Below are 143,884 nucleotides of genomic sequence, written 5' to 3'. Positions count from 1 at the left end.
GGCTCCTTGGCCTCTGCCCCAGGCGCTAGAGTGGCTCTGGCTGTGGCAGAGCGACGCCCCGGATGGGTAGAGCATCGCCCCCTGGTGGGCAGAGCGTCGCCCCCTGGTGGGCGTGCCAGGTGGATCCCGGTCGGGCACATGCGGGAGTCTGTCTGACCGTCTCTCCCCATTTCCAGCTTCAAAAAAATCCAAAAAAAAAAAAAGGAGATTCTAATGGACAAGAAACAAACACTGAAATACCACAAATGAGGTGGCTTGTATACATTGAGGAATTGAGTTAGAAAGATTAAGGTCCAGGCCATGGCCAGACTATCCCTGACTGCTGGGAAATCCTCACATGGGCTTCATCACGAGTGTCTCGAGCAGGTGGGCCAGTGGTCCTCTGCTGCAGGGCTGAGTGAGGTCAGCCTCAGAAAAATGTAGATATCTGTACAATAGGGTCAGCAGGCTTTAGTCACTGGGTAAATAATTTCTTTGTAACCAGGATAATCTTATCCATAGCCTCTTAAGGGTAAAATAAAACATGAATAGTTTCCTTCACCATCAGAGGAAATTCTTCTCTGAAACCGGGCTCTTGCCAGGGAAACTATTTTATTAAGTAATCTGGGTGAATATAATACTGATTTCAAGCAGCTATGGCTGAAGTCATCAACAAGTACAATAGTCATTGTGCACCCAAGAATCAGGGTCATATTTTATCTCTAAGTAAAAACTATTTTTAATGTATTTCATAAATCACTGGCAAGGTCGACCATACTAAGCATTCCAGAACTCACAGGGGATATCTTCATGGGTGTGCCCAGACTCCAGGTTGCGGGGATTCATTGTTCTGGCATTTCCTACACCGTGCATAGAGCTGTCTCGGTCGTCTGTAAGTCTGCAGGGCCCATGGCAGCACCTACTGGTGGAGGCAGGTTTACCACACCAATCTCACAGGTGCAGGCGTGGCTGACCACAACTGGCTCACCCCCTGCAAGCCCACTGTCTTCATGCAGAAAACAGGGACCAACTCAGTCCATGGGGCTGTGGTGAGCATTCAGTTAAGTACTAAACACAAGTGCTTTGCACACAGCCAGTTGAACAATAGGTGCTCAGCAGTGGTCAGGAACAGGCTCACCTACCCCATCACCAAGCTCCAGGGCATTCAGCAAAGAGTTCAGCCCCAGTGCTTGATATAGTTAATTAAATGAATATGTGCCTCAGTAGTGAAGCACAAATGAAAAAAAAAAAAAACTCCTTTTGTTTAAGATGAAGATATTAAGAGCCAGGAAAACTATTATACAGCTTTCCTTGAGACAGAGGTAACCCAAAAAATATAAGGGAAAGTTGTGAGTGGAATGCCCAGGAAAGCAGGTTAGGAAGGAGAATGACTGTTCTCCTGTTCTTCTTCTTTCTGGGTATGAGGATAGATTTGTGATGGCTGGAGTTCCAGCAGCCATTATGGACTCTGAGTTGACCTTGATAAGGAAGTTGTAGGCCAACTGTAGCAAAACTTAGATAGAAGATGTCTATGTCCCTAATACCTGTGAAGCCACCATGTTGTCCCTGAGCACACATACATATCTCACTTTTTCATGGCAAGGGGAAAACACCCTTACATATGATATCAGTCATTGTTATACGTGATCTCTGTTACTGGAAGCCAAATACATTTCTAACAGAAATATTTCTGTGATGTAACTATCTCTTGATTCTGCTCCTCCCAAAGTGCCTGCCCTTTCTCAGTGTCCTCTTCTAGACACTAGTTCTTTCCTTCTCTGAACACTGGATTTATGTAGGGGTCAGGCCTGGCCCCTTCTCAAATCCTACAGCTTGGAATATAACCCACAAGCTAATAATACCCAAGTGATATTTGTAGCTCAGGCCTCTCCTCCAAACTGCAGACTCATATCCAATACCCCAGGTGTCATCTCCAAATCAGTGTGCCCAAAGGAGAACCTTAATATTCATCATCCCTCACAAACCTGTTCCTTTCCCCACATGCCCAGCTGAGAACATGGCCCCACTGTTGCTCAGGCCAAAAAGTTAAAACCTTCTTGGATATCTTTCTTTCCCTCAAGCCATCAGCAAGGCCTTTCACTCCAAAGCATGACCCCAATCAGGCCACACCTTCCCATGATCCCCGACCACCATTGCTGCTGCTCCCCTGCCCAGAGCCCCCAGCATTTGAGCTGGCCCTTGCAGCCTGCACATGATGTCATAGGGTTTCTGTTCAGACCCTTCCATAGTGTCCTGCAACTCTAAGAGTAAAATCCACACACCATGCCATGGTGGGGCTCTATGATCTTCCCTCACCTCACCCCTCTGCTCACACTACTGCCTCCTCTCTCCACAGACATGCTGCACTCATTCCCAACTCAAGGCCTCTATGCTCGCTGTCCCAGCTACCTCAATGTCCCTCCCCAAGGTCATGATTCAAACATCACCTCCCACAGGTCATGTCCAAGCAGCCTTCCACTTGTTTCATTCGGTTTGCTGATTTTCAAGTGCCAGTATATATATAAGCTTTCTGATCTTGGATAATATTTTAGGCGAAAAAAAAAAAATCAATGTTTCTTAGGTTTTATCTTACAATGGATATAATAAGCATTCAGCTTGAAGCTATATTATACATCAGGGGTGTAATTAGTGTTTGTGTGTTTTGCTTCCTCAGGTCTTCAAAAGTTAACGTAACTAAAATTATTTAATACATACTCAGTAACATAATTTAAATTTAGAAGTCTAGATCAAGTGGAAAACTATAAACTGGAAAAAGTTTTGGGTGGGATTATGCACAGTGGTTGAGGCCACTAATCTCGAAGCACAGTCTTGGAATTACATTCCATCTTCACTCACTTAACAGTGGCAATTTTGGGTGAAATTGTTTAACCTGTAGTTTCTTCATCCATAGCATGAGAATGATAATACCACCCCCCACATTGGGTTATTGTGAGGGTTTAAATAACGATACTTAACAGTGCCTGAAATTCTTCTTTGTGACCTCATCAATATCTGAAAATCTTCCTAGCAATGTCTTTGCTTTCTAATGTATTATTTAGAGTCTATGCCTCGTAGAATAGGACCTCTGTGTATCTTTATGCCTGCTTCTAAACTGCATGCTCAGAGACCCATCTCAATTTGCAGGCATCCATCAGGAAGTCAAGAGCTAGGCTACTGTTGTCAATTGATCAAGCCTTCACTCTGAGCACCAGATTTTGCATTCAAGTTGACAACATATAGACATTTATCTACCTCCCATCCCTGTGTCTTTATGTTTGATTCTCTCTCAGTTATAATAGAAAATGGTTTAGCATACTCTTAGAGACCTTGCATATAAAAGTCTTTTTGTTGTCTTGACCTATAAAAGTCAAATTGTGGGCAATAAATACAATTTCTCTAAAAACTTAGAAGTTGCCCCATTGTCTTTTTTTTTTTTTTTTTTTTTTAATGGGGCGACATCAATAAATCAGGATACATATATTCAAAGATAACAAGTCCAGGTTATTTTGTCTTTCAATTTGTTGCATACCCATCACCCAAAGTCAGATTGTCCTCTGTCACCTACTATCTAGTTTTCTTTATGCCCCTCCCCCTCCCCCTTTCCCTCTCCCTTTCCCCCCTCCCCCATAACCACCACACTCTTATCAATGTCTCTTAGTTTCACTTTTATGTCCCACCAATTTATGGAATAATGCAGTTCCTGGTTTTTTCTGATTTACTTATTTCACTTCGTATAATGTTATCAAGATCCCACCATTTTGCTGTAAATGATCCGATGTCATCATTTCTTATGGCTGAGTAGTATTCCATAGTGTATATGTGCCACATTTTCTTTATCCAGTCATCTATTGACGGCCCCATTGTCTTTTAAAGCTTACAGCTGCAAATGAATAACCTGAGTGGGGTTTTTCTCCCTTCTAAGTGGCATGTACTCTCAGATAGAACACTTTTAATATGGATTTTTTAATCACTGGTCAAATGACAAAGATATATCTACTTTTGTTTGGGGTGGGTTTTTGAGCAAATTTGCCTTAAATAGCATTATTAAAGTATTTTTCTCATTATTGTGAGGAAGGAGGGGCAGGGCTCCACCTTCCCTGAAAAGGAAGAAAAGAAAAGAATGCAAGGGAAAGAAACCTGGAGAGGTAACTGAGTCAGTCAGTTATAGATTAACTACAGTTCTCTGAAAGGTTGCCTGGAGCTGGCTGTAAAACAAAGCAAGAAGAACAGGACTTGTACGTAGATGAGACCAGTGGTCCGGAAATCCCTTCCCCCATCAAAACTCACCCTCTCCTCCTGAAGTCATAAGAGTGACATATACCTCCAGACAAAGGGATCACGAGCCCCTTTGTCCCATCCCAGTAGAGCCCAAGCTCTACATCAATCAGGCGTCCCTGATTCGACTTCCCCGTGCAGTGGGACACTCCTGTTTATCAGCAGGGCTGGCAGCCTCTTCAAGACTACTCTTGAGGCGGCTATGAGGATGCTAATGTTAAATGCCACCAGAGGAAAGACACGACCAACACACAAATTAGTTGCAACAATTACACAGGCAATTTATTACTCACAAATCCTTTTGGCATGCCTGGGTACAGCTTAAGGGGCCCCGTCGGCATGCTCCTCTCAGCTGGCTTTGGTCAGAGCTCAGAGTGGTGTGGACAGTCCACATCAACGTTGGAGTCTGGGTGATTACTGCAGCCCGGGGCCCCTCAGCTTTAGTACCTTTTCTGGCCAAAGCCTTCTAACAGATGTCAATCTACAGGATTATCACCTCAAACTACCTTTTTGGGAGTTCCTCACAGGGAACCCCCTTTATGTCAATCTACTGAAATGTTTACATTAAATCACTTTTTAAGATGTTCTTATTTTCATTAATTTACAAAGTTAATGTAAATAACACCAAGCCACTTCTTATCTATGTATAACTTCACAAACACATACTAACTGGGCTCTGCTTGTAAGTCAGAGTCTGTTTATCACATTACAGAGTTATGGCACTAAGCCACTATATTAATTCCTATCCAATTGGCATAACTTTACTTAATTTTAATAATTATTTTTAATATCCTTTTAATTACTTTTATATATCATCCATATTTTTATATTTTTATATATTTAATTACTATAACCTTATATTACTACAACACCCTTGCATGAACACATGTATTCTGTAAAAGGTATATAAGATGTAAGAAATGTAACTTTGGGGAGCTTGTGGTTTATTGCCTCTTTTGGGGTCACACTGCTCTGCCAGTTATTAAAATTCTACTTGCTTCATCAACTTGTCTGGGCATCTCTGTCCCCCTTGATTTTTGCTACAACTGAACCGAGTTTTCTTTTCCCCCAGCTCAGAGATGTTTTCACACATTATATTTTTAATTATTGCTTCTTTTCACTTGTTTTATTTCTTCCTCTAATAACCAGATGATTCAAAGACTGGGTCTCCTTTTATTAGGCTCTATAACTATTATGTTTCTTATTATTTTAACTTTCATCCATTTGTCCTTTCTCAATGATTTTTAGGAGAGCAGCTCAAGTATGTCCTCAACCTTACAGCATATTCCAGCTGCCTCTGTTCCCCTCCTTCTTGCCCCTGGTAGGTTATAGCTCTGCCTCTGCATGGACATCTTTGAAGGCTTGTCCTAACAGCAGTGTTATTCTTCTCACCTGAGCTCCTATCTCTTCCCATTGCTTTTTCGTCATCCTGACCTCTTCTAGTAATCTCACATATTCGTAAACTCACCAAGAACATAAAATATTGATGTATAAATTATTTCCTCCAAAAACAGTTTTTTTCAAAAGTTGTGCTTTCAAATGTATTCGGTGTGTTCATTTCAGATCCTTTTCACTGACTGTCCAGTGCTTTGACTTTTCTGTCTCTTCATCCTCCATAAAGATCTTGTTGACAGGAAATAGGCAGCACAACTGTACCATTCTTGCCAATCTCCTGGCCCCTGGGCCTCCTGGAGAATGCCCCTGGGAAGCTAACACCAGAAAGAAGAGCCAGTTCTGTCCCTGTTATACTGCCAGTGCTTTGATGTCAGGCACATATTTGGTGTAATTAGCTGGGCTGAAGACAGTCAGTCCTCTGATACCCTGGCAGACAGGGTAGCCTCATAAATGCAAGGAGAGTGCAGTCTTCACTCGCCAGACACAGAGGGCAGAAGACTGGGCTGTTGTTTCTCCCTCAGCCCCACCGCAACGCAGGACACACGGGAATGACACCTTTCAGGACACATTGTGATACTGCCCTTCTTCTCCCCCACATGGCAATGGGCAGTGGGGCAGGGAGGGGTGCTTTTTGATACTCAGGCTGGGTTCAAGGACTCATTTAGGCCTTTTCTGAGGGGCTGGGGCACCAAGGCCTCTTCTCTCCCACCTCTGCTCAATTGAGCCATTAACAATGAAAATATCACCCATTGTGCTTCTGACTCCTTCTCATTGTTGCTGAAGATAATAGAAATCCCTTCAAGGCTAACAATTGTTGACATGTTTCCGTGAGTTTTTTATGTTGTTTGGTGTTTTCCATACTTTCATGTGTATTTTAAGGACAAGTTTGTAGAGAGATTACTCAGGGCTAAAACAGCCTTAGGTCACAGCTACTCTCATTCTCTTTGACATCCAGTAACAGGGAGCCCAAAAGCTGCAGCACAGGAGGTTCCCAGTAAAAAAAAAAGCACAAATAGCTAAGATATTTGGGACCAGAAGTTGATCTGGTACCAGGCTGAGACCTAAGTGAAGAATTGGGATGTAATGGGTCCCAGGAGAGGAGAAGCAGTCAAAAGCCACCTGAAGGCACAGACCCCAGCTGAACAGAAGCAAGGGAAGGGTACAGCCTCTGAAGCAGGCTTCCCAGAGTCAACTGAGAGCCTCACGGCCCAGGGCCCACGTGCAGTGATGTGGGGCCATCAGGGACTGGGAAGTCTTGTGTCTTCCTTCAGAAGCATGTAGGTAATGGTTGCACTTAGGAGGGTCACTGGTCAAGGTAGGCCTCAGGGCTGCAAAATATGGCCAAACTCTGTGGCCAAGCCCCCAGGGCCCCTCTGCAATGTCTGCACTTGAGGCTGTCCCTGGTAGGAGCTTGCTCGGTTAAACAAGTGTGTTTGGGTTTGCTCACTTTTATTTTGCATTGTATCGGGGCAGCTCCATGCATGTATAGTCTGTGGAAGGCTGCGGGTGCTAGCCCTCAGCAGCAGATTGCAAATTGCGGATTGCCTGCCTTCATGGGAAGGGTTGATTGGTTGCTATTGTTTGCCAGATAATGGGTATTTCCTCCCAGCCAGTTTTGCTGGGGAGTGCTGAGGTTGGTGGGTGCTGACAGAGAGGGAAGCAGTCTTCCCTGCCTGCCTCTTAATCCGAGGTTAGGAGACTTTAATAAATGAAATGGCCCACCATTTTCTGGCTCCACAGTTCCTTTATCATCTGCCCAAATCTACTGTCAACCTGCATGGCCATGACAGCAATGGCCACTAGCCTTACAGAGATCCTCCTTGTACAGGAAAGTAGGCTTGCAGCAAACCACAAGCCTTGCTTTTGCCAGTGACTGCTCCTTGTTCTGCCCAAGACTGCTCCTTGTTCCACTGAAAGATGGGTAATATTAACCCTAAGACTCCTGTAGGGCCAGTGGCCCCTTAACAGGCAGGGAAGACTGCTTCTCTCTCCCTCAGGGCTCCCACGCCCGACCTGGTCTCCAGTTCCCCAACCCAGACTCTTTCTCCTGATTCACCCTCTGGACTCACAGGCCCACACCAACCTCAGTCCTCTCCAGCAAAACAGGCCTGGCAAACAATAGCAAACAATCGCCCCTCCCCACAATGGGGCAGGCAGTCTGCAATTTGCAATCTGCCATGTGTGTCCTGAGGGCAAGTACCTGCAGCCTTCCAAAGACTACACACATGGCTCTGCCCCATTACAAGCCAGCAAACCTAAACACACTTGAAACACACTGGTTTGCCCAACAACTCCCCTTCTCTGGACCCTATGTCTATACAAGATGTGGCTTCTAGATGCCCAGGCCAGGGTCAGCTCTTAACTGAACAAGTAAAGAACCAGTGAGGACAAGGGCTGGGCATAGAGCAGCCTACCAGAGAGAGGCAGTGGGGCTGAACCTTCCGTGCCCAACAGGGCTGAGAGCACAGGGCCAGAGAAGGGCTAGGATCGGGTTTCCCATTACCCTCGCCCAGGTCATTAGCAGAAACCTGGGCAAACAAAATGTGCACATCACCAATGTAGACCAGAGGCCAGGGGCTCTGCAAGGCCACCACCCTAAACAGGACACACAGAGGACCCAAATCACAGCAAGATATGGATCCTGGGGTGCACCACTCTGTGCTCCCTCTCCTGCGTGGGCCACTGCAAGTGCATGACCAGGGAAGGCATCACATCTGTGAGTTTGGACCTCACGAGGCCTTTGGAGGGTGTTTAAAAGTAGATGGAGGTTGACAAGTTAAATAACATAGAAAATGGAGCCTTTTTTATGTTAAAGATGGGGAGAACAGCTGCCAAAGAAACACAACCCTCCATTTCCGTCTAGAATTCTGTATTCAAAAATAATCTGCGATGAACTCCTGCACCTCTCTCACAAGGCTGGGCACTGAGGATGGCTCTGTGAGCCTCCACCTCAGGCACTAAAAATAGTTCAAGCATGGCCTCAGATGGGCAGAGCTTCAGCCCCAGATGGGGGTTGCCAGATGGATCTCAGTCAGGGCACATGTGGGAGTCTGTCTATCTCCCCTCCTCTCAGTTGAAAGGAGAAAGGAAAGAAAGAAAGAAAGAAAGAAAGAAAGAAAGAAAGAAAGAAAGAAAGAAAGAAAGAAAGAAAGAAAGAAAGAAAGAAAGAAAGAAAGAAAGAAAGAAAGAAAGAAAGAAAGAAAGAAAGAAAGAAAGAAAGAAAGAAAGAAAGAAAGAAAGAAAGAAAGAAAGAAAGAAAGAAAGAAAGAAAAAAAGAAAGAGTAAAGCCAGTAGCCATGGCCACCATCACAGCCGCCTGGCCCATGCAGGTTCACATTTGATTCGAACAGACGGTAATGAAACAATGGAGCCAAGAACTGGTGATCCATCACCTTTAATCCTAGCTTACACCTGGCGGGCAAGAAATACACACAGTGGCAAAACACTTCCCTTTCCATTCAGGGCTCCCAAAGCCACTGACTTATCCAAGTTTCCTAGAATCAAAGGTTTCTACCTCATCAGCCTTATTCACCTCTGTTCCCCAACTCGTTCTCTCTGCACAAACTAGCTTCTCCTTCAGCACTCCACCATCTTGGCTGCTTCTCCTCTCCTCCACATGGCCTTTCTATGCTCTCCTTTCTCTGCTCCCTCCTCTAATGCTAATCTCAGGAACTGAGTGAGAGCAAGCTCCTGGTCTGCCTTATTTTATAGTGTAGAAATCAAAACCTTTAATCCAATATACAAACAAGGAAGTCTCTGATACAAAGTCACTTAGGGTGGGAAAGGCTTAATCTTAAACCTAAGCCTTAGGGTATAACAACCCTGCCTGCTTACAGTCTGTCCCCCACACCCAATGCAAACTATAAGCAAGCAAACCTACATATCATATTTACAAACTTATTAGACCAACAGAAAGAAAGAAAGAAAGAAAGAAAGAAAGAAAGAAAGAAAGAAAGAAAGAAAGAAAGAAAGAAAGAAAGAAAGAAAGAAAGAAATTGAATGTTATGATTTTCAGAAATATAATCATTTTGCAGGATGTAGCTGGCATGGTGTGCATTTGTTGCCCCTCTCTCTCCTCTTCTCTCTCTCCCTCTCTCTCTCTCTTTCACCCCATTCCCACCCCCTCATAACCCTATTCTCTCCCTTTCAAGGACTCCTGCATTCTGGGGGAGCAGCAGGTACAGCCTGGCCAATTGGGTCAACTTTCTGTTGGGCCTGGGGCAAGGGGCACTATCTCTTTCTCTGAATTTACTAATGAGAATGGCAGAAGATGGGTCATCTTCAGCCTTTCTCTCTCTCTCCCATGTCAGGGAGGGAGTAGCCCAGAGAAGGGAGCAGAGATATGAACCTGCATGAGGAGAAGAGACAACTGATTTTGCTGGGTCCTAAGGGCAGTTATCTGGAACCGAGCACTGATTAACACAGGTAAAGATGGGATCTTTTCAATTCAAATATTATCATCACATTCCACAAGAACATAACACCACTTTGCAGCAACTACAGGCACTCGAGGAGAAGTCTGGGATTGTCAGGCATTGAAGAACTCTGACAGGAGAAACCAATACAGAGAAAGCAGAAAGGCAGATGCTCTAAAGTGGCTCTGTAGTATACTTTTAAGTCAGGTATTGTAATGCCTCCAGCTTCGTTTTTTTTTTCCTTAGGATTATTTTGGTTATTTGAGGTTTTTTATGGTTCCATATAAACCTGATAATTTTTTGTTCTATTTCTTTAAGAAATGATTAGAATTTTGATGGGAATTGCATTAAATTTGTATATTGTTTTGGATAATATGGCCATTTTAAATTTATTTATTCTTATCCAAGAACAAGAAATATTTTTCCATTTCATTGTGTCTTTTTAAATTTCCTTTAAGCCATTGTCCAAGCTTCAGGAGCAGCAGAGATCACAGATCAGGGGCTTCCCACCCACACATGCTAAACTTTGGCCAGCAAGCCCATGCAGGAGCTTCAGAGCAGGTGGGGGCAGATCCCAGATCAAGTGTGCCTGGAGTCACAAGGCTAAACTGCTGGCAGATCACTCCCGCCCCTGTGTCCCATGTGCCGATCTCCACAAGCTATTCACCCGTAGTTTTTGTGAGTGTGCCACTGGCTTTGTGTGTGCCTAGTGCCTGTAGTCGCCCAGTCCTGCAATCACAGGTGCAGTAAATGCTGGGAAACAGCCTTGCTCCCCATGCTTGGTCGTTGCCCCTATTTCAGCTCCTTCCCCCCAGACTCTCCTCTTCTCCCTGCTCTGGGTCTGAGACAAAGCCTGTGCCAACAGTACCCCCCTCCATCAGGTCCATGAGGAAAGAGAAAGACTCAGTCCTCTAGTACTTTTTTTCCTTCTGTGCTTTGGCCCGCCTTCTTGCACAATCATACCTTTGTCTATCTGGTGTGCGTATATTTCAGGTTCACCTGGAATTTTTTCTCTGCATATAGTTGTAGAATTTGATGGAATTTCAAGGGGAAAGATCAGGAGTATCTCTCACACCACCATTTCTCCGAAGTCACCTATCTGTTTTGTTTTGTTTTGTTTTGTTTTGAGAGAGAAAGAGAGGAAAGGAAAGAAAGAGAGGAGAGACTGAGAAGCATCATAGTTGCTTTCACTTTCTTTAGTTGTGCATTGCTTACTTCTCATATGTACCTTGACCAGGGATCAGACCTCAGGCTCAAACCGAGCCAGTGTCCTCTTGTTCAAACCAGAGACTTGGGCTTTTCACGCCAGTGACCTTTTGGGCTCAAGCTGGCAGGCTTTGGGATCATGTGGACAATCCCTCACTCAAGCCAGCAACAAAGCAGTGACAAGCCCATGCTCAGAACTAGCAACTTTGGGGCTTTGAACCAGTGACCTCAGCATTTGGGGTCAACACACTTTATTCACTGCGCCACCACCAGTCAAGCAAATGTAGCTTATAAACCAGATAAATGGTGTGTTTTTGAAGTCCATGCTCAGAAATCTGAATGCAATTTCATAGGTAAAGGCTAGTCAGTGAAGGACAAGAACCAGAAAATGACACCGTTAGGTGTCATACTAAGGAGAGTCTGGTGGTGATGCAGGAAGTGGACCGAATAGAGTGAAACCACAGACACCCAAGGACATGGTTGAAGTTGTGGAGCTGCAAAGATGAGGCCATTGGACAAGACCAGGGTTTATCTCAGACTGGCAGAGTGAGTGCAAGGAGGAGTAAAAACTTCTGCTAGGACAATGGCATTGACAGAAATAATAAGACAGAGGAAAAGCCTCTGTATTTGCAGGAAACTAGTTCTAGAGATGAAAAGAACTTATCCTGATAGAAAAGTTCTACCTGCACAAAAGGGGGCAGGTCTGTAATTCTCCTTTATTGCCTTCAAATTCTCACCTAAAGAACCATTAATCCCAGGGTTGGAAGAAGGAAGGAGGGAACCATTAAGCCCAAAGTGAGGAAGAAAGAATGCTGGGCATTCCCAGAATGTGTGCCTGACCTATTCTAAGAGTATGCGTGGGTTTGGAAAAATCAAAACCTACTCGGGTTTTAACTTTTCTCAAATAGTAGACTGGGTGGTTCTGCTTTGGCAATACCAAGCCTTTACTTACAGCAAACCCTTTGTTAGTTTTCTCCTTGCCCCATGCTTGGATTTTAATCACTGAAAGTCTGTCATACACAAACTCACTGCCATGATTATTTCCCTGGAACTCCATTACCAGTATGCAGTGACCAGCATGAAAGCTGGTGTAGACAGGGGTTAGGAGAGGGGATCTAGTGGGCAGAGCAGGTTGGCCTGAGAATGTACACAATGGGGAGAAGACCTAGGATTAAAACTACTCTTGATGGGAGATGATGTCAGAGTAATGGCGGGTAGGAAGCGATACCAATAAATCTCCCCCAAAACTCAACAAGATCTTCAACCAGAAACAGAAAAACCTATCCTTGGAGCCTCCAGATGTTTCGCAATACACCCAAAGGTATGATCGAGCGAAAAATTGGCTAAATATATACCCAAACCTGGAAGGAAATAGGGAGTAAGAAATGCTCCGCCTTCCTCACTAACCTAAACAGGGCGGCTTTCACTGGAAACCGAGAATATAGAAACTAAGGCGGGCAAAGTGGGTGAATAGATCCAGGCCGCGGCACAAACGGCCGAACCAGGCTGTGGCACAGAGATCCAAGCCGAGGAAAAACTGTTCCTGTGACAACCCGGGCAATACAGCTAACACTCGCGCCAAACCCAAAGAAACACAAGCAGGGCAGCCATTTTACCCGATCTCCTGGTCGGCGCACGCAGATAGTGGGCGAGAGATTCCTTCCAAAGCCCCGGGAGGGTGCACCTGTGTTACCCCACAGAGAGGCAGAGTCAGAGGCCTTTGTGTGGGCCAAAAGCCTCCGGGCTGCCCCAGCGCCCTGGGATAGCCGCCCACGGGGAGGGAGCGAGAACTAATTCCAACGCTGGAACTTTTCCGTAAGGGCAGGGGTTTCACTCAGAGGGTGAGGCCGCTGGTCTGATATCCTGGTCTGCGCGTGCAGATAGTGAGCGAGAGATTCCTCCGAGTGCCTCGGCAGTGCCTGCCCGTGTTATCCCACAGAGTGGCAGAGTCAGGGGTCTTTGTGTGGGCCAAAAAGCAGAATCTCGGGCAGCCCCAGAGCCCTGAGGGAGCCGTGCACGGGAAGGGAGTGAGAGCTAATTCCAACGCTGGAACTTTTCAGTGCGGGTGCGGGGTTTCACTCAGAGGGCGAGACTTCTGGACTGACATCCTGGTCTGCGTGCACGGAGAGTGGGCAGGAGACTCCTCCCAGCACCTCGGGAGTGGGAGCCCGTGTTGTCCCATGGAGGAGCAGAGTCGGGGGCCTTTGTGTGGGCCGAGGGCAGAGTCTCAGGCCACCCCAGCGCCTTGAAAAAGCCACACACGGGGACGGAGCGAGACCAATTCCAATGCTGGAACTTTTCAGTGCAGGCGGGGGGTTTCACTCAGAGGGTGAGACTTCCGGCCTGACATCCTGGTCTGCGCGCACAGATAGTGAGCGAGAGTTTCCTCCAAGCACCCCGGAAGTGGGTGCCCGCCCATGTTACCGGACAGACTGGCAGAGCCAGAGGTCTTTGAGTGCGCGGAAGCCCCGCCTGATTATGCTAGCGGCTCTGACTGACTGAGCCTGACCCAGAGCCCTGTGCTGAGTGGGAATAGAGTGGGGAGTTGCCAGCTCTTTGAGCCTCTTACTATTCAGGCACAGGCAGCAGCAACCCCATAGCTGGATTATCAGGCTACTAATTGAGGAAGGAAAGACTAGGAGAGAGGCTCCAGGAAAACGGACTCTCTCACTGTTGGAGCCTATAAATGCTAATGAGCCTCGACTGCCAACGAGACTGAAGCACAATACATGACATCGCCATAGAGACTTATCAACTGCAAACCTCTACCTGAGTGTGCCAAAGGGGCAGAACCCGGGGTACAGAGTCACCGACCAGGAAGAGGGAGAGAAAAGAAAAGGCAAGAAGATAACCTTTCAAAATCAAGAATAATCCGCAGACATTATAACCTATCCCATTTTATTATATTTGTTCATTTGTTTCTCTGATCTTCATCCTTGATTATTTTTTTTCCTCCTCCAATTTGGTCGTTTAACTCTCTACCGGTCTTACTCTCTCCTCTCCTTGAACTACACTACCCATAAGTGTTACATCTCCCATTATCTTTTCTTTCCTCTTCCTTTCTCTCTATGAGGGTTGCACTCCAAAACCCTTAACTCTCTCTCTCTCTCTCTCTCTCTCTCTCTCCTCTTTTTTCTTTTTTCATCTTTTAGTGGTTCCCTCTTTTTTTCTCTCTCTCTCTCTTTCTTTTCTCCCTCTATATTAGTTTCTTCCTTTCTCCTTTACGTCTCCTCTCATTCAAACCTCAATAAAGAACAAATAATCTTATCTGGGACTCAAACTTATGTTTGTGGCATTTTGGGGGGTTTTTACTTCACCTTTTTAACTCACTAGCAGTGCTCCCATCCCTGGCTCTCCATTTTATCTAGTTCTTGTTCCACAAAATACAATAGTAATTTTTTAATTTGTCCCCCCATTTTCCTGTTTCCCTCTTATTCCTCTCATCATAACTCTTAGTCAACCAACACCGAAACGCAAATCATTTTATTCTTGACCCAAATTTTTTCATTATTTGCTTTTTGTGGGTCCATTTCCCCTCTTTTTTTATTTTTTATTTTTATTTATTTTTTTTGTATTTTTCTGAAGCTGGAAATGGGTAGAGACAGTCAGACAGACTCCTGCATGCGCCCGACAGGGATCCACCTGGCACACCCACCAGGGGTGATGCCTTGCCCACCAGGAGGCGATGCTCTGCCCCTCCGGGAGGTCGCTCTGCCGCAACCAGAGCCACTCTAGCGCCTGGAGCAGAGGCCAAGGAGCCATACTTAGCGCCCAGGCCATCTTTGCTCCAATGGAGCCTTGGCTGCAGGAGGGGAAAAGAGAGACAGAAAGGAAGGACGGGGGGTGGAGAAGCAAATGGGCGCTTCTCCTATGTGCCCAGGCCGGGAATCAAACCCGGGTCCCCCGCACGTCAGGCCGACACTCTACCGCTGAGCCAACCGGCCAGGGACTATTTCTTTTTTTTCTTGCCCCTTTATTACTTTTCCCCAATTCAGGCCCTCCATTACAGGCATTGTTTGTTCTATTAAATACAATATAATTCACAGTTCACCACAAGATTTTCACAAGAAAGAGGGGAGAGGAAAGGAGAGGAAAAAAGTAGGGAGGGAATAATTTCCTTTCTTTAATTTTTATTTTATTTTATTTTATTTTTCTTTATTTCATTATTAATTTTAAAAAAAACACAACTTTTTTCGATTTTTTTATTTTTTTAACTTTTTATTCTTTATTAAATCTCATTAATACTATCAAAAAAAGCACCCTCAGATGCCATTAAGGAAGAGAAAATCGAATATCATGGATACAAAAGAAAGAGAAGTAACACAAATAGATGAGAAAAAATGTATGGAGAAAAAATTTAATATATTGGAAACCTTAGAGCTAAATGACAGAGAATTCAAGATAAAAATCCTAAAAATCCTCCGAGATATACAAGAAAACACAGAAAGGCAATTTAGGGAGCTCAGAAAACAACTCAATGAACACAAAGAATATATGTCCAAGGAAATTGAAACTATAAAAACAAATCAAACAGAGATGAAAAACTCAATTCACGAGCTGAAAAACGAGGTAACAAGATTAGCTAATAGAACAGGCCAGATAGAAGAGAGGATTAGTGAAATAGAAGACAAGCAACTTGAGACACAACAGAGAGAAGAAGAAAGAGACTCAAAAATTAAAAAAATGAGATGGCCCTACAAGAATTATCTGACTCCATCAGAAAGAATAATATAAGAATAATAGGTATATCAGAGGGAGAAGAGAGAGAAAATGGAATGGAGAACATACTCAAACAAATAATAGATGAGAACTTCCCAAGCCTGTGGAAAGAACTAAAGCCTCAAATTCATGAAGCAAACAGGACTCCAAGTTTTCTTAACCCCAACAAACCTACTCCAAGGCACATCATAATGAAATTGGCACAAACCAATGGCAAAGAAAAAATTCTCAAGGCAGCCAGGGAAAAGAAGAATACAACATATAAAGGAAGGCCCATTAGATTATCATCAGATTTCTCAGCAGAAACTCTACAAGCTAGAAGAGAGTGGACCCCAATATTTAAAGTCCTGAAAGAGAGGAACTTTCAGCCACGAATACTATACCCATCAAAGCTATCCTTCAAATATGAAGGAGAAATAAAAACATTCACAGATACAGAAAAGATGAGGGAATTTATCATCAGAAAACCCCCACTCCAGGAATTACTAAAGGGGGTTCTCCAATCAGATAAAAGAACAAAAAAAACCAGAGCCACAAGTAAAAGCTCCAAGAAGAACACAATAAAACCAAATTTAAACTGTGACAACAACAAAAAGAAAGAGGGGGAGAAGATGGAGATTAAAAGTAGCAAAGGACGATGGAGTGCAAAAGTACTCACAAAATAGTGCGTTACAATGAACAGGGTAGGAACCCTTTTCATTACTTAAAGGTAACCACCATTGAAAAAACCACCACAGAAGCACATGAGATAAAAAAGATAGCAACAGAGGAAAGAAGTATGGAATACAACCAAATAAAAACAAAAAATAAAAAAACGAAAGAGAAGGATCAAACAAGACACAAAACTAACAGAAAGCAAGGTATAAAATGCCAATAAGGAACTCACAAGTGTCAATAATTACACTAAATGTAAACAGATTAAACTCACCAATAAAAAGACACAGAGTTGCAGAATGGATTAAAAAAGAAAATCCAACTGTATGCTGCCTACAGGAAACTCATCTAAGTAACAAGGATAAAAACAAATTCAAAGTGAAAGGCTGGAAAACAATACTCCAAGCAAATAACATCCAAAAAAAAGCAGGTGTAGCAATACTCATATCTGATAATGCTGACTACAAGACAACAAAAGTACTCAGAGACAAAAATGGCCATTTCATAATGGCTAAGGGGACACTGAATCAAGAAGACATAACAATTCTTAATATATATGCACCAAACCAAGGAGCACCAAAATATATAAGACAGCTACTTAGTGACCTTAAAACAAAAAGTGACAAAAATACAATCATACTTGGAGATCTCAATACACCGCTGACGGCTCTAGATCGGTCATCCAAACAGAGAATCAACAAAGATATAGTGGCGTTAAACAAAACACTAGAGCACCTGGATATAATAGACATCTACAGGACATTTCATCCCAAAGTGACTGAGTATACATTTTTCTCCAGTGTACATGGATCATTCTCAAGAATTGACCATATGTTGGGCCAAAAAAACAACATCAGCAAATTCAGAAAAATCAAAGTTGTACCAAGCATATTTTCTGATCATAAAGCCTTGAAACTAGAATTCAACTGCAAAAAGGAGGAAAAAAATCCCACAAAAATGTGGAAACTAAACAACATATTTTAAAAAATGAATGGGTCAAAGAAGAAATAAGTATAGAGATCAAAAGATATATACAGACTAATGAAAATGACAATACGACATATCAGAATCTATGGGATGCAGCAAAAGCAGTGATAAGAGGGAAGTTCATATCACTTCAGGCATATATGAACAAACAAGAGAGAGCCCAAGTGAACCACTTAACTTCCCACCTTAAGGAACTAGAAAAAGAAGAACAAAGACAACCCAAAACCAGCCGAAGAAAGGAGATAATAAAAATCAGAGCAGAAATAAATGAATTAAAGAACAGAAAAAGTATAGAAAAAATAATAGAACAAGGAGCTGGTTCTTTGAAAAGATCAACAAAATTGACAAACCCTTGGCAAAACTTACCAAGAAAAAAAGAGAAAGAACTCATATAAACAAAATCCAAAATGAAAGAGGAGAAATCACCATGGACACTGTAGATATACAAAGAATTATTGTACAATACTATGAAAATCTTTATGCCACTAAATTCAACAATCTAGAAGAAATGGATAAATTCCTAGAACAATACAACCTTCCTAGACTGAGTCAAGAAGAAGCAGAAAGCCTAAACAGACCAATCAGCAGGGAGGAAATAGAAAAAACTATTAAAAACCTCCCCAAAAATAAAAGTCCAGGCCCAGACGGTTATACTAGTGAATTCTATCAAACATTCAAAGAAGACTTGGTTCCTGTTCTACTCAAAGTCTTCCAAAAAATTGAAGAAGAAGCAATACTTCCAAACACATTTTATGAGGCCAACATAACCCTCATACCAAAACCTGGCAAGGATGGCACAAAGAAAGAAAACTACAGACCAATATCTCTAATGAATACAGATGCTAAAATACTAAACAAAATACTGGCAAACCGAATATAACAACATATTAAAAAAATAATACATCATGATCAAGTGGGATTCATCCCAGAATCTCAAGGATGGTTCAACATACGCAAAACGGTTAACGTAATACACCATATCAACAAAACAAAGAACAAAAACCACATGATCTTATCAATAGACACAGAAAAGGCTTTCGATAAAATACAACACAATTTTATGTTTAAGACTCTCAACAAAATGGGTATAGAAGGAAAATATCTCAACATGATAAAAGCCATATATGATAAACCATCAGCTAACATCATATTAAATGGCACTAAAATGAAGGCTTTCCCCCTTAAATCAGGAACAAGCCAAGGTTGTCCACTCTCTCCACTCTTATTTAATGTGGTACTAGAGGTTCTAGCCAGAGCAATCAGACAAGACAAAGAAATAAAAGGCATCCATATCGGAAAAGAAGAAGTAGAGGTATCACTTTTTGCAGATAATATGATCCTATACATCGAAAACCCCAAAGAATCCACAAAAAGACTACTAGAAACAATAAGCCGATACAGTAAGGTCGCAGGATACAAAATTAACATACAGAAGTCAATAACCTTTCTGTATGCCAACAATGAAACAACTGATAACGAACTCAAAAGAATAATCCCCTTCACAATTGCAACAATAAAAATAAAATACCTAGGAATAAACATAACAAAGAATGTAAAGGACTTATATAATGAAAACTATAAACCATTGTTAAGAGAAATCGAGAAAGATATAATGAGATGGAAGAATATACCTTGTTTTTGGTTAGGAAGAATAAATATAATCAAGATGGCTATATTATCCAAAGCAATTTACAAATTTAATGCAATTCCCATCAATATTCCAATGACATTTTTTAAAGAAATAGAGCAAAATATCATCAGATTTATATGGAACTATAAAAAACCCCAAATAGCCAAAGCAATCCTAAAGAAAAAGAATGAAGCTGGGGGCATTACAATACCTGACTTCAAACTATATTATAGAGCCACGACAATCAAAACAGCATGGTATTGGCAGGAAAATAGACACTCAGACCAATGGAACAGAATAGAAAGTCCAGAAATAAAACCACATATATATAGTCAAATAATTTTTGATAAAGGGGCCAAGAACACACAATGGAGAAAAGAAAGCTTCTTCAATAAATGATGCTGGGAAAACTGGAAAGCCACATGCAAAAGAATGAAACTGGACTACAGTTTGTCCCCCTGTACTAAAATTAACTCAAAATGGATCAAAGATCTAAGCATAAGACCTGAAACAATTAAGTACATAGAAGAATACATAGGTACTCAACTCATGGACCTAGGTTTTAAAGAGCATTTTATGAATTTGACTCCACAGGCAAGAGAAGTGAAGGCAAAAATTAATGAATGGGACTACATCAGAATAAAAAGTTTTTGCTCAGCAAGAGAAACTGATAACAAAATAAACAGAAAGCCAACTAAATGGGAAATGATATTTTCAAACAACAGCTCACATAAGGGCCTAATATCCAAAATATACAAAGAACTCATAAAACTCAACAACAAACAAACAAACAATTCAATAAAAAAATGGGAAGAGGACATGAACAGACACTTCTTTCAGGAAGAAGTACAAATGGCCAACAGATATATGAAAAGATGCTCATCTTCTTTAGTTATTAGAGAAATGCAAATCAAAACTGCAATGAGATACCACCTCACACCTGTTAGATTAGCTATTATTAACAAGACAGGTAATAGCAAATGTTGGAGAGACTGTGGAGAAAAAGGAACTCTCATACACTGTTGGTGGGAATGTAAAGTAGTACAACCATTATGGAATAAAGTATGGTGATTCCTCAAAAAACTGAAAATAGAACTACCTTATGACCCAGCAATCCCTCTACAGAGTATATACCCCCAAAACTCAGAAACATTGATATGTAAAGACACATGCAGCCCCATGTTCATTGCAGCATTGTTCACAGTGGCCAGGTCATGGAAACAACCAAAAAGCCCGTCAATAGATGACTGGATAAAGAAGATGTGGCACATATACACTATGGAATACTATTCAGCCATAAGAAATGATGACATCGGATTATTTACAGCAAAATGATGAGATCTTGATAACATTATACGAAGTGAAATAAGTAAATCAGAAAAAACCAGGAACTGCATTATTCCATACGTAGGTGGGACATAAAAGTGAAACTAAGAGACATTGATAAGAGTGTGGTGGTTATAGGGGGAGGGGGGAAAGGGAGAGGGAAAGGGGGAGGGGGAGGGGCACAAAGAAAACAAGATAGAAGATGACAGAGGACAATCTGACTTTGGGTGATGGGTATGCAACATAATTGAAAGATAAGATAACCTGGACTTGTTGATCTTTGAATATATGTATCCTGATTTATTGATGTCGCCCCATTAAAAAAATAAAATTATAATAAAAAAAAACCTACACAATAAATACTTCAGCTTTAATTATTCTAGCTACATTTTTTGTCATATACAAAATAACATTACTTACATTCTTTTACCAAAGTAAATGAAATTATCTGAAATAGTGCACTTCTCAGGGCTGCCGTGCTAAACTGGATTTAATAAAATAAAGCAGCTAAGGGTGGAATGATGACAGAGCTCCTCTAACTCCATCTTCGAATCTGTCCTAATCAAGTTGCCAAAGTAGCTTTCCAGTCTTATGGGTTGTCATCTTTACCACAAGTTACTCACAACCTCGTTCATGGTGGGGTCCACTTATGGGATATGAAGAGCTTTGCTGGGAGCCCTTCATAGATGACTTCTAGGGTAATTCTGTAGAGTGGGTCTTAATGGGCCTTCACTGCACAGATAAGAGACACTTGTCCCTCACCCTCTGATGGTATTTCTCCAGATCCCATGCTCTCTCTAGAACCCATGGCAATGTTAACACCTCCACATAAACATTCAAATGTTAGAAGAGAGTTTCCAAGGTTGAAAACACTCTGCTCCTTCCACGATCCCCCTAGTTCTGAATACTTTCTCTACCCCAGTCACCTTCTAGTGAACTTTCCTCACCACTCCCACCCCCATTTCTACCACTGTTGATCTCATTGGCATCCACTCCATATCTATATCAGGCTTGTCAAACAGAATGAGGACCAGGATGGAAGGCAGAGCAGCCTGTGTATTCATCTGTGGAGCCTGGAATTCCTCATTTCCAGGACCTTCTCTGCAACCTACTAATGCTGCGATTAGAGTCACATTACTAAAAATGACTGGACGTCACATACAAAGTGGAAAAGTATCTGTGGTCCCTCTCAGAAAGGTGGGGATACAGAGATAGCACACCTAATAAAAAAGGTAAATTGGACAAATGCAAGACATGACCTTGCTTGAGAGCATACAGTGGAGTCAAGATAGTCTCTTCAATAAATTGTGTTGGGAAAATTGGATAGCACGTCCAAAAAGAAAATGAAACTAAACTACCAACTTACACAAGAATAAACTCAAAGGAGATAAGAGACTTAAATGAAAGTATTGAAACTATAAAAATACTATGAGAAACATAGGCAGTAAAATTTGAGACATCTCTCACACCAATATTTTTGCTGATATATATCAACAGGCAAGAGAAACAAAGGAAAAAATAAACATGGGACTACATCAAACTAAACCACTTTTGTACAGTAAAAGACACCATCAACAAAATAAAAATAGAGCCCTCTGAATATGAGAACATAATTGCCAGTGATACATCTGATAAAGGGCTACTAAGTTCCAAAATATATAAAGAACTTACAGAGCAGACCCAACATGTAAGTGAAGTCAGCAAATCATCATGGTTCCAATAAAGCTTTATTTGTGTGCACTGAAATTTGAACTTTATACAATTTTTACATGCCACAAAATATTATTTTTTTTCTATTTTTTTTCCAACCTTTTTTTTTCTTTGGTGACAGAGAGAGACAGATAGGAACAGACAGACAGGAAGGGAGAGAAATAAGAAGCATCAATTCTTATTGCAGCATCTCAATTATTCATTGACTGCTTTCTCATATGTGCCTTGACCAGGGGGCTACAGCAGAGTGAGTGACCCCTTGCTTAAACCAATGACCTTGGGCTTCAAGCCAGCAACCTTTGGGCTCCAGCCAGCATCCATGGGGCCATGTCTATGTTCCACAATCAAGCCCGCACCCCGACACTCAAGCTGGTGAGCCTGTACACAAGCCAGCAACCTCGGGGTTTCAAACCTGTATCTCCCTCATTACAATCTGATACTCTATCCACTGTGTCACCACCTGGTAAGCCTTTTCCAACCATTTTAAAATGTAAAAACCATTCTCACTTTGCTAAGCAAACAAAAACAGGCCATGGCTGGACCTGGCCTGACAGCCACAGTGTGGGGACTATCCTGGATGAAACTGTGTGTCTTGTAAGGGCCCTTATGACTAGCAGGGTAGTGCTGAGGGCCAGGACCCCTACTGGCTGCACTGGAGAGGAGGCCCCAGTACCCTGCTAGCACAGAGGTAGCCAGGCTGAGCACAAAGCTTCAAGGTTATGCTTACCCCGGTTGTCTTCCTGCTGCAGGCCCACCTCAGTGGCAAGTGCCATAAGTCAGATGTCCCAGGTCTGAGCCTGCTGATAAGGCACAGCAAAGCCACACAAAATAGAATAAGACACCAGCTCTTCATGACACTTTCCTGCCATCTTTTGGGAAACCATTATAGTAATAAACAGATCTGCCCTGCCTATGTGTTTGAATAGCGTTTCCTTGGCATTTTGACATGGTCATTTGCTCAATTTAAGCAGTGAGCCTGGGTTCAGAAAAATCAATGACTCGCAGATGTACCAGAAGATGCCATGCAGATGACAAAAAGACCTCTCTTTCACAATTTCCTAGAATTTGGGGAAAGGGGGGCAGAAGGGAAAAGGGAAGGAAGGAGGTTAAGGAAGAGATCTCCTTGTTATGATCATAGTTCTGGGGTAGCTGTGGTTCAAAGTGGTCACTTCAGATGAACTCTCCTCGGTGTAAAGTAGGCACTTTCCTTTAGCTGCACTTTGATTCATCCAAGCACACTCTGCGGTATGTGTGCCGTGTTCTGACTTGTCTCTGCCCTCCAAGTAAGAGCAGGTTGGAGCTCTGCCTTTCACTGAAGTTGCTCTGCAAACAGAAGTCTTTCTTGGGTAACTTACCTCCACTGTACCCTAGAAAGACAGAAGAGAAGAGGCCATTAGCATGACAGCCCTTCTCAGCTGTAGTCAGTCCACACAGCATGGGGGTTCCATTAATCCTGAAAGGACCCTGTGCTGACAGCAAGGAGAGCCTGAGAGAAGTGAAACTTTTCCACAGACTGCATGACCTTGGGCCAGAAGCTGGCCTCCTCCTGCCTAGTTTCTCTGTCCCTTTGATTAGAACAACAGTACTAGACATTGCTATCTCACAGAGGTTGTGTGACAGGAGAAAGCACACACTTTGTACTACATGGCAACCCTGTAACCAAAAAACTGGAGTGAAAACAGAAGGTGAAAGAAAAGGACTGGTTCTACCTATGTGAAGTGTAACAGAAAAACCACAAGACACAAAGATAACCAATAGTGTGACTCCAGACTTTCAGGGCCTAGCAATGAATCCTCACGTGTCAAAAGAAACAGATAGGTCAGAGACTGAGACCAAGGGATATTTGCAAAGACCATAAGGTCAGCCTCCTCTAATCTGAATTCTTTTTTTTCCAAGATTTTTTATTCATGAGAGAGAGAGAGAGAGAGAGAGAAGGGAGTAGGAGCAGGAAGCATCAACTCCCATATGTGCCTTCACCGAACAAGCCCAGGATTTCAAACCCATGACTTCAGCGTTCTAGGTTGATGCTTTATCCACTGCGCCACCACAGGTCAGAGCCTCCCCTAATTTAAAACCAAACCTTTACTATTTACTGCAGGGAAGCAGGGAAGAAAGAGACAGTGATCAGTTCTGCTTCGCCCCCAGTCTACTGGACATGTCCAGATCTCTCAGGCAGATGGAGACTTTCTACAGGAAAAGAGGCACGGGCACAGCAGAGCCTCGGGGAACCCAAGTGCACATCAGCTGGAACTCAGGGGAACTGGGGTGCAAAGAACCCTGTTTCAAGCTTGGAGTGGGGAATGGTATAAAATGCAAACATCGAACCCAGATCTGGGAAAAAAAACTGTCCAAGAAACAGCTAGCGGATGCCAGCATCATGAGCAGCACAGGCCACAAAGGCACCAAGGACGCCTGTGCAGAGAACTGTTGGGGACGAAAAAGCCAACAGGGCTTTTTCAGTTTACATTTTGAGGGACAGAGGTGTGGGGAACTGGCTGTAAACTGACAGTCTGCCCAACCCCCCACCTCACTTGTTCTGTGAAGTTGCTAAAGGCTGTTAAGCTGTGTTGCTAAATTGTTTTTACTCATCCTACCCCCCTTGTCCCCCAGAAAGACTGGAGGCAAGTTTCTTTTATCCTTTGTTTTTTGAAGTTAAGATGTTATGTATGGTGGGGGTTTTCTTTTTTTTTTAATTTCTATTAAATTTAATGGAGTGACATCAATAAATCAGGGTACATATGTTCAAAGAAAACATGTCCAGGTTATCTTGTCATTCAATTATGTTGCATACCCATCACCCAAAGTCAGATTGTCCTCCGTCACCTTCTATATAGATTTCTTTGAGCCCCTCCTCCTCCCCATTCGCCTCTCCATCACTCTCTCTTGTCCCACCCCACCCCCCCACCCCCCGCTAGTAACCACCACACTCTTGTCCATGTGTCTTAGTCTCACTTTTATGTCCCACCTACATATGGAACATGCAGTTCTTGGTTTTTTCTGATTTACTCATTTCACTCCGTATAATGTTATCAAGATCCGACCATTTTGTTGTAAATGATCCGAAGTCATCATTTCTTATGGCTGAATAGTATTCCATAATACTATAGCTGTTGTTTGAAGATGTATATGTGCTACATCTTCTTTATCCAGTCATCTATTGACGGGCTTTTTGGTTGTTTCCATGTCTTGGCTACTGTGAACAATGCTGCAATGAACATGTGTCTTTACGTATCAATTTCTCTGAGTTTTGGGGGTATATACCCAGTAGAGGGATTGCTAGATCATAAGATAGTTCTATTTGCAGTTTTATGAGGAACGACCATACTTTCTTCCATAATGGTTGTACTATATACATTCCCACCAACAGTGAATGAGGGTTTCTTTTTCTCCACAGCCTCTCCAACACTTGTTATTACCTGTCTTGTTGATTATAGCTAATCTAACAGACATGAGGTGGTATCTCATTGTAGTTTTGATTTGCATTTCTCTAATAACTAATGAAGATAAGCATCTTTTCAAATATCTGTTGGCCATTTGTATTTCTTCCTGGGAGAAGTGTCTGTTCATGTCCTATTCCCATTTCTTTATTGGATTGTTTGTTTGTGTGTTGTTGAGTTTTATGAGTTCTTTGTATATTTTGGATATTAGGCCCTTATCTGAGCTGTTGTTTGAAAATATCATTTCCCATTTAGTTGGCTGTCTGTTTATTTTGTTGTCAGTTTCTCTTGCTGCGCAAAAACTTCTTACTCTGATGTAGTCCCATTCATTTATTTTTGCATTCACTTCCCTTGCCTTTGGAGTCAAATTCATAAAATGCTCTTTAAAATCGAGGTCCATGAGTTTAGAACCTATGTCTTCTTCTATGTACTTTATTGTTTTAGGTCTCTGATCCATTTTGAATTAATTTTAGTACAAGGGGACAAAGTGTAGTCCAGTTTCATTCTTTTGCATGTAGCTTTCCAGTTTTCCCAACACCATTTGTTGAAGAGGCTTTCTTTCCTCCATTATGTGTTCTTGGCCCCTTTATCAAAAATTATTTGTCCATATATATGTGGTTTTATTTCTGGATTTTCTATTCTGTTCCATTGGTCTGAGTGTCTATTTTTCTGCCAATACCATGCTGTTTTGATTGTCGTGGCTCTATAATATAGTTTGAAGTCAGGTATTGTAAATCCCCCAACTTCATTCTTTTTTTTTTTTTTTTTTTTTTTTTTTTTTTTTTGTATTTTTCTGAAGCCGGAAACGGGGAGAGACAGTCAGACAGACTCCCGCATGCACCCGACCGGGATCCACCCAGCACGCCCACCAGGGGGCGACGCTCTGCCCACCAGGGGGCGATGCTCTGCCCCTCCGGGGCGTCACTCTGTTGCAACCAGAGCCACTCTAGTGCCTGGGGCAGAGGCCAAGGAGCCATCCCCAGCGCCCAGGCCATCTTTGCTCCAATGGAGCCTCAGCTGCGGGAGGGGAAGAGAGAGACAGAGAGGAGGGAGAGGGGGAGGGGTGGAGAAGCAGATGGGCGCTTCTCCTGTGTGCCCTGGCCGGGAATCAAACCCGGGACTTCTGCACACCAGGCCGACGCTCTACCACTGAGCCAACCGGCCACGGCCTCATTCTTTTTCTTTAGGATTGCTTTGGCTATTCGGAGTTTTTTATACTTCCATATAAATCTGATGATTTCTTGTTCCATTTCTTTAAAAAATGTCATTAGAATTTTGATGGGAATTGTATTAAATTTGTATATTGCTTTGGGTGATATCATCATTTTGATTATATTTATTCTTCCTATCCAAGAACAAAATATTTTTCCATTTCATTGTATCTTTTTTGCTTTCCCTTAAAAATGCATTGTAGTTTTTATTATATATGTCTTTTACATTCTTTGTTATGTTTATTCCTAGATATTTTTTGTTGTTGTTGTTGCAACCATGAAGGGGATTATTTTTTTGAGTTTATACTCTAAAGTTTCATTGTTGGCATATAGAAAGGCTAGGGACTTTTGTATATTAATTTTGTATCCTGCAACCTTACTGTATTGGCTTATCGTTTCTAGTAATCTTTTTGTGGAGTCTTTGGGGTTTTCGATGTATAGGATCATATCATCTGAAAAAAAGTGAGACCTTTACTTCTTATTTTATGATATGGATGCCTTTTATTTCTTTATCTTGTCTGATTGCTCTGGCTAGAACATCTAGCACCACGTAAAATAAGAGTGGAGAGAGTGGACAACCCTGTCTTGTTCCTGATTTAAGGGGGAAAGCCTTCATTTTAGTGCCATTTAATATGATGTTAGTTGATGGTTTATCATATATGGCCTTTATCATGTTGAGATATTTTCCTTCTATACCCATTTTGTTGAGTGTCTTAAACATAAAATTGTTTTGTATTTTATCAAATGCCTTTTCTGCGTCTATTGATAAGATCATGTGGTTTTTGTTCTTTGTTTTGTTGATATGGTGTATTATGTTAACTGTTTTACGTATGTTGAACCATCTTTCAGATTCTGGGATGAATCCCACTTGGTCATGATGTATTATTTTTTTAATATGTTGTTCTATTTGATTTGCTAGTATTTTGTTTAGTATTTTAGCATCTGTATTCATTAGAGATATTGGTCTGTAGTTTTCTTTTTTTGTGCCATCCTTGTCAGGTTTCGGTATGAGGATTATGTTGGCCTCATTAAATGTGTTTGGAAGTAGTGCTTCTTCTTCAATTTTTTTGGAAGACTTTGAGAGTAGTATAGGAACCAAGTCTTCTTTGAATGTTTGATAGAATTCACTAGTATAGCCATCTGGCCCTGGATTTTTATTTTTGGGGAAGTTTTAAATAGTTTTTTCTATTTCCTCTCTGCTAATTGGTCTGTTTAGGCTTTCTGCTTCTTCATGACTCAGTCTAGGAAGATTGTGTTATTCTAGGAATTTATCCATTTCTTCTAGATTGTTAAATTTGGAGGCATATAGTTTTTCATAGTAGTCTGTAATAATTCTTTGTATATCTATGATATCTGTAGTGATTTCTTCTCTTTCATTTTGGATTTTGTTTATATGAGTCCTTTCTCTTTTTTCCTTAGTGAGTCTTACCAAGGATTTGTCAATCATTTCAAAGAACCACTCCTTGTTTTATTAATTATTTTCTATAGTTTTTCTGTTCTCTATTTCATTTATTTCTGCTCAGATTTTTATTATCTCCTTTCTTCAGCTGATTTTGGGTTGCTTTTGTTCTTTTTTGTCTAGTTCCTTAAGGTGTGAAGTTCAGTGGTTCACTTGGGCTCTCTCTTGTTTGTTCATATAGGCCTGAAGGGATATGAACTTCCCTCTTATCACTGCTTTTGCTGCATCCCAGAGATTCTGATATGTCGTATTGTCATTTTCATTTGTCTGTATGTATCTATTGATCTCTGTGCTTATTTCTTCTTTGACCCATTCATTTTTTAAAAGTATGTTGTTTACTTTCCACATTTTTGTGGGTTTCTTTTCCTCTTTTTTGCAGTTGAATTCTAGTTTCAAGGATTTATGATCAGAAAATATGCTTCGTACAATTTCGATTTTTCTGAATTTGCTGATGTTATTTTTGTGGCCCAACGTGTGGTCAATTCTTGAAAATGTTCCATGTACACTAGAGAAAAATGTATACTCTGTCACTTTGGGATGAAATGTTCTGTAGATGTCTATCATATCCAGGTGCTCTAGTGTTTTGTTTAAGGCCAATATATCTTTATGGTTTTCTGTTTGGACGAACAATCTAGAGCCGTCAGTGGTGTATTGAGGTCTCCAAGTATGATTGTATTTTTGTCACTTTTTGTTTTTAGGTCAATAAGTAGCTGTCTTATATATTTTGGTGCTCCTTGGTTTGGTGCATATATATTAAGGATTGTTATGTCTTCTTGATTCAGTATCCCCTTAATCATTATGAAATGACCATTTTTGTCTCTGAGTACTTTTGCTGTCTTGTAGTCAGCATTATTAAATATGAGTATTGCTACGCCTGCTTTTTTTTAGATGTTACTTGCTTGAACTATTGTTTTCCAGCCTTTCACTTTGAATTTGTTTTTATCCTTGTTGCTTAGATGTGTTTGTTGTAGGCAGCATACAGTTGGATTTTCTTTTTTAATCCATTTTGCTAATCTGTGTCTTTTTATTGGTGAGTTTAATCCATTTACATTTAGTGTAATTATTGACATTTCTGGGTTCCCTATTGCCATTTTATAAATTGCTTTATGTTAGTTTTGTATCTTGTTTGATTCTTCTCTTTTGTTTTTCTATCCTTTGTTTTTGTTTGGTTGTATTCCATACTTCTTTCCTCTGTTGCTATCTTTTTTAAGTTATGTGCTTTTGTGGTGCTTTTTTCAAGGGTGGTTCTCACTAAGTAATGAAAAGGGTTCCTACTATGTTCATTGTAGTACCCTATCTTATGAGTACTTCTGCACGTTATCATCCTTTGCTACTGTTAATCTCTGTCTTCTCCTCCTTTTTTTTTTTTTTTTTTTTTTGTTGTTGTCACAGTTTAAATTTGGTTTTATTGTGTTCTTGGTGGAGCTTTTACTTGTAGTTTTGTCTTGTTTTGTTCTTTGTATCTGGTTGGAAAACCCCCTTTAGTAATTTCTGGAGTGGGGGTTTTCTGTTGATAAATCCCCTCATTTTTTCTGTATCTGTGAATGTTTTTATTTCTCCTTTGTACTTGAAGGATAGCTTTGATGGGTATAGTATTCTTGACTAAAACTTCCTCTCTTTCAGGATTTTAAATATTGGGGTCCACTCTCTTCTAGCTTGTAGAGTTTCTGCTGAGAAATCTGATGATAATCTAATAGGCCTTCCTTTATATGTTGTATTCTTATTTTCTCTGGCTGCCTTGAGAATATTTTCTTTGTCATTGGTTAGTGTCAATTTCATTATGATGTGCCTAAGAATAGGTTTGTTGGGGTTAAGAAACTTGATGTTTTGTTTGCTTCTTGAATTTGAGGCTTTAGTTCTTTCCACAGGCTTGGGAAGTTCTCGTTTATTAATTGTTTGAATATGTTCTCCATTCCATTTTCTCTCTCCTCTCCCTCTGATATACCTATTATTTTTATCTTAGTCTTTTTGATGGAGTCAGACAGTTCCTGTAGGGTTTTCTTTTTTTTTTTTAATTTTTGAGTCTCTTTCTTCTTCTCTCTGTTGTGCCTCAAGTTGCTTGTCTTCTATTTCACTAATCCTACCTTCTATTTGGCCTGTTCTATTAGCTAAGATTGTTATCTCGTTTTTCAGTACATGAATTGAGTTTTTCATCTCTGTTTGATTTGTTTTTATAGTTTCAATTTCCTGGGTAATATATTCTTTCTATTCGTTGAGTTGTTTTCTAAGCTCCCTAAATTGCCTTTCTGTGTTTTCTTGTATATCTCAGAGTATTTTTAGGATTTCTATTTTAAATTCTCTATCATTTAGCTCCAAGTTTTCCAATATATTAAATTTTTTCTCCATTGATTTTTTTCCTCATCTTTCTGTGCTACATCTCTGTCTTTTGTATCCATGATATTCTATTTCCTTTTCCTTAATGGCATCTGAGGGTGGTTTTGTTGATAGTACTAATGACAATTAATAAAGAATAAAAATTTTAAAAATTTTATTATTTCCTTTTTTTTTCTCCTTTCCTCTCCCCTTCTTCTTGAAAAAAAATTGTGATGAACTGTGAATTATATTTTGCTAAATAGAACAAAAAGTACCTATAACAGAGGACCTGAGTTCGGGAGAAGTGATAAAGCAGCAAAAAAGGAGGTATGGCCCCACAAAATGCAAAAAAAGGAAAAAATTTTGGTCAAGTATAAAATGATTTGCTTGTAAGTGATGGTCGACTAAGACAGTGATTTTCAACCTTTTTTGAGCTGCGGCACATTTTTTACATTTACAAAATCCTGGGGCACACCACCTACCAAAATGACAAAAAATGACACTCTAACACAGTATATATTATACATATAGTTAATAATATAGTTTCTAAATATATTTATACTCACGTAATGTGAAACCTGGGCCTGTTTCGATGAACACAAAAGGTATATCCTGACAGGAATGGTAGAAAGACACACACAAAGCTCTTCCTCAACAGTTCTCAGTCTCTCTCTGTTTTTAGTTTTTATTGCAGTCAAGCTTGAGAAGCTCAGCTCACATAGATTTGTGGTTGAAAATGGGAGCAATGTCAAAATAGCTTTGTTGGCCAGAATGGGGAATTCTTTGACAACAGATAACCAAAAACTGTCCAAAGGAAAATCAGCAAACTTTAGCTTTAAAGTTAGATAACATTGTGATGCATTGTGATGCATTGTATATCACTCTCTGCGGGGGCCTCTTTTAAAAAGAAAAAGGTCAAATATCTATATACACCATCAGGATAGACATAACCAGCTAAGGCTGAGGCTTCCTCTAGTGGTGGCAACATTTACCTCCAGTCCTGACCAGGATTAGAAATCAAGACCATGGTGAGGAGTAGCAGATTCAACTACTCGCCGCGGCCACACAGTGACAAGTGCACGGCAGCCCAAGCGGGGACCTTCCTGGGTATGGATGAGAGGTGGCCTACTATTGGTTCATCACTAGTGGTTGGGATGAATCCTAGAAGGTGATTGGTCAGTGAGCATTCCCTGTGCCTCCACTCTTCTTGTCACTGATAGCTGGAGGGATTGTGAAAGGAAGGTTTATGTTCAGATGGAGGCGGCTGGCGGTGGGCCGGATAAATAGCCTCCATGGGCCATATCTGGCATGCGGGCTGTAGTTTAGGGACCCATGTTTAATTTCCCAATGGCACACCTGACCATGTCTCACAGCACACTAGTGTACCGCAGAACATTGGTTGAAAAACACTGGTAAGAGATATAATGAGAAGGATAAGAGGAAAACAGGAAAAAGGGGGGAAAAATTAAAAATTACTATTGTATTAAGTGGAGCAAAAACTAGATAAAATGGAGAGCCAGGGTTGGGAGCACTTCTAATGGTTAAAAAGCAAAGTAAAAAGCACCAAAAGTGCCACAAAGAAAAATTTGAGTCCCAAATAATTTGTACATGATTGAGGATTGAAAGAGAGGAAAAGTAAAGGAGAAAAGAAGAAACTAATATAGAGGGAGAAAAAAAAGTAAGAGGAAAAAACGAAAAGAAGATAAAAGAAAAAAGAACAAAAAGAGAGAGAGAGTTACCCAAGAACACCACAGCACTGTTTGAAAAGAAGAAATGCACTCCCATGTTTATGGCAGCATTGTTCACAAGAGTGAAAATCTGGAAACAGCCCAAGTGTCCATCAGTGGACGAGTGGATTAAAAGCTTTGGTACATATATACTATGGAATACTACTCAGCAATAAGAAATTATGACATTGGATCATTTACAACAACATGGATGGACCTTGATAACATTATACTGAGTGAAATTAGTAAATCAAAAAAAACTAAGGACTATATGATTCCATACATAGGTGGGACATAAAATGAGACTCAGAGACATGGACAAGAGTGTGGGGCTTACGGGGTGAGGGGGAGAAAAGGGAGGGGGTTGGGGGAGGGGAGGGGCACAAAGAAAACCAGTTAGAATGTGATGGAAGACAATTGAACTTTGGGTGATGGGAATGCAGCATAATCAAATGTCAAAATAACCTAGAGATTTTTCTCTGAACATATGTACCCTGATTTATCAATGTCACACATCAAAATTATTCAAAAAAAAAAAAAAGAATTTGTCTCACGGCTAATTGAGGCAGTTAGAAGAATAGTATAAGGATGCTAATTCTGCTTCTCAGGCCACATCCTGCAAAAGGGGCCCCAAGAAAATTGGTGATTTGGCTCCAATTGGATTTAAAAAATAGGTCAGGAACTCCCTAAAATGGAACTAACAATACAAGGGCATAAATTTAAAGGACTTTTAGATACTGGAGCTGATGTATCTGTTATTGCTAAGCTACATTGGCCTCTTTCCTGGCCCACTCATGCAGCAGCCACAGAATTACAAGGTATAGGGCAGAGTAACTCCTTTCAACAAAATTCTGAGTTTTTTACATTGGGAAGATTAAGGTCATTCTGAATTTTTTAAGCCTTATGTGCTCCCTGGATGGTCAGTTCATTTGTGGGGTAGCGATGTTTTGAAAAATACGGGAGTGTTGCTTATCAGTCCTAAGGGTTTATTCAGTACTCAGATGCTTGATCAGGGATTTTTGCCCACTAAGGGACTAGGGAAAGAACAGCGAGGAATTCTCACCCTCATAGAAGTGGCTCCCAATACCAGAAGCTGTGGATTAGGATAGAAAAATTTAGCATAGGGGCCTTGGTAGCTCCTGCTACCCCAATAATGCACTGTGCAGACCCAATTACTTGGAAATCAGATAATCCTGTATAGGTAGACCAATGGTCCCTTCCTCAGGAGAAACTTAGGGCAGCTGCTCAATTGGTACAAGAGCAGGTACAACTTGGGCACATTGAACCATCTAATAGCCCATGAAATACACTTACATATTTTGATCTTATCTCCTCCTTGATTATCAAGGGGCATAGGCAACCCTTACAGCTTATAGGTTTTGAGCCTCAAAATTATTGTTGTTCCTTTTTTAAAGGATCAACAACAATGGCTCTGGGAAACTTCTTCTAAATGGCAAATCACTTTTGCAAATCAATGGACAACTTTATACTGAAACAGTCAACTTAAAATCAGCTCAAAGACTAGAATTATATGACATTATCATGGCTTTTCAGCATTTGCCATATTCCTCCTTTAATCTATATACAGACAGCAAATATTTACTTATGGTTCTTTCTACTATAAAGACTGCTATCTTAGGGACAACAGCTGATGAACTATTTCAGCAGTTCCTCCTTCTTCAAAGACTTCTATGTCAACATAGAGCTTCATGTTTTATAGGACATACTCGAGCTCATTCCATGCTCCCTGGAGCTTTAGCACAAGGGAATGCCCTTGTTAATCAAGCTACCCAAAAGAAAATTATTTGGAGCAACCATGACAGGTCGAGCAATTCACTCTCATACTATTCATCACCAGAACGCTGCAGCCCTGTGTAAACAGTTTCAACTTTCTTGGGAAGCAGCACAGCAGATTGGTAAGTCTTGTCCAAGGTGTCCTATTCTACAATCTGTCCCTTCATTTGGAGTTAACCCTCAAGGACTCCTACCAGGGAAACTTTGGCAAATGGATGTTACTCATAAACCTTCATTTGGCAAATAGTCCTATGTCTATGTTACACTGGATACCTGTAAATCCTATTCTGGATTTATAGTAACCTCTGCCAGAAACAGGAGAGGCTGTTAAGCATGTTAGAACTCATTGTCTGTATGCATTTTTTTATTATTGGATTTCCTAAACTGGTTAAAACTGATAATGCTCCTGCATATGTAGCAAAAGCATTTACTGTATTTTGTCAAACCTTTCAAATTATGGGTATTTCTTACAATCTTTAAAGCCAACGTATTATTAAAGTGTACCCAGCAAATATTTTAAGGTTAATTTAAAAAAAATTTTAAAGGGAGGAGTCATATCCTGTAACTCCTATGGGTCTACCATATCATGCTTTTTACTTAAAATTTTTTAAATTTCTTTTGAATGCTAATGAACAGGAGACGCCAAATTTTTTTCTCTTGCAAACTTCTACCTTCTTTTATTTGATCCAGCTAATAACACTGTTTTGTCTTTTTCCAAATAACTCCAGATATATGGAAAAGGTTTATATAGGCAGATGAAGATCCTTAAACCCCCAGCAAGATCTTCTGAGCATGGCCTTTAAGGCACCAAGAGGTAGAAAAAGCCCAATAGAGATCAGAGGAACTACCAGCTTTTAGGATATGCCCTTAAAGGCTCCAACACCCCAAAGGGGTCTCATAGGATTCCATCTGGGTCCTGCTTTAATAGTGAAAAGGAAGGTCCTTCAGCTAAAGCCTGCCAGGCTTACATGCCTTTGCTGTGAGGAAAAAGGGACACTGGAAGGTAGGCTTCCCTCTCACTCCTTTAAGGGAGGGTTCAGTCTCTTCCAGCCCTGCTCCAGCCACCTATGACCTAACCTTGCCCAGAATGCTGGGGTTTGCCACTGAAGACTGAAGGTGCCCCAGAATGCTGGGGTTTGCCACCGAAAACTGAAGGTGCCATTGGCCCCATCTATGACACTGTGGATGAGCCTAGGGTATTTCTTCCAAGAAGCAGGTAAACATCTCATTTGCACAAGGGCCACTTAACTATGTCTTGCCTGAATAGTCAGGTTTTTTATTTTTCCCTCGAAGATCTCTGTTGTGGGTGTTGACAGTCCTATTTTCTGCTGCTTTGTTTAATATATAGTGTTTCCTTTATTCTTCCTACTTCAATGCCCCACTCATATTCCAGGCTGGACAGGGGTCCCCAAACTTTTTACACAGGGGACCAGTTCACTGTCCCTCAGACCATTGGAGGGGCGCCACATACAGTGCTCCTCTCACTGACCACCAATGAAAGAGGTGCCCCTTCTGGAAGTGTGGTGGGGGGCCGGATAAATGGCCTCAGGGGGCCGCATGTGGCCCACAGGCCGTAGTTTGGGGAAGCCTGGCACTGGGACCTACTCCTAATTTAGAGTTCTCTTTCCCCCTTTGCCAACTTCTGTTATGAATTTACCTTTGCCACCCAGCTTAGTGTATCCCAAGGTTCTCTTTACCACGCCACAGTTGCAGAGCTCCAGGGAAAAGCACCCTGGTCTCATCTCTCCAGGCAGAGGAGAACAGAAGCTCCATCTCCACACATGCTGCAGATGGTTTTTCCAGTCTACCTGAATCATTACTAGCTAGAAGCAGCGGTCCTTGGGACTTGGACGTGAGCTGCAAAATATAGAATTGTGACAATTCCAGTGCCATGTGGACTTTTCCTGGATATGGACTTTTCCTGGACTCCTGATCCTTGTGACAGCTCCTAATGGACTGAACTGGGGTTGGGTTGCATTTGCAGGGATCTGGAATGGTGTTGGTGCCAACTTGGACTTGGTAAACATGTTAAGGACACTACTCTTTTATGGATTGTTGTTGTATTGGCCAAGAGTTTGCTTAAAGGTTTTAATCACTGTAAAAAAAAATAGAAGACTGGATAAAGAAGATGTGGCACATATACACTAGGGTATGCTACTCAGCCATAAGAAATGATGACATCGGATCTTTTACAACAAAATGGTGGGATCTTGATAACATTATATGGAGTGAACTAAGTAAATCAGAAAAATCCAAGAACTTCATAATTCCATAAATTGGTGGGACATAAAAATGAGACTAAGAGACATGGACAAGAGTGTGGTGGTTATGGGGGGGGAGGGAAGGAGGGAGATGGCCTGGTGTGTTGGAAGGGGGAGGGGGAGGGACACAAAGAAAACTAGATAGAAGGTGATGAAGGACAATCTGACTTTGGGTGATGGGTATGCAACATAATTGAAGGACAAGATAACCTGGACATATTTTCTTTGAATATATGTACCCTGATTTATTGATGTCACCCCATTAAAATTAATAAAAATTTATTTAAAAAAGAACAAAAAGAGAGAGAGAGTTAAGGGTTTTGGAGTGCAACCTTCATAGAAAGAAAGGAAGAAGAAAAGAAAGGAAATGAGAAATGTAACACTTATGGGTAGTGTAGTTCAAGAAGAGGAAAGAATAAGATGGGCAGAGAATAAAACGACCAAAGTGGAAGAAGAAAAAAATAATCAAGACAAGAAGATGAAAGAAAGAAACAAACAAAAAAATGTAAAAGGTTATAAAGTCTGTGGATTTTTCTTGATTTTGAGAGGTTATCTTCTTCCTTTTTCTTTCCTCTCCCTCTTCCTGGTCAGCGACTCTGTACCCCAGGCTCTGCCCCTGTGGCACACTTAGGTAGAGATTTATAGTTGATGAGTCTCAATGACAATGTCATATATTAGGCTTCAGTCTCGTTGGCAGTCGAGGCTCGCTAGCATTTGCAGGCTCCGACAATAAGAGAGTTCGTTTTCCCGGAGCCTCTCTCCTAGTCTTTCCTTCCTGAATTAGCAGCCTGATGATCCAGCTATGGGGTTGCTGCTGCCTCTGCCTGGAGAATAAGAGGCTCAAAGAGCTGGCAAATCCCCACTCTATCCCCACTCAATGCAGGGCTCTGGGTAAGGCTCTGCCAGTCACAGCTGCCAGCGTAATCAGGCAGGGCTGGGAGCCAATTGCTTTCAAGGTGCCTTTCTATGTGCCTCCAGGCATGTCTCGTATGCCTCAGCACTCTGTGGGACCACTCTCCCCAGGCTTTTTGCACTTTGTAACCTGTTTTGGCTGGGTAGAAGATTCCCTAGTCGCTGTTTGCAAAAAAGGAGGTCTTACAAACTGCCAAATCCTTCCTTTTAATGTATAGCCCTGAGTATGAAAGCTCTGCCAATCAGAAGTTGCCCCCACCCCTACATGCATAGCAAGAGGCACTAAAAAATATCATGCCTCTTGTCTTAGATCACTGAACTGAGAGAGGTCTTGTCAGTTAGAGTCGCATAACTGACTCCTCAGTTGGGAGGTGAGCAGACTGTGGGTTAAGCTAATCCTTCCCAGGTCTGTTAGCTTGTATGGCTGGGTGAGGCACCCCACCCGCCTGGAGAAGTTCAGGTGTAGGGAAGTTCACTTTCATGCACTCCCTACGCACCGCTGTTCAGGGTGCAGGGGCCACACCAAGACTCTGGCCACAGCCCTCACGCAAAGGCCTCTGACTCTGCCCCTCTGTCTGGTAACATGGGCGCCCACTCCCGGGGTGCTAGGAGGAACCTCTCGCACACTATTCACACTCACTGACCAGGATATCAGGGCTAATGGCTGCTGCCACTGACCCGTCTTTGTCAGGGTTTGGCACGGGCATTAGCTTGCATTTGCAGGGTCACCACAGGCACACTCTTTCCTCGGCTTGGATGTCTGTGCCACAGCCTGGCTCTATCCACCTCCTTTGCCCACCTTAGCTCCTATTCTCTCAGTTCCAAGTGAAAGCAGCCCTTGCTTAGGTTAGTGAGGGAGGTGGAGTGTTCCTGTCTCCATCTTATTTCCTTCGGGGTTGTTTATATATTTAGTCAATTTTTCACCAGATCATACCTTCGTTTTCAGTGTGTGGGACTTCTAGATGCTCCAAGGATAGATTTTTCTGTCTCTGGTTGAAGAACTTGTTGAAATTTTGGGGAGATTTATTGGTATCGCTCCTTATGGCACCATTTCTCTGACATCACCCGGTGGGGGTTTTCTGCACTTGGTAAAATTCTTGGGTTGCCTTGGAAACATGATCAAAGATCTCATTGATTTGCTAATGACCTCACTTTGCCCTATAAATAAAAGCAAGATGTGGATTTTGGGTGCTCTCTCTTCTTCCTAGCAGCTTTGCAGAGCCCTCCCAAACCCATTCTTTAATTCTTTAAGTATATTTTCTTAATTCTGTGCCGTTCCCACTCAGGACCTGGAATTATTAGTTGTGCTGGTTTGTGACAAAGAACACTGCATGCAAAGGACTAAGTATTAGGACTCACCCCACCCTGTGTCTGCCTCAAACTGACCAGTCACTCTATCCAAGATATTCTTTTATAAACTTAAAAGCCAGTGCCATCTCACCCACATCCCATGACTAAACTTGCATGTTGAAGCCTCTCTCTGGGAATATGGGGTTTCTCTGGGCCTGGTGTGTTATCAAGAGCAGTTGGCATGACACCCCAGCACACAACACACAGGCCAATGTTCAAAGCCACTCTGACCCAAAGAAGGTAGATGAGCACCCCCACTGGCTTACCTGCCAGCACTGCCTACAACTCAGGATCTAGGAGGAGATTGTAAGGTATTTTTCCCCACCGAGAAGGAAGGAAGGAGCAGAGCCAAGAAGTGTGGAATAATGAAAGCTTTATTGAGTATAGCGCACATCCCACCTGATGAGGTCCTCTGGTCCCGGGGGACAGATGCCAGAGGAGGCGCACGGATTAAACCACATGAGGGATATTTAAAGGCATCCTCTAGGTTGGGTGAGCTAATATAATGTGGGGAAATCTCACTGGCTGACGGACGGTCACTCTTTTCCCAAGGACCTCTGGGAAGTTTCTTTTGGAGCGCTTGGTTGTGGGCAGCCCTAGCCAAAATTCCCAGTTCTGGGCTCCCCGCGTGACCATCCCCTATTGCCCACCACCCTACAGAGATTGCCAGAGGATCAAGAGCAAGATCCTCAGACTCTCCTGCTTCCTTCCTCTCTTCATGCTCACCCTTCTACAATCACTCTTCTCCACCAGCAGCCCCACCAGTCAGGCCAGAAGGACACAGCTGCCCCTGGACTCCAAGCAGACATGAGTCTGTCCTCCGGGTGCTGTGCACCAAGCCACAAGAACAAAACCCTTCTTATCCCAACACCTCACCATAATCTGAGCTCAGGTTATAACTTTTCACAGGAATTTCCTGATGACCTCGGAACAAGCCAAGAGAAATATAACAATAACTTAGAAGTGGACCCCATACCTGTCCTAGGGGCCCTAACTGCTCACCTCCCTTCAGATAGCTTCTCCATGGCCAGGGGTAATCACCACCAGCACTAGAAAGACCATGCTTTGGATACCATCTGCCACTCCTGTGAGATATTTCTCCATTTGTTCAGAACTCAGACATTTGGGAGTGTATTTATTCAATCTACTTAGAGACACACCTCCCAAGTCCTATATCCTGTCCAAAAGTCCACTACTTCCCAGAAAATTGACAATTTAGGCCCATTCCCTTCCAGAGAATCCCTCTCCACCCCAGGTGTGGTCAGGTTTGGGGGCCTTCACCTGACAATCCCCCACCCAAGGTGCAGAGGACGAAGAGTGAACATGGACCATGACACTGGCAGCTCCCTCCCCTCTGACAGGCTCCTTTTGGCCCCAGGGCCTTTCCCTTTCCCATACAGTTAGATAGATTTACCCTGTGCTTTGGAAAAAGGGAGTCACTGTGCAATCAGAAAATAAAGAAGATACATCCTTGGTTTTTTATTTCATAAAGTACCTTTAAAAAAAATAGTACCATCCAGTGTGAGACCAAAGATTTAAAAGGTGATGAAGTAGAAAGATACAAGGTTTGTGGGAGGTTTTTTTTTTTTGGGGGGGGGGGGTTGTATTTTTCTGAAGCTGGAAACGGAGAGAGACAGTCAGACAGACATCCGCGTGTGCCCAACTGGGATCCACCCGGCACGCCCACCAGGGGCGACGTTCTGCCCACCAGGGGCGACGTTCTGCCCACCAGGGGGCGATGCTCTGCCCCTCCGGGGCGTCGCTCTGCTGTGACCAGAGCCAATCTAGCACCTGGGGCAGAGGCCAAGGAGCCATCCCCAGCGCCCGGGCCATCTTTTGCTCCAATGGAGCCTTGGCTGCGGGAGGGGAAGAGAGAGACAGAGAGGAAGGAGGGGGGGTGGAGAAGCAAATGGGTGCCTCTCCCATGTGCCCTGGCCGGGAATCGAACCCGGGTCCCCCACACGCCAGGCCGACGCTCTTCCGCTGAGCCAACCGGCCAGGGCCAATACAAGGTTTGTTATCCAGCCTCACTACCATCCTCATCTGCAACACACCCATATATGTGAAAGGGAAGCTAAGGATATATCTTCTTTGTATATAAAGAACATATGCAATCTAGTTTATGTGTCAGTGTAAATGTGTGCATGAGAGGGTGTGTGTGTGAGAGGGAGTGTGTGTACCCTGCAAGCTGGGAAGGGAAAACAATTGCTGTGAGAGGAAACATGAGGCTTATGCCTAGCCCCACCACTACTCTCTTGCCCCTTCCCTCCCAGGGCTGAGTGACAAGGCGGGTGGAGGTAAGTGATAGACACACAGTAGAACTCTATTTTGAAGTCTAAGAGTCTGATCTAGAACTGAGACTAGATAATAACCTGAAAGAACCAGACTCTTAGAGAGGCCTGTGTTGTTGGGCCTCAAGGGAATAGTACATATAGGTGTGTCTATTAGGCACTAGAGGACACACAGCAGCCCCATCTGTCCCTCACCTGAAAAATATAGGAGAATATCCCTAAGTTCCCAAGGACCCAAGTGGGACTTGGAAGTTAGATAACCCAAGTGGATCTACTCAGCATCTTGAAACTGGAATGCAAGCAACTACATTAAAGGAACCCACTTGGACAGTCTCCATTCTGGTCAGGTGCAGATGCCTCAACTATCTCAACATATCTCTGCCCCAGAAAGTCAAGGGACCATGGACATCATTCCCAGAGCCCTGCTGGCCCTCCTTCAGATGGCCACAGAGGACATAAAACATACACTAGAAATAGGTGGGGGCCTGTAGATACCCAGGAGAAAACAAGGCCTTAAGAGAGGCTGCTGTCCCCATGGTACCTGGTGGGTGGTTGTCTCAAGCCCTGTGCTCCCTAGTGAGAATCAAGCCGAGGATGGAATAAAGAGGAAACAGTGAGTTTTAAACCTAAAATGGCTGAGCAATCACTAACTTGACAGAAATAACCAGGAAGTGGTTGTTTATGTCTATCAGTCACAAAAGAGAAGAAAAGGAGACTAAAATTATGGGAATGGGAGTTACATTTCTTTCATACCCATGTCTAACTGGAAGTTTTGACCCACTGCAAAGGCATTTCCACAATTTCTAAGTCTGTGCACCAAGCAGAATTCACCTCTCCTGTCCTTGCCCCCATAGGCCCAAGCCCACTCACTGTCAATTTGTGATACCAGTGTAACAGATGTCCAAAGTAAGAGGAGAAAACAAGTTCCACTGGATTGTGAACCCTGAGGGGGGAAAAAGACAGAGAAGGACACCTACTAAGTAGGGTTTCTGGTGGCTAACTGGGCCAAATTAAAAAGCAGAGCTGCCCGACCAGAAGGTGGCACAGTGGATAGAGCATTGGAATGGGATGCAAAGGACCCAGGTTTGAAACCCCAAGGTCACCAGCTTGAGCATGGGGTTGCTGGCTCAAGCCCAAAGGTCACTGGCTTGAAGCCCAAGGTCACTGAGTTGAGCAAGGAGTCACTCACTTTGCTGCAGCCACCCCCCCAACCCTGGTCAAGGCACATATGAGAAAGCAATCTATGAACAGTTAAGGTGCTGCAAGAAAGAAGTAATGCTTCTCATCTGTCTCCCTTCCTGTCTGTCTGTCCTTATCTATCTATCACTCTGTCTCTCTCTGTGTCACGAAAAAAATATGCAGCACTTAGCAGCCATTTCTGCACAGGACCCTCTCATGCAAACTGCACTTCCCAGAGAGGTCTCTGCTCTAATTCACCTGCCTCTGCAGCCAGCTTATACAGGAGTTCCTGGAATCCTATTTCAACCAATAGGATTGAGGCTTTCCCCATTCACTCAGAGCTGTGAAACTCTGACCAATCAGAGCAATTTTATTCTGACCAATCAGGACAGTGCCTTTTGAACCAATCAAACTGTAAGGATTCAGAACCCTCATCTGCATGAGGATGAACCAATCAAGGACCAGGGATGGGGGATTTCTGTTGGTATCAGCCAGCTCTCCTTTGACTCAGAGATTACACTTTGCCTGTCCATTGAAGACTGAAGTTCCATGGCTGAGCTGGACAGTGGGAGCAGCTGCCACAGTGGCATTGCTAAGTGGAAAATGAGCAGGGCAGTCTAGCCATGAAGGGGCATGGCCCCAAAGCTGTTATACAGCTGTGCTATATTTCACCCCCATGTTGTATCACAGTTGAGATGTTTGGCACTGAATAAAGTTAGCCTCTCCAATACACCCCAAATTGGGAATTTTTGTTGGTACTGAATTGGTGTCAATGATCATCAGTTAACAGAATCCACTTGATTGTAATTTATGCTACTGCCTTTTTAAAGGATTCCTTTAAAATGATTCTGTTTGGAGTGAAAGTCAAACTTCAGACCACTGAGATGAAACTTCTCCAAGCCTTTCAATAATTTTGCAAAGTATGTCTGGTGCAGTCAAGAAATAGGTTTCTAAGTGTGCCTGCACTGCCCCCTACTGGAATTTTACAGTACCAATACTTCATGGTCCACAGCAGGTTCCCTAGCAGCCGGGCTGGGCCTGTACACCTCAAGGGCTCAGAGCTGCAGTCAATAGGCATTCCAGCCCTTACGTGTACGTCTTCACAACAAAGGCTTGCCAGAGGGCCTTCTGAGTAGCATTGGTCTTAATGCTGGGAAACTGTTGTGTGCCAGACAGACTTTGGTCCAGCGAGCTGCCTGCAGACCATGAGACGCCCAGAGGGCAGACCAGCAGGCCACTGTGAGCACCAAGTCTGAGCCAAGAGGAGGCTCAGAAAATGACTGTGTCTCCATGTGGGGGACACAGGGTTTGCTGCCATTAACTCCCCAGTGGCTGTCCCTTCTACCATTCACTGGCATATCAACAGAAGAGAGTGAGTCCATGTGGCTTCTAAGGCCCAGGAAGTTCCCAGCACCAGCTTATGCCAGACACAAAAGCAGTAACTGGGCAGAGGTACCTGTGAGGAACCTCCTGAGGGAGGGCAGCAGCTGAAGCCATGCAACAGGAGAGTAGTATAAAATTGTCATAATAAGAAAAAAATAAAAGTCAACATTAAATTTCAATTTTTAAACACACTAGAAGTCCAATTGTGGGAATGATTATGTTGTAATTAATAGCCATGTGACTGAAGGGATAATTTTTACTTAATATGACCATATTGTATATTTAAAATGCATCCAAAAAACATAAATGTTTATGATGATTTTCAGTTTGATATAACCAGTAACAACTTTTTCTCTTTATTTTTCTGTATTCTTATAGTACACATTGTATTGTTCTTATAATCCTAAAAACATTTTTACCTTAAAAAAGAAAGAGAAGCCTGACATGCTGAGTTCACTGGTTCAAAACCCTGGGCTTGCCTGGTCAAGGTACATATGAGAAGCAACTATGAGTTGATGCTTCCCACTCCTCCCTCTTGCCTTTCTCTTTCTCTCTTTCTCTCTCCCTCTCTCTCTCTCTCTCTTCCTCTCTCTCTCTTTCTGTCTCTCCTCTCTAAAAATCAATCAATTTTTAAAAACGGGGAAAAAAAGAGAAAATATTTGAAAGAACAAGTTTCTAAAGAAGACAAGCCAGTTAGAGTGGTTGACCCTGGACAAAAAGAAAACTCCCATCTGCTTTCGAACGAGGCATCAGCTGGCCAGCATGAGGCCTGTTTTGCCAGTGGTGGTACAGAGAACTGGGCCTCAGGCCTGCCTGTCCTCACATCCTCTGAAGCGGAAGAGGATGCCGTCTGCTGAGCAAAGGGCTGCTTGAATGAGAAGAGGTCAGCAAATACCTGAAAGTAGAGCCTGAGGAGTGGCAGAGGGAGCTGAAAGCAGACAAGGAATCCAATGGTCAGAGGTATGAACCTGAAGTTGGACTTCAGCAGGCTGGCAGTACCACTTGCCTAGTTTGGGGCCAGGTGGGAAAGCTCTTTACCTTCTCTGAAGAGGGTAATAATGGTTACCTGTCTCCTAAAGCTGTGAACAAGGTACACAAATCAACACCTAGAGAGCACCAGAAGAGGCCTCACACAGAGCAAGCACCCAGTAAGTGTAAAATGATTGTGTTTATGTAGAGAGTCCCTGAGGACTTTGTAATAGCTGGGATGGCCCAGGCTGGTTGGCTCAGTGGTAAAGCATAGGCCCAGTGTGTGGAAGTCCTGGGTTCAATTCCCGGTCAGGGCACACACGAGAAGAGCCCATCTGTTTCTCTACCCCTCTCCCTCCTGTCTCTCTCTCTCTCTCTCTCACTCTCTTCTCTTCCCACAGCCATAGCTCAGTTGGTTCCAGTGCATCGCCCCAGAAGCCGAGGATGGCTCCATGGAGCTTCCGCCTCAGGAGCCAAAAATTGCTCAGTTGTGAGCACGGCCCCAGATGGGCAAAACATCAGCCCCAGACAGGGATTGCAGGGTAGATCCTGGTCAAGGTACATATGAGAGTCTGTCTCTTTATCTCCCCTCCTCTCACTTAGAAAAGAAGGAAAAAGAAGGCAAAGCTGGGGGTGTGCCATTAACTCTCTAGCCTCTGCTGTGTCTTTTAGAGATGCATCACAGAAATTGTGGCAAAAGCTGTGACTTGCCCTCACAACTCTGTGATGACAAATCTATACATACTAACATTGAAATTATTTGACTTTTTTATTACTGGGGTAAAATATGCAAGCAAAATATACCATTTTAAATCATTTTTAGGTATGCAGTTCAGTGGAATTAAGTACATTCACATTGTTGTGCAACCATCACCACTATCCATCTTCAGAACTTTTTCATCATCCCAAACTAAAACTCTGTCCCCATTAAATAATAACTTTCCACTCTCTCTTGACCCCAGCCACTGACACTACCATTCTAATTTCTGTCTCCATAAATTTGCCTACTCCAGTTACATCACATCAGTAGAATCATGCAATATTCGTCCTTTTTGTGACCAGCTATTTCACTTAGCATAATGTCTTCAAGGTTCATCTATTTTTTAACATGTGTCAGAATTTCCTTCCTGTTTAAGTCTGGGTGATATTCCATTGTATGTGTATGTCACATTTTGTTTATTCATTCATTGATGGACTTTTGGACATTTGGGTTGTTTCCACCTTTTGACTATTGTAAATAATGCTGCTAAGACTACTGATATACAAATGTCTGTTCAAGTCCATGCTTTTGATTCTTTTTTTTAAGTGAGAGGAAGGGAGGTAGTGAGACAGACTCCCACATGCACCCCATCAAGATACATCCAGCAACCCTCATCTGGAGCCAATGCTCAAACTAACTGAGCCAATGGCTATGGGAGGGGAAGAGGGAGAGAAGGAGAGAGGAAGGGAGAGAGAAGATGGTCAATTCTCTGTGTGCTCCGACCAAGAATCAAACCCAGGACGTCCATATGCTGGGCCAATGCTCTATTCACTGAGCCCACCAGTCAGGGCCTATTTTCTTCTTTAAAATGGTAACCAGCTGGCTCAGCAGTAAAGCATCAGCTCGGCATGTAGAAGTCCCAGGTTCAATTCCCAGCAAGGCACACAGAAATGCCCAACTGCTTCTCCACCCTTTCCCCTCTCCTTTCTGTCTATCTCTCGCTTTTCCTCCCACAGCTAAGGCTCCATTGGAGCAGTTAGCCCCCGATGCTGAGGATGGCTCTATGGCCTCTGCCTCAGGCTCCGGTTGCAACAGAGTAATGGCCGAGATGGGCAGAACATCGCCCCTTGGTGGGTGTGCTGGGTAGATCCTGGTTGGGCACATGTGGGAGTCTGTCTGACTGCCTCCCCTCTTCTCACTTCATAAAAATACAAAAGAACAAAACAAAACAAAAAAAAAGATAAAATATTCTACCACAATGTTTTTGTAAGTCACTAGATGTACCTTTTTTTTTTTTACAGAAAAATTTATCAGGATTAATTTTTTTTTAATAAATTTTTATCAATGGTAATGGGATGACATTAATAAATCAGGGTACATATATTCAAAGAAAACATGTCTAGGTTATTTTGTCATTAAATTATGTTGCATACCCCTTGCCCAAAGTCAGATTGTCCTCCGCCACCCTCTATCTGGTTCTCTATGCCCCTCCCCCTTCCCCTAACTCTCTCCCTCCCTCCCTCCCATGTCCTCCCTCCCCCCACCCCTGGTAACCACCAAACTCTTGTCCATGTCTCTTAGTCTCGTTTTTATGTTCCACCAATGTATGGAATCATGTAGCTCTTGTTTTTTTCTGATTTACTTATTTCACTCCGTATAATTTTATCAAGATCCCACCATTTTGCTGTAAATGATCTGATGTCATCATTTCTTATGGCTGAGTAGTATTCCATAGTGTATATGTGCCACATCTTCTTTATCCAGTCATCTATTGAAGGGCTTTTTGGTTGTTTCCATGTCTTCACCAATGTGAACAGTGCTGCAATGAACATGGGGCTACATGTGTCTTTACGTATCAATGTTTCTGAGGTTTGGGGGTATATACCCAGTAGAGGGATTGCTGGGTCATAAGGTAGTTCTATTTGCAGTTTTTTGAGGAACCACCATACTTTCCTCCATAATGGTTGTACTACTTTACAGTCCCACCAACAGTGTATGAGAGTTCCCTTTTCTCCGCAGCCTCTCCAACATTTGCTATTACCCGTCTTGTTGATAATAGCTAATCTAAGAGGGGTGAGGTGGTATCTCATTGTAGTTTTGATTTGCATTTCTCTAATAACTAATGAAGCTGAGCATCTTTTCATATATCTGTTGGCCATATGTATCTCTTCCTGGGAGAAGTGTCTATTCATGTCCTCTTCCCATTTTTTTATTGGATTGTTTGTTTGTTTGTTGTTGAGTTTTATGAGTTCTTTGTAAATTTTGGATATTAGGCCCTTATCTGAGCTGTTGTTTGAAAATGTCATTTCCCATTTAGTTAGCTGTCTGTTTATTTTGATATCAGTTTCTCTTGCTGAGCAAAAACTTTTTATTCTGATGTAGTCCCATTCATTTATCTTTGCCTTCACTTCTCTTGCCATTGGAGTCAAGTTCATAAAATGTTCTTTAAAACCCAGGTCCATGATTTTAGTACCTATGTCTTCTTCTATGTACTTTATTGTTTCAGGTCTTATATTTAGGTCTTTGATCCATTTTGAATTAATTTTAGTACACGGGGACAGGCTGTAGTCGAGTTTCATTCTTTTGCATGTGGCTTTCCAGTTTTCACAACACCATTTGTTGAAGAGGCTTTCTTTTCTCCATTGTGTGTTGTTGGCCCCTTTATCAAAGATTATTTGACCATATATATGTGGTTTTATTTCTGGGCTTTCTATTCTGTTCCATTGGTTTGAGTGTCTATTTTTCTGCCAATACCATGCTGTTTTGATTACCGTGGCCCTATAATATAGTTTAAAGTCAGGTATTTTAATGCCCCCAGCTTCATTCTTTTTCCTTAGGATTGTTTTGGCTATTCGGGGTTTTTTGTAGTTCCATATAAATCTGATGATTTTTTGTTCCATTTCTTTAAAAAATCTCATAGGAATTTTGATGGGAATTGTATTAAATTTATATATTGCTTTGGGTAATATAGCCATTTTAATTATATTTATTCTTCCTATCCAAGAACAAGGAATATTTTTCCATCTCATTGTGTCTTTTTCTATTTCTCTTAATAATTCCTTGTAGTTTTCGTTATATAGGTCCTTTACATTCTTTGTTATGTTTATTCCTAGGTATTTTATTTTTTTTCTTGCAATCGTGAAGGGGATTATTTTTTTGAGTTCGTTTTCTAATATTTCATTGTTGGCATATAGAAAGGCTATGGACTTTTGTATGTTAATTTTGTATCCTGCGACCTTACTGTATTGGTTTATTGTTTCTAATAATCTTTTTGTGGAGTCCTTCGGGTTATCGATGTATAGGATCATATCATCAGCAAAAAGTGATACCTTTACTTCTTCTTTTCCGATATGGATGCCTTTTATTTCTTTGTCTTGTCTGATTGCTCTGGCTAGAACTTCTAGCACCACGTTAAATAAGAGTGGAGAGAGTGGACAACCCTGTCTTGTTCCTGATTTAAGGTAGAAAGTCCTCAGTTTTATGCCGTTTAATATGATGTTGGCTGATGGTTTATCATATATGGCCTTTATCATGTTGAGATATTTTCCTTCTATACCCATTTTGTTGAGAGTCTTAAACATAAAATTGTGTTGTATTTTATCAAAAGCCTTTTCTGCATCTATTGATAAGATCATGTGGTTTTTGTTCTTTGTTTTGTTGATATGGTGTATTACGTTAACCGTTTTGCGTATGTTGAACCATCCTTGAGATTCTGGGATGAATCCCACTTGATCATGATGTATTATTTTTTTTATATGTTGTTGTATTCGGTTTGCCAGTATTTTGTTTAGTATTTTAGCATCTGTATTCATTAGAGATATTGGTCTGTAGTTTTCTTTCTTTGTGCCATCCTTGCCAGGTTTTGGTATGAGGGTTATGCTGGCCTCATAAAATGTGTTTGGAAGTATTGCTTCTTCTTCAATTTTTTGGAAGACTTTGAGTAGAACAGGAACCAAGTCTTCTTTGAATGTTTGATAGAATTCACTAGTATAACCGTCTGGGCCTGGACTTTTATTTTTGGGGAGGTTTTTAATAGTTTTTTCTATTTCCTCCCTGCTGACTGGTCTGTTTAGGCTTTCTGCTTCTTCATGACTCAGTCTAGGAAGGTTGTATTGTTCTAGGAATTGATCCATTTCTTCTAGATTGTTGTATTTGGTGGCATATAATTTTTAATAGTATTCTACAATAATTCTTTGTATATCTATGATGTCTGTGGTGATCTCTCCTCTTTCATTTTGGATTTTATTTATTTGAGTCCTGTGCCTTTTTTCCTTGGTGAGTCTTGCCAACGGTTTGTCAATTTTGTTGATCTTTTCAAAGAACCAACTCCTTGTTTTATTGATTTTTTCTATAGTTTTTCTGTTCTCTATTTCATTTATTTCTGCTCTGATTTTTATTATCTCCTTTCTTCGGCTGGTTTTGGGTTGTCTTTGTTCTTCTTTTTCTAGTTCCTTAAGGTGTGAAGTTAAGTGGTTTACTTCGGCTCTCTCTTGTTTGTTCATATAGGCCTGAAGTGATATGAACTTTCCTCTTATTACTGCTTTTGCTGCATCCCAGAGATTCTGATATGTCGTATTTTCATTTTCATTTGTCTGTATATATCTTTTGATCTCTGCGCTTATTTCTTCTTTGACCCATTCATTTTTTAGAAGTATGTTGTTTAGTTTCCACATTTTTGTGGGGTTTTCCCCCTCTTTTTTGCAGTTGAATTCTAGTTTCAAGGCTTTATGATCAGAAAATGTGTTTGGTACAATTTCAATTTTTCTAAATTTGCTGATATTGTCTTTGTGGCCCAACATATGGTCAATTCTTGAGAATGTTCCATGTACACTAGAGAAAAATGTATACTCTGTCGCTTTGGGATGAAGTGTCCTATAGATGTCTATCATATCCAGGTGTTCTAGTATTTCGTTTAAGGCCACTATATCTTTATTGATTCTCTGTTTGGATGACCGATCTAGAGCCGTCAGCGGTGTATTGAGGTCTCCAAGTATGATTGTATTTTTGTTAGTTTTTGTTTTAAGGTCAATAAGTAGCTGTCTTATATATTTTGGTGCTCCTTGGTTTGGTGCATATATATTAAGGATTGTTATGTATTCTTAATTCAACTTCCCCTTAATCATTATGAAATGACCATTTTTGTCTCTGAGTACTTTTTCTGTCTTATAGTCAGCATTATTAGATATGAGTATTGCTACACCTGCTTTTTTTGGGGTGTTGTTTGCTTGGAGTATTGTTTTCCAGCCTTTCACTTTGAATTTGTTTTTATCCTTGTTGCTTAGATGTGTTTCTTGTAGGCAGCATATAGTTGGATTTTCTTTTTTAATCCATTCTGCTACTCTGTGTCTTTTTATTGGTAAGTTTAATCCATTTACATTTAGTGTAATTATTGACACTTGTGGGTTCCCTACTGCCATTTTATAAATTGCTTTCTGTTAGTTTTGTATCTTGTTTGATTCTTCTCTTTTGTTTTTCTATCATTTGTTTTTGTTTGTTTGTGTTCCATACTTCTTTCCTCTGTTGCTACCTTTTTTAAGTCAAGTGTTTTTGTGGTGGTTTTTTCAAGGGTGGTTACCATTAAGTAATGAAAAGGGTACCTACCCTATTCATTGTAGTACCCTATCTTATGAGTATTTCTGCACTTCATCGTCCTTTGCTACTGTTAATCTCCATCCTCTCCCCCCTTTTTTTCCTTTGTTGTCACAGTTTAAGTTTGGTTTTATTGTGTTCTTGGTGGAGCTGTTACTTGTGGTGTTGTTTTCTTTTGTTCTTTGAATCTGCTTGGAAAACCCCCTTTAGTATTTCCTGGAGTGGGGGCTTTCTGCTGATAAATTCTCTCATCTTTTCTGTATTTGTGAATGTTTTTATATCTCCTTCGTACTTGAAGGATAGCTTTAATGGGTATAGTATTCTTGGCTGAAAGTTCCTCTCTTTCAGGGCTTTAAATATTGGGGTCCACTCTCTTCTGGCTTGTAGAGTTTCTGCTGAGAAATCTGATGATAATCTAATAGGCCTTCCTTTATATGTTGTACTCTTCTTTTCCCTAGCTGCCTTGAGAATTTTTTCTTTGTCATTGGTTTGTTTCATCTTTATTATGATGTGCCTTGGAGTGGGTTTGTTGGGGTTAAGAAAACTCGGTATTCTGTTTGCTTCTTGAATGTGAGGCTTTAGTTCTTTCCACAGGCTTGGGAAGTTCTCGTCTATTATTTGTTTGAGTATATTCTCCATTCCATTTTCTTTCTCTTCTCCCTCTGATATACCTATTATTCTTATGTTATTCTTTCTGATGGAGTCAGACAATTCCTGTAGGGCTTTCTCGTTTTTTATTATTTTTGAGTCTCTTTCTTCTTCTTTCTGTTGTGCCTCAAGTTGTTTGTCTTCTATTTCACTAACCCTATCTTCTATCTGGGCTGTTCTGTTAGCTAAGCTTGTTACCTCGTTTTTCAGCTCGTGAATTGAGTTTTTCATTTCTGTTTGATTTGTTTTTATAGTTTCAATTTCCTTGGTAATATATTCTTTGTGTTCATTGAGTTGTTTTCTGATCTCCCTAAATTGCCTTTCTGTGTTTTCTTGTATATCTCTGAGTATTTTTAAGATTTCTATTTTAAATTCTCTGTCATTTAGCTCCAAGGCATCCAATATGTTAAGTCTTTTCTCCATAGATTTTTCCACATCTGTTTGTGTTACCTCTCTTTCTTTTGTATCCATAATATTCGATTTCCTCTTTCTTATTGGCATCTGAGGGTGGTCTTGTTGATAGCACTAATTATAAATAATAAAGAGTAAAAAGTAAAAAAAAAAAAAAAGTAAAACACCCCACAAAAAAAAACAGTAATAATTTATTATTTCCTCCTTTTTTCTTTCTTCTCTTTCCCTCCTCTCCCCTCCTCAGGGAAATATCGTGATGACCTGTGAATTATATTATGCTAAATGGAACAAAAACTGCCTATAATGGAGGGCCTGATTTGGGGTGAAGAGTTCAAGGGGCAAAAAAAGGGAGTAGGGACCTACTAAATGCAAAAATAAAAATAAAAAATAAAAAAGGAAGAAAATCTTAGACAAGCATAAGATGATTTGCTTGTAAGTGATGGTCGACTAAGAGATATAATGAGAGGGATAAGAGGGAACCAGAAAAAAGGAGAGAAAAAAAAGAAGAATAAAGAAGAAAAAAATAAAAATAATAAGTAAAAATCTGTTGTATTAAGTGGAGCGAAGACTAAATACAATGGAGACCTTGGGTTGGGAGGAGTGCTAGTGAGTTAAAAAGCAACGTAAAAAGTACCCAAAATGCCACAAAAACAAACAAAAAAATAACAAAAACAAAAACAAAAGCGAAAAAGAAAAATAAAACCGAAAAAAAACCTTGAGTCCCAAATTAACTAATTTGTTCGTGATTGAGGATTAAATGGGAGGAAAAGTAAAACGAGAAAAGAAAAAACGAATAGAAAGGAAAAAATAAGAAAAAGAGAAAAACGAAGGAAGAAAAAAAAAAGAAAGAGAAAAAAACAAAATAAAGCAAAACAAAAAAAACAAAAGAGGAGAGAGTGAGAGTTAAGTGTTTTGGAGTATAACCTTAAAGGAGGGTGAGGATGAAAAAAAGAAATAAAATGTAACACTCATGGGTAGTGTAGTTCAAGAAAAGGGAAGCATAAGATGGGCAGAGAATAGAAGGACCGAGGTGGAGGAAATAGAAATGATAATAATAAAGGCAATAAGATAGAAGAAACAAACAACAACAAAAAAAAATTAGTGGAACAAGTTGTAAAGTCTGTGGATTTTTCTTGATTTTTAGAGGTTAATTTCTTCCTTTTTCTTTTCTCTCCCTCTTCCTGGTCGGTGACTCTGTACCCCAGGCTCTGCCCCTGTGTCACACTTAGGTAGGGATTTGCAGTTGATGGGATTCTATGGCAATGTCATATAATTGGCTTTTGTCTTGCTGGTAGTCAAGGCTTGTTGGCGTTTGCAGGGTCCAACGATGAGAGAGTTTGCTTTCCTGGAGTCTCTCTCCTAGTCCCCCCTTCCTGAATTAGCAGCCTGGTGATCCAGCTATAAGGCTGCTACTGCTTCTGCCTGGGGAGTAAGAGGCTCAAAGAGCTAGGAAATCCCCACTCTATCCCCACTCAGCGCAAGGCTTTGGGAAAGGCTCTGGCAGTCAGAGCCTCCAGTGTAATCAGGCGGGGGTGGGAGTCAATTGTTGTCAAGGCGACTGTTCAGCGCCTAGCATTCAGTTGGACCACTCAACCCAGGCTTTCCACACTTTGTAGCCTGTTTTGGCTGGGAAGAAGAGGCACTAGTCTCTGCTTGCGACTAGTGTAGTATAGATCTTATTATCTGCCAAGTCCCTCTTGTTAGCGTTTATCCCTGAATATGGAGGCTCTATCAATCAGAAGTTGCCCCCGCCCCTTTAGCGAGAGGCACTAAAAAAATATCACACCTCTTGTCTTGGATCGCTGAACTGAGAGAGATCTTATCAATTAGAGCCCGTGGGTGCGCAGGTTTCATGGGTTAAGCTAATTTCAGTGATTGGGTCCGCAGCTGTGCTCCCAAAGGTATTTCAGGCTGCCTGCGCGCCCCTCCCCCAACGCTTAATTGTTAGCTTGAATGGCTGGGTGAGGTGCCCCGCCCACAGAGAGAATCTCCCAAGTAGGGAAGACCGCCCTGGTGTCTCTCCCGCTCGCCCCGCCACTGGCGGCCAGGGCGCACCGGCCGCAGGATAATGGGGCACCCTGGGTGTGCGGGCCAGTAGGGCACTCTGGGCGCGTAGGATGCCCAGGGCACGCGCGCGAATGGGGTGCTCCGGGCACCGGTGGCTGGGGACTCTCACTCGCAATGCGCGGGCCGCTGGAAACGTTAGCGGTGCTCGCTCTGCAACCGGACCGGGCGCGCGCCAGCGGCTGCTCGCCGCTCCCAAGTGTGGGCCGACTCACCACAGGCGCACTCTCTCCGCGGCTTGAATGAACGTCCCTGCAGTAGTTAGCTTCCTCCACACCCTCGTCTCTCAGATTCAAGTGATAACAGTCCTTTCGCTTTCAGTTTGTGTGGAACTCCGGAATGCTCCGAGGATAAATTTTTCTGTTTCTAGTTGATAAATTTGTTGTGATTTTGGGGAGATCTGTCAGACGCGCTGCTCACGGTGCCATTTCCATGACGTCACTCCACTAGATGTACCTTTAAGGTTATGTATGTCTCTTTATTCTTTTAGGGGGAAAAAAATTTTTAATAAATAAATGAAATGGTAACTGCCACAGGTCCCTGGATGATGGCCTGGTGGGTGAGGGCAGGCCTTATTCAATAGGCAGAAGGACCAAATAAAAAAAAAGTCACAGCTAGCTATATGGTAGAAATAAATGTCAAGAATAAAACACTGTCTGAAGCCTTCACAAATAGCTCCCCTAAAAATAAATTATTTAGATTTGAGTAGTTGAGGAATTTATAAGGTTAAAAAAGCAAAGATGCACATTCTAAGCATCATTAAGGCCAAATTATCAGTATCTTGGATTCACACATCAGATACAAATAGTGAGGTTCAAACTAAGACATATTTGGGATAGGAGCAGCCTCAGAGAACAGTAATGTGTGGTCTAAGGTGAGGCCAAAATGTCTTCCAACTCTGAAAAATAGCTGGCAAGTCAAGACACACTTAGATAGCGCTAACCCAGGGTTTAAGAAGACTGCACTGAAGCACATATCGGGCCCTGCAACCTGAGCCTGGTCACTGAGCAGGAGGGGCCTGTGAGGCCAGCTTTCTGTCAAACTCTGGCCTCCATGGTGGACACAGTGGGATGGTTTCAGGGAGATGGGAAGACTGGTTAGTTCAGGGGATACACAGAGTGGTGGGGTGGGAGAACATACAACACACATTAATAGATGACTAAAGGGGCTTGCATTCCTGATAGGGACACAGCAAACACAGATTGAGGCATAATGAAAACTGTTCTGATCAACTCTTCCAGGAGGGCAGATCTTCATTTGGCCGCTCTAGAACCAAAGGCTTTGTGGAGGTAAGGCAGCAGGTGAAACCTTCAGCTTTCCTGGATCATCATGCTGTCTCATGGAAATCTCTGAGGAACCTCCTCCTTAAAGGAACTGGGGGTCCTTTCCAAGTCTATGGACAGTCTTCATTCCATATTTAAGATTCAATTACCTGATTTTTCTCCCTGAGGAAAAAAATTCATAGAATATGTCTGACCTGTGGTGCTGCAGCGGATAAAGCGTCGACCTGGAATGTTGAGGTAGCTGGTTCAAAACCCCAGTCTTCCCTGACCAGGCACATGCAAGAAGCAACTAAAATCTGATGGTTCCTGCTCCTCCCTCTTGCCTTTCTCTCTCTCTCTCTCTCTCTCTCTCTCTCTCTCTCCTCTCTCTAAAATCAAATAAGTCTTTTTAAAAAAGAATATGTACATTTTTAGGACTTTTTAATCACATATTAACTAATGTCTAATCAGAATGACTGTCTCAATTTACGCATAAATGAAAATGTCCATTTCCCTAGTCTCCTTTACAATTTTGCCATAGATAGGAAAAAAATTCCTGTTTCCAAAGGTATTTTTTTTAATTAATAGCAAGTCTGAGTAATTTCCTTTCATTCTATTTTTTCTTTTGTGAGTTGCTGTCCTTGGCCAAATTTCTATTTTTTAATTAAATTTAATGGGGTGACATTGATAAATCAGGGTACATATGTTCAGAGAAAACATCTGTAGGTTATTTTGACATTTGATTATGCTGTATTCCCATCACCCAAAGTCCAATTGTCTTCCATCACCTTCTAACTGGTTTTCTTTGTGCCCTTCCCCTCCTCCAACCCCCCCCCTTTCCTCCCCACCACCCCGTAACCACCACACTCTTGTCCAAATCTCTGAGTCTCATTTATATATCCCACCTATGTATGGAATCATATAGTTCTTAGTTGTTTTTTTTATCTACTGATTTTGCTCAGTATAATGTTATCAAGGTCCATCCATGTTGTTGTAAATGATCCAATGTCATCATTTCTTATGGCTAAGTAGTATTTCATAGTATATATGTACCAAAGCTTTTTAATCCACTCGTCCTCTGACAGACACTTGGGCTGTTTCCAGATCTTCGCTATTGTGAACAATGCTGCCATAAAAATGGGGGTGCATTTCTTCTTTTCAAACAGTGCTATGGTGTTCTTGGGGTATATTCCGAAAAATGGTATAGCTGGGTCAAAAGGCAGTTTGATTTTTAATTTCTTGAGGAATCTCCATACTGTTTTCCATAGTGGCTGCACCAATCTGCATTCCCACCAGCAGTGCAGGAGGGTTCCCTTTTCTCCACATCCTCACCAGCACTTATTCTGTGTTGTTTTGTTGATGAGCGCCATTCTGACTGTTGTGAGGTGATATCTCATTGAGGTTTTAATTTGCATTACTCTAATGATTAGTAATATTGAGCATTTTTTCATATGCCTATTGGCCATTTGTATGTCCTCTTTGGAGAAGTGTCTATTCATTTCTTTTCTTCTTTTTTTTTTAACAGAGGTAGAGATAGAGAGGGACAGACAGACAGGAACGAAGAGAGAAGCATCAATCATTAGTTTTTCGTTGCACGTTGCGACTTCTTAGTTGTTCATTGATTGCTTTCTCATATGTGCCTTGACCATGGGCTTTCAGCAGACCGAGTAACCCCTTGCTGGATCCAGTGACCTTGGGTTCAAGCTGGTGAGCTTTTTGCTCAAGCCAGATGAGCCTGCGCTCAAGCTGGCGACCTCGGGGTCTCGAACCTGGGTCCTTCTGCATCCGAGTCCGACGCTCTATCCACTGTGCCACCACCTGGTCAGGCTCTATTCATTTCTTTCGCCCATTTTTTGATTGCATTGTCTTCCTGGTATTGAGTTTTACAAGTTCTTTATAAATTTTGGTTATTAACCACTTATCAGACGTATTGTCAAATATATTCTCCCATTGTGTAGTTTGTCTTTTTATTCTGTTCTTATTGTCTTTAGCTGTGCAGAAGATTTTTAATTTGATATATTCCCATTTGTTTATCCTGTCTTTTATTTCACTTGCCCATGGAGATAAATCAGCAAATATATTGCTTCGAGAGATATCAGAGAGCTTACTGCATATGTTTTCTTCTAAGATGCTTATGGTTTTATGGCTTACATTTAAGTCTTTTGTCTATTTTGAGTTTATTTTTGTGAATGGTGTAAGTTGGTGGTCTAGTTTCATTTTTTTGCAGGTAGCTGTCCAATTTTCCCAACACCATTTGTTGAAGAGGCTGTCTTTACTCCAATGTATGCTCTTACCTCCTTTGTCAAATATCAGTTGTCCATAAAAGTGTGGGTTTATTTCTGGGTTCTCAGTTCTGTTCCATTGATCTATATGCCTGTTCTTATGCCAGTATCAGGCTGTTTTGAGTACAATGGCCTTGTAGTATAACTTGATATCCAGAAGTGTGATATCTCCCACTTTATTCTTCCTTTTCAAGATTGCTGAGGCTATTCGTGTTCCTTTTTGGTTCCACATAAATTTATGGAATATGTGTTCTATATCTTTGAAGTAAGTCATTGGTATTTTAATCGGTATTGCATTGAATTTATAAATTGCTTTTGGTAATATAGACATTTTAATTATGTTTATTCTTCCTAACCATGAGCATGGTATATGCTTCCACTTGTTTGTATCTTCCCTGATTTCTTTTATCAATGTTTTATAATTTTCCAAGTACAAGTCTTTAGACTCCCTGGTTAAATTTATTCCTAGGTACTTTATTTTTTTGGTTGCAATGGTAAAGGGGATTGCTTCCTTAATTTCTCTGACAGTTCGTTGTTAGTGTATTAAAATGCCTCTGATTTCTGAGTATTCAATTTATATCCTGCCACCTTGCTGGATTCATTTATCATGTCTAGTAGTTTTTTGACTGAGACTTTAGGGTTTTCTATATACAATATCATATCATCTGAAAATAATGATAGTTTTACTTCTTCTTTTCCAATTTGGATGCCTTTTATTACTTTTTCTTGTCTGACTGCTGTGGCTAGGACTTCCATAACTATGTTGAATAAGAGTGGTGAAAGGGGGCACCCCTGCCTTGTTCCTGATCTTAAGGGGATCGTTTTTAACTTTTGCCCATTGAGTATGATGTTGGCTGTGGGTTTGTCATAGATGGCCTTATCATGTTGAGGTATGTTCCCTGTATTCCCACTTTGCTGAGAGTTTTGCTCATGAATGGGTGCTGAATTTTATCAAAAGCTTTTTCTGCATCTATTAAAATTATCATGTAGTTTTTCTCCTTCCTTTTGTTTATGTGATGAATCACATTGATTGATTTGCGAATATTGTACCAGCCTTGCCTCCCCAGAATAAATCCCACATGATCATGGCGTATGATTTTTTCCATATATTGTTGGATCCAGTTTGCTAATATTTTGTTGAGGATTTTAGCATCTATATTCATCAGAGATATTGGCCTATAATTTTCTTTCTTTGTGTTGTCTTTGCCTGGCTTTGGAATCAGAATTATGCTCGCCTCATAAAAGGAACTTGGAAGTCTTCCTTCCTCTTAAATTTTTTGAAATAGTTTGAGAAGGATAGGAGTTAGTTCTTCTTTGAATATTTGGTAGAATTCAGTTGTGAAGCCATCAGGCCGCAGACTTTTCTTTGTTGGGAATTTTTTGAAACTGTTTCGATCTCATTTGGTGTAATCAGTCTGTTTAGGTTTTCTGATTCTTCCAGATTGATTTTTGGAAGATTGTATGTTTCAAGGAATTTGTCCATTTCATCTAGGTTGTCTAGTTTTTTGGCATACAGTTCTTAATAGTATTTTCTTACAAATTTTGTCTTTCTATTATGCCAGTTGTTATTTCTCCACTCTCATTTCTAATTTTATTTATTTGAGTCCTCTCTCTTTTTTTCTTGGTGAGTCTGGTTAAAGGTTCATCAATCTTATTAACCTTTCAAAGAACCAGCTCCTGGTTTCATTGATCCTCTGTATTGTTTCTTTAGCCTCTATGTCATTTATTTCTGCTCTGATCTTTATTATTTCCTTTCTTCTACTAGCTCTGGGCTTTACTTGCTATTCTTTTTCTAGTTCTTTTAGATGCAGAGTCAAGTTGTTTATTTGAGCATTTTCTAGCTTCTTCAGGTATGCCTGTAATGCTATGAACTTACCTCTCAAGACTGCTTTTGCTGTGTCACATAAATTTTGAGTCGATGTGTACTCATTATCATTCATTTCTGGGAAATTTTTAATTTCCTCTTTGATCTCAATGTTAACCCATTCATTATTTAATTCCATGCTATTTAGTTTCCAAGTGTTTGAGTATTTTTCAGTCTTTCTGTTGTGGTTGATTTTTAGTTTCATGCCATTGTGATCAAAGAAAGTGCTCGATATGATTTCAATCTTCTTATATTTGTTGAGACCACTTTTGTGCCCTAACGTGGTCTATTCTAGAGAATGTAGAAAAGCACTTGAAAAGAATGTATATTCAACTGCTTTAGGGTGAAAGGTTCTGAAGATATCTATTAAATCGAGTTGATCTAGTATGTCCTTTAAGTCTGCTGTTTCTTTGTTAATTTTCTTTCTTGAGGATCTATCTAGTGATGTTAGGGGGTATTGAAATCCCCTACTATTATAGTATTGCTGTTGATCTCACCCTTTAAATCCATCAAAGTCTGCTTTATATATTTAGGTGCTCCTATATTAGGTGCGTAGATATTTATAACGGTTATAGCTTCCTGTTGGATTGCTCCCTTTATCATTATGTAGTGACCTTCTTTATCTCTTACTATAGCCTTTGTTTTAAAGTCCATTTTGTCTGATATAAGTACTGCTACCCCAGCTTTTTTTTCATTTCCATTTGCATGAAATATTTTTTTCCATCCTTTTATCTTCAGTCTATGTGCATCTTTTGTTTTAAGGTGTGTCTCATGTAGACAGCATATGTATGGGTCCTGTTTTCTTATCCACGCAGCTTCTCTATGTCTTTTGATTGGATTATTTATTCCATTTACATTTAAGGTTATTATTGATATGTAATTGTTTATTGCCATTTTATTCTTTAAAACTCTATTCCTCTTTTGTAATATTCTTTTTCTCCTTTGATCTGTTTACAACAGGAGAAGCCCGCTCATGGGATGGCTGGAAGCCTTAGCTCCACAGGCCGGGTGAGACTGCATGCCCACACTCAGTAGCAGGACTCCGCCTGTTCTGGGCTTTTGGCTCCACCCCCGCGGGAGGAACGGGCTCCCAAGTCAGGTCACAAGCCTCGGTTCCACAGGCGGGGCAAGGCTGTGCTCCTGCACCCTTGCTCAAGGGTGGGTCTCTGCCCCTTCCAGGGTTCCCACCCTTCCCCCACAGGCTGGATTGCAGGCGGCCCACAGCTGGGCTTGACCACTTTTGCACGTCCACTCCTCCCCAGCCAGGCAAGACTGAGTTCACTCCTGGGCGCCAGTGGTGGCCAGCCGGCTTCCGCCCCCACCAACAGAACCGCACTTCCATGTCCCGCCACCACCTGCCCTTGGGCGAGCCCTCAGCCGTGCAGGTGGGGGCGCTGAAGCTCAGACCTTAAGACTCACTACTGTAGTCCTGAAAGCTCCCTCCTTCTATGCAACTCTGCTCTGAGTGCCACAGGAGAGCTTGTTTGGTTGGTGTCCTGCTTCCCTCTGCTGGTATTGCTGTTTCCAGGGGAAATATTCACTTCAGATTTGGGGAGTGACTCATCCGAGAGGTTAGGGTGGCTATCTCTCAAAATGTTTCTCCCTGTGCCTCCTAGATTATACTCTCTTCCTGCTTCTCTGGTCCTCTCCTCTCTCCCTGTCCCTGGAGCCCCAGGTGAGTGGTTGTGAGAGAGGTTTTCTGCACGGTCCCTTTAAGAAGAATCCTGGGTCTGAGAAATCAGTCTTTCTCACAAACAGTATCTTGTCTTGTTTCCAGCTAAATACTGTCCATACGCCTCTTCTAGGCTCTGGAGCTGCAGGCTGGGGCTTTGTTCCTGGGACTCAGGACCCTCCCCTCTCTGCTAAACTCACTTCCTGCCACGCAAGTCTCTCCCAGCTGCTGTTCGCTCCGGGGAGCTGGGCAGCCCTCTTCGCATTTCCACTTTTCCTACCAGTCTCAGTGTGCCTTATTCAGTGCTCCTTGGTTGAAGAGTCCTCTTAGTTTAGTCCAAAGTTGGTTTTTCCAGATGATAGTTCTTAAAATTAGTTTGTAATCCACTTTGGTTCTGGGAGGTGGAAGTTGGTACGTCCACCTACTCCACTGCCATCTTGTCTTTCTTTGCCAAATTTCTATTGAAATGTTTCTTTTTCTCATTTGTATGGTGTCTTTAAGTATGACAGTTAATATTTTTGTAGTTTGTCATGTGCTAACTTCATTTAGCAGTGGTTTTGACAGGAGTATACCAAATCCAGCAATCTTATTCTTCATTGCTTCTGCCTTTGTTACCATGGTTAGGAAAATCTTTCCTATGCCTAGAGTATATATGAAAAAAAAAAAAAACACTATATGGTCTTCTGGGCCTTTTAGAGATCTGAGTTGGACATTTTATATTTAACTATCTGGAGGCTATCTTGGCATAAGAGTTGGTAAACATTTAATTTTCTTTCTTTCCCAAATGGCTAGACTTTTGCTATATACCATTTATTAAGTTGTCTGTCCTTTCCTTGTGTTTTGAAATGCATGTGAAGTAGGGAATAGTTCCTTGGCATTTTTTTGAATCTGCACTGCTGTCACTCTAACATGCCTTCTCCCTCCTGTGGAATGTGTGCCTTAAGGTGCAGTTTGTCATTGAGGACTGTGTCCCCTGTAGATCTGAATGAAAACTGCTAAGTGGCTGTCTAGGGCAGTGGTAGTCAACCTGGTCCCTACCGCCCACTAGTGGGCATTCCAGCTTTCATGGTGGGCAGTAGCAGAGCAACCAAAGTATAAATAAAAAGATAGATTGAACTATAGTAAGTTGTTTTATAAATATTTATTCTGCCAAACTTAGTGAAAATCTGACATAAAGTACTTGGTAAGTAGTTATTATTATATGCTTTAACTTGCTATAACTCTGCTTTGTAAATTTTATAAAGTAAAGTTATTTCCCTACTTTATAAATCACCATTATTGTGGAACCGGTGGGCGGTTAGAAAATTTTACTACTAACAGAGATACAAAAGTAGACAGTAGGTATAAAAAGGTTGACTACCCCTGGTCTAGGGTGTATCGAGTTTCATCAATTACAATTCTAAATCACTTTTTCCCCATTTTTCATTCAATCTGTCCATTTTCCTAAGACCCTTTAAGAGAATTTATACAGATTTAATTGAGAAAAGTGACTAAAGTCCCTCTTTACAGCCAACTTTTCTTGCCAAAGCTTTGTCATCTACTTTCATAACCAGATCTAAAACATGTTCTCACATCTACAGCTATTCTGACTTCAATTGAACTCACATGCCCCAGGTGACTTCCAGGTGCACAGTGTTGTTTGTTCATCAGCAGAAGAAAGACTGTGGGCCCAAGGAAGTTCACAGTGTCACCCAACCTTGGGGCACAGCCTTGGAAGAGCATGGGGGAGCAGAAACACCCACACAGCACTGCCTAATCAGACTTGAGGACCAGCCTTTGCTGTGTGCGCCCTCCCCACCAGGCTGTTAAAAAGAAGTGTCAGTTGTTGTAAAGTAGCATACCTTAATTCTGCGGATTTATGTAGAGACACCAAGGCAGGATATAGAAAAATTTTTACGAGATTTATTAATAAGCCTGCTGCATATGACTTACACATGGTATAGCTAACCCAAATCGTGTGTATGCAAAACAGCCCTGAAGCTAGTTATATAGACTTGATCACATGTAGGTTGGGGAAAAAGGAGGGGGAGCATGACACAATAATTAATCATTAACAAGCTTACAACATTCATCTATAGGATCTATAAAAACATTCCTACATATTAAAACTTACAAGGTAACACAATAGTGATGTTGTTTTACATATCAAAGACATTCACAAATCTTTTAGTGCCTACCTCCCATTCCTTTGTCTAGAGGTATATGTAACTCTCAGGATTCCAGGAAGGGAGGAAGAGTTAAAATCAGTGTAGGATATGTAAATATTGTCTCTTATTGAAAGGGAAAGGAAGTTCTTCAGATAACCTTTATTCTTTCAGAGAACTATAGTTAAACTAAATGACCCAGTCATCCTTGTAAGCCAGGAAGCTCCCACATCCATCTCATTTCATTCTCTAAAGAAAGAAGGGGGCAACTGGCCGGTTGGCTCAGCAGTAGAGCGTCGGCCTGGCGTGCGGAAGTCCCGGGTTCAATTCCCGGCCAGGGCACACAGGAGAGGCGCCCATAAGCTTCTCCACCCCTCCCCCTCTCCTTCCTCTCTGTCTCTCTCTTCCCCTCCCGCAGCCGAGGCTCCATTGGAGCAAAAGATGGCCCAGGCATTGGGTGTGGCTCTATGGCCTTTGCCTCAGGTACTAGAATGGCTCTGGTTGCGACAGAGCGACGCCCCGGATGGGTAGAGCATCGCCCCCTGGTGGGCGTGCCGGGTGGATCCTGGTCGGGTGCATGCGGGAGTCTGTCTGACTGCCTCCCCGTTTCCAGCTTCAGAAAAATAAAAAAAAATAAAAAAATTTAAAAAAAGAAAGAAAGAAGGGGGCAAGAAGACTGACTTTTCTTCTTTACAATGGCGTTGCCAATACTAAGTTTTACAGTTCTCTGGTACCTTATCATACAGTAAATACTCTAGATGAAAGGGAGTGGTGACTGCACTTTGTCCCATGGTGCCCTTTCTCTGACTCTGGAACAGATGATGGAGGCACTAAAGAGAGCTCTGAGGTTGTGCTAGGGGGCCTGTCAGGAGTTAGGGCTTTCAGAGTTTCCCCTGCACACTCAGGGACTTCTTTGTGAGACACTGCTGGTCCAGGTTATGAGGAATGTGGCATGTTTGTCTTCTCTACTGGACTGTCAGCTACCTCCCTAGGAAAAGGGAGTGTGTCTTCTTCACGTTTGTGTTTCTGACACCCAACATAGTACCTGGCACTTAAAATGGGCCCATTTTGCAAGTCCAGTACCTTTATATATAAGACAAACAAGGTCACACAAAGATTAAAAACTACTGCAGTACAGGCCACCAGACAAGAGAGAGTCATCCAAGAGTGTCTCGGCTGGCTCCATAGTTATCCCTCCAGTCCCCAGAGTTAGCCCTGGGTTAGGCCCTGAATCTGGCTTCCCAGAGACAGTTGCTGCCTTATCAGCCAGAAACCAAGCATGCACCAGAACTGAATCTCCCTTCCTGACAACCCTACACTGAAAACGAGACATGCTCATCAAAGTCACCCTGGGGGATGACCGACTTGCCTCCTTTCTAAAGTCCTGAATGAAACAAATTCAAGTGGCCACTATGCCTGGCTATCCAGGTAGGTCAGACAGCCATCCTGGTGGTCAGCACCACGTGAAAGTATCCCACAGGACAGATCCTCGGGCTGGTGGAGACAAAGGCCCAGGAGGAGCTGCCCCTGCCCACTGCTTCACCAAGCACTCACACCAAGTGGAGAGGGAGACCTTTAACAGAGCCCCATCTGGAATTGCCAAATCTGTTAGGGGACCACCGCTTGTGGGACTCTATTTAAGAGGAGCTGCGGTTCTCCTAAGGTGGTTTTATTTACTTGAAGCAAGTAAACGAAACAGGTAACTCGTATCAAAACTCTAGTTTCCAGCCTGACCAGGCGGTGGTGCAGTGGATACAGCGTCGGACTGGGATGTGGAGGATCCAGGTTCGAGACCCCCGAGGTCGCCAGCTTAGGCGTCGGCTCATCTGGTTTGGGCAAAGCTCACTAGCTTGGACCCAAGGTCGCTGGCTCCAGCAAAGGGTTACTCAGTCTGCTGAAGGCCCACGGTCAAGGCACATATGAGAAAGCAATCAATGAACAACTAAGGTGTCACAAGGAAAAATGATGATTGATGCTTCTCATCTCTCTCCATTCCTGTCTGTCTGTCCCTATCTATCCCTCTCTCTGACTCTATCTGTATCTCTACAGAGATACAGATATATATATATATATATATATATATATATATATATATATATATATATATATATATATATCTTTACTGTTAGTAAATTCTCATTCCAGTCAAAATGCTTAAACCACTTTTATAAAAAAAAAAAAACAAAAAAAACCTCTAGTTTCCAAAGGGAAGCTTAGCCTTTAACATTTAGCAAGAAAAACATTTAGTAAAAAGTAGGCAGAACTTGAGACCCTTGCACTCACCACAAAACCCCTCAGCACCAAGGTTTTATCAACCAACATCTCCTTAAGACTTGTTTCCCCACACAGCCCGGAGGAGCCCTGTGTTCCCCAGTTCCCAGCCTCACAGAATTGGCTGCGCCGCTTAGCTCGAGTCCAGAACAAGTCCCGATCTTGGGGTGGGGTGGGAGCGATCCTCCAAAGACTACATTTCCCACAGTGCCCCGGGGAAGCTGAGCGCCGTGGCCCAGGGCCTGGAGGGCGGGTTGACGCAAAGCCTCCTGAAAGTTGTAGTCTGGTCGGCTCCGCGGGCGCGGCGGCCGCGCCGGCCCAGCGGGCCTTTGTCTGTGTGCGGACCTGCGCTGCTGCAGTGGGCGAGGCTGCGGGCAGGTCAGTGCCCAGGTGGGCAAGGGCCACGCTAGCTGGCCGCTGCCAACCCGCGGCCGGAGCAGGCCAGGCCTGCGGGGTAGGCCGCCGCCGCCAGGGGAGGAGCCTGTGACTGCGGAGAAGGGTCCCGCCAGCGCAGAGGGGCGGGGTCGAGGTCCAGCACGCCGGCCGAGCGCGGAGGGAGAGGCCGCGGAGCAGCGGGTACGCCACCGGCGCGGAGTGTGCACGGCGTCGGCCGGGCGGGCCTGAGTCGGGGAGGCCTGCGGTGAGGGTCCCCAGGGCGGGCAGGGGTACATCGGGGGTAATTGAGGGGTCGAGGGGGTAAATGAGGGAGAGGGCGTAGTGGGTTCAGTGGGGCGGAGTAAACAGCCGCTTCCCAGGTCTCCTAACCCTGAGACTGCCCCAGAAGGTTCCGAAGACAGCAGTCACCCCCTCTTCTCGTCCCCGCCTTTTAAGGGCTCTCAGCCCTGGGCCTTAAACACTTTGCACGTCTGGTTTTTCCTTCCGGGAGCTGCCTGGTGGGAAAGTGTTACTAACCTGGGTAGCTGGTGAGGAATGGAGTCGGGCTGTCTGGTTCCTTGCCCACGGTCGCATGTCGAAACCAAGGCAAGAATCCACGTCCCTCACAGCCTAATGCTGAGTTTTTCAAGAGGAGAATAGCCTTTCTGCTAGGAAAAAGCAATATTGCTATGAGACAGTCACTTTCTCCAACTCCTTCAGGAAATTAATTCCTCAGACAGGAGATATAGAGAAAAATAAGACAGTTTCCTCTTATTAACCAAAGACGTTCCTGAGAAGCAGCTGAGTTGGTTACTGGGGAGAATCTCACGGTGTGTGGAGAGGCAGAGCTGTACGTCATACCCGCTTGTTCTGACTAAACAATTTGCTGACTTCCGCAGGGACTGAGTCCACCCTCAGGCAGCAGGTGCCAGGTACTTTCCACTGACCTTTGGTGGGTGTGCAGCTATTGAGCAGTAATACCTTGAACTTAAAATGAATGCCCAGTAGTATCCTAACACTGGTAGGGGATTCCTTTGTCGTTTGTACTCCAAACTGGAGGTGAGCCCCCCAAATAAGAGTTTTAAAATGCCTCTCTGTACTACATCATGTATCAGAATGTGCAGTTGATAAGAAGACCAGGTGCTTCATACTACTGTTTAATTAAATCAAGATTGTGTGTGTGTGTGAGACAGAGACAAAGAGGGACAGATAGGCACAGACAGGAAGGGAGATGAGAAGCATCAATTTATCATTGTGGCACCTTAGTTGTTCATTGATTGCTTTCTCACATGTGCCTTGAGGGGGAGGGGACTACAGCAGAGCGAGTGACCCCTTGCTCAAGCCAGCAACCTTGGGCTTAAGCCAGTGACCCGTGGGGTCATGTCTAAGATCCCATACTCAAGCCAGCGACCCCGCACCCAAGCTCTCAAGCTGGTGAGCCCCGCTCAAGCAAGTGACCTCAGGGTTTCGAACCAGGTCTTCTCATTCCCAGTCCAACGCTCTATCCACTGCACCACCACCTGGCCAGGCTTAGATCAAGAATTTTGGTGAGAAAGAGGGAAACAAGATTACACACTGAAGCACTTACAAAGTGTGTAAGAACACATTAATCAGAAGTAAAAAGAGAATATTCCAAAGAAAAAACGTAGAAAAAGATATTGAGGCAAGAAACTTCCTAGAATCTAGAAAAGTAGTGAAGTCTGGCCAAGCCTTAATTCATTCTGATGCATTTTAGAAAAATTCCCACCAGCTCTTGAATGATATGAAATTAGAGAATTGTCTAGTGTGAAGGTATAGGCTTTGGATCTAAAAAATACTGGATTTGAATCTTTCTTTCACCTTGACTCCTTACTGGCTCTGAGAATTTGGGCAAGTTACTCACCATAGTTGGAATGCCTTGGGCTTGATTTTGGATTCCAAAGTAGGTCTTCCTTTTCCAAGTATTGATGTTTCCCTCAGAACTGGTATCCACTTATGTTGAAGAGTGGCAGGGGAAGGGGGATCTGGAGCTGGAGCCTCCCAAGAATTGTTTAAAGGTAACATGTGAAATGTCTTATTCTGTCCTTATAACTCAGGGAAGATTGAAGAGGAGAGCTATAGCCATTTCCATTGTAGAGCAAATCACGAAGGCAGAATGTTTAGTTGTTTAGATTCTGAATTCCTTTGGGGGCTGTCCAAATAGCAGATAGTTAAATGGGGGACTGAATTGGAATATTCTAATCACATGCAAAGGCTAATGAACAAACACGAGTGCCTATTGTCTTAGGAACTGCAGGAAGAGAGAGATGTGTTACTGTGTTCCCTACTTTTTCACCTGCTTCCTCTTGGGCTTATTTGTGTGTGGTAATGATAACCTTTAAGGCCATTTTGCTGTTACATTATAGGTGACTAACATTACATCAGGCTATCCAGAGTTCCTCCATTTACTCATACCTCAAACTGGAATTCCTGTTGGCTTTAATCTTTTCACTCACCGATTCTCCTTTCCTGTTTTTGTTCTGTTTTATTTTTGTTTGTTTGGATGATGTTTTCCTCCTCAGGTGCTCAAGAAAAGCCTATGGAAACTTCATTTGAAGAGGTGGTGATTAAGGTCATACAGCAGGAGTGGACATGTTTGGATTTCCAACAGCTGCCCTGCTGGACTGTCATGGAAGATATGCCCAGAATGTAGCATTTTTCAGTGAGTGAGTCACTTGACTGCTAGGATGCTCTCAGCTCACCTCATAAAGTGTCCCTGCCCTCAGCAGTGGTTGGCAGACTGAGGAGGTAGAGGAGACATTCCTTTGCTCGTTTCACCATTCCTGGGGTTACTGGAAAAGCCTGCAAGTTGGACTTAGGCATAACAGTAGGAACAGCAGAACAACAAGCCTGATATGGAGATAAACTTGAGGTAGTCTCTCAGAGAATGAACGAGCAGCTTCAAATCTCAATGCAATCACTGAGTAAGGAAGGGTAAGGCAGAGGATCAATGAGAAAAATCTTGCTAGTATGACTCCAAGAAAACTGTTAATAGTGATAAATTAGGCCCATATTTAAAGGGCAGTAGAAGATTCAGATATAAGGCAATATTGGAAAATACTGTCAATTGCTGCATAGAAAGTGTTTGAGAATAGCTTCCAAACCAAAATTTATTTCAATTCCACCATAGCTTAGAAGTTACATGAATTTAAAAGGGAAAAATTCTTTGGATCAGATTCTGTAGCTCTGGCTCGATCTGTTTTATCAGACAAGTTATTTGACTTGAACTGCACTGTCTTCATGTATAAAATAGGACAACAAGCTCTACTCTATGGGGTTTTAGGGATTAGAGATAAGTGTAAAGTTCCAAGGATTCTACTACGTATTTTCTGACATCATGGAGTTTATTCCAAATGTCAGGAAAGGAGACTTGTGCAGAAGTGGATTTCTCATGAAGCTAATAAAATCTGTTTCAGGATTCGTCTCTTGCATTGGTCTCTTAAAGATCCTGTTCCTACATCTATACTTTTCCAGAATAGAGTACCTCCAAAATTTTAAAGCTTTATTTCCCTGCACAACCTGGATCCTCACCTGTTTAAAGTCAGATAAAATTTTGGCATGGGGCTCTATGTGATCCTGTATAGTTTTCTTAATTTTTCTGAGTCTGGAGCTATTTTTGTCTACCTCACAAAATTATTTGGGAGGCTAAATTAAACAAAATACAGAGGCAGAACACTGCTGTGGAACATGCCTGTGTTTGAATCCCAACTCTATCCTTACCTACCTGCATGATCTTTGACAACCTCCCTATGCTCTCATTTCCTTATCCGTAACAATCTCATAGAATTATTTTCAGAATTAAATTATCTATGCACAGTTCACTATATAATGTCTGGTATATCATAAGCTCTCAACAAAGTATTGTCTCTTTTTTCCCTATTCTTCTCACTCGGCATATTGGTGCATCTTTTATAACTTCCCTCTCATTTTACCAGATGTGATGACAGAAGCCCACCACAAATATGATCACTCTGAGGCCACAGGATCCTCAAGCTGGGATTTACAGAATTCTTTCAGAAAAGAAAAGGTGGAAGAAAAATCCCCAGATTTTAAGACACTACAGGAAGATTCACCTGAAGTGAGACAGAGGGTCTATGAGTGCCAGGAATGCGGAAAATCCTTCAGGCAAAAGGGTAGTCTAACATTACATGAAAGAATCCACACTGGTCAGAAGCCCTTTGAGTGTACCCATTGTGGGAAAAGCTTCCGAGCCAAAGGCAATCTTGTTACACATCAGCGAATACACACAGGAGAGAAGCCCTATCAGTGCAAGGAGTGTGGGAAAAGCTTTAGTCAGCGAGGTAGTCTGGCTGTTCATGAAAGACTGCACACTGGACAGAAACCCTATGAGTGTGCTATTTGTCAGAGAAGTTTCAGGAATCAGAGTAACCTTGCTGTTCATAGAAGAGTTCACAGTGGTGAGAAGCCCTATAGATGTGATCAGTGTGGAAAAGCCTTCAGTCAGAAAGGAAGCTTAATTGTTCACATCAGAGTCCACACAGGTCTGAAACCATATGCCTGCGTACAGTGCAGGAAGAGTTTCCATACCAGGGGAAATTGTATACTCCATGGCAAAATCCACACAGGAGAAACACCATATCTATGTGGCCAATGTGGGAAAAGCTTCACTCAGAGAGGAAGTCTGGCTGTACACCAACGAAGCTGCTCACATAGGCTCACCCTTTGACCACATTCTTCAGAGGAAATTCTCTTTATGAATTAAGAGTACAAAATCTTATGAGATCCAGCAGCCTATCCAATTCTATGGAGTGAATAGAGACTCAGAAACACCATCATTGGGTAGTACAAATTGACTTTTCTCCTTTCTTTCAAATGAGTATGAAAAATAAATGTCTTGTTTATCATTATGCTATTTGTTTCATACTTTCTTTTTATTTTGACCTAATTTCCCAAGGTACTTCCATTAATCTAGTGCATACTCAGAGATTATTCTGTTTGTAGCAGACACAGATTTTAAATTTTTTGTTGACACCATCGGCCTTTAAAAAAAAACAACAGCCTCTTATCAAATCCAAAGTTCTTTTCTTCTCTGCATATTCAAATTAATCTTGTTTTACATTTAAGACTAGTGGGCAAAAATCATGAGGCAAATCTTACTAGTAATACTCTTATTGAACACTGTGTTAACTTCCCCAATAACCTGTTCTGATAAGTCACTCATGTTCGTGCACTGAAGGCAGAGGCCCTAGCCATTCCTTACAAAGGAAACTTCCTTTTTAAGCCTGCAAAGATTTGAAGTCTGTGCGCTGTGATTTACTTCAGTCATCCAGTGCTAAGATAGACATAATTTGCCTATAGCCAAAGAGTAATTTTTTGAGAATCCTAAGCCTTCTATTAAACTGACTCCTCCCTGGAAGACAAAATGTCATTCACTCCCTTTTTGACAATAATAGCAGTATCTCAGGCTTGAGGTCACCTAGAAAGGACATAACTGTCTTATTACTGAGCCAATGTTTATAGTCAGTAATGGAGGTCCAGTCTGCCAACAATACTGTCTTCTAAACACACAGACACCCAAACAAAATTTGGAAGAATAATACACTTTGATACATTTTTTACCTATAGTGGGTGAGACTGGATATTAGAAAAAATTGGATTTGAGGGGAATTTCCTTTATTTGTTAATCTAATCATATAAATTTTCATAGTGAATATTTATGTAATTAATGAATGATAAGGAACTTCTGGTCAAGATGGCAGACCATGGAAACACTGCTCACCTTTTCACATGACCACATCAGAATTACAACTAAATTATAGAATAGCCACTTTTGAGAACACCTGAAGAACAGCTGAACTGAATTACTCTAAGGATATAAAGAAGCAACTTCAAGACTGGTTTGAAAAGTTGAGAGGTGAAAGGGGTCCCCAAAGCCCCTGCGTCAGTTAAGGATTGGGAGAGCTATCTTAGCTGCAGAGGTCCTCGCTGAGGAGCAAGGGGTTTCAACCCCACACTAGGCTTCCCAGAGCACCAGGTTCAGAAAGAAGAGTCCCCACAATTACTGGCTGTGAAAAATCATGAGTTCCATTTGGGTAATACAGAAGGCTACTGGCCTTTCTTAAAAGGCCCAAGCAAGCACTCACTCATGAACACTAACTCTAAGCTCCAGCAAAGGAACACCAAAGTTACCAGGGAGAAACTGAATCATCTAGTTTCCAGGTGAAGGCTAGAGGGGCAGCTCTCTTCCAGGACAAACGTGCTGTCAGGCACCACTGTCCATTGAGCACACGTCACACACAGCCTGGGAAGTACAGGAGGAAGTCCTGGAAGTCACCATTATTCTTTTGTTGATAACTTCCCACACACACCTGTAGGGAAAGGGGCATTGGCGGATTTAACAGCAGGCGCACTGGATGCCCGTCCTGGGCCCTGACTTCTGAAGGGCCCCACAAAACCCCAACTTTACACTCTTTTCTAATGATACCAAGTTTAGTTTCATATGTGCAATCTTAACATTAATAGTACATAGTATTTTTTATTTATTTTAAAATACGGTTAACATGTATTTTTATTTTTCCTCTCTCTAATTTTTAAGGGGCCCAATATTTTCTTCTGCACCTGGGACCTCAACGTACCTTAATCTGCCTCTGGGAAGGGGTCACCAAATCTGAGTCTCCATCAGTCTAACACCACTCTCCACCCTGATGATTCTCTGAGACACTGCCCCACCCAAGTCACACAAAAACTTAACCAATTTCAGCAGCTTTTTCACACAAGCAACCAGCTGCACGTATTCCTAAAACCTCCAGGTCCACAAAGCCCAGACAAGCAGCAGCTGTCCTCGGCATGCCTCTTACTAAGCAGCCCCAAGCCCCGCACAGGTGGCAGCTAGCATCATTCCATAGGATAGCCCCTCCCAGGCACCTACAAGCCCAGCACAGGCAGCTACAAACTGCAAATCACTTTATTGCTCTTGCCAGGTGGTCCAAGGCCAGGAAAGGAAGCAGCTGAACTTAACCTGCACCAGAGATCCTCCCAAAAAACCCCAGAGCTGCACAAAGCAGACTGGCAAAGGGCAGAGTAGACCACTGAAGAGCAGAGAAGAGGTGTCTAGCCAGAGAGTCCTGGCTCCAGGTATGCCTCACAGCCATGCCGTTTTCACGGCTGTGTTCTATCACAATCGAGCTGTTTGCACTGAAAAGTTTCCTTCTTCACCCCATCCCAAATTGTGGATTCCTCTTGGCATTGAATTGGCGCCAATGACCATCGTTGACAGTATGAATTGGTGAAAAATTAAAATAGGGACTTCTGGTTCCCGTCAAGATGAAATAGCCCTATTTCTCCCAAGTCCTTCCTCCTGTAACTAAAAAACCCTAGAGTTCTGACTCCTGAGTAAAACATGACTGATTCCCTCATCTCCTCAAAATCTTAGGTCTAAATTTTCGTATTTATTCCTAGCATCCCTCAGTTCCCAAGTCAGCTCTCCTTTTTCCATAACACATATCACCTTATAACACATTATACCATTTATTTATAATTTTTTAATTTTATTTATTCATTTTAGAGAGGAGAGAGAAAGGGAGAGAGACACAGAGAGAGAGAGACAGAGAGGAGAGAGAGACAGAGAGAGAAGGTGGGGAGGAGCTGGAAGCATCAACTCCCATATGTGCCTTGACCAGGAAAGCCCAGGGTTTCGAACCGGCGACCTCAGCATTTCCAGGTATACCATTTATTTATAAAAATTATGTATTGCTTGTTTTCTCCACTAGTATTTAATATATAAAGTGATTTTTTAAAGTGTTGTTAACAGACGCTAAAATGTTGGCTAAACTAATGAACTTCAAAAGGTAGATGAAGATGCCAAGTGGCACATACCTGGTTCAAAATATTTTTACAGGTAAAGACGAAATTGCGAGTGATATTTTTTTTTCTTTTTTTTCTGAAGCTGGAAACGGGGAGAGACAGTCAAACAGACTCCCGCATGCGCCCACCAGGGGCGACGCTCTGCCCACCAGGGGGCGATGCTCTGCCCCTCGGGGCGTCGCTCCGCCACGACCAGAGCCACTCTAGCACCCGGGGCAGAGGCCAAGGAGCCATCCCCAGCGCCCGGGCCATCCTTGCTCCAATGGAGCCTCGGCTGCGGGAGGGGAAGAGAGAGACAGAGAGGAAGGGGGGGGGGGGGGAAGAAGCAAATGGGCGCCTCTCCCATGTGCCCTGGCCGGGAATCGAACCCGGGTCCCCCGCACGCCAGGCTGACGCTCTACCGCTGAGCCAACCGGCCAGGGCCGCGAGTGATATTTACATTCTTTTTCCCCCAGTAGTACATTAATACAATAGAAAAACACTTTAATGGGTATTCTTAAAATAATTCTTACTCGTTTGTGATTTTAAAAATAATAACGTCCCTGGCGGGATAGCTCAGCGGTAGAGCGTCGGCCTGGCGTGGGGGGACCCGGGTTCGATTCCCGGCCAGGGCACATAGGAGAAGCGCCCATTTGCTTCTTCACCCCCCCCCTCCTTCCTCTCTGTCTCTCTCTTCCCCTCCCGCAGCCAAGGCTCCATTGGAGCAAAGATGGCCCGGGCGCTGGGGATGGCTCCTTGGCCTCTGCCCCAGGCACTAGAGTGGCTCTGGTCGCAGCTGAGCGACGCCCTGGAGGGGCAGAGCATCGCCCCCTGGTGGGCAGAGCGTCGCCCCTGGTGGGCGTGCCGGATGGATCCTGGTCGGGTGCATGCAGGAGTCTGTCTGACTGTCTCTCCCCGTTTCCAGCTTCAGAAAAAATACAAAAAAAATAAATAAATAACATGAATGCACTCTCAGAGACCACTCAAAGGCAGTCCGCCGCAACCAGGAATCCGACTGGCCGCTGGAAGCCCTACTGGGCTGGGCACCGGAAATGTGATCCGGAAGTGACTCCCCGCCCGCAGTCCCCTGGGAATTGTAGTTCAGGGCACGCGCAAAGAGAACATGGGTCACACTCCAGGGTCCTCTGGCGCTCGGGTCACGTGAGAGGTGAGCGGTAATTGGCTGCTGGTACCTCCGTGGCTAGCATCGGACAGTGGGAGCGCAGGAGCTCATCGGGGACCCGGGAGCCTGGCCGGTGGCTGTGGAGGGCACGCGACCCACGGAGGTGCGTTGTCCCCACGCCGACCGCGCTGCGATTTAGAAGGGCTCTACTCTCTCCTGAGCGCCGGCCTTGGCGGGCCTGGGGGCTTCGCAGTTGACCTTTCCGCGCCGGGACTGGGCTTCTATGAAGGACGTTTAGGGTGGACATTAGGCAGCTGAGAGGGACCCCCGTGCGGAAGCAACGTCTGACCCCGCAGCACTGCCCTGAGTAGAGGTGGGCTCCGAGCCCCTGCGCCCCAGAGGGGAGTCTGGTCGCGGAGGGCGTCGCGGTATCCAAATGCACCCCGGGCGGCGACGCAGCCACCCCGAGATCTCCGACCGCCCTGCCGAACACTAGAGGCCGAACGTGGACCGTCACAGTGCTGCGAGGGGGCCCCAGACGGACCATAGCCTGGGGCAGAGACAAGGAGGTTCCTGGAGGTTGGAGACACCTCAGGAGAGGCTTTCACGCGCTGCTGGGGTGAGGACCCTGAGATCCGCTCCGGGGCTGCAGCCTCGGATTGGGGCGCAGGGATATTATGGCCTGTGGACAGGGCAGTTGCTGGGGTTAACCAATCAGGGAGTACGTTGTCGAGCTTCTTTTTCAGAGCACTGATGCCCAGGTGTATGTCAACGATTTGCAGGACTCGTTAGGGTCTGTGCAAAGGGACTTCCCCACTGCTCAGAGAGAAACCTGCATTTCAGCTCTGGTTTCCTGATTCGTTACTTATCTGAAAAAAAAAAAGACTTAACAGATGTGCAAAGATGAGAACAAATAAGCAGTTAGTTCCCTTCCCCGGGAACAGGTCTGCTTGCCTATTCCTGTCTCAGGAGCGGGAGGGACTTTTTCTCTACAGTCTTGTTGGACTGCCTGGTCCTGCAAGGTAGGCTTGATTTTCATGGCTGTTTCTCTTTTACGAGCTCTAGCTTTCCAGAACTCTGCCTTAGAGGAGGAATGTCCAATTTCCAGGTGAGTTGGGGTTTCTTCTCCGGAAATGCTACCTCCCTGAGAATGTAAGTAACCTTTCTAGGGTCAGGAGAAGGACGCCAGCATTGAGTGCCTTTCTGATGTCAGGTCCTGTCCTGTGTTGTTTTTCTTTTTTTTTCTTTCTTATTTTAAAATTTTTATTTATTGATTTTTAGAGAGGGGAAAGGACAGAGACAGAGCAAAAACCATTGATTGGTTGTTTCACCTATTCATGCCCTCATTGGTTGCTTGGTTGTTTCACCTATTCATGCCCTCTTTGGTTGCTTTTTGTATGTGCCTTGACCCGGGATCGAATCGGTTATCTGGGTATGTCAAAAGGATGTTCTAACCAACTAAGCTACCGGGACAGGGCCTGTTTTTCTCTTTATTGTGAGGCATATGGTATTTTATAAATGTGGGGGGTAGTAACGTCAATATACTAAGAGCATCTAGCTATATCAGATGATGTTACCAGGATCTGCACAGGTCTCTGCTGCCTCTATATTACATATCGTTTTTTCCTGAACTACCCTGCTTTCATGAACTTGGCCCACTCCCAAGAGCACTGGGCTTCGCTCTTTTCTATTTGTTTGTTTATTTTATTTTTATTTTTTAGTGAGAGGAGGGTAGGCAGACAGACAGACTCCCACATGTGCCTGACCGGAACCATGTGGCATGCCCACCAGGGGGCGATGCTTTGCCCATCTGTTTGCTCTGTTGCAACCAGAGCCATTCTATTGCCTGAGGCAGAGACCATGGAGCCGCCCTCTGGACCCTGGCCAACTTTGCTCCAGTGGAGCCCTGGCTGCAGAAGAGGTTGAGAGAGAGACAGAAAGGAGAGGGGGAAGGGTGGAGAAGCAGATGGCGCTTCTCCTCTGTGCCCTGGTCGGGAATTGAACCTGGGATTCCCATACCCCCGGCCAACACTCTACCACTGAGCCAACCAGGTAGGGCATGGTCTATAATCTTTGTACAGCATTGTGGTGGTTAGCTCTTTCACAGACTAGCACAAAATTTCTGGTGGACCAGTAATGGTCTGTAGACCAGTAGTTGAAAAACACTGGTTGAGGACAGTAAACTGCCTCAAGGTACTGAGAGCATGTCATCACTGTGCTTTGGAAAGTGATTGAGGACTTCAAGAGATTAGCATGTGTAAGACCCTGTGCTGTGTCTTTTCCTTCTCTTCTACCTGTTTCTGAGTAAAGATTATTTTATTCACTACTGATAAAGTTGGGGATTGTTAGTATAATAAATTTTGAGATTCTGGTATATATTATTACTGTTTGAATATAAAAAAGGACTTCATCCTAGCAATACTTGCTGAGTGTTTTTATATACCAGACATTGTCCTTGAGTCTGCTGAAAGGCAGCAGTTCCAATTTAACCCCTTTGTTCCTCTGTGACTTGGGGGAGCCACTTTGCCATTATGAACCTTAGTTTTCTCATCTGAAAATGAGAGTGTTGAGTTTAATCTCAAGTGTCTCTTTTCCTTGTAGCACTTGATTCTTTTAAATTGAATGTGAATTTTTTTTTTTTTTTAGAGAGACAGGAAGGGAGAGAGATGAGAAGCATCAACTTGTAGTTGCAGCACTTTAGTTGTTCATTGATTGCTTTCTCATATGTGTCTTGATCCCAGGGCCTCCAAATGAGCCAGCGACCTTTGGATTCAAACCATCCACCTCGGAGTTTTGAATCTGCGTCCTCAGTGTCCCAGGTCAATGCTTTAACTATTGCGCTACCACCTGATCAGGTTAGTTGCTGAGGATTTAAAGATTAGTTGAACATGGATTGTATCCTTTAGAATCTTATAGCAATTTGGGAGACAGATTTTATAGCTATAGTAGAGGTATGTGAAAGATATTATGGGATGTTGGAGGAGGAGGCATCTAACTCATCCTCATGCTTCAGAAAGGAGCTTGTGGATTGTCCTGAAATTGAAAGGAGTTTCAAAATGGGAAATATAAGTCAGGGCAGATGCAATATATAAAAGGCTGTTCTAGAGTAAAGTATGACCTTTAGAGGACTGCTGCTGATCCAGTGTGACTACAGCCCCTATCCACCTATTGCTGCCTTCTGCATTACTGTTTCCTGCTGTCTGCAAAGTAAAGCAATGGATCCAGCGCGGAAGAGCTCTGGAAAGGAAATGGAAAGGCACATGATGTATGTAGTTTGGAGGAGTTTGACATTTTTGGTTGAAGGGGGTGTAGCAAGAGGGATAGGAAACTGCTGGTCCCGTGACCATCCACTTTGGATGTCCCTCAGGATACTTGATATACTTTCTGAGAGTAAGAATGTGTCATACCTTGGGGTGTCTTAAAAGCTCCACTGATACCAGGGAAGACTATTCATTATTCAGTCTTTTAGTCCCAACTTTGTCATGCTTTAGCAGGACCACTATTTTTTTTTCTTTTCCCCTGATACACTGATTCCTTTCACTTGGTCCACTGTCATACCATTTCTCTTCTTGGAATTTTCAACCTACTACAAAGTTTGTACTCCATCAACATAACCTTTCCATTCTCACTACAGAATTCTCCCCACACTTAGTCTGTGGGTTTTTAAAATTACTAAATGGACTATTCGATCTATGAATTTAAAAATGGCAAACCTTGCATTTGAAGACTTGAGTTACCCTGGCCGGCTGGCCCAGTGGTACAGCGTCGGCCTGGCGGGCAGGAGTCCCGGGTTCGATTCCCAGCCAGGGCACACAGGAGAAGCGCCCATCTGCTTCTCCACACTTCCCCCTCTCCTTTCTCTCTATCTCTCTCTTCCCCTCCTGCAGCCAAGGCTCCATTGGAGCAAAGATGGCCCGGGTGCTGAGGATGGTTCCATGGCCTCTGCCTCAGGTGCTAGAATGGCTCTGGTTGCAACAGAGCAACGCCCCAGATGGGCAGACATCGCCCCCTGGTGGGCATGCCGGGTGGATCCCAGTCAGGTGCATGCAGTCTATCTGACTGCCTCCCCGTTTCCAACCTCAGAAAAATACAAAAAAAAAAAAAAAAAAAGACTTGAGTTACTGTGGTCTAGGTAAGAAATGAAGGTCCAGAGTGGAGCTGATAAGGTGCTGGCCTTCTTTCTCCCAAGTGATAAGGGGCTTGTGGAAGCACCACATAGGGCACAGGGGCACCACTGCAGTCTTGGGGAACAGGAAGACTAGCAAAGGCTGGGAATTCTACACAATGACCCTGGTTCTAGCCAGTCAGGGCTTGCTAGAAGGCCAGTTGTGGGGCTGCACAGATGATCTTAGGAAGCTGCTGTAGGCCACGCACCACTCATGTCAACATAGAAACTTCCAGCCCTGGCCATACAGCTCAGTTGTCATCGTGATATGCTGGAGGATGCCAGTTCAGTCTCCGGTCAGGGCACATATAGAAATGGATTGATGCTCTGTTTCTCTCTCCCTTCCTCTTTAAAAGTCAATAAAATAAAATTTAATTCTTTTTCTTTTTTTATTGATTTTTTTTTTTTTTTTTACAGAGACAGAGAGAAAGTCAGAGAGAGGGACAGACAGACAGGAACAGAGAGATGAGAAGCATCAATCATCGGTTTTTCGTTGCGACACCTTAGTTGTTCATTGATTGCTTTCTCATATGTGCCTTGATCGTGGGCCTTTAGCAGACCGAGTAACCCCTTGCTCGAGCCAGCGACCTGGGTCCAAGCTGGTGAGCTTTGCTCAAACCAGATGAGCCCATGCTCAAGCTGGTGACCTCGGGGTCTTGAACTTGGGTCCTCCGCATCCCAGTCCGACGCTCTATCCACTGCGCCACTGCCTGGTCAGGCTAAAATAAAATTTAAATAAAAATAAAAGAAACTTCCAAACCTGTAAGAATATTTTATGAGTTTATTTGAGCCAAACTGAAAAATTGTTGGGAAGCAGAACCTCAAAGAATTGAGAAAATTGGCCCTGGCCAATTGGCTCAGTGATAGTGTCGGCCTGGCATGTGGAAGTCCTGAGTTCCATTCCTGGTCAGGGCACACAGAAGAAGCACCCTTCTACACCCCTACCCCGCTCTATCTCTCTATCTCTTTCTCTCCCTCTCCCTATGGCAGCCATGCCTCGAATGGTTCTAGCAAAGTTGGCCCCAGGTGAGAACAGCCCCATGGCCACACCTCAGGTGCTAAAATAGCTTGGTTGTCAAGCAGTGGAGCAATGGTCCCAGCCAGACAGAGCTTCACCTGCTGTCTGGAAAACAGTTTTACTGCTTATTTTGTACATCAGAATCAAAGGGAAAGACAGAAGGGGGTTACATGAAATTGGTGATAGATTAGGGAGGTGGGAGAAAGCAAAAGGGAGACATCTTTGCTGAAGTTTACTGAAATTTCTGTTTTACAGGGGCAGGAATAAGATAGTTAATAGTTAACATAATAATAACAGTGAGATAGTTTGCTAGTTCCTGCTCTGGTGGCTGCACCCTGAGGGGGCAGGAAAAGAAGATGACCCTTACATTTCAAAGGCATGTTATCAGTCCATTATTGTAGATGCAAAACAACATACAGGCTTGATTAGGGTAAGCATTGACTTTTGTTTAGAGAAAAATATCACCCCTAAGACATGACTACCTACTATGAACTGCTTTTAGTTAAAAAGTTTTCATTTCAGACTATCCTGTGTGGTAACTTGAGGTCTCTTGAGTTTGCAAGGCCATCATGCAGGGATCACCTGAGCTTGTGAGGTTAGTATGTGGCCTCATCTTTTTTTTGTTTTCATTCACACTTGCAAAGAACCTCACACTGCTGGATACCCCTCACCTCCTAGAGCACTGGGGAGGGAAGGCAACCCAACATAAGAAAGTGGTATGCTTGAGTGCCAAGTTTTACATTTGCCTTGGCTGAATAGAGTGAATAAACATGCCTGACCCGGTGGTGGCACAGTGGATAGAGCATCAACCTAGAATGCTGAGGTCCCAGGTTCAAAACCTGAGTCAGGCCCTGGCCAGTTGGCTCAGTGGTAGAGCGTTGGCCCAGCATGTGGAAGTCCTGGGTTTGATTCGTGGCCAGGGCACACAGGAGAGGTGCCCATCTGCTTCTCCATCCTTCCCCCTCTCCTTCCTCTCTGTCTCTCTCTTCCCCTCCTGCAGCCAAGGCTCCATTGGAGCAAAATTGGCCCGGGTGCTAAAGATGGCTCCATGGCCTCAGGCGTTAGAACGTCTCCAATTGCAGCAGAGCAACGCCCCAGAGGGGGTTGAACATCGCCTCTGGTAGGCATGCTGAGTATATCCTGGTCAGGTACTTCAGAAAAATACAAAAAAAAAAAACCCTGAGTCACCAGCTTGAGCATGGAGTCATAGACATGAACACACGTCACAGCTTGAAGCCCAAGGTCCCTGGTTTAAGCAAGGGGTCACTGACTCAGCTGGAGCCCTCCTGGTCAAGGCACTTTACGAGGCAATGAACGACTAAAGTGCTGCAACTACGAGTTGATGCTTCTTATCTCTCTCTTTGTCTGTACCCTCACACACACACGCTGGCACGCTCTCTCTCTCTCTCTCTCTCTCTCTCTCATGCACGTGTGCTCTTGCTTTAAAAAAAAAAAATCTCAGGTTAAAATGTTGGGTGAATTATTCTCATGTCTGTTGCAGTAGGATACTAGTAGGAGTGGGATGGAAAGGACAACCCAGCTATGACCATGAGATGACAGTGATATGGAAAGATCAAGTAGCTGAGCGAGCTGTGGGCAGGAGGGGAAGGGTTCTAAAGGAAGTAGCAAAGTAGATGAGAAAGGAAAGAGCTTCCAACAAAACTTGCTCTAGATCCCTCAGATCCCTGCACTACACACTTCTACACCATTCGCATCTTTTCAAGTGCTACCAACCTCACCTTCCTTCCAGGAGGGCATTTGTGCAGATGCTAGTCAGTTAAGGAGGAATGCGCTTAATGTTTTAGGAACCAGTAACATTCAAGGATTTCTCTGTGGACTTCACTGAGGATGAGGAGCAGGGTCACCTGGATCCTGCTCAGAGGAAGCTGCACAGAGCTACAATGCTGGAGAACTACAGCCACTTGGTCTCTGTGGGTAAGAACGTGAGCCTGGACACCTCCCTGTTGGAGTCTTTGCTGCTTCTATTTTAAATGGTGATGGGACCCCAGGCATGTGGTTCAAGAATCAGTTTCCTAATTTATTTTCTGCACAAAAGGATGTTTCTGGTTATTCTGAGCATCTAAAGAACTTCATTTGGTAAGATCTGGAGAATGGTAGCTTTACTGTCTTGTCTGAGAAGCCGTACCTGATCCATCCCTGATAAACCAGAATTTGGGATGGTTTTGCTTTCTGCATGGTTACCCAAACTCTGTTTCCCAGATATGATTTCTCAGTTGCAGAAAGTTGAAGATAATTATATAATAAAGAACAAACTCCAAACATATCAGCAAGGCATTATGGCAAGTTACAAATCCAGGCTAATCCGGGAAAGAGAAGTCCCTTTTTAAAATTTTTATTTCTTGATTTTAGCAAGAGAGGAAGGGAGAGAGAGAGAAACAGGAATATCAATCTGTTCCTTTATGTGTCCTGACCGAGTATCAAACCAACAGCCTCTGTGCTTCAGAACGATGTTCCAACTGAGCTATCTGGCCAGTGCGAGAAGTCCTTTTAAAAATATTTTAGGACTTCTCTTCGAACTTCTCTGCTCTGTGGAAATAGCTGAGGCTTCAAGGGAACTCTCCACAAACTGATCTATCAATATCAATTTACCTACTCTCCCTTCTACCTTCTGAGAAACTTGTGGTATTTCTCATTCACACAGACCTTTTCTTTTTTTAGTGCATGCGCGAGAGAGACAGGAAAGGAGAGATGAGAAACGTCAAATTGTAATGTGGCACTTTAGTTGTTCATTGATTGCTTTCTCGTATGTGCCTTGACCGGGGACTCCAGCTGAGCCAGTGACCCCTTGCTTCAACCAGCGACCTTGAGCTTCAAGCCAGTGGCCATGGGGTCATTTCTATGAACCTGGTGCTCAAGCTGGTGAGCCCACACTCCAGATAGAAGAGCCCATGCTCGAGCTATGACCTCAGGGTTTCAAACCTGAATCCTCAGCATCCCAGGACCGGGATGCACTATCCACTGCAACAACACCTGGTTAGGCGACACAGACCTCTGTACTCTCCCACATTTTCCTCACATTGGTCTTGTACTATCTTTGCCTGGATTTTATTTTCATTACAAATCCCCCTGTCCTGCAATATCTAGTTTCCTTTTTTTCTTACACATTGAGATTCATCTATCTCACCTTCTGAATATAAGACACAATTGTGGTGAGGCAAAATCCCATATCCTAGAGATAGATAGGAATATAATTGATACAAGTTTTTCTCAAAAGTATTTTGGCTGCTTGAAGCAAAGAGCCTTAAACATTTTTGATGAAATAACTTATTTTGATGAAATAATTTACAAGAGGTCCTCGGGTTATGACACAGTTCCATTCCTATGACAGTGATGTAACCCGAATTTTGGTGTAAATTGAAACATACCCTACCCTAAGTCACTTACCTATCCTTACACAGTTATAAAATCATAATCTAGAACATAAAAACACAATTCCTTCACTGATAAACCACATTACTGCATATTCTTCCACCGTGTGCAACCAAACTATACTGCTCACAAAAATTAGGGGATATTTTATGCAGTGGTACCTTGAGGTACAAATTTAATTCGTTCTGTAACCGAGCTTGTAAGTCAGTCAACTCGTATATCAAACTGCCAATACTGGACCCGTGCGTCAACGCGCCAACTAGCGGCAGTTTCCCAAATCACGACTTGTATCTCGGAGTTTTGCTCAGATCTCGAACAAAAATACGGACCGAGTCACAGCTCGTATCTTAAAAAAAATTCGTATGTTGGTCTGTTTGTGTATCAAGGTAGCACTGTAGCTTCATATTCATTTTGAAATACCCCTAATTTTTGTGAGCCATATAGTTCACCCATGTAGTCCATAAGTATGATGCTAACAACGTAAGCCAAAACACTCATGTCTCAATATTTTTAAGTTTTTAAGGGAGTGAGCATCATAAACTTGAAATGTCGAGATTGTCGTAACCCAAAGACCTCTGTATTTCCATAGGTATCTACCCTAAGGAAGTAATCAGTAACTCCAACTGAAAATTGTAAACAGTCATTGTAGAATTACTTAATATAGTGAAATATTATTCATCAAATATATCAGAGGGGCTTGGTTGTATAAATTATAGGGGCACATACAAGAGAAAAAGATGTAGCCATTAAAAACATTTCTTTTAAAACTTTATTTTTATTGAATTTGTTGGGGTGACATTGGTTAATGAAATTATACAGGTTTCAGGTGTACAATTCTATTATAGATATATTATCCATGTATTGTATTGTGTGGTCACCATCCCAAATCAAGTCTCTTTTCATCACCGTTTATCCCCCTTTACCATCTTCTACCTCCCCCCACCCACTTTACCTCTGGTAATCACCATACTGTTGTCTGTGAGTTTTTTTGTTTCATTGTTTGTTTGCTTTTGCTTACTCCCTTCATCTTTTACACCCTGCCCTCAACTCCCTCCACTATGACAGCTGGCTGTTTTGTAATATCATAGAGCTCTTTGTTATGTTGTATTAGCTCCCTGTGAAAGGACTTTTTTTCTCATTATGTCAGCAATTTTCTTCTAATATTACATACTCATTCTTAATTTTTTTTTTTTTTTTTTTCCTGAAGCTGGAAATGGGGAGAGACAGACAGACTCCCGCATGCGCCCGACCGGGATCCACCGGGCACACCCACCAGGGGCGACGCTCTGCCCCTCCGGGGCGTCGCTCTGCCCCGACCAGAGCCACTCTAGCGCCTGGGGCAGAGGCCAAGGAGCATCCCCAGCGCCCGGGCCATCTGCTCCAATGGAGCCTTGTCTGCGGGAGGGGAAGAGAGAGACAGAGAGGAAGGAGGGGGGGGGGGTGGAGAAGCAAATGGGCGCTTCTCCTATGTGCCCTGGCCGGGAATCAAACCCGGGTCCCCCGCACATCAGGCCGACGCTCTACCGCTGAGCCAACCGGCCAGGGCCTCATTCTTAATATTTTTAAAAACCAATATCACAAGGTTTTATTACTACTTGTAAAAGCTACCATTAATACAGTTCCTGTCCATGATTTTCATAGACCTGTTATTTCTGCAGTGATTCCCAAGTATTGTTCTTTGACTATTTAATAATTTTTGCCCTGGCTGGATATCTCAGTTGGTTAAAGCATCATCCCAAAGCACAGAGGTTGCCAGTTCAATCCCCAGTCAGGGCACATACAGGAAGATGTTCATGTCTCTCTCCTGCTCTCTCCCTTCCTCTCTATAAAATCAATAAAATAAACATTAAAAAATAATAATAAGTTTGACCCACCTCATGATTTAACTGCCCCAAATGGCACTGTTTTACTTTTGTTTTTCTTTTTGCTATTACTTTTAAACTTTTTAAACAAAGTAATACATTCACCTAAGTAAAGCAAATTGTGTGGAAAGGCTTGTAATCAAAACCAGTCTCCTGCTCTGCTGTTCCTTTTGCCACACGGTATGGCTTCTCAGAGCCACTCAGTTTTAATGTTTTAAGCTGATTTTTAGTATTTGCCTTCATATTTCCAAATAATATGCTTATACAGGCTACTACTTTTTAAAAAGAGAATAAAAAGCATTAAAAGTTGTACAGTGTCACTTGTCAATTAAACCTTAATAAAGCTGGGGGGGGGAAAGTAATATATAATGAGGATATTAGAGAAAGGTGGAAAATAAATTATGCATGAGTAGCAAACTTTTAAGTACACTAAATATTTTCAGTTCATTAAAGTCATACTTCAAAAATAAGCAGTGAAAAGATGCACAATGAAAACTTTCTTCCATGTTCCCAACTTCACATCACCCAGGTTCTGGTCGGATGCTATCACAGACCATCTGCAGTGAATAAATCTTGTGCAAATGCCATTTCACAACTGTGCCTGGAAATCTAAAGATTGAGACCCCCAAACCAGAATGATGACTGCATACCTTTGTGATTTTGATCAGTAATTGTCAAAATGTCCTTGTTGCGGGGTGACACCAATTTATACTCATAAGCAGTGTATGTCTTCAGGCTTTGTGATCTTGCCAGTTTAACAGGTAGAAATTGGTATTTCAGTCTAGTTTTAATTTGAATTTATTATGATTTGATATATTGCTGTTTTTCAGTTTATCAATATTTGATATTGCTCTTGACTTCTTTACAACATGGATGAAAATTGAGCTCTTGTACATTACTTTCTTGGCATGCCCATCTTCATCAGAATTTAGGTCAGTGCTACATTAGTGATCAATGTTTATATTGCTTTGACTTTATAATTTTTATTCCTTACAGAGTCAAGTCATATGCTATACTATGATTACAGTTTCTTTTTTTTTTCTTTCCTAAAGCTAATACTTGCTCTTTTAAATATATATATATTTTGAGGAGAGGGTTACTTCCATACTGTTCCATAGTGTTTGGGTTAATTTGGTTAATTACTAGTTTCTTTTATGTATCAAGAATTGATGCAGCTTAATTTTCTACTAATTTCATAATCACTTTCCCTCCAAAATGAGAAGATATTTTTCAGTTATCTTCAGTTGTCCAGTATTGCTGATTAATAATTCAATGGCATTTTCTGGGATTTCTATTTTTCCTTGAAGTCCTGAAATTTCATATACTGTTTTTATCATTCAGTGGGCCCTGAATTGAGTTCTAAGAAACGTTTTGTTTTCTTTTTCTGATATTTCTTTCCCTTTGTTCTGTCTGTGCTGTATTCATTAAACTTCTACAAGATGTATGTTTACTTTACCTTTCCATCTGTGTGTCCTTTTATGCTGCATTCTAGAATTCCCTCAATCTTCCAGCCTACTCATGTGTTAACTTTGCTGTTTAGCGCATCTAGACTCAGACTACCTGACAGTTACTTCACCATTACAATCTTGGTGTCCTTGTGTGTAGAAAGGGTATCCCAGCAATTCCTCTCACATAAGATTGGGTGTTTCATAGAGGTCTTAATTATTAGGATTATCATGTTTTTCAATCCTTTTATTAATTTAGAAGAATTCTGATTCTTTTTCATGTGTTTACATCTTATTAAATTATGTTGTTTTTCTAGATGTGGTATCCTCTCATATTTCTCTGGGGTTTGTTTGTAGTTTTTTGTGGGGGGGGGGTTACATTTATTTATTGACTGTAGTGAGACAGAAAGGTAGAGAGAGACAGGAACATCAATCTGTTCCTGTATGTGCCCGGACCAGGGATCAAACCGGCAACCTCTGAGCTTCAGGACGATGCTAACGAACCGAGCTATCCAGCCAGGGCTTTCTGGGATTTTAATTACGTACATTTAAATTCTGTTTCCTTCATTCACTATTTCTTGAGTTTGTGCCACTCTTTATAGAAATTAGTTTCTACTTTTTTGTCTTACATTTTTTTTATTGTCTCACTTTCCCCCCAAATGTTCACAGTATGATATTGGAGTGTGCATCCTCAGCTGCTACCCAGCCCTCTGTGGTGCATGCAGGTTCTGCTGATAAGGGATGCCTCTGCTGACTGGGCTTGGGGTGGGGATAGTAAGAGTCCAGATGGTGGGTGGTGTAAACTCCTTTTCTGAGGGTGCCTTTTCAGACAAGTAAGTTATCTGGGGCATGCCATATTTTGATGTCCAGCTCTGGGATATCTTCTTGCAGAAATCCCTCTTTAGGGGTTACCTTAAGGCACTTTGTCCATATGTATGTCTTGGGTCAGTTGCTTTTTTTTACCAGTGGTTTTCAACCTTTTTATGCTTGGGGACCAATGAAAATAGGAGAATTATTTCAGGGACCACTAAGGCAGAAATCACCCTGAATATAAGTGAATTTGACTAAGGTCATTGGATATAATCTTTATACAACAGCAGGATGGTTCACTCTTTCACACACTGGCACCAAATTTCTGGCAGACCAGTTCACAGACTGGTGGTTGAAAAACAGTGGCTTAATCCACCCTGTCGCTGTACAGGGTCAGCAATGCCTCAACTTCTGCCTCTCTTTTTAGTCCAATTGATACTATAGGGGTCTTTATGGGGCTACTTCTATCAGTTACCCAGTATATTTCATTTTCTGTTGGGTGGTTGGGAGAGTGGTGCTGCTAATGGCAACAACTAGTCTAACCATAAGAAATGCCTAACGTGAATTTCATGAATTTTCTGCTTCTCCTGAATTTCTAGGATAAGCCTCTCTTTATAATTGTTGATCCTGAGTTTAAACTTTGAATTATTTGAATTTTTAGGACTTCTTGAGAAGATCTCTTACTCCTTCAGAAGGCTTCTCCTATACATGGTTTGAGCTGTGTGCAATGTTTTTTTCTAGTTTCTCTGTCATTCCTGATCCATTTGTTCTTTATCATCTAGGAGTTCCTCAACATTTTTATTCTGGTGATGACAACGCTTCTTTTTTTCCAAGACTTTTATAGATTTTTTTTGTCATTTCAGGATAATATTAGGATATTCACTCTAATTCCTTTGACCAACATATGTACTAGTAATTCTAAAATCTTTATGTTAGCACAGTTCTCTCTCAGAAGTTCCAGGTTCATAATCTCGCTGCTTATTGGATGAGCAGTGTAGGAAGATTCTAACAGCACCACAAATTAAACATTTGATTTAGACTTTGTCATCTGTCCTTCTCTCCTCCAGCCTTTTCCTTTTACATAGCATCCCCAAACCTAGTCACTCAAGCAGGGAACTTGGGGAACGTACATGGTGCTTCCTTTCCCTTCACATGATTTAGAATATCTCTCTCCATAACCATCATCTGATTTGCTACAGCAGTTGTTTCTCTGCCTGAAGTCTTGCTCATTTCTGAGGGGGCAGGTCAGTGGTTTCATTCCCAATTGAAGTCCTTTGATAGCTTTAAATCCCTAAGGGTTTTAGCCTTAAATCCTCAGTAGTACATACAAAGCCCTTCTGGCTCCTGCCTTCCTCTCCTAGGCACACTTTTTACCACTATTACCTGAAGCTGTTCACAGGAAACTCTTCATAATTTTCCTAAACATGTCATATTTTTTCTCCACATTTTTTTTGTTGTTGTTGTTTTCCTTATATCTGCCCCCAGATTTGGATCTAATGCCCTTACTCTGTATTCCCATACCTGGTTGTACCTGTATCTCCTGTAGCCAGATGTGGTGTTATCATTGTTGATATATTTGTCTTTCTTCCCCATATGTAGGCTCTAGTTTGATAAGTAAAAAGGTTTGTTTTCTTTCTTGTATCCCCAGTATCTGTTAAAGTGGATTACCAATTAAATGCAAATTTACTTAAAATGAAATAAATGAAATGTAACTTGTAGCAAGAATGTAGGATTCATAATCTTCTGCAGTGGCTCTACTTAAAAGCAGAGACAAGATTTCTGTGTTTTGTACAAAGTCTTCTCTCTGGTGTTAACCCAAAGGGCATGACTGTAGGACAAGACTGAACTTTTTCCTAGTCACTAAGTCTTCAGGATTTAGGCACTCAGATTCTAAAATCTTAGAATCAATCCTTTGTTTTTATCACTGAATTCTTTGTTCCTTAGGAGACTTGAATGAAAATTCTGTGGAGAATCTTAAAGAGAAAGGACTTAGGGATCTATTATATGAAGAGCTTTCCTGTTGGCTAACTTTGGAAGAGATGGCCAGTACAATAACTGGGAGTCAGGCTTATATTGTGAATCTTCAAGGAGAAGTGTACAGGAACCCTGAACTAGATCTTTCCCCTTCTCAAAAGTGGGGAGAAGCATCTTCTCACATTTCCACAAACAAAAGCAGTGTTGTGACCTGTCAAAGTGATGGTTTCAAAAACATAGAAAGTGAAGAATATCGGTCTTTGAAAGTTCCAAACCAAATGGCCATACAGGACTCCTCAGTGACGTTTTGTAAGAATGAGCCCCAGGATCCTCAGGAAAACCAAAGTCTGTTTGTAACTGGAGAAAGCACTGAAAGAAAAGTGTCAGGAGGGAAAAGTCCTCCCATAGATCATTGTTCAGAGACCCTTCATTTTAAACTTGTGTCTGATGTCATAGAACTGGTCTCACCATTTTTCAGTGGTGAAGAAATTTGCCAGAATAGCCAGTTGAAAGAATCCTTGGATCCCTTTGACTGTAACTATAACAACATTTATGGTTGGAAATCACAGGTGATCAGTCATCAGAGAGCTCACAGAGAGGCGCATCCCTGTAACCATTATAACTCTGGAAAAATACCTAATGCCAGATCAGATGGTCATGAACGTGAGAAAATGCACATTGCAGAGAAACAGCACCAGTTCATCTGGGATAAGGACTTCAGTAGGAGCTCAGAACTGCTTCATCAGAAAAACCACAAAGAAGAAAAGCCCTACAAATGTGAGCAGTGTGGGAAGGGCTTTGCGAGGAGCTCAAGTCTCCTCATCCATCAAGCAGTCCATACTGATGAGAAACCTTATAAGTGTGACAAGTGTGGGAAGGGCTTCACAAGGAGCTCAAGTCTGCTCATTCATCAGGCAGTCCATACAGGCGAGAAACCTTATAAGTGTGACAAGTGTGGGAAGGGCTTTTGTCAGAGCTCCAAACTGAATATCCACCAGCGAGTGCACACTGGGGAGAAGCCCTATGAGTGTGGGGAGTGTGGAATGAGCTTCAGTCAACGCTCTAACCTGCACATCCACCAGCGAGTCCACACGGGAGAGAGGCCCTACAAATGCGGAGAGTGTGGGAAGGGCTTTAGTCAGAGCTCAAACCTTCACATTCACCGATGCATACACACAGGGGAGAAGCCTTACCAGTGCTATGAATGTGGGAAGGGCTTCAGCCAGAGCTCAGATCTCCGCATCCATCTCAGAGTCCACACTGGGGAGAAGCCCTATCACTGTGGCAAGTGCGGGAAGGGCTTCAGCCAGAGCTCCAAACTCCTCATCCACCAGAGAGTACACACTGGAGAAAAGCCCTATGAGTGCAGCAAGTGTGGTAAGGGCTTCAGCCAGAGCTCCAACCTTCACATCCACCAGCGGGTTCATAGGAAAGATCCCTGTTAAAGAGCTCTTCAATTACATGCTCATGATCTCAAGACTTAAATATTCTTAATATCTTAACTCTATATTCTATGAAGGAGAGAGAGAATGAATTATTGTTAAGTTCCTTCACTGAAAATAATTCATTTAATTAAAATATTTACACGCCAAGAACTTTGTTATCCCATACAATGAATTGCTTGTTCCAGTTCCTTAGATGGGTAGAGTGAAAACATCTGTACTCTGTAACTCAGCCAGTGTTAGAACTTCATACCCAGCATTTATAACTGCACAGATTTATCCAAGCACAACATGTTACCCTTTGTTCACAATCTCTGAGAAATTGGAACACTGACTTCTCTTCAAATTGTGTGCCTTGTGTTTTTCATATTTCTTTCCAACCCTGAATAACCATAAATAAACTACAATTATAATATGGTTTTAGCCATAGGGTGGCTGGAGATATAATGGGCATGGAAATTTGTTGTGTTTATAACAAAGACGCACAACAGTCTGGCTACACAAGAAGGTTAAGAGCTACTCAAGTAGTACATCCCATATACCATTTTACAGGATGTTGAATCCCCTTCCTCACAAAGCAACAGCTTAGGGACAGTATGGATGCAGCTAGTCAACTGGTTTTCTTTCAGTTCTCACCACCTTATATGACTACCCTAAACTAGAGCCACGTAAGTACACACACCATGTTGAAATGTATTTAAATGAATTCAGTTCTTCTCTCAACACTTCTGTCTTATGTTTCCTTAGTTTTCTTGACCACCTATGTTCTATACTAAGCAAAACAAACGAGTCAGGAGAGAAAGTTTCTGATATTTGTCTCTTCAGTCTCATATCTTATTTATTGGGGTGACACTGGTTAACATACGGATTTCAGGTGCCCAATTCTACAACACATGTCTGTACACCATACTGTGTGTCCCTTCCCCAGTCAAGTATTCATCCGTCACCAATTTATCTCCCTACCCTTCTACCCCTCCCCTGCAACACCACACTGCTGTGTGTGTCTGAGTGTTTCCTTTTTCTTCTTTTGCCCTCTTTTTGCTCAGTACTTCTACCTCCTTCACCCCCTGACAGCTGTCAGTCAGGCTTATCTAATATTTGATTTACCCTCAAAACATTTGTTTTTGCATCTCCAGCCTATTTGGACCTCACTATAGACATCTAATTCATATTTACAATGTTATTTTTATATTTTGCTAACAGTACTTAATATAAAAATAGCTATAAAAATTTTAAACCATATTAGGAGAACATGGTTAGGAAGATAAGGCCTAAAATATGCATTATATAGACTTCATTTGTGTGAGTGGGATTGGGTGGAGCTAGGACACCTGAAAGTCGTTCATCCTCCAGGAGTTAATGCACGAAGTTTGTGCAACAGTTGAGAATACATAACTAAATTGGGAGTTACTGGCTGCCCAGTGTTCTATATCTGTGTTTTTCCAATGACTAGTATCCATATGTGAAAAATATAAGGAAAATATGGATGCTTTATTAGCCTGAGAAGGTGAGATTGTAACTGATACACCCAGCCAAAGGTAACCTAACAAAGTAAATGGATATAGATAACAAGGAAGGTTTACATTAATAAACCCAATGATTTAAAAGTCTTTTGAGGTGAATAGGAGAGGTTTGGAGAAGATAAAAGGAATTGGTGGGCTTTGAATTGTTTCTGGAGCCACACCTCTAGCCTTGTAAAGACTTTATTGTAAAACAAGGACAGTTGTTTATAATACCTTAACCTTAAGAATAGGAGCATCACTTAAATGTTGGCCAAGGACTGACAAATCCACTCATTTTTGGAATATTTTTTTCCATCTGCATATATTTTTACATTCAGTCTCTGTAGTGAAGGAGGAGTTACAAGGCAGCAGCTGGGAATGTAGTATAGCAATTACAGAGATCTAGTTTACAGATAGCTTAGGGTAATCTCTGAGGGCCAGAAAGGTTTGACTGTGTGGAATCTCCATCCATTTTCCTTGGGGAATGGCAAAATAGGTCTAGTTGTAAGAAAGTATTAAAATTAATGGTGCCATTGACTGTCTAAGCTTCATCACCCAACTTATATTGGGGCCAGGCTGTGTTGCAAAAAAAGATTAGCCTTCTTTTCTTGAGAGATCTAGGACAAATTCCTTCCAGTTGGCCAATATACATCCCTCAAGGGTATCTTTTATTTAGAAAAGTAAACAGGGTGATATTGGTCAACAAGAGTACATAGATTTTGAGCAACATCTTCACATCATTTGGACAGTCAATTATGTTGTATACCCATCACTCAAATCATCTGGAACCTTATATTTGTCCCTCTTTATACCCCTCCTCCTCCCCCATCCCCCTTCCTCTCCTTCTACCCCCACTCCTGATAACCACTGCACTCTTATCTATGTCCATGAGTCCCAGTTTTGTATCCCACCTATATATGGAATCACGGCTTTTAGCTTTTTCTGACTTACTTATTTCACTCAGTACAATGTTATCAAGGTCCATCCATGTTGTCATAAATAATATGTCATTTCTTATGGCTGAGTAGTATTCCATAGTATATATGTACCACATCTTCTTTATCCAATCCTCTATTGAAGGGCTTTTTGGTTGTTTCCATGCCTTGGCCATTGTGAATAATACTGTGATGAAATGGGGGTGCATGTATCTTTATGTACCAGTGTTTTTTAGTCCAAAGGGCTATCTTGAGGCACTGAAGATTACAGGGTGGGTGCCCTGCTGCCTGGGAGACACCCGGAATGTGGAATGCTAACCCTGTGTTCTAAGGGCAGCCTTACTAATGGTCACAGTGGTGACTAGGCCCGGTGACAACTTCCTCTGCTCCAACAGGTGGACTCTTTCACATGAAGAATAAATATGGCCCATTTCTTCAAACACAGCATCCCTGCTTGATGGCCTTCAGTTTAGCTGACCTATCAGAGGTCCCCCTTCATGTCTCTATACAAGGAGTTCCTACTACCTTTGTCACCTTGGGTAGAAAACTCTTCCTGTAACTCTTTAGTAGTTGGGCTGGTGACCTGTTGCCCTGCCTTTCATGTTCCCAGCAGCCCTGGTTTTTTAAGAGGACTAATAGGGAGGGGGGAAAGGCCTGGAAGAGAGATAGCAACCGCCCCTAGGAGGGAGGGTTGGGTCCCTGCTAGGCTGTCCCTGACGCTTTCATGGAAGTCAATCATGAAGAAAAGATGGTTAGAGGACTGTTGAAGGAGTTGAGGATGGTCCCTTTCCCCAGTTTCAGGGGTTTTAGGGAGTATGCAGAAAAGGTGTTTTTTAAAAAGGGGGACCTGGGAGGGATCATAGAAGAGTCCCAATGACCTTCATGTATCAGCTGGGCCAACCAGACAGAGACAGCACCCTGAGCCCTGGAGGCAAATCCTATTGTCCTTCTCTAGAAAGATCATAAATTGTCAGGTGTGTCTGGGTATGAGGATGCAGGAGTTGTAGGAAAAAATTTATCCCAAGGAGTGAAGAAAAACTCCATTTTGGCCATCTTAAATTGATATCACTTCTAGTCAATTTCTGTAAGTACTCAAGTAAAGGCTTCCTATTCATTGTATATCTGCAGGAGTATTAATGGATGCTTGAGTCTGGGAGTTCCCAGCCATGGAGGCATGATTTCCCATGTTAATTTTAGTTTTAAGGTCTGTAGAGGCTGAACAAATTTCTAGGGCTGTTACATAGTGGGTTGAAGTGTGCTGTTTATGCACACTTCCAAGGGGCTGTCACGTCCTGAGTCACTTCAACCCTCTCATATGTCTCAGTTTCCCTCCCTGGCTGTCTAATGCAGTCATGAGGACTTGGAGCTCTGGGCAACCAGTGTTAATGTGTGCATCCTCAGACAAGTCAATTATTTAATTCCCTATGTGGCTCCTTCACATCATGAGGAATGCCCTCTGACACTTCCACATATTCACCAAAGAATGTCCAAAGTTACAGCTGAAGGGAGGAAATGGCCCTTGTTTTAGGAGCTGAACAAGTTCAGGCTCTCATCCAGCAAAAGGTTTTGTTCAAATTCTCGGAAAGCAATTCCAATTAAAAAGCCAAAATAAAAAACTAACCACCCATTTTTTTCTCCTATTCTCTGTTCTCAGCTCTTATCTTTAGCATGGGTTATATCAACCCTAACCTTTAGTTTCACCTTGAGGGTTTTTTTAAAAACAGCTCAGATAAAATCAGAGCCTCTTACCTTAAAGCAGGGAGGTCCAGAATTCTAAGAAAAGCTCACCCAACTTTACCCCAGACAAAGCAAGGAGCTGTTCGGGGAAAACGGGCCTCTGCTGGTACCTAGCAGAGGTCCAGGTCTGCAAGATAATCCTGGTGGGCCTCTTTGGAATCCTGCCACACTATGCCAACTAAATGTCAATGTAAGAAACCTCGAAATTGAGAAGGACGCTCAGGCAAAGTCATGCACCACTTACACTTACACAGTGACATAACCTGTCAAATCCCTGCAAGAAAGTATACATACATATCTCTAAGTGGTTCTCTTTCTCTCTTTGAAGCTTGATAGCTACGAAGGCCACTCAAAGTTTTAGTTGTACATATACAATAAATGGGTACTTAGTGACACAGCTGAGTGTTTAGTGCCCTCCTGGTTAGCACATATGGGAGAGAATAAATCACCTAATCTGACAAGCAGTTAACTATACTGTCTTCCTGGTCTGTGGCAGCAGATTTTTTTTAAGTGATCCATTGTACATTTTTCTAAAATGATGTATTCTGGTATTGTGATTAAATGTGCAATATATATTATTAAGTTCTGGAGGGTTGTACCTGAAAATTTTTACAGTGATTTCTTCCACTTACCCCTCTTCTAAACATTGGTAGAACACCCTATATATAGTATTCCAGCCCTCAGTCCTTCATAGTTTCTCCAAAGTTAGGGGCATCATTGCAGCAAACTCACTCGTAGGTCATCTGGGTGCTTCCTGAAACAAGTTGTCTTTCTTTGTCCTTTTAGGTCTCAACTGCCTATTATCAGTGTTAACTTCTATGGCTACTGCCAGAATCTGAGGAAAAGATTCTGCCCCTTCATCAGAGAAAAAGTTCTTACACTCTCCTGAATAACCATTTTATATATGAGGGGAAAAAATGCTAATAAGAACTAAATCATCTACATTGTTAACCTTAATGCCTATGACTCACCAATATAGCTATACTTTTATATATACACCCTTAGAAAAGAATAGTGGCATAGAAAACAAATTATAGCCTGACCAGGCAGTGACGCAGTGGATAGAGTGTCGGACTGGGATGCGAAGGATCCAGGTTCGAGACCCCGAGGTCACCAGTTTGAGCACCGGCTCATCTGGTTTGAGCAAAGCTCACCAGCTTGGACCCAAGGTTGCTGGCTTGAGCAAGCGGTTACTCGGTCTGCTGAAGGCCCATGGTCAAGGCACATATGAAAAAGTAATCAATGAACAACTAAGGTGTCGCAATGAAAAACTGATGATTGATGCTTCTCATCTCTCTTGTTCCTGTCTGTCTGTCCCTCTCTCTGACTCACTCTCTGTCTCTGAAAAAAAAAAAGAAAAAGAAAACAAATTACAAATGTAAAAAATATATATTACTGTTATGTATTACTGGAATGTGTTTATTCTTGCACTTGTGATAGACTGATAAATCTTCTAGACATTATTGAAAACCAAATACTGAAGCTCCCATGTATATCTGACTAAGAGAAACACAGAACATTGGGCAGAAATCCATCCCTTTCTTCATCTTACACCCCAGCTCCACCTCCTTCCTCCCTGGAAACAAGGCAGTAGTCCCCTTAGATGGTTACATGATTGCTTGCTTTAAACATACTAACTTCTTTCTGCATCCCTTCAAAACTAAACACCTTAAGTAGTTAGGGTCCATACTGCAAGACAGTGAATAAATATGCTTCCATAAAGCATTTTACCTCCCTCTTTTTATTATATCAGTAAGAGTCTAAAAGCAATTTTGGAACTGTCTATGGAAAATTTAGGTTCTATTTCTGCTACTACTATTTGCATGCTTAGTAGGTATTTGCCTAATGCTGTGTGGATCACTACTTCTCACAGTAACCCTAAGTGATGGATAGTTTTATCTCAGTCTTACAGATGAGGAACTTGTCTAAGTTCATCCAGATAGGAAGTGACAGATCCTAGAGTTAAACTAGTCTGTTGGACCCTCAATTCTATATTCTTTGTACACTCTCTGTTAGATTGCACCTGGACACTGCCAGGCCTTGCTTTCGAGGGTTTCTATGTGCACATATTTTACTTACTGCAGTTTAGTTAACTAACACTAGTATTCCAACAACATGGTTTAAATTTCAGTTACTCCAGTATGTTAACTGTAATTGCACAAAATATAAATTTGCTTCCTAGCTCTTCAGGTTACTACAAAAACAACAAATGTGCATGATGATCAGTGAACAGTCACTTAAGTTCTCTTAGAAAATCTGTCAGTGACCATTGTGAGCCTGTTATTTAGTCTACACATGGACAGAAAAGCATGTGGTTGTGCTGACATTTTACAGAAATCGATGATTGAGCCTGACCAGGCAATGGCACAGTGGATAGAGCGTCAGACTGGGACGTGGAGGACCCAAGTTCAAAACCCCGAGGTCACCGATTTGAGCATGGGTTCATCCAGCTTGTGCGGGGGCTCACCAGCTTGAGTGTGGGGTCGCTGGATTGAGCATGAGATCATAGACATGACTTCATGGTCGCTGGCTTGAGCCCAAGGTCACTGGCTTGAGCAAGGGGTCACTCCCTCTGCTGGAATCCTTGGTCAAGGCACATATGAGAAAACAATCAATGAACAACTAAGGAGACTAAGGAGCCGCAACAAAGAATTGATGCTTTTCATCTATCTCCCTTCCTGTCTGTCCTCCCTCTTTCTGTCTCTCTCTCTGTCTCTGTCACACACAAAAAAATGCAATGGATGATTGAAAGAGGAAATTGACCAACAAACATGAAAGTGCAGCAAGTAAATGAAAAGTAGTAATTGTGGGAGTGAATGTAAATGAAGCTATAGATGAAATAGTTAGGCCCTGGCCGGTTGGCTCAGTGGTAGAGCATCGGCCTGGCGTGCAGAAGTCCCAGGTTCGATTCCCGGCCAGGGCACACAGGAGAAGCGCCCATCTGCTTCTCCACCCCTCCCCCTCTCCTTCCTCTCTCTCTCTCTTCCCCTCCCGCAGCTGAGGCTCCATTGGAGCAAAGATGGCCCGGGCGCTGGGGATGGCTCCTTGGCCTCTGCCCCAGGCGCTAGAGTGGCTCTGGTTGCAACAGAGCGACGCCCTGGTCGCAACAGAGCGACGCCCTGGAGGGGCAGAGCATCGCCCCCTGGTGGGCAGAGCGTCGCCCCCTGGTGGGTGTGCCGGGTGGATCCCGGTCAGGCGCATGCGGGAGTCTGTCTGACTGTCTCTCCCTGTTTCCAGCTTCAGAAAAATACAAAAAAAAAAAAAAAAAAAAAGAAATAGTTGACCAGGGGAATGTTGACTGCTGTGATTCGAGAGACTCTAAATCTGCAGCCAGATGAGCTTGTTGAAAGGAAACATTAATATAAATGAGGAAAATGTTTGTGATGAAAGAATGAAGGTGCCCTAAGGGAAGTGATGCTGGCAAATAACCACATTAAAGGAGTTTGGGAGATATTTAATGACATTAAATAGGCAAAGAAAAAGCCCTGGCCAGGTAGCTCAGTTACTTATAGTGTCATGAGGTTGTGGGTTTTATTCCCTGGTCAGTGCACATGCAAGAAATCTAGCAATGGCCTAACCAGGCAGAAGCACAGTGGATAGAGAGTCAGACTGGGACATGGTAGACTCATATTCAAAACCCTGAGGTCACCAGTTTGAGCGCGGGGTTGCCAGCTTGAATGTGGGATCATAACCATGACCCCATGATCGCTGAATGAGCCCAAAAGTCACTTGCTTGAGCCGAAGGTCACTGGCTTGAGCAAGGGGTCACTGGCTCAGCTGGAGCCCCACCCCCACCCCTCACCCCCATCAAGGCATATATGAAAAAGCAATCAATAAACAACTATGACTTGATGCTTCTTGTCTCTCTCCCTTCCTGTCTGTCCTTCTCTCTCTCTCTCTCTCTCTCTCTCTCTCTCTCTCCCCCCCAAATAAATAAAGGAAATCAAGCAGTGAATGCATAAATAAGCAGAACAACAAGCCAATCTTTCTTTCTCTCTCAAATCAACCAATAAATAAAATTTTTTTAAAAAAATGCAAGAGCCTGGCCTGTGTGGTGCAGTGGATAAAGAATCAACCCAGAATGCTAATTTCACCAGTTCAAAACCCTGGGCTTCCCTGGTCAAAGCACATAGGACAAGTACCAGTGAACAACTAAAGTGAAGCAACTATGACTTGATACTTCTTGCTCCTTGCTCCCTAAAATCTTTTAAAAAAATAAAGAAATAAGGCCCTGGCCGGTTGGCTCAGTGGTAGAGCATCGGCCTGGCGTGCAGAAGTCCCGGGTTCAATTCCCGGCCAGGGCACACAGGAGAAGCGCCCATCTGCTTCTCCACCCCTCCCCCTCTCCTTCCTCTCTGTCTCTCTCTTCCCCTCCCACAGCGAGGCTCCATTGGAGCAAAGATGGCCCGGGCGCTGGGGATGGCTCCTTGGCCTCTGCCTCAGGCGCTAGAGTGGCTCTGGTCTCAACAGAGAGACGCCCTGGAGGGGCAGAGCATCGCCCCCTGGTGGGCGTGCTGGGTGGATCCCGGTCGGTCGCATGCAGGAGTCTGTCTGACTGTCTCTCCCCGTTTCCAGCTTCAGAAAAATACAAAAATAAAATAAAATAAAAATAAAAATGCAAAAGAGACCATATAGCAAAATTATCTCTACCATAAATTATATGATGAAAAGGAGAGACAGCACTGTTTAAACTACAGTACTCTCAATAAGTTTTAATGTTTTGGCAAAAATTTTAAATGCAACAAAAATAACCGTTTTTCCCATTGAGCATTAAGATCACTTTGCATGGTTTCAGCTTTCATGGTCACTTTTACAGTCTCACACTACTGTGCAAAGCAAGGAACACACACATGCACATACATATATATGTACAGTGAAGCATCAGTCTGGCTTAGGAGGAAGACCATTTGGATAGGACCCATGCACTTTGGGTTTCTGTACAACCATTTACTATTTAGGTAACTCTGGAAAAGTTTATTTATTTATTTATTTATTTTTGTGACAGAGACAGAGAGAGGGTCAGATAGGGACAAACAGACAAGAAGGGAGAGAGATGAGAAGCATCAGTTCTTTGTTATGGCACCTTAGTTGTTCATTGATTGTTTTCTCATATGTCCCTTGACCGGGCGGGTGGGGGTGGGGGCTACAGCAGACAGAGTGACCCTTTGCTCAAGCCAGCGACCTTGGGTTCAAGCTGGTGACCTCCGGGTTTTGAACCTGGGTTCTCCAGGTCCCACTCCGATGCTCTATCCACTGCGCCACCGCCTGGTCAGGCTGGAAAAGTCTACTAACTTCCTTGGTCTGTATCTTCTCAACAGTGATAAAAGGGGTCCTCTCAGTGAGTTTCTTCTGTCCTGGCCAGTCTGACTTCCACTAATTGACAACATACAAGTTACTACTTGTCGGGCCTTTCTTTTGTCCTCTAGGTGAGAGAGCCACCTGAGTCAATCAACAATATAGTCATGAATACTGAACATATAAATAAATCTATTGAAATCAGTAAATGCATAGAAAAACAATTAGGCATTTCCTGAAAATGTGAACTATAAAAGCTTTATTTCCCATTGGTGTTAATCCAAATTCGGAGGAACCCGAAATATGGAAGACAGGAGCAAAGTCCGTCGTTTACACATTAAAGTTTTATTGTCTAGCTTGGCCAAGCGGCGGGAACTCCGACAGAAATCTGACGGAGAGCGCGCCGGCCCTTTGTTCTACTTAGTTTTTATAGTTTTGTAAGTGGGAAGTACAGAAGCAAAAATTGCAATTAGGAGCCCCTTACCGCTATTGGTTATAGTCATATGTCCTTTAACATGATAGGACCACGTTCAATTTGCAAACCATACATCATTTTGGAGAAAACAAAATTTACAAGTCAACACAATGGTAGAAAAGATATCTCTTTACATATTAAAAGGCCTGCCTATATTTTCTAGTGTTCATCCGCCATCTCTCTGTCCAGAGTCAGAGGTATTAACCACATGCATTTACATAAGAGAGGTAGTTTCTGTGGGGACAAGTGCCCGCAAATGGCTCATAGTTATAAGAAAAGGTTTATTTTGGCTTTTCCCTTCCTGCACCTGGCTAGCCATTCACTCCTTTCCCCACAGGTGTGGTGGAATGTCAGGGAATCTATGCTTTCCTTCCCTTTTCATTTACAATACAATGGCAAGATCCATCCTGGTCATGCCAATCACACAGTACAGAGACTATTCTCACAATTTCTCTTTACACCTTAACCCAAATTAATAAAATGTCCTCCAAGCCTCCTAAAATATTAATATTAATTCTGTAGCCTTTGGTACTTTACAACACCTGCGGGTGAAATGGCTCAGTGGCTCCTCAATTGGGATATTGGCTGACTTGGAATCACAGAGTGGGTTTTTGTTCATCCTCACTGCCAACAAAGGCCCTATTTTCACGGCTCAGCTCCTGTGAGCATAGCTCTTTCTGGAGCTGAATGAACTTGGGCAACTGCGTCCCTTAACTGTGACTTTATGTTTTATAATATCTGAGAGGATGTCGAAAACCTCACTTTCACTCTAGTATTTTAAATATTTATATGATAGTCCTTCCTAAAAGTTAATAAATGCAACTATTCATTTAAAAGCAAATTCTTTAAAAAATATATTTAGCTTTCATTTCTCTATTAATTCAGTCCTACTGAGTCCTCCCTTCAGGCAGGGGACCACACCATGCCACCTGATCTGGACACTGCAGTAACTAAGCTAACCCTGGTCCCTGCCCTTGATTAGCGGCGAGCAATAAAGACATTTAACCCTTGTTGAATAAAACTAGATAATTTCGTTTAAAACACAGATGAGCACCTACAAAAAAGTATTGTTAACAATCACGTAAATACTTACGGAGGGCTTACCTGAGCCCGTGCTCGAGGGTTCAGAGGAGAGCCCTGCCCCGCGGCCCGAGAATTGTTCTACCCCGGACCCGGCCGGCAGGGGGCGCCCGCTCCGGGGCGCGGGCGGGGGAACCGCGCCTCTGGGACCGTGGCCTGTCGGTCCCACCCCTCCGCCCGCTGGGCGCAGAAGCTGGAGGTGGCAGGACGCCCTCCGGTCCCCAAACCCATGGCGCGCCGCTCACCCCGAGCCCGGAGGGCGGGTGGCCTGCGGCGCTGCGGCCGCAGAGCAGTTACCGTGAAACCAGCACAGCTACCCACGAGAGGTATCGGACGGTCACGGGTGGAGGAGCGCTGGCCCCAAGAAGGTCTTTCCAGCGGGCGTGCTTGCCCAGAACCGAGGCCAAGAGAAGGAGACGCCTGCAGCAGCGAGTGCCCCCGAACACGAGCTCCACCCCCGGCATATTTCCTTTAGGAAAGAAAGGGAGACCCACTGGTGGCTTGGAGAAGCAAAAGAAACGGCAGCGGCCACCTGCTTCTGCCTCCAGACACCAGAAGGCCCTTCAGAGGGGAAACAAAGCCGAAAAAGCTGGGGCGACGCAGCCAGGCAGGAAGGGAAGCCTGGGCCCAGCGAAGGAAGCTCAAAACCAGACAGTTCTCATCGTGAAACCCCAAGAACCTGAGATCAGCCTCAAGTGCACCACCCTGCCAGAGGATAGACCCGATGCCAAGAACAAGTTTTTCTCCCTTATACAGTAAATCATTGTTTTTGTCCTTTTCTATCTGACTTATTTCATTTAACATAATACCCTTAAGATCCATCCATGTGTCAAATGGCAATATTTCATCTTTGTAATGACTGAGTAGTATTCCATTTTATATGTGTAGCATGTCTTCTTCATCCATTCATCTGTCAGTGGACACTTGGGCTGTTTCCAATCTTGGCTATTGTAAATAATGCTTCAATGAACATATGGTCATATATATCTTTATAAAAACTTCATAAAACTTCATTAAAGCTGCTTTCAAATCTTAGATGCCAGATCACAGCGATTTCAGTGATAATCTGTTGGAGATGAAATTTCACAGGGTGACTGACAGTCAAAGAAGTCTCCTATGCCTCCCTTATGAGAATTATTATACCCACAGAGTTAAAATGATGGCTAATGTGTTAGAAGGCTGCACTTTGTTTCATATATAAGTGAAACTTCCTAAAGGGAACTGAAGTTTATTCTGAAGTAATATGATGAATATTTACCACAAGCAAGACTTAGGTAACAAGTTGTAACCCTCCAGGCACAGTGAAGAAAGGCAGTGTTTGTTTTTTTAAGTGAGAGGAGGGGAGATTTCTGCAAGTGCCAGACCAAGATCCACCGGGCAACCACCATCTGAGATGACCGCTTCTCAGATGTGCCCTGACTAGGGATCAAACCCAGGTGTCTGACTGCCTCCCAGTTTCCAGCTTCGGAAAAATGAAAAAAAAAAAAAAATGAAATGATGATATATTGTCATTTACGACAACATGGATGAACCTTGAGAACATTACACTAAGTGAAATAAGTAAATCAGAAGAAGCTAAGAACTTGTATTTCACACAGAGGTGGAATATAAAACTGAGACTCATGGACATAGACAAAAGTGAAGTGGGAGGGGGTCAGGGAGAAGAGAGTAAAGAGGGGAGTAAAAATATACATGATGGGAAATGATTTGCCTTTGGGTGACGAGTACACAATGCAATCAACAGTTCAAATGCTATAGAGATGCTTCCCTGAAACCTATGTGTACTTGTGAACCAATGTCACCTCATTAAATTTAATTTCTATAAATAAATAAATAATTTTTAAATGTATATATTGATTTTAGAGAGAAGGGGGAGACACACAAAAAATGGTTTCTGTAAGTGCCCCAACTGGGGATCAAACCAACAACCTCTGCATATCCAGATGATGCTCTAAGCCAGCGGTAGTCGACCTTTTTATACCTACCGCCCACTTTTGTATCTCTGTTAGTAGTAAAATTTTCTAACCGCCCACGGGTTCCACAGTAATGGTGATTTATAAAGTCGGGAAGTAATTTTACTTTATAAAATTTATAAAGCAGAATTACAGCAAGTTAGAGCATATAGTAATAATTACTTACCAAGTACTTTATGTGGGATTTTCGCTAAGTTTGGCAGAATAAATCTTTATAAAACAACCCACTATAGTTAAATCTATCTTTTTATATACTTTGGTTGCTCTGCTACCACCCATGAAAGCTGGAATGCCCACTAGTGGGCGGTAGGGACCAGGTTGACCACCACTGCTCTAACCAGTTGAGTTATCCTACCACAGCTAGAATAATTTTATTTATTTATTTATTTATTTTTCGTGGCAGAGACAGAGTCAGAGAGAGGGACAGACAAACAGGAAAGGAGAGAGATGAGAAGCACCAATTCTTTGTTGTGGCACCTTAGTTGTTGACTGATTGCTTTCTCATATGTGCCTTGACCAGGGGGCTACAGCAGACCAAGTGACCTCTTGCTCGAGCCAGCAACCTTGGGCTCAAGCTGGTGACCCTTGCTCACACCAGATGAGCCCACGCTCAAGCTGGCAACCTTGGGGTTTCAAACCTGGGTCTTCTGCATCCCAGTCCGACGTTTTATCCACTGTGCCACCGCCTGGTTAGGCAGAATAATTTTATTTTGTTTTATTTATTTATTTTAAATGTTTATTTATTGACTTTAGAGACTGAGAGGAAGGGAGAGTGAGAGAGAGACAGGAACATCAATCTGTTCCTGTATGTGCCCTGACTGGGGATGAAACTGCAACCTCTGTGCTTTGGGACTATGCTACAACCAACCAAGTTATCCCTCCAGGGCTAGAATAATTTTAAATCTACAGAAAAGTTGCAAAAATAGTGCAAGGATCTCCTGTATACCCTTTGCCATTTCTTCTATATTTAATGTCTGATAAACATGGGATAATTTTTAAAACTAAGAAATCCATATTGATACAATACTCTTAAACTAGACTTTAATCTGATTTTATCATTAACGTTCCACTGTTTAAAATCCAACCCATGCCTGACCAGGCAGTGGCACAGTGGATAGAGCGTGACACTGGGACACTGAGGACCTAGGCTTGAAACCCCGAGGTCACCGGCTTGAGCCCAAAGGTAGCAGCATTCAACCCCATCAAGGCACATATGAGAAAGCAGTGAATGAACAACTAAGATGCTGCAACAAAGAATTGATGCTTCTCATCTCTCTCCCTTCCTGTCTGTCTGTCCCTCTCTGACTCTGTCAAAAAATAAAATAAAATAAAATAAAATAAAATCCAAGCCACAATCCCACAGCGCATTCAGCATACAAATGTTTTATATACCAAGATCTTGCCCTATCTTACCATTCACATTGTTTGGTTTGATTTCTTATCAGGTCATTGGCTCTAAGGTTTTGTGTATTGTGATCAATCATCCTCCTTTAGGGAGGACAGTCCTTTTGTAAGTTCCATCCTCCCTCAGAAAGTGTCCTCCTACATGTCCTCCTTTTTGATATTGGAAGACTAATTTGTAAGTATCCATATTCAATCGATGCAGAGTTGATCCATTGTGTGTGATGTGATGTATTTGTATTTGACATGATGATTCGTCAAGGATCAGTACAGTGTGGCGAGACACAATTATGCGACACATGCGCTCTGCACGGGAGACCTTGAGAGAGAGTGCATGATACATTGAGCGCACAAATGGCTTTGTGTACTTCTTGCTGAAACAAGACCCGACACATACGACATTGTAGACTCACGATTATTTCTTTTTCAGTGAATATTCAATCATAGACAGGTAAGCACAATTCACGTTTTAATTCATTATCTATTTAATAATTCCCAAATACGTATAATTTTATTTACAAGTATTTTCCCAAAATTTGAGTTTTAAAGTGGAAATCTAACCTCAAACCATATCTATTAATAATGCATTTTGATTAGTTGCATAAAATAGATATTTTTAAATTAGAAAATGATAAATACACCCCAATATCACTCCAAATTAGTGGTTTTGTTTGATATTTAGTTTTATTAATTTAGCTTCCGGAAAATTCGCCTACCATGATGTAACATTTTCAGTTCCTAATGTGCTTGCATCATTCGTGTAGCTCTATATTTTATTTTATTTTATTTTTTCATTATTTTTTTTTTTTTTTTCATTTTTCTGAAGCTGGAAACAGGGAGAGACAGTCAGACAGACTCCCGCATGCGCCCTACTGGGATCCACCCGGCACGCCCACCATGGGGCGACGCTCTGCCCACCAGGGGGCGATGCTCTGCCCATCCTGGGCGTCGCCATGTTGCGACCAGAGCCACTCTAGCGCCTGAGGCAGAGGCCACAGAGCCATCCCCAGCGCCCGGGCCATCTTTGCTCCAATGGAGCCTCAGCTGCGGGAGGGGAAGAGAGAGACAGAGAGGAAAGCGCGGCGGAAGGGTGGAGAAGCAAATGGGCGCTTCTCCTGTGTGCCCCGGCCAGGAATCGAACCCGGGTCCTCCGCACGCTAGGCCGACGCTCTACCGCTGAGCCAACCGGCCAGGGCTATATTTTATTTTTAATTTTAAATTTCATTTAATAGATAGAAAAATCAAAAAAGAGAAAATGCCATTTCAACGATAAATTAAAAAAAATTTCCATTCCTCATACCAAAGAAAGATACCATTGTTTTCAGCAATATTTGGTGGAGAATTTTGTATTGCAATTTGGGGCAGAGCAGCCATAACGAAACACTTAACCACCAACAAACATAGCAATCATTAGATGCATCAAATTCCAGTTGTAAAGTAACAAGTTGTTTTGTTTTGTTTTTACACATTTTTTTTATTTTTTTTTATTCATTTTTAGAGAGGAGAGAGAGAGAGAGAGAGAAACAGAGAGAGAGAAGGGGAAGGAGCAGGAAGCATCAACTCCCACATGTGCCTTGACCAGGCAAGCCCAGGGTTTCGAACCAGCAACCTCAGCATTTCCAGGTCGACGCTTTATCCACTGCGCCACCACAGGTCAGGCGTAACAAGTTTTTTTAAAACTTCAAATTATTCTGAAGATGAAAAACAGTTGGCTGCAATGGAGGGAACATTTGCATTTCATACCATAATTCACAAAGTTTTCGTAGTATGAATTATATAACTAAATTATTGAAAAAGTTTCACAATGCAAAATTTTCATGTGCCAGGACAAAATGCAAGGTTATTTTGAAATCAGTATTTAAAAATTACTGTGACAAAATACTTAAAGAGGACTTGTAAACTGCAGCATTTGTAACAATTTATCTGATGCATCAAATCTTAATGAAATTAAATTGTATCCCATAATAGTAAGATATATTAATCTTACCAAGGGCATTCAAGTAAAAGTTTTAAATTTAGAATCCATTGATGGTGAAACTTCTGAAATTTTGTCAAACCATCTATACAGAGTAATGAATGAAAACAATTTGAGACCCAAAGTTGTTGCACTAACGGCTGATAATGCAAATACAAATTTTGGTGGGCAAAGACACAAAGGGGTGAATAATGTGTATGTAAAATTACAAGTTACTCCAAAAGAAAATACTAAGAATAGGTTGTAATGCACATATTTTGTCAAATACAATCAACACAGCATCATGTGCCATGCCAGTTGATGGAGAATAATAACTACAATTTATTTGCATTTTAGTTGTTTTACCATTCATGTTGCTACCTGAAAACAATTTTGTGAAGAAGCCAATGTTAAATACAAAAAACTTTTAGGATATTCAAAAGTTAGATGGCTTGCTCTAACACCTGCTAAATAGAACATGTTCTACAATTATTTGAGCCTCTTCTTTCATATTTTTTAAGTTTAGACAAATGTCCTGAAATCCTGGAATCGTTTTTCAACAATAAAATATCTGAGATATTAACGTATTTTGTACATAATCAAGCATCTATTTTTCATAAAACGATTTAAAAGATTGAAGGTGAACACATTTCAGCTACAAAAGTCAGTCTTATTTTGAATGACTTTATCCTTCAATATAAATATCATTTTGAAGAAAAATTTCTTCCTTTAATTATAAAAAGAAAATTGTCAGACTTAGAGGAATCAAATCTGGGCATAACAGAAAAGTTTATCAAAGAAGTGCAGAATTTTTACCAGACATTTTCAATAAATCGAAGAATGGTCTGAAATAAACATAAAGGGAAATAACAGTTTTCAATGGTGTTTTCTTCTTCATTGCAAGTATATACAGGTATTGAATCTTGTCTGGAATTTTTATCTAAAGAAATGCCAGACATCAAAATAGACAATTGTCTCTTTGAAGAAATTAGAAGACTAGATGTATATTTGAATTCTGAAAAATACAACGGGAAAATGAACACATCGAAATAGATGAAAGATGGGTGGAAATAGTCAGCTATTTCAAAAATGAACATATTTCATGTGAAAGTTTATTTATTGTTGTTCAATTTACATTGTGCTGCCCTGGAACTAATGCAGCAGTTGAAAGAGTTTTTTCAATTGCTAATAATTTTTGGACAAGTGAGAAATCGAGATTGAATGTTGATACTCTAGCTGCAGCACTTGCCATAAAATTCAATATGAATGATATTTCTTGTTCAGATATTTCCAATATATGGTTACAAGATGATACATTGACAATAAATATTCATTCAATGGAAAAGAACTCATTTAGATAATATTATCTAAATGAGTACTTTTTTCTGACAATTATTAAAAATTAAGAGGCATATAAGCATAATTACAATGTAAAATATTACAAATGTTTTTATTATGCATTTATCATATTATAGTGTATTATTGTTGCAATGAATAAAATATTTTTATTTACGATATTGTTTTCTTCAATTTATGTTTGTCCTCCTTTCCATTGTAAAAAAGCTGGTCACCTTATGTACTGAGATATGTAATTCAAATATATAAATTCATCCATACTGGTGATGCCCATCAAAGACTACTACAGACACAATTATGGTCAAAGAATACAGGGTTATTAATTGCAATAGTTGTCTCCCTGAGGGGGTGTTAGAGGGCATTTGGGTTTATGTTAGGTGATTCTGTGGAAGGTCCAAAGAAACAGGAATCCTTCTGGCGCTATAAAAAAGCAGAAGCAATTCAGTCATTAGCTTAATAATTTTTTTAGAAAGCAGAAGGAATGGAGCAGACCTAGAATTGTCATTGCAAAAGTCATCATGTTAGCTGGGGAAGGGGTATTTGGTTGCCTTTTTGTGATTGCAGTGTTTTTATCTGTTCGGGCACAATTATTCTTACTATGTCCTTCCATCTCATCAGAGAGAGATTTCATCTGCCCATATTCCATGACAGTGCTTACTTGACGTTCACCAGGACATCTAAGCCGGGTACCAATTGTGGCTCTCAGGGTTGCTTTTAGTTCCGCACATGATCATAATCAAGATGTAAAGCAAAAGGAGACACATATTCCTCGTCAAGAGCTGGTAAGTTCAGTGTGCCTTGTTCAGGGCAAAAACACAGCTGGGCTGCCTGGATGCAGTAGAAACTCAAAAAATACTGAACTTGTCTGGGGAGGTCTTACTGCTGACATAGTCCTTGTCCCTGAGAACCCGACCCAAGGCCGAAGTCCTGCCCCACGCAGGAATACCGACCCTGCGGCTGCGGGCCTTCCGGATCCCGCCGCTCACCCCCATGCATCGCACCCAGCCCCCATCCAACTGGCCAATCCTCGGCTCCGCTTCGGGCGCGACAAAATGGCGCCTAGCGGTCAGGTTCCCGGACGCCCTTCCTGGAGGCCCCGCCCCACTGAGGGCTTAGCGTCTTTCCGGTTCCGTTGTGGAAGTGGGACTGCGTGGCCTCCTCCTGGAAAAGGTGGGGTTCCGTGGGTAAGCCGGTCAGGGGTCGCCTCGGCAGCCAAAGACGGGGTGGGAGCGCGGGTTTCCCTGGGCTGCCACTCCCGGGTGTGAGGCCCAGCGGGCTCGCCACGGGCAGCCGCGCGTGAAGCGCCGTGTATGCACAACAGGCGCGAGTTGTGGACTTGGGCCTGCGGCGCTCAGGAACTCCCGGAAGCCCCGCCCAGGCCGCGCTGCCAGGGGTTTCCATGGTGATGGTAAACAAGCCTCAACTGCCTCACCTACAACTGCCAAGTCCCCGCGTTCCACCCTCCTCTAGGTGCTCCGAGGGACGATCGAGGTGCCGGGTGTAAAGTCGATCCGGAGCGTGGAGACTCGGAGAGCCCGAGGTGAGGGGCAGGACAGGCGGAAGGTCGACAGCCTAGGGTCGCACATTCCGGACCTGCTGGGGACTGGGACCCCTGGGGGTTGGGTGATGGAAGGCACCACTTAGATTTGGGTTCTGGGAAGTCAGGATCGGAGGTCAAGGGCCGCACACCCGGGTACCGACCAGGGATTGGGCCTCCTGCAAGCGGCGACCGAGGAGCTAAGAGTTAGGATCCGGGTAGGCGGGGTCTGAGGTCAAAGGCTGCACAGTCAGATGCCGCCCCTTCCGGGGCTGAGCCCACTTGGGGTGGCGGGGTTTAGAGCTAGGTTTGGGAGAAGTGGGCCTGAGGTCAAGGGCTTTACACCTAGGGGCTAGGCCTCTTTCCGGCCAGAGGCGGATTCAGGTCAGTTGAGGCCCTGGGCGCAGAAGAAAATATTGGAGCCATTAAAAAAAAGAGGGAAAATAAAAATGTTAACCATATTTCTTAAGTAAATAAAAAATATTGTGTACTATGAATGTTAAAATTACACGTGAAACCAAACCTGGTGTCATTAGCAAAAATATCAAGTTGTGGTTTTTCGGGGCCCAGAGCACGGGCCCTATGAGCCCGCTGTTAATTAAATCCGCCTCTGCCCAGTGGAGGTTGAGGTTTAGGGTCCGGAGAGGCAGAACCTGCAATGAGAGGAGGGCCTCCTGCGGACTCCAGGGGAGCAGAGCCCCAGTGTCCTGCCACGGGTAGGCGAGGGAGTTTATTTAAAACCGAAAGCAGTACCTCCATGTGGCTGGCATTCTCCCAGAGTTGCATCAGAAGGGTTGGGACTGGCTCCGCCCCTCCCACGTTCCCGCTCCCCCGGGTCTCCACTTTTGGTCTCTGCGGCCGCTTTTCTGCCGCCCCTGTGCCCGGAGCGCCGGTCTGCGTGTCTCCCGCCCGCAGAGGTACTGTGTGCGTTTTGGCTGAACTTTGTTACTGGGATTTGTTTGGTGACCACATTTTTTCTGAGCGACCTTGCTTAGTCGGCCGTTTCTTTTTCCTTGTCTTTAATTTCTTTGAATCTTTTTGCTGATTCTTGCCCGAGCCTAAGAAATTTCTGGACGCGCTCGGCGCTGGAACTGCGCCTCTGCCGCCGGGCCCTCGTGGTTCACTGAAGGTGGCGCTGGTGGCCTGGGTGACGCCGGGCAAGGCGGGGGTCCAGACCTACCCGGTTTTTTTTAAGGAAACGGTCGGCGGCTTACAAGCTCAGGAGAACGCCCCCCTTCACTGGGCACTTGAGTGTCACACGGCGTCCGGTTGGTCCTGGCCTGTGTCACTCAGGGCGCCGCAAGCGGCAGTTTCCTTCCCTTGGAGGCCCGAGGACAAACGGACGTGCTTCCTTTTCTGTTTTCACAATAGTGTGGCTGCCAGGCCTCTTGCCCGCGGCTGCGGCCCAAGGCCGCGAGATGAGCCCGCGCGGCGCCCGCTTCCGGGGACCGCGCGGGCGGGGGTGGCGGCCGGGGACTACAGAGCCGGAGGTCAGGGGCCGCCCTTGCGCGCCCAAACTTGCTGGAGCGTGGAGAATTTCGAAAGTTGCAAGTACTGTAATCTTTTGATTCAAAACGTCATCGAAACTACCAACCTTAATGTAATACTCACTATTAATTTTAATCACATTTTTGAAAGTTAACTGTTTCTGAATTTCTAGTAATGAAAATACCTTGGTTTCTCCGGTTAGACAAAGTTTATTGGGATCTATCAGTGAAAAGTGGTGTTTTGAGTGCTAATTTCTAGACAAAGTTTTTTCATTTTAAAATAAGTGATATTGTGGGAGATTGCCCTGTAACTTAATGTTAAGCGAGTCCATCCTTACCTTTGGGGGTCCCGTGTTCCTGAATGCATTTCTGTAAATTGATTATATTTGTTATTTCGTGTTATGGTCTTTCTCTAACAAGTGATTGGTTTTCACTTAAGAGCTCCCTTTAAACAAAACATTCAAGTAAAAATGTGAACTGACTTAAGAGAAAAGATTGATTAAATAGAAGAGTTAGCCCTGTATATGACCAAATCCGTGAAGGAGAGTGTGGAGATAAGGTGCTCATTGGGTAGATGCCTGGAAGGGCTGCAGAGTGTCTCAAAGGAACTTCTGCCATCCCCTTAATCTGAACTGTGTCACTCACTCTTTGTAAAACCACATAAATTGGCTCCTTATTGGACCTATGCACGGAGTTAGGTGTTTCACAGTATTTTCTAATCACATGTTCATGACCAGGCTATAAGTGGGTATTGCTATTATCCCCATTTTACAGATGAGAAATGGAGACCAGGAGACAAGAAATCACTTGTCCAGTGACACAGCTGGGACTAGACAGCCATCCCTTGCCAAAGCCCCTGTCTCCATCTGGTTGATTTGAACCAGGGTATTTGTGGAAGACAAATGGCAGGGCAGAGGGAGAACCCAGCTCAGCTAGACCAGCCTGGCTTATTTTACAGCATATCCCAAATATAATAAAAACTTTACCTATATTTCACTTTGTATTTCTAAGGACCTTTGAAATATAACCACAGTACCACCTAAAGAAATAATTTCTTGCCTGATGGGCCTGGGATGCTAAGGATGTATGTTCAAGTCTCGAGGTCATGGACTTGAGGGCAGGTTCACTAGCTTGAGTGCAGGGTCACTAGCTTGAGCATCAGATCATAGATATGACCCCATTGACGTTGGCTTGAACAAGGGGTCATTCGCTCTGCTGGAGCCTCCCAGTCAAGGCACATATGAGAATGCAATAACAATTAAGGTGCCACAATGAAGAATTGATGCTTCCCATCTCTCTCCCTTCCTGTCTTTCTCTTCCTCTCTCCTGTCTGTGTCTGTCTCTCTCACTTACTTAAAAAAAAAAAGTAATTTCAACAAATACCTAGTGTTCAAATATACTTGATTGTTTAATAGATATCTTTACACAACTGATTGGTTTGAATTGGGATCCACACAAGATCACACCTTATATTTGGTACATTTTATCTCTAATATTTTAATCCAGAGCAGTGCTGTCCAATAGAAATAAAATACAAGCCACACATATTAGTTTAACCTAATATATATCCAAAATAGCATTCTAGATTACATTTTTATTTTCTAAGAATTGGTTTTATATAGAGAGAAACATATTTGTTGTTCCTTGTTTATGCATTCATTGGTTTCATTCTTGTATGTGCCCTGACCAGGGATTGAATTGACAACTTTGGCGTATCAGGATGACCTAACCAACTGAGCTATCCAGCCAAAGTATATGTTTTATTAATGTTAATTTTATTGATTTTAGAGGAAGAGAAAGAGCAAGATAGGGACAGGAACATCAATCTATTCCTGTATGTGCCCTGACCAGGTATGGAACTGGCAACTTCTGTGCTTCCACACGATGCTCTACCCAACTGAGCTATCCAGCCAGGACCAGGGTACATTTTTAAATAACAATTTTCGTGCTTTTTTTGAAACTAAGCTTTCAAAAACCAGTGTGTACTTTATCATTTGCAACACATGTCAATTCATACCAGCCAAGTTTCAAGAGTGACAAGTGACTACCTCTTTAGTGACAATCTAGATCAGGGGTCCCCAAACTTTTTATACAGGGGGCCAGTTCACTGTCCCTCAGACCGTTGGAGGGCCAGACTATAAAAAAAACTATGAACAAATCCCTATGCACACTGCACATATCTTATTTTAAAGTAAAAAAACAAAACGGGAACAAATACAATATTTAAAATAAAGAACAAGTAAATTTAAATCAACAAACTGACCAGTATTTCAATGGGAACTATGGGCCTGCTTTTGGCTAATGAGATGGTCAATGTGCTCCTCTCACTGACCACCAATGAAAGAGGTGCCCCTTCCGGAAGTGCGGCGGGGGCTGGATAAATGGCCTCAGGAGGCCGCATGCGGCCCGCGGGCCGTAGTTTGGGGACCCCTGATCTAGATAGAGGGAGGCTGTTCTCCATTACTAAGATTCTTCTTTGGGCCTTGGCCACATTACTCGGTTGGAGCACCATCTGGACATGCCGAGGCTATGGGTTGGATCCTTGGTCAGGGCGCATACAAGAATCAACCAATGAATGCATAAATGAATGGAACAGCAACTGGATGTCTATCTCTCTTCCTCTCTCTTAAAATCAATTAAATTTTTTTTCTTTTAAAATTCTTTTTGATATGTTGGTTAGAGCATTGCCCTGATACTCAAGCTTGCAGGTTCCATCTCCGGTCAGGGAACATTCAAGAATCAACCAATAAGTGGAACAAATCTGTATTTCTCTCTCTCTCAAATCAATAAATTAAAAAAAATAAAAAGGTTATTATTTGTTGAAAAAATTAGTTGTGTGTCTTTCCTCACACTCTGGGTGTTTCTGATTGTGTTCCTGTGGTGGTGTTTGAATCTCTATACTCTACAGTCCTTATAAAATGGTATTTACCTCTAAAAACTGTTCTGATTCCTGACTCCATTGAGAGCAGGAACGTGGGAGTGGCGGAGCCAGTCCCAACCCTTCTGATGCAACTCTGGGAGAATGCCAGCCACATGGAGGTACTGCTTTCGGTTTTAAATAAACTCCCTCGCTTACCCGTGGCAGGACACTGGGGCTCTGCTACCCTGGAGTCCATTTTTTTGTGGAAAGAATACTTTATTTGAGGTGCTGGGTACTCCTGCCAGAGGGCACATACTGGTTCGCGTACCCTCTTTGTGATGTTGATGATCATTCCCTAGAGCCATTGTTTTGTTAATATTTCCAAATTAGTTGATAGTTAAGTATTCCTTCTCATTTATTTGCAGGAATAGTTCTATAGAAAGGAAATTTCTGTGTTAAACATTGGATTACTCTTAGATTTACTTCATAAAAGGCAGTTTTATGTCTTTTTATTCCTTCGTTATGTTTATCACTATTCAGTGTAATGAACTGAATCCCTAGCATGTGCCAAAGAGTTTTTCTGGTATCTATGAATTCATGAATTTTAACATACAGGATGTGTTTTAATCCACCTTAGGTTTTATTCTCTTTGCTCAAATTATCCCATTTTTGGCCAGTGAGAGCCCTTCAAATTGGTTCTTGGCTTCCTTAGTTTAAGGTATAAGTGGATCCACTGAATTGAGAATATCTGCTTATCATCTACAGCATTGCCAAAGAAATATGTTAACAAACTTGTGGTTTTTTGACAATATGATAGGTATTTTAAATGTCATTTTATTTAAATTTTAGTTTATCTTAGGTGGGTGAGGTTGAACATCTTTTAGTGATTAAGCCCTTTTTGTTTGTTTGGATTGTTGGACATTTTGTGTCTTTTTTTAAAAGTTCTTTATTAATAACACTGGGGAGAGTACATTGCAAATATCTTTCCCATTTTATCATTGGTATTTTTGCTTAGCTTACAGTGTTTTTAGCTTTGCATAAGAAGATTGCTCTTTAATGTGATCAGGGTTTTTGGGTATTTTTCCCATTTTCTGGTTTTTTGAGTTATGGGCAGGAGTGTCTTCCTACTTTTATAGAGGAATTTATTTTCTATTTTTTTAAGTATTGTTTAGGCTGTAGCATTCCTCATAAGTCATGAACAGTTCTTAGTTAACTCATGTTTTGCCTTCATTAATATGTCAATCGGGCCTTGGCTGGTTGGTTCAGTGGTAGAGCGTTGGCCTGGCATGCAGGAGTCCCGGGTTCAATTCCCGGCCAGGGCACACAGGAGAAGCGCCCATCGGCTTCTCCAGCCCTCTCCCTCTCCTTCCTCTCTGTCTCTCTCTTCCGATCCCGCAGCAAGGCTCCATTGGAGCAACGTTGGCCCGGGCGCTGAGGATGGCTCTATGGCCTCTGCCTTAGGCGCTAGAATGGCTTTGGTTGCAACAGAGCAATGCCCCAGATGGGCAGAGCATCACTCCCTGTTGGGCATGCCGGGTGGATCTCGGTCCAGCGCATGCAGGAGTCTGTCTGACTGCCTCCCTGTTTCCAACTTCAGAAAAATACAAAAAAAAAAAAAAATGTCATTCGGTGATGATTAACGTTGAAATGATTAACTACAGTTGCATTCCTGGAATAAACCCAAAGTCAATGTATTATTGCTTTGTTTATTGCTGGATTTGGTTGGCTAAAATTTATTTAGGATTTTTACTTCTGAGTTCATAAGTGAAATTAGCCTGTGCAACCTGATGGACTAATTCTAAAACTCTTGGAAATGGAAAGTCAATTCCAGGTTGATTGTCGATCAAAATATAAAAATGCAGATGCAAACAGAGCTTTATAATCTGAAAAAATCCATGTGGCCTTTGGCTGGAAACATTCTCTTAAACAGAAACTTAAAATTGATAATTAAAGGGGAGGGGAATGAGACTAGAATGAAAATTTTAAATTTTTAGAATTCCCCTGACAATATACCTTTTTACGCCCAAAAAATTCTCACCTGGTATGAATATTACAAATTCCTATCATACTCTTATTTTAATTTAGTATGTTTAAATACACATTAACTCAGTACACCCAAAATATTTCAATATGTAGTCAATAATTTAAAAATATTTTACATTCTCATTTTAATTTTCATAGTTCAGTGTGCATTTTATACTAACAGCACATCTCAATTTGTGTTTGCCACATGTAAAGCCAGTTGCCACAGCCACCATCACAGCCGCCTGGCCCATGCAGGTTCACATTAGATTCGGACAGACGGTAATGAAACAACAGAGCCAAAAACTGGTGATCCATCACCTTTAATCCTAGCTTGCACCCAGTGGGCAAGAAATACACACAGTGGGAAAACACTTCCCTTTCCATTCAGGGCTCCCAAAGCCACTGACTTATCCGAGTTTCCTAGAACCAAAGGTATCTACCTCACCAGCCTTATTCACCTCTGTTTCCCATCTCCTCTCTGCACAAACTCTACACAAACTGGCTTCTCCTTCAGCACTCTGCCATCTTGGCTGCTTCTCCTCTCCTCCACGTGGCCTTTCTCTGCTCTCCTACAGCATGGGCTCTTCCTAGAATGTAATCACGCTTCCCTCAACAACGTGATCTCTCTTTTCTTTTAAAACCTTTTGGAACGAAAGCCCTCCCCCACACATTAACATAATCATGCCCATCCCAAGCAATCACCTGGGCAACAGGCTTCCACATGGGCAGCGCCATCTTTAACAAAGTGAGCATAATATATTTTATCTGCCCAACACACATTTTTTATATATATATATATTTTTTTTTCTGAAGTTGGAAATGGGGAGGCAGTCAGACAGACTCCTGCATGTGCCCGACAGGGATCCACCCGGCACGCCCACCAGGGGGCAATGCTCTGCCCATCTGGGGCATTGCTCTGTTGCAACCAGAGCCATTCTAGCGCCTGAGGCACAGGCCACAGAGCCATCCTCAGCGCCCGGGCCAACTTTGCTCCAATGGAACCTTGGCTGCGGGAGGGGAAGAGAGAGACAGAGAGGAAGGAGAGGGGAAGGGTGGAGAAGCCGATGGGTGCTTCTCCTGTGTGCCCTGGCCAGGAATCGAACCTGGGACTCCTGCACGCCAGGTTGACACTCTACCACTGAGTCAGTCGGCCAGGGCCCAACACCACATTAAAAAAAAAAATTATTTGTGTTTTAAAATATTTTATTGATTTTAGGGGGAGGAGTGGGAAGCATCAACTCCTTGCTTGTATGTGTCTTGACCAGGCAAGCCCAGGGTTTTAAACTGTCGACCTCAGCATTCCAGGTCAAAGCTTTGTCCACTGCACCACCACAGGTCAGGCTAATTTTTATTTTTAATTTACAGTATTGATATGGTTTCAAGTGTCCCATTCAGTATAATATCTGCTACACACCTCATCTGTACTTGCCACATTTTAAGTGCTCAGTAGCCACATATGGCTAATGAGTTACCATATTTTTCTTTGTTCCTAACTAGTTCTTTCTTTTTCTTCCTTCCTTCCTTCCCTTCCTTTTCTTCCTTATTTTTATTTATTGATTTTAGCCAGAGAGGTAGGGAGAGAGAGAAAGAGAGAAACAAACAACAATCCATGCTTGTATGTGCCCTAACCACATCTCAAACCAGCAAACTCTGCACTTCAGGCCAGTGCTCCAGCCACTGGAGCTATCTGGCTGAGGCTTATTTCTGTTTCTCATTTCCTGTCTTTTCTTTACTTTTATTTTAATTTATTTTATTTTTTTAATCTATTGAATTTTAGAGAGAAAGGGGGGAGAAGCGGGAAGCATCCACTCATAGTAGTTGCTTCCTGTATGTGCCTTGACCAGGCAAGCACCAGGGTTTTGAACCGGCACCTAATCATTCCAGCTTGATGCTTTATCCACTGTGCCACTACAGGTTAAGTAACTTGTTCTTTTTTCAAAGCAGTTTTTTCCCTATACTGTAAATGTAGTTTTACCAATATGTGCCTTGAGTTGTGTCTTTAAAATGTCTGTTGGGGCCCTGGCCAGTTGACTCACTGGTAGAGCATCAGCCCGGCATGTGGGTGTCTAGGTTCAATTCCATCCAGGTCAGGACACACAGGAGAAATGTCTTTCTGCTTCTCTACCTCTCTCCCTCTCGCTTCTCTATATATCTGTGTTTCTCTTTCTCTCTCTTCTGCAGCCATGTCTCGACTGGAGTGAGTTGGCCCTGGGCTCCAAGGCCTTCTCTTCAGGCACTAAGAAGAGCTCAGTTGCTGAGCACTGGAGCAACACCCCAGATGGGCAGAGCATTGCTCCCTAGTGGGCTTGCCCCATAGATCCCAGTCTGGGCACATGCGGGAGCCTGTCTCTCGTCTCCTCTCCTCTAACTGAATAAAACAAAACAAAAAATGTCTATTGGGAAGTACACAATTTATGTTTAGCCAGGAAAATTTCCTTCTCTTTAACAAACCACCTTTGGGCTCAAGTCCGTGACCGTGGAGTCATGTCTGTGATTCCACACTCAAGGTGGTGATCCCACACTCAAGCTGGCAACCTCAGGGTTTCAAACCTGGGTCCTCGGTATGCCAGATCCACACTCTGTCCACTATGACACCACCTGGTCAGGCCCATGTTATATCTTATATCCTCCAAATTTCATATTTTCCCCCTTATTGTTTCTATATTTTTATTTGTTTTCAGATATTTCTTCATTTGGTTTTCCAGGCCACTATCCTTTCTTTCTGTTCATTACTAAACTTTTAAATTTGAAACTCAATTTTTAGTACTAGAAAATTTTAAAATTCTGTAACTGAAGACTTGCAAGTGCTCATTATTTTTTGCTAAACTATTTATGGTTTTGCCCAACATTGTTTCTTGTCTGAAAACTGCTGTTCTAAGCTGTCTTCCTGTGTGTAGCTTCTCTCCAGATGCTGAAAGCCCTTCAAGTACATTTTCATGTTCCTTTCCTCCTCTTGGCTCTGTTCTCCACTCTCCCAGGACAAGGTGCTGCAGAGATCTAGATTCCTGTGACAGTTACATGGGAACTGACAAGGTGTCAGCTCTTCACGGAGCCCCAGGACAAAGCTCTAAAGTCCCCTGAAGGATACCTTGAGGAGCCTGTGGGCATGTACTGCAAAGGCCTCCCTGGAAGCCATATGGCTAACCCACAGGTCTCCCCTGGGGCCTTCTGCCCAGCTCCAGAATCAGTGCTTGCCGACCCCAGGGCTGCTTCCTTTAGGAAAGAAAGCTACAGAAAAATTTGGAAGTGAGGCAGTAATAATTGGGAAGTTACCTTATTAGCAATGTATTTTCTTTAGCAAAATCCCTCCTATTGCCACTTCTTATCAAGGCTAGAATCCTATTTCGTACTATGGAGAGAGCACTACTAATTAATTATAGATGTTGAAATTTTCCCCTCAATTAAGAAGAGATTAGATCTAATAGCAGTGTTTTCTTTTTATGAAGAACACCCAATATTTTTTTTTTCTGTTGTAACTTTAGTCACCTGCAAGATAAAATATAGAGAATTTTTAAGTGCTACAAGAGTTTTTAAAACACGCAATAAATACTTGCCCTGGTTGGATAGCTCCATTCGCTAGAGCATCTTCCTGATATGGAAAGATTGCAAGTTCAATCCCCAGTCAGCACACATACAGGAACAAATTGCTGTTTTTTTCTCTCTCACTCCCTTCCTCCCTCTAAAAAAAAAATAAGAGCCTGACCTGTGGTGGCGCAGTGGATAAAGCGTCAACCTGGAAACGCTGAGGTTGCCGGTTCAAAACCCTGGGCTTGCCTAGTCAAGGCACATACGGGAGTTGATGCTTCCTGTTCCTCCCCCCTTCTCTCTCTCTCTCTCTCTCTCTCTCTCTCTCTCTCTCTCTCTCCCCTCTCTATAATGAATAAATAAAATCTTTAAATAAATAAAGAGGAAAAACCATGCAATTCCTGACTAGTCGGTGGCCCTGACTTCTTTCCCCTTAGATTGTCAAATAAAAAAATGACAACAGCCAATATAACACTAGCCATCCAGTGTGCATGAATCAAAATTACACCTTTTTTTGTCAGATTGGCAAAAGATAAATTTTATGGTGTGCTGAATTTTTGTAGATGGTGTGCTATAAGATGAAAAAGTTTGAAAATCACTGATTTAGATCAATGACTGTTCAATATGGTAGCTTCTAGCCACATGTGGCTAGTAAGCATTTGAAATGCGGTTGGTCCAAATTGATATGGCTGTAGTGTAAAAAAACAGTTTTAAGACTTAATGAGAAATATATAAAATATCTCAATTTTTTGTATGGATTGTGTATTTAAATTATTTATTGATAGCTTTCTAGAGAGATAAAGGCGGGGAGGAGGAGAAGCATTTGTTTGTTTTTCCACTTAGTTATACATGCTTTGGTTGCTTCCCCTGTGTGCCAACAACCCACAACCTTGGTATTTCCAGACAATGCTGTAACCAATAGAGCTAACCAGCCAGGGCCTGATTATATGTTTAAATAATATTTTTTGGTTATATGAAGTTAATTAAAAATTATTGAAATTTAAAAATATATATAGGCCCTGGCCAGGTGGCTCAGTTGGCCAGAGCATCATTCCAATATGCCAAGGTTGTAGGTTCCATCCCCAGACAGGGCACACAGAAGAATCAACCAATGAATGCATAAGTGGGTGGAGTGACAGATAGATGTTTCTCTTTCTCTGTATCCTTTATGTTAATTTCAGTACAAGCATTACCTGATATCACATTGTACTATTTTTGTTTTTAGTTAACACAGCTTTTGAGAAATGAGCACTGAGGAAAAACAGTGTATTACCCCAGACTTAGCTACACTAAGTAAACTTAAAGGGCCTGCCTAATAGTTAAAAGATAATAGAAAATAGCTTTCTTGTTGCTTTCTGATCATGACATATCCACTTTGATGGATAAAAATGTAGTAACAGCAATAAATACTTAAGATGTTAATAATGTATATTTTATGATCTACCCACACCTTTTCTCTTAGGTAGCTTTATGTCTTGAACTTGGCCATATTGTGCAAATTAGATAAGAGCTCTCATACTTTAGGTGTAGAAGCCCCTTGAAAATTAGGCACAATAGTGTGTTGGTGCATTTTTTTTTTTTTTAAGAAGTTGGTCCAGGTCTGACCATGCGGTTGTCAGTGGATAGAGCATCAGACTGGGACATGGAGGACCCAGGTTCGAAACCCCGAGGTCACCGGCTTGAGTGCAGGCTCACCAGCTTGAGCACAGGGCTGCTGGCTTGAGCAAGGGATCACTCGCTCTGCTAGAGCCCCCCAGTCAAGGCACACATAAGAAAGCAATCATTGAACAACTAAGGTGCTGTAACAAAAAATTGATGCATCTCATCTCTCTCCCTTCCTGTCTGTCTGTCCCCTAGCTGTCCCTTTCTCTGACTCTCTGTCTCTGTCCTACATCCTCATAGTCTCAAGTTAGTCCTTGACATCAAGAAATATTTAAAAATCACTTAGTTGAGACTTTATAAAAATTGCTGGGTTGGAAGAGGCTTTTGAGGTTTCCAGTGTAATTTCCAGTAGAGCAGGAAAACATGACAGATTGGGGTCTGGGTTCTGCTCATATCCTATCCCGTGAAAGGGAACTGCTCCTTCCTCATAACTATCTGCCCAGGTGGGAAACAGACATGAGCAGCAGAAATGATATATGAAATTCTCTTGTGGGTTTCATAAGAGCTGAATATTAAGATTAGAAGGATTTACCACAAAATAAAAATATTTATAGTGGTAGAGCATTGACCTGACGTGCAGGAGTCCCGGGTTTGATTCCCGGCCAGGGCACACAGGAGAGGCGCCCATCTGCTTCTCCACCCCTCCCCCTCTCCTTCCTCTCTGTCTCTCTCTTCCCATCCCGCAGCCAAGGCTCCATTGGAGCAAAGTTGGCCCGGGTGCTGAGGATGGCTCTGTGGCCTGTGCCTCAGGCGCTAGAATGGCTCTGGTTGCAACAGAGCAATGCCCCGGATGGGCAGAGCATCGCCCCCTGGTGGGTGTGCCGGGTGGGTCCCGGTTGGGCTCCTGTGGGAATCTGTCTGACTGCCTCCCTGTTTCCAACTTCAGAGAAAATACAAAAAAAAAACCCCAAAAAATATTTATACAAAGCAACCAATACCAAAACATTCTGGCAAAAGATTGCATTTTAAAATTACAAAGAATTTGAACAAACATTCAGAGAATAAGGGTAATAATATACAAAGGCATAAAAGGCTAATATGGTCTTCTTTTACTTTGAAACCTTAGCTGTTGGGGGGGGGCGGTTCATGTTCCTACCTCTGTATGGTCTATAAATGTTACTTCTTCAGAATCCCAATGTAAATTAATCCTATTTTCTAGTTTTTAGTCATTTCAGATTTTGTCATCAGACATTTGTTTCTTTATTGTCTGTTTCTCATTTTCCATGGGATGGCTAGATTTTAAATCCTGTCACCCAGCTTCAATAATTATCAGTTATGGACAGTTTCTCTCTACATCCCCCAACTTCATTCAGATAATTTTGCAGCAAATCCCAGCCATCACACCATTTCATCCACAAATACTCCAAAATTCCTTTCTAAAATTAATTCCTTTACTTTTACAATTCAGTATTCTGTGGACCTGTATCTTGTGACCTTTCTCCTGCTTCAGCTTCCACAGTGTTTCTGTTGCAGGGCTCCACCAATTCTTCCTTGTCATTAGCTTCCCATGCATCTGTTATCACTATTCACTTTCCAGACATCTAGACTGTTCTGTTCAAAGCAAAATGCAAAATATATTTTGAAACAATTACATAATTTCCCATTGGCCTTTGAATCAAGTCCAAAATATCCTACCAGACCTTTAAGGCTATGGAGGATCTCCTCTGCTTTCCTCCTCTGTTGAGCTTAGCCCTTGTTGCAGGTGTTTTCAAGTGCCTTCTGTCAGCACGGAAGACACACTTATTGTTCCTTCACTGGCAGGAACCACTGTCATGACTGATCAATTATTAACACTCACCTTGCCAGTGTCACCAACCAGTTAGGCCAAGAAGACAAGTGTAAAATGACTTAACTGAAACAAATACATTCAGATAAGTGAGAAAATGAACGCCAGTCATATAAATTACCAAGTATATACTCTGAAAAGAATTTTTAGAAGTGAAATAAATACTTAAGAAGCAGTTAAGGTATCCATTTCTGTAGAGATAGTCTTTCCAAAGGCAGGCCAATTTCTGATTTAACTTTTTCCCCCAGAATATTGTTTTACTTCTCTTGAATGTATGAGTTTTTAGTGTGTTTTTCACTTTACATGGAAAGGCTGGATTTGAATCCTGTCACTCAGTTTCAACAATTACCAGTTCCCCTACATTCCCCATCTACTTCATTCTTTTTAGGGCGGCGGGGGATGGGAAGCATCAACTCCTAGTGTTCACTTTTCGTGGTCTCACTGTAGCGCAGATTTTAAAATTACATATATCTAATTTTGTATCACGGATTTTTCACTATATCATAGGATTTTGTAGTAAAATAAGCAAAATTAAATGTAGGAAAAGTTTATAAGTGTGAGAAGGGTTTATAAAGCCTTAAAAATATATAAATAATAAAGTAAATATAATGTCGCTATTTCACAGATTTTCAGCCTAGCAAGGGGAGGGTGGCCTCTGGAACTTAACCCCGCGTTAGACAGACGAGGTACCACGTTGCTTCTCTTATATGCCCTTGACAGGGTAAGCCCGGGGTTTTGAACTGGCCACCTCAGCATTCCAGGTCCATATTCTCTATCCACTGTGCTACCACTGATCATACTTCACTCATAAGTAAATATGTCCCATGCGTTGTGAATCCTTGATAAATCTCTTAAATTTATTTTCTTCAAGAGATTTCCACCATTCCCCCCCCCCCCCCCCCCCCCGTTGGTTTTCCCATTGAGCTAATTTTTTTGTGTGTGTGACAGGAAGGGAGAGAGATGAGAAGCATCAACTCCTCCCTGTGGCACCTTAGCTGTTCACTGATTGCTTTCTCCTATGTGCCCTGGGGTAGGGGGAGGGGTGGTGCTACAGCAGACAAGATTGACCTCCTGCTCAAACCAGATGAGCCCACGGTCAAGCTGGCAACCTCAGGGTTTCGAACCTGGGTCCTCTGCTTCCCAGCCCCAGGCTCCATCCCACTGTTAATTTGTTGAAAAGTTGGTTCATTTGTCATTTTAGAGTTTCATGCAGTCTGGCTTTGCGGATTGCATCACATATTTTCACCTAGTACCTTCCTCTTTTCCTATAAATGTTATAATTTGGTAATTGTTTCTAGTAAGTACATTCTTAAGACTTTTTAAAAGGTTTTTTAAAATTTACTTTTCAGTTATAGTCGACAGTATGTGACTTAAAGTCACAGCAGCTAATACAACTAAAATTATATAATTTCTGGTACAAAAGAACTCAGTAAGTGTTCACATTACTGCTGTTGACTTATAATTGTTTTCCAGTGCGTTCATTTGAATTAGAATTTAAAGGTTCATAAAATGTAATTGTTAGGTATAAAGTTTAAGAATTGGCGTGTCTTGAAGTTAATCTTTTAAAAACTATGCCAATTATTTACATGAGCCTGGTCAAATCTACAAAACAAGGTACTGTATGTCCCCTAGTTCTCATTCTAAAGTCTTCCTGCTTTCAGCGACTGACTTTATTTTATTTTACGGTTTCTCCTTCCGCGTAACCTTGCCCTCCCTCCCTCCCTCTGCTGGTACTGTGGACTTTGCTCCCAGTGGCACCTTTCTAGCGAACTCAGAACAGCCTTCCTCGTTGCTCTTCCCTCCTCCTCCCACTTCCTGCCTCCGCCAACCGCGCGAGCCGCGGGGCTGCACCTGCAGGACGCGTTTCCATTGGTGACATCTTGGCGGGCCCGTCGGTGGCACTTCCTCCTTTACAACCCGTGACCCACGTCCGGCTCGCCGCCCTCCCAGTCACGCGGCCTCTGCTCCGGGACGCAGCCCGCACCGGCCTTCCGGACTCCGCACTCCGGCACCGTGGTGAGCTGCCACAGGCGCACGACCCCTTCCCGCACTCCCACCGCGCGGCTGGGGGAGCTCCCGCCTCCGTCCCCCGCCGCTCTCCTCCCCTCACTGCCCCGGGAACTTTCTCTCCCTGCCCCCATCCGCTCCAGGAAGTTCCCGAGCCGGCAGCTCCGCCCAGCCCTTCCCCCACCGCATGCTCCCGTCACTCGTGGGCGCTCTGGGCCGGGCCGGCCTCCAGCCGCCGCTGGCCCAGAGGCCCCAGGGCCGTGCCGCTCCCCACCCCCACCCCCACCCCCACCCCCCACCCGCGCGCCGCCATCCACTCCGCCCCGCCCCCTCCCACCCACCCTAGCCTCGCCCCGCCCCGGAAGCGGCGGCCGATCCCGCCCAAGTTGTGGAGGGGGTGCCAGGGGCTCCGTCTGCACTCCCTGCCGGGCCGACGGAAGCTGTTGGGGAGCTGGTTGGAGGCGGCGTGAGCTTCTGCTCCCGTGTCCAGTGCCGGTTGGCCCGCGGAGCTCGGCGTGGGCCCCGCAGCCGCGCTTCCCGCCGAAACCGCTCGGACGCGCCCCTGGCGGACGCTCGGCTCGCAGCACTACAGGCGGTTTCGGTTTCAGGTCGGCGGCAGGAGATGCACCTGGAATCTCCCCGGAGCCCTCTGCGTGCTTAGGCGTCGGTGCTGTCGGGGTTCTCTGTCTAGAACCGCGCTCGTGGAGAAGAGAAGTCGGCCTCGCTGCCCCAGCGGTAAGCCTCGCGGCGGAAAGGCCGCGCGCGCCGGAGTGGAACTTGAGAGGAACTGCGGCGTCCGGGGCCTCCCCGCTTTGCAGGCTGCCAGCTGCGCCGTGAGCGCACTCGGGAACGGGGCGCAGCGCTCTGCGGTGCTGCCCGGGACGCGGCGGAGGGGGGGGCGGCTTCCCTCAGAACCTTCGAGAAGGTGGGCGGTGCGGGCCAAGCCGTCCTGTTTACGGCACAGATAATTCTAACCAGCCCGCCCGCGGGCACCCCCAGCTTATCTGGGCCGGATCTGCCGGGCCCCCACTTAATCCCGTTGAACCATCCGAGGAGGGGCGCGGCGTGCGTGCGCGGATCCGCAGTGTCCCAGGCCTTGTGCCTTGTGTTTGCGCGTGGTCTCCCCCAGCGTCCCAGCCCTGACATGGGCGAGACGACAAGGCGACGTGCGCCGCGAGATTAACCTGATTCTCCTGCGCTTTGTTTCCAAAACTAACGACGTAGCGTGCTCTTTGCACTTCAGCCATATTCGAAGCGCTCGGGGACAGCCCGCCTTAGATCACGTGGCTGTGGGCGCTGCTGGTGATGTGCTTCCTGTTGAAAAGCGTATTTCAACATTTCCTCCATTGTTTTTCCCCGGTTAATTAAAAGATTAATGTCAGGTTACAGGAAATGAAGCTACCGAGTTAAACGGGAGAAAAAGTCTGGAGTGTCTTTGCGCCGTTACCCAGGGGTGTTTGTGAATTACGAACCCTGGTGAACGGTTCTAGCAGACTTTCTTTGGAGTCCAGCCCCGGTCCTTCCCAGTACGGCTCTGGTCTTGCCCCACCTCAATATTTTAAGTTTTTCTTACTGGGATTAGAATTTAAGAATGGAGTTGTCTTTCTGAGCAGGGAGTTTCCCTGCAGTTACCTTCTGTATTACCTTATGAAAGAAGTGTAAATGGCTGGGGGCGGGCAGGATTGTACTTGAATTAGGAATTGAACCCACCTCCTCGGATTGCTCTGCAGGTGAGTGCTGGGACACAGGCAAGATATCCTGATCGCGCCTTTTTTTTTTTTTTTTTTTGAAGGACAGCTTGTACCTGCCGGAGTGTCTCAGACCGTTGGCATCCTTCCTTGTTCTATAAGGTGAGCTATTGTAAGAAAAGTAATTTCTCAGTTTATATTGTAATTCTATTAAAGCATAAAGTTTTCTTAATACGAAGTAAATTTTTCTTTGTCACTGTTTTCAAATCTAACGTTTGGCAGAACTGGTCTTTCTGAGTTTAAGTGTCTGAAGTAGTATAAGTCTCCGCAGAGAATCTAAATTGGAGAGGGTTCTGAGCAAAAGTAAGAAAACTTTAAATTTTTCATGGTATTTAATTGTATAGTTAATTTTTATGAAATGCCTGTTCTTTTTGCTTTCAGCTTGTCTTTCTAAACCTCACTGGGCTGCCATATTCTAGAGGGAAAGGGTGGCCCTCCACCACGTGGTCATCAGTCAATCCCTTGCTAATCTTTAAACTGCTGTGTCTGGGGATGGGACAGCCACAGCATGCATGCTATGGAAAGATAAAGTCATTAGATTTAGTTTGTAGCAGGGGAAGACTTTGGAATGGTGGCATATTTGAGCTGAAGCCTTAAGGATTAGTAGGTTTTAACTGGACAGAAGGTTGGGTGGAATGTATTTGGAGAGAGAATTACATGTGTCAAATCCAAGGGACAGAGAACCTGGCAAAGTTTGTTTAGAGGAATAAACAAATTTTAAATGGTGGGAATATAGGAATTAGTATGTTGCAGGCCGAATTTGCAAGGCCTTAGAACAACTTGGTCCTGTGGTTTGTGTTCCAGTGTCAGTGGAAATCCACCGAGGACTTGGAATGGGAGAGGGACACAAAGTCACCTTAGCAGAACACTTCAGTTGCAGATTGGGTTGCAATCAAGGCTGTTAGAGATGTTTAAGTACCAAGTATCTTGAAAAGGGCGATTGGTGTGGGGATTAGAAATATAAGGGTGGCCCTGGCTGGTTGGCTCAGCGGTAGAGCGTCGGCCTGGCTTGTGGGGGACCCGGGTTTGATTTCCCGGCCAGGGCACATAGGAGAAGCGCCCATTTGCTTCTCCACCCCCCACCCTTCCTCTCTGTCTCTCTCTTCCCCTCCCGCAGCCAAGGCTCCATTGGAGCAAAGATGGCCCGGGTGCTGGGGATGGCTCCTTGGCCTCTGCCCCAGACGCTATAGGGTGGCTCTGGTCGCAACAGAGCGACGCCCCAGAGGGGCAGAGCATTGCCCCCTGGTGGGCAGAGCTTCGCCCCTGGTAGGCGTGCCATGCGGGAGTCTGACTGTCTCTCCCTGTTTCCAGCTTCAGAAAAATACAAAAAAAAAAAGAAAGAAAGAAAGAAATATAAGGGAGATGCAAAAAGAATGAAGTTTGATCATTCAGATCATGAAGGAGTTTTTGAGCTCATAGTTTGCCAGGCAACCTACCAGGACTGGATATAGAACTGTAAGAAGCTTTGATTGTTGAAGTCAGGAGTTAACTGACTAGGGCTTAGGGGTGTGGTTAGTGTGTAGAGTGGGATCACCTGAAAGAAATGATGGTTCCTTTTTTTGATTTCTAGCAGGAAGACTTATCACATTGAATATGTAAATTTTGAAAATTATGATGAGTGAATTGTCCATAATTTGTTTTCCCTAATAGTGCAGTTGAGTATTTCATGTTTATTACCAGTTTGCTTTTTCTTGGCTTAAATTACCTATTCGTGCTTTTTATTTTTTTAATTGTAAGGTTTGGGCCCTGGCCAGTTGCCAAGCAACGGAGCAAGCCTAGAGAGGCAGAACATCGTGGGCCCCCCCTCATGGAATTGCTAGTCCGTTTATTCTGGTCAGGGTGCATTCAGGAGTTGGTCTCTACCCCTCTCAGCTGAATTTTTTTTAAGTGGCTTAAAAATATTTGTCCGTATTTTGCTCTGATATAGTAGTATAAATACCTCATTCCATCAGGGATGCTTTTGTGATTAATTTGAGGTAAGGTTCTATTTCGTCTTTTTCTACTAAGATGTCCACATTTTTTGAAATGGCAGAGCACTTACCACTGGTTCTGATGGCCTCATCAATTACATTTGATGTAAAATGACACTTTCATGAAACATTTAATTTTTATACTCTTACATATACCTATTTGGTAGCTAAAACTATTTTTGGCTTTCTCAGCATTTTTGTCTGTTATGCATATATTGGTGATGGTTCGATTGCTTTTTTTTTTTTTTTTTTTTTTTTTTTGTATTTTTCTGAAGTTGGAAACAAGGAGGCAGTCAGACTGACAGACTCCCGCATACGCCCGACCGGGATCCACCCAGCATGCCCACCAGGGGTCAATGCTCTGCCCATCTGGGCTATTGCTCTGTTGCGACCAGAGCCATTCTAGCGCCTGAGGCACAGGCTATTGAGCCATCCCCAGTGCCCGGGCCATCTTTGCTCCAATGGAGCCTTGGCTGTGGGAGGGGAAGAGAGAGACCGAGAGGAAGGAGGGGGGGGGGAGGGCTGGAGAAGCAAATGGGTGCTTCTCCTGTGTGCCCTGGCCCGGAATCAAACCCGGGACTCCTGCACGCCAGGCCGACGCTCTACCACTGAGCCAACCGGCCAGGACCCATTGCTGTTCTTTAGAAGTCTGCCTTCCAGTTGGATTTGACCTTTACTCTGTCAGCTTGAACTCTAGGTGCCACGTATACTTTATGACTCTCTGAGAAGGGCATGTCTTCCTCCTGTACATGGAAGAGTTCATTTCCTTTCTTCTGGTATCTCAACAAAATGTAGCAGTAAATGTTTATTGTGTTTGTTGATATTTTATAAATATGTGAACCTGAGAAGCTTACTTGATTTCTGTATTTGTAGTGCATGTAACTGGTACTCTGTTGATGAATGTTCATCTGGATATGACAGCTTCAGTTTGGTCCCACATTTGACTCATTTTGTTTGTGACAAGCTAGGGGAAAAAATGATCTTTAGACTCCAGAAGGCATTGCTGTCTTGTATCCTTGCAGCATTTTTATAAAGAGAACACTAATTCCCATTGTTAACCCAGGTCAAAGAAAATGTTATTCTGTATTGTTAAAGTAGTTGTTCATTCCTTCCTTGTTTTTTTATTTTTGTTCTGTTAAAGACCCTGACACAGGAGCTCTTATAGACAGATTCATCATGACAAATAATCTGTAATAAATATATAGCAAGAAAATGCCCTTGCTCTAACCTTACTGATAATTTAGATTTCTCTTTGTTCAGTGCACCGAGTTACACTGTCTTCCTGCCTTTAACTGGAGTGATGCAATCATAAATCTTACCTGTTCTCCTCTAGTTGAGTTGTCTTACTATTTCTGAATGTTGCCTCAATTGATTCTTTTGTCTTCTCTTCCAGAACTTATAATTTGACCATTAGAATTTGTAGATTTTGACATTGGTTGAAGAATTTAGATCACTATTTTGCTATTAAAATTTTACTCTACATTCTACTTAACTTTTTAAAAGACCACCCTAATTTTTTTTCTCAGTCAATAATACGTACTTTTTTTGAAAGACCTGGGATTGAATTCTAGTTCAAATGTATTTGGTGTATTTTAGCTTATATCCTTTCTCATCAGTAAAACGGAGAAAAATGTATTTACTGTATTGCATGTTCTTGTTGTATGTACGAAAGGGTAGATTACATAGTTTTTGCTTTCTTTTCAGCCACAAAAAGTATCAGCTGAGCTTCTTTGAAGTCTGCCCTGTCGAGTGTCCATGATGCTGGGCCCTGAGGGAGGTGAAGGTTTTGTGGTCAAGCTCCGCGGCCTGCCCTGGTCCTGCTCTATTGAGGATGTGCAGAATTTCCTCGCTGGCTGCATAATTCATGATGGGGCCACAGGCATTCATTTCATCTACACTAGAGAAGGCAGGCAGAGTGGTGAGGCTTTTGTTGAACTTGAATCAGAAGATGATGTAAAAATGGCTCTTAAAAAAGACAGGGAAAGCATGGGACACCGGTACATTGAGGTGTTCAAGTCCCACAGAACCGAAATGGATTGGGTGTTGAAGCACAGTGGTCCAAACAGTGCTGACAGTGCCAATGACGGCTTTGTGCGGCTTCGAGGACTCCCATTTGGATGCACCAAGGAGGAAATTGTTCAGTTCTTCTCAGGGTTGGAAATCGTGCCAAATGGGATCACATTGCCTGTGGACCCCGAGGGCAAGATTACAGGGGAAGCATTTGTGCAGTTTGCATCACAAGAGTTAGCTGAAAAGGCTCTAGGGAAGCACAAGGAGAGAATAGGGCACAGGTATATTGAAGTTTTTAAGAGCAGTCAGGAAGAAGTTAGGTCATACTCAGACCCCCCTCTGAAGTTCATGTCCGTACAGCGGCCAGGGCCATATGACCGCCCAGGCACAGCCAGGAGGTATATTGGCATTGTCAAGCAGGCAGGTTTGGATAGGATGAGGTCTGGTGCTGCTTACAGTGCAGGCTATGGGGGCTATGAGGAGTACAGCGGCCTCAGCGATGGCTATGGCTTTACCGCTGACATGTTTGGAAGAGACCTCAGTTACTGTCTGTCTGGGATGTATGACCACAGATATGGAGATGGCGAGTTTGCTGTCCAGAGTACCACTGGACACTGTGTCCACATGAGGGGGCTGCCATACAAAGCCACAGAGAACGACATTTATAACTTCTTCTCTCCTCTCAACCCTGTAAGAGTCCATATTGAGATTGGCCCTGATGGAAGAGTGACGGGCGAAGCTGATGTTGAGTTTGCCACCCATGAAGAAGCCGTGGCTGCTATGTCCAAAGACAGGGCCAACATGCAACATAGATACATAGAACTTTTCTTGAATTCCACAACAGGGGCTAGCAATGGGGCGTATAGCAGCCAGATGATGCAAGGAATGGGGGTTTCCGCCGCCCAGTCCACTTACAGTGGCCTTGAAAGCCCGTCTGTCAGTGGCTGTTACGGGGCTAGCTACAGTGGCCAGAACAGCATGACTGGGTATGACTAGTTTTGTAGATCATTTGAGTTTTAAATTTTCATAAGCAGTGAAAAGCAGTTACTATTACTCTAGAAGAAGCAGTGGGACCCATTTTGCACCATGAGTTTGTGAAATCTGGATTAAAAAGTTACCTCTTCAGTGTTTCTCATGCAAACTTCCTTTTGGCATGTGAGATTGAGTAAACTAAAACTATTTTCAGTTTTTTTTCCAAAATTTTGGTAGTGTGTTTCTGAGTTGATATGTGAGTTCAAGTCATTTTAAGTACATCAGATGTGGAGCTTTGGCATATCATGAACACATTGGGGAGATGTGATTTTTGGGAAACTCACGGTGCTAGATCCCTAATTCAAAAAAGAATATTTTTCATGTTCATTCTAGTTTATTTTCATTTAATAAAATCTTTTAGGTTAAGTTTAAGCTTTTTAAAAGTTAGTTTTGAAAATTGAGACACATTACTAATACTGTAGGAATTGGTGAGGCCTTGACTTAAAACTTGCTTTACTGTGATTTCCTTTTTGGGTGTTTTGCTAAGTGAAATTTGTTAAAATTTTTTGTTAACAAAACTTTTTTCTTAAAATAAAGACTTTTTCACAATGACTGGCATAAACTATCTACTCAACAAAAAGCAAAACAACTGGATAGTTGAGAACTTTGAATACTATATTTCAGTGTGGATTTCAAAATAATTTTTAAGTATCAAATATATATGGGTGGTAGAAATGATGATTGGAAACATACCCCAGAAAGCAGGAAAACAGAAGCGCACAGCCCCAGCCTCCTCCTAGGACTTGTGCTGGTCTTTAGTCCTGCTGGTCCACACTTTGCTGGAGTAGTCACATTTTTTTCATAGAGAATCCTTAGTTGTGAATGTCACATGTTACAAATCATTATGTTTCAGTTTTGTTTTGTTAACATAAAATGTGTTAATTGAACACTCTTCGTACTTAATGGTCATTTTTATAGGGTGTACTCCTGGGTTAGCAATTGCAGATTATTGTAGGATACACACATAACCCCAAGCTTTTAGACCTGTCCCCCAAATTGTTAGAAAATTGTCATCTGCTTAGCAGTGTAAATTAACATTCAGTTCCGTGCAGTTCTGCACATGGCATATTACCATCACTTAACTTTATGGCTTGCACTAAGTAAAACCATAGAGATTCTGAAATAAGGAGTTTTTAAAAGAAAACACAAACTTTGCTTAACTGCTATTGGTAATATTCCCAAATTTTTCTCATTGTCTACCATGTAATGTAGCCCATTTCTTAGCTTAACCTGTTTAAGGGTTATCTGCTATCTTCATTTCAAAGAACTGCCCTAACTTACAGAGAAAATGTTCTATTGGTTAACTCCGCAGGAGTTTGTTAAAAGTGAGTCTGTGTGGGTAGACTGGCTCAATTCTTTTCCTGACCTAGTTGGGCTTCACAGACCCACCTTACCTGCTCTTTTACTTCTAGGGAAATAAAAAAGACATCTTTCTAGGCTGTGTGCACAGGGTCTGTTCACGCCATGCTTAAGCCATGCTTCAAGTTTCCGGTGCCAACCCACTATGTGAAAGCAAAGGTCTTGGTTGTGAAGACCCAGAGAAACTGGCAGAGCACCTGGGAGCTTATGAAACCTTTGATGATAAGCTAGGTTTATAAGCTGATTTCTGGCCCCAAAAGTGCTCCAAGTTTGTTTCCAGAATAGATTGGCAAAGTGGTAAGTGAAATCAGCTTGCTACCTGTTTTCTACCTTCTGTGAGCTGTTCGTTGGCAGGAAGCCCCAATTAAAAGAAATTTAACCTGGCTGGGTTTAATGGATTAGAGCAGGGGTTCTCAACCTGTGGGTCGCGACCCCGGTGGGGGTCGAACGACCAAAACGGGTCGCCTGAAACCATTGGCCATGACCGTGACCCACAGGTTGAGAACCACTGGATTAGAGTATTATCCTAATATGTAGGTTATAGGTTTGATCCAACAGCCCCACCCCTGTCAATGCACATATAATTGGATACGTAAGTAAGTGGAACAGCAGATTGATGCCTCTCCTCAAATCAAAATTTTTAAAAAGACCCAGGCCTGACCTGTGGTGGCACAGTGGATAAAGCATTGCCTGGAATGCTTAGGTCACCACAGTGTGTCCGTAAAGTCATGGTGCAGTTTTGACTGGTCACAGGAAAGCAACAAAAGATGATAGAAATGTGAAGTCGACACCAAAAAAAAGGAAAACTCCCAGTTTCATACCTATTCAAGTGCAGTTCGATGTGGGCTCATGCACAGATTTTTTAGGGCTCCTTAGGTAGCTATCCCGTATAGCCTCTACAGACTCATCACTGACTGATGCCCTACCGGAATGGGGTTTCTCTACCAAACTGCCAGTTTCCTTCAACTGCTTTATCCCACCAAGTAATGTTATTCCTATGTGGTGGCGCTTTGTTATAAACGTGTCGATATTCATGTTGCACTTTGGTCACGGATTCAAATTTAGCAAGCCACAGAACAAACACTGAACTTTCCTCTGTACCGTCCACATCTCAACTGCATGGCTGTGGGCTTCTCTGCTGTATACACGGTGTTGCATCATCTGCACACATGCACATGCTGCTACATCATCCTACAGAACCTGGGAGGGTTTTCCTTTTATTTGGTGCAGATTTCACATTTCTATCTTTTGTTGCCTTCCTGTGACCGGTCAAAAGTGCACCATGACTTTATGGACACTAGTTCAAAACCCTGGGCTTGCCTGGTCAAGGCACATGTGGGAGTTAATGCATCCTGCTCCTCCCCCCTTCTCAAAAGTGAATAAAAAATTTGTTTTAAAGATGCAGGCCAGTTTGCTCAGCATCATCCTGCAACACCAAGGTTGCAGGTTTAATCCTTGGTAAGGGCACAAGTGGGCAATGACCAGTGAATGTGCAACTAAGTGGAACAGCAAAAGGCCACTTTCTCTGTCTCAAGTCATTTAATTTTAAAGTATAATCATAATCATCCCTCGTCCCAAATATTAGTATACCTGTTCTACAAAATACTGCACTTAATAATTTTCAGTTTTGCCTGAATGGTAGTGCAGTGGATACAGCATTAACCTGGGACACAGGTTCCCAGTGTGGAACTCTGAGGTTGCCAACTTGAGCAGGAAGACACTGGCTCTGCTTAAGCACACCCCTCCATCAAGGCACGTACAAGAAGCAATCTGAACAACTAAAGTGAAGCAACTACAAGTTGATGCTTCTCTCCTTTCTCACCCCATCCTTTAAAATCAACTTAAATAATTTTGTTTTGTCAAAAAGTTGTGTGAAAAATTTAAATTTGCCTTAGCCTTTTCTGCAAAACCTGAAATACTTAGGCTCCTTGCTGACTTGGTTCTAGAAAGATGGGATCAGGACTGAGCGTGGTACAGGAGGGACAGTGACCACTACAGAAAGAAGCAGGTATTTCACCAGAAACGCTGTCTGGACTGGGCAGGACCCCTAGCCCACATGGTGATCTTGATGCTGCACCAGAGGGTTTGGCATAAAACAGTTATCTTTTGTGACCCAGGATTTAAATTCAGTGAACTGATGTGCTGGATTTGACCCTTGAAGCTTGGAGACAATGCCTATGGGAAGGAGAGATGCCAGGTGTTGAAAAGGGGTCCAAGAACCCAGGTAGATATGCCAGTAAAGATACTTGGTATAAAAGGGTCAGGAAAAAAACAGCTAAAAGTAGTCCCTGGAAAGGCCCAAGGACACATAAATGAACAAGGAAGGCGCTAGTGAGGTGCCCCAGAGTTTTGAGAAACTCAGCCAGGATTAGCAGTAGAAGAAACCAGAGATAAAAGGATTCCAGGAGAGCAGAGACAGGGTAGGGTGATCACGAGATGGGAGGTTAGCATAATCGCCAAATGGGCCCGGCAGCATTGTAACCTCTGTATGGAGGAAGGAAACGACCCAAGTCTCTCTAGTGCTGTTGGATATGAGGTCTGAATTGATGTTGATACCAGTTATCCAAAATACCATCGTGGCCGCTCACGGTGAGAGCATAGGGAGGCCAGATGACAAATGGATTTCTGGGCATGCTCATCTCACTGGATCGAACAGGTTTGCAGACCCATCAGGTTTATCTCCCCATTTTAATGAGTGGGAAAGGGCAACCAGAGCCCTCACACTGGGTCCCTGGCTAGTGGAAAGCCATATAGCAGGAAAGGCCAGAAGGAACCTCTCAAAAGGCGTTCCCCAGCCAAGACTGAGCAAGGAGAGGCACTGTAATGTGTGTGCAACATCTGAGGTTAGAGCCACGCTCAAAGGAAAAAGGCAACCAGAGGCCCTTTAAATCTGCCTTTCGGGTCTCAGCAAACAGCAAATGGATTCTGGTAGATAATAGACAACTAAGAACTTAACCAAGTAGTTGCCACAATCACAGCTCAGTGCTTAATGTGGTGGTTGGCAGCATAGATCCACAAGCCTCTGGCATTTGGGAAGCCCTTGACCTATTGCATATATTTTCAATCCACATCAAGCAAGAAATTAAAAGACATTTTACCATCTCATAACATGGCCATCAGAACACATTCCCTTTCTCCAGGGCTGTGATAAGTCCTGTTCTCTTACAGTAGTGTCTAAAGAGATATTGGTCACCTCATCGTGATCAACTGTAGTATATTGACATGCTCATGGGACTTGGTGAGGAGGAAACAGCAGGTGCTCTAGATGCCCTTGGAAGACGTACTAGAGGGACGTACTAGAGGGAGGAAGAATTCAGGGCAGTGCCACATCAGGGAAGTTTTTAGGATCTAACAGTTTTGGGCAGGGATCAGCACACTAGGTAGCGTCCATGGACCAAATCTGGCCCATTGTTTTTCTAAATAATGTGGATATGCCCAGGCCAGATGGTTTGGTTAGTTTGAGCATCATCCTGAAGTGCAGAGGTTGCAGATTCGATCCTCGACCAGGGCACATACAAGAACAGTTCAACATTCCTGTCTCTCTCCCTGAAAGAAATAAAAATTTTTAAAAAATGTCACACAGCCACACTCAATTTTGTGTTGTCTATGACTGATCTTTGTCTATGCTCTACAGACACATGGATTATTTTGTCAGCCTACATGGCCCACAAAGACTAACATTCTAATGTATTGATTATCTGTATTTATCTATGCCCGCATCTGGCCTTAGGCAGAACTGGGATATTTACTCCATTGTAAAGATCAAGATACTACATCACTAAGAAAGGCATAATTTTTTGTAGGATGCTTTGGAGAAAGCTAATTTTACACTTGAAAATACTGTTCCTACTCAATTATTACGTGGCCAGAGGCTGCAAGGGATCCATAAGCTGCCCTGCCATGTGCTACAGAGGACAGAGCAGGCCCCATCCTTGAGGTATCTGCTAATAAATGGTTTTGTATAGTGCCTCTGACAAGTCTCAAGAAACACACAGCTCAGCTGCTGAGTGTTGAGTCCATGCAGGTCTTCTGCAGCAGAGCTGCTACTCACAAAGCAGCTCCAAGAGTGGTTGAGCCCACTCTTCACTAAGACCACGCTTGTCCTCTGAGTGTTGACAGATGCACCATGTAAGGCTTGTTCGTGGCCTCTCGGTTTTATTTTTATTTTTTGTGTAAAATTCATGCACGTATTTTATCAGATTAATTTCTAAGTATTTTATATTTTCAAATGGTATATTTTCTTACATTTGGTGAGTTTGTTGCTGGGAATAGAAATACTAGGATTAATGCCTGGCCTGTGGTGGAGCACTGGCTAGAGTGTCGACCCAAGACACTGAGGTCACCGGTTCAAAACGCTGGGCTTGCCTAGTCAAGGCACATGCAATAAGCAAGCAATGAACAACTAAAGTGAAGCAACTATGAGTCAATACTTCTCATTCCTCCACCTCTCTATATATAAAATCAATAAATGAAATTTTTATACAAAAAAAACTGAAAGAAAAAGAATAGAAATACTAGGATTAAAAAAAGGAAACTGCTCTGGCTGGATAGCTTGGTTGGGGTTGGTTGGAGTGTCGTCTTAGAGCATGGAGGTTGCCATTTCAGTTCCCTGGTCAGGGAACATACAGGAGAAGCTTAATGTTCCTGTCTCTCTAGGAAAGAGGGAAGGGAGGGAGGGTAGGAAGAGAGGGAGGGAAGGGAAGGAAGGAAAGGAAAGGGAGGGGAGGGGAGGGGGAGGAGGAGGGGAGGGGAGGGGGAAGAGGAGGGGAGGGGAGGGGAGGGAAGGGGGAAGAGGAGGGGAGGGAAGGGGAGGGGAGGGAGGAGGGAGGAGAAGGAAGGAGGAACCCTGAATGGGAGACTCAGTGTATAGAGCATCATCCCTGTGCACCAAGGTTGCAGGTTCAACCCCCCACCCCTCAGAGCACGTATAAGAAACAACCAATGACTGCACAACTAAAATGGAACAACTAAGTGGAACTGCGAGTTGATGCTTGTCTCTCTGTCCCTTGCCATTCCCCTTAAATCAATGGGAAAATTTAAAAATAAAATGTCTTTAAAAAATGAGGAAATAGTATGCTGTTTTTGTTTTTGTTTTTTTGGTTTTTGGGGGTTGTTTTTTGTATTTTTCTGAAGTGAGAAGCGGAGGCAGAGAGACAGATTCCTGCATGTGCCCGACTGGGATCCACCCAGCATGCCCACCAGGGCGATGGTCTGCCCATCTGGGCCATTGCTCTGCTTCAATCGGAGCCATTCTAGCACCTGAGGTGGAGGCAATGGAGTCATCCTCAGCGCCTGGGCCAACTTTGCTCCAATGGAGCCTTGGCTGCAGGAGGGGAAGAGAGAGAGAGGAAGGAGAGGGGGAAGGGTGGAGAAGCAGATGGGCACTTCTCCTATGTGTGGAATCAAACCCAGGACTTCCACATGCTGGTCTGACGCTCTGCCACTGTGCCAACTGGACAAGGCTGGAAATAGTATGCATTTTTATATTGAACTAAATTCACTTAGAACTGCTAAATTCACTTATCTATGCTAATTTTTTTTTTTTTTTTTTTTTTTTTTTTTTTTTTTTTTTTTATTTTTCTGAAGCTGGAAACGGGAGAGACAGACTCCCGCATGCACCCGACCGGGATCCACCTGGCACGCCCACCAGGAGGCGATGCTCTGCCCACCAGGGGGCGATGCTCTGCCCCTCCGGGGCGTCGCTCTGTTGCAACCAGAGCCACTCTAGTGCCTGGGGCAGAGGCCAAGGAGCCATCCCCAGCGCCCGGGCCATCTTTGCTCCAATGGAGCCTTGGCTGCGGGAGGGGAAGAGAGAGACAGAGAGGAAGGAGGGGGGGGGGGTAGAGAAGCAAATGGGCGCCTCTCCTATGTGCCCTGGCCGGGAATCGAACCCGGGTCCCCCACATGCCAGGCCGACGCTCTACTGCTGAGCCAACTGGCCAGGGCCTCTTGCCTTGTTTCTTAGATAATTTTATTTCTTGATCATTAGAAAATGAAAAAAGAAAATGTGATGCTGACAAAACTGGAGTCAGATGGTATCTTAACAATTTCAGAGAGAAAGCTTTTGAGATTTCTCCATTAAAATACTGATTGTGTTTTGGTTGCATACCCTTTATTAAATTGGTTAAGTACTGCCTGACTGGTGGTGGCACAATGGATAGAGCATTGGCTCAGAACGCTGATGTCCCTGGTTCGAAACTTCAAGGTTGCCAGCTTGAGCACGGGATCATAGACATGACCCTGTGGTCACTGGCTTGAAGCCCAAAGGTCACTGGCCTTTAAAAGGAATTTTAACTCCTTTGAGATACACCCCATTTTTAAGCAAATGATAGCCCCACAAAAAGTTAACTCTTGTTTCCTGCCAGGTTCCTCGTTGAACTAAGAATTATAATGATTTGATTACCACCAATTGGTGCAGGGAGGGAACCACTTGTGTTTTCTGCATTGTCTTTAGATTAGTTTTATTTCATAGAGGTTTTCTTTTAAATTATTATTTCCCAATTAGTTTAATATTAATCTTCCTGGCCCTGGCTTCTCTGCTCCCAGGCTGAGCTCCCTGCATCAGGCTAGCTGGCTCCAGCAGCCCGCCCTTAATGCCCCCTCAGAGGAGACTGCTGGGGCTTTTGCTACGTAACAATTTTAAGCCGCTCAAAATTGGGACTAAGGGAGATTCTGGATTTAAATTTGAAATTATTTAAAGTAGGACAGCCCTGGCCGGGTGGGTCAGTGGATAGGGCATTGTCCCAGCACACCAAGGTCACGGGTTTGATCCCTGGTCAGGGCACGTATGCAAGGCAATCAATCAGTGCACAACTAGATAGAGCAACTAAGTGGAACAATGAGTTGATGCTTCTCTCTCTCTCTTTCTCTCTCAAATCAATAAATAAATTAAAAATAAATAAATAAAAATAAAGTAGAGGAAACAGGAACCAGAAAACTCACATGGGAAATAACAGATGGGCAAGTGGGGAAATGTTCGAGCACTCTCTCTCTCTCTCTCTCAAATAAATAATATTTTAATTGAGCGTAAAAAAATAAAAAATAAATTGAGGGTAAGATACTGGTACCTGCTAGGAAACAAATATTACAGTGTTTTCAAGCCATTAGTCTTAGAATAAATCTTATAAATTTTTCTTAAGTTAGTTGACTCGTATTTTATAGCACTCTCCAGGGCTACTACTCAGTAATACAAAATAATAAACTTTTTTTTTCTTGAGAAAAAGAGAGAGGAACAGCAGACAGGAAGGGAGAGAGATAAGAAGCATCAATTCTTCATTGTGGTACTTTAGTTGTTCATTGATTGCTTTCTCATTTGTGCCTTGACCAGGGGAGCTCCAGCCAAGCCAGTGACCCTTTGCACAAACCAGCAACCTTGGACTCAAGCCAGTGACCTTGGGCTTCAAGCTGGTGAGCCCACACTCAAACTGGATGAGCCCATGTTCAAGCTGGCAACCTCGGGGTTCGAACCTGGGTCCTCAGCATCCCAGGCTAATGCTCTATCCACTGCACCAGCTCCTGGTCAGGCTAAACCTAGCTGGATCTCCAGAGAATTAGAGAAATTTATATATATATATATATATATATATATATATATATATATATATATATATATATATATAATAGAATTATATCAAACTTTTAACCTTGATTATTTCTGGGTGCTGGGTTAGAAATCGGTTACCTTCTAAGGGAGATATCTCTTTAATATTCAAGGTTTCTATAATAAGCATGAAAGATGTTTGCAATCATAAAAATAAGATTGTTTAAATAAGAAAGTTGAGAGGAATGTATAGTCCCAAGCAGGCACATTATCTTTTAGATAATGAAACACACCAGGAAGGCAGTATAATCCAGTCCTTCAGAAATATGGCTTAAAAGCAAAATAGCCTGTGAGAATCTTGAGATCATGGGTCTCCTCTTAGGCACAGCATTACCCCCATCTCCTATGGTGCTGGGAAAATTGAGCTAACGTGAAATATAACAGTAGCCTTCACATCCTAAGTATTCAATTAGTGGAAATTACCTTTTATTTTACCTGGTTTTTTCTTGGGCTGCCTCTCATCTGGGAGAAAATGACAAGAGGAAGAAATTGTGACTAAAGCCACCCCACTCCTGGAACCAGGCCCAGGGAAGGGGTCTCTGGGGCACAGTAATTGCACATAGGAAGCCTGGGCAGAGACTCCTTACATCCTATGGCAAACCTCTCCCACACTGGGGGAGGGAAAGAGGAGAACTTGTTTCCCTTGGGAATCAGCAGCCCCACTCCAAGTCTCAGCTGCCAAATTCAGAGCTAACAAGATCCATCCTGCATTTTCTCTCCCCCCGTCCTCAGTTCCTGATTTCTCCTACCCAGAATTAACCCAGACTCCCAGACACACTCCATGAGCCTTTGCCCAGGTCCTGGACAGGTAGAATCAGCCTAAACCACCAGGTACTAGCCTGTTACTGGAAAAAGGCTCACTGACACAGAGCACTGAGCCCTCACACATACACACACTGTGGTGTGTGTGGGGGGGTGGCTTATAGGACTTGAAGAGACTGTGACATTTGTTCAGGCAAAAAAATCTGAATGAAGCCATGCAGGGCAGGCTGCAAGCAGAGTGTGTTCCTGTTGTGGGTTCCCCCATCCCATCCCCCCTAACCCTACTCCCGGGAAGTGGAGCAGGATGAACACATGAAGGTGAACGTGGGATGCTCTCCCAGGGCTGAGCACCCTGGCAGGAACCACAGCTGCATCTCGAGTCAAAGGATTTCCAACAGCAGAGCTGGTCACAACATGTGACGTGGGGACCCAAGTTACTCCTGAAGAAGCAGTTGTTGGGGATGAAGACTTGACTTAGTAGGGGTGAACACACAACATGGTGTACAGAGATGTGTTGTAGACTTGGGCACACGAAACCTGTAAAATTATGTTAACTAGTATCACCCTAATAAATTGAAAAATAAAAACGAAAGAAGCAATTGTTGGGAACTCAGAAGGGAGTTCTACCGAGACCACTTCCGTGCAGCCTCTCCAACCTCACCAGCACCAGACTTTGCTTTCCTAGGTGCGTATTTATACATTTTGTTCTAAAAGTTTATTCTCTTAAAAAAAAGTTTACTCTTGGGCCCTGGCCGGTTGGCTCAGTGGTAGAGCGTTGGCCTGGTGTGCAGGAGTCCTGGGTTCAATTCCCGGCCAGGGCACACAGGAGAAGCGCCCATCTGCTTCTCCACCCTTCCCCCTCTCCTTCCTCTCTGTCTCTCTCTTCCCCTCCCGCAGCCAAGGCTCCATTGGAGCAAAGTTGGCCCGGGCGCTGAGGATGGCTCTGTGGCCTCTGCCTCAGGCGCTAGAACGGCTCTGGTTGCAACAGAGCGATGCCCCAGATGGGCAGAGCATCGCCCCCTGGTGGGCATGCAGGGTGGATCCCAGTTCAGGCGCATGCGGGAATCTGTCTGACTGCCTCCCTGTTTCCAACTTCAGAAAAATACCAAAAAAAAAAAAAAAAGTTTACTCTATTAAAAAAGTTTATTTATTGATTTTAGAGAAGAAGGGAGAGAGAGAAACACCAATACATTTCTGTATGTGCTCTGACCAGGGATCAGGGTGATGTTCTTACCAACCGAGCTATCCAGCCAGAACTCAGTTTTACTTTCTTACATGTGATACACTGACATTAGCATCCTCCATGTCCAAGAAGGAAAAGGACATGCACCCTCTCCGTGGAGACAGCTCTGTGGTGGCTGGCCTGCCTGTGCCCTCCTCTGGAAATCTGCATCTTTTTATTTTTATTTATTTATTCATTTTAGAGAGGAGAGAGAGTTAGAATGAGAGAGAGAGAGAGAGAGAGAGAGAGAGAAAGGGGGGAGGAGCAGGAAGCATCAACTCCCATATATGCCTTGACCAGGCAAGCCCAGGGTTTTGAACCGGTGACTTCAGTGTTCCAGGTCAACGCTTTATCCACTGCGCCACCACAGGTCAGGCGGGAATCTGCATCTTGATGCTGCACTCCTGCACTGTCATTACCCTCCCCTGCAACTCCTGGTCCTTCTACTGAGTTCCATGCTCAGCAGAGGGCAGTGGTTCTCCCTGCTGTGGCCACATTGTATCCTCTTTCCCCTGCATTCAGTCACACTGACATTCCTTTGGTCCAAAAGCGTGAAGGCCAGTGTCCCCTCAGGTTGTTTACACAAGCATTCCCACTACCAGCAAAGATGTTTGCTAATCGTTCAGCTGAGAAGTCACCTCAGATATCACCTCTTGGCCTGAGCACACCA

At 42.9% G+C, this 143,884-nt stretch overlaps 3 protein-coding genes and 1 non-coding gene across 17 annotated transcripts; 3 read left to right on the top strand and 1 right to left on the bottom strand.

Annotated features, from left to right (window-relative positions):
* The first annotated feature begins 65,793 nt into the window (after positions 1-65,793).
* On the top strand, positions 65,794-70,750 carry ZNF32 (zinc finger protein 32). 6 transcript variants are annotated; one of them, XM_066350078.1, is made up of 4 exons: positions 65,794-66,065; positions 66,764-66,796; positions 68,405-68,544; positions 69,818-70,750. In XM_066350078.1, the coding sequence occupies exons 3-4, from the start codon at positions 68,475-68,477 to the stop codon at positions 70,567-70,569; spliced, it is 822 nt and encodes a 273-aa protein (XP_066206175.1). In that variant the 5' UTR covers positions 65,794-66,065; positions 66,764-66,796; positions 68,405-68,474; the 3' UTR covers positions 70,570-70,750. The 6 variants fall into 6 exon arrangements, with proteins under 6 accessions (XP_066206175.1, XP_066206173.1, XP_066206174.1 ...); XM_066350076.1 differs by having other exon boundaries at positions 65,794-66,129; XM_066350077.1 differs by lacking the exon at positions 66,764-66,796.
* A 4,626-nt stretch (positions 70,751-75,376) lies between these two features.
* On the top strand, positions 75,377-91,343 carry ZNF239 (zinc finger protein 239). 5 transcript variants are annotated; one of them, XM_066350071.1, is made up of 4 exons: positions 75,377-75,427; positions 75,874-75,916; positions 81,797-81,926; positions 89,443-91,343. In XM_066350071.1, the coding sequence occupies exons 2-4, from the start codon at positions 75,902-75,904 to the stop codon at positions 90,915-90,917; spliced, it is 1,620 nt and encodes a 539-aa protein (XP_066206168.1). In that variant the 5' UTR covers positions 75,377-75,427; positions 75,874-75,901; the 3' UTR covers positions 90,918-91,343. The 5 variants fall into 5 exon arrangements, with proteins under 5 accessions (XP_066206168.1, XP_066206166.1, XP_066206167.1 ...); XM_066350069.1 differs by lacking the exons at positions 75,377-75,427; positions 75,874-75,916 and adding exons at positions 75,430-75,830; positions 77,550-77,663; XM_066350070.1 differs by lacking the exons at positions 75,377-75,427; positions 75,874-75,916 and adding exons at positions 76,845-76,860; positions 77,550-77,663.
* Positions 84,852-84,927, bottom strand: TRNAI-GAU (transfer RNA isoleucine (anticodon GAU)). The gene has a single exon. It is a non-coding gene; the product is annotated as a tRNA-Ile (tRNA).
* Positions 91,344-109,730: 18,387 nt separating the features above from the next.
* HNRNPF (heterogeneous nuclear ribonucleoprotein F) lies at positions 109,731-132,823 on the top strand. Of its 5 annotated transcripts, none has more exons than XM_066349643.1 (6): positions 109,731-109,792; positions 110,093-110,162; positions 125,257-125,520; positions 126,120-126,246; positions 127,304-127,361; positions 130,934-132,823. In XM_066349643.1, the coding sequence occupies exon 6, from the start codon at positions 130,985-130,987 to the stop codon at positions 132,233-132,235; it is 1,251 nt and encodes a 416-aa protein (XP_066205740.1). In that variant the 5' UTR covers positions 109,731-109,792; positions 110,093-110,162; positions 125,257-125,520; positions 126,120-126,246; positions 127,304-127,361; positions 130,934-130,984; the 3' UTR covers positions 132,236-132,823. The 5 variants fall into 5 exon arrangements, with proteins under 5 accessions (XP_066205740.1, XP_066205744.1, XP_066205741.1 ...); XM_066349647.1 differs by having other exon boundaries at positions 126,104-126,246; XM_066349644.1 differs by having other exon boundaries at positions 109,754-109,806.
* The last annotated feature ends 11,061 nt before the right edge of the window (positions 132,824-143,884 follow it).

The sequence above is a fragment of the Saccopteryx leptura genome, chromosome 9 (assembly GCF_036850995.1).
Source record: "Saccopteryx leptura isolate mSacLep1 chromosome 9, mSacLep1_pri_phased_curated, whole genome shotgun sequence".
Lineage (NCBI taxonomy): Eukaryota > Metazoa > Chordata > Mammalia > Chiroptera > Emballonuridae > Saccopteryx > Saccopteryx leptura.
The sequence above is the reverse complement of the archived record's forward strand: the minus strand, read 5'-3'. Positions and strand labels throughout refer to the sequence as shown.

What these genes read in the sequence shown, in the direction of transcription:
- ZNF239 (XM_066350069.1), top strand. Translation starts at nt 77,559, where the DNA reads ATGAGCCAGCGACCTTTGGATTCAAACCATCCACCTCGGAGTTTTGAA. An exon ending in TTGCGCTACCACCTGATCAG is followed by an intron (nt 77,664 to 81,796) that starts GTTAGTTGCTGA and finishes TTAATGTTTTAG; the next exon opens with GAACCAGTAACATTCAAGGA. An exon ending in CAGCCACTTGGTCTCTGTGG is followed by an intron (nt 81,927 to 89,442) that starts GTAAGAACGTGA and finishes TTTGTTCCTTAG; the next exon opens with GAGACTTGAATGAAAATTCT.
- ZNF32 (XM_066350077.1), top strand. Translation starts at nt 68,475, where the DNA reads ATGTTTGGATTTCCAACAGCTGCCCTGCTGGACTGTCATGGAAGATAT. An exon ending in CCAGAATGTAGCATTTTTCA is followed by an intron (nt 68,545 to 69,817) that starts GTGAGTGAGTCA and finishes TCATTTTACCAG; the next exon opens with ATGTGATGACAGAAGCCCAC.
- HNRNPF (XM_066349643.1), top strand. Translation starts at nt 130,985, where the DNA reads ATGATGCTGGGCCCTGAGGGAGGTGAAGGTTTTGTGGTCAAGCTCCGC.